Source organism: Perca flavescens, chromosome 14, assembly GCF_004354835.1.
Source record: "Perca flavescens isolate YP-PL-M2 chromosome 14, PFLA_1.0, whole genome shotgun sequence".
Lineage (NCBI taxonomy): Eukaryota > Metazoa > Chordata > Actinopteri > Perciformes > Percidae > Perca > Perca flavescens.
Window position 1 is genome coordinate 11509335 of NC_041344.1, and position 141076 is coordinate 11650410.

At 39.9% G+C, this 141076-nt stretch overlaps 11 protein-coding genes across 28 annotated transcripts in view; 4 read left to right on the forward strand and 7 right to left on the reverse strand.

Moving 5' to 3' along the window:
- Positions 1–235: 235 nt before the first annotated feature.
- Positions 236–19381, reverse strand: fhl3b (four and a half LIM domains 3b). Of its 4 annotated transcripts, none has more exons than XM_028596913.1 (6): positions 19188–19381; positions 6495–6694; positions 4492–4666; positions 3399–3568; positions 2497–2683; positions 236–896 (listed from the first exon to the last, which is right to left on the reverse strand). In XM_028596913.1, the coding sequence occupies exons 1-6, from the start codon at positions 19354–19356 to the stop codon at positions 745–747; spliced, it is 1053 nt and encodes a 350-aa protein (XP_028452714.1). In that variant the 5' UTR covers positions 19357–19381; the 3' UTR covers positions 236–744. The 4 variants fall into 4 exon arrangements, with proteins under 4 accessions (XP_028452714.1, XP_028452715.1, XP_028452718.1 ...); XM_028596914.1 differs by having other exon boundaries at positions 6495–6666; positions 19188–19270; XM_028596917.1 differs by lacking the exon at positions 19188–19381 and adding an exon at positions 16089–16370 and having other exon boundaries at positions 6495–6666.
- Positions 19382–22383: 3002 nt separating this feature from the next.
- rragcb (Ras-related GTP binding Cb) lies at positions 22384–27539 on the reverse strand. The gene is made up of 7 exons (XM_028596751.1): positions 26968–27539; positions 24942–25145; positions 24645–24844; positions 23378–23492; positions 23158–23300; positions 22913–23061; positions 22384–22692 (listed from the first exon to the last, which is right to left on the reverse strand). Exons 1-7 carry the CDS (start codon positions 27145–27147, stop codon positions 22547–22549), a joined length of 1137 nt encoding a protein of 378 aa, XP_028452552.1. The 5' UTR covers positions 27148–27539; the 3' UTR covers positions 22384–22546.
- Positions 26898–36009, forward strand: ppt1 (palmitoyl-protein thioesterase 1 (ceroid-lipofuscinosis, neuronal 1, infantile)). The gene is made up of 10 exons (XM_028596752.1): positions 26898–27562; positions 28457–28579; positions 30078–30187; positions 30977–31104; positions 31384–31454; positions 32610–32712; positions 32848–32938; positions 33567–33665; positions 33758–33829; positions 35580–36009. The coding sequence occupies exons 2-10, from the start codon at positions 28465–28467 to the stop codon at positions 35700–35702; spliced, it is 912 nt and encodes a 303-aa protein (XP_028452553.1). The 5' UTR covers positions 26898–27562; positions 28457–28464; the 3' UTR covers positions 35703–36009.
- Positions 36005–51081, reverse strand: cap1 (CAP, adenylate cyclase-associated protein 1 (yeast)). 3 transcript variants are annotated; one of them, XM_028596750.1, is made up of 14 exons: positions 50926–51081; positions 48924–48948; positions 46624–46728; positions 45949–46049; positions 45513–45590; positions 44788–44931; positions 43695–43780; positions 42178–42283; positions 41331–41517; positions 41048–41226; positions 40611–40734; positions 39711–39793; positions 37893–38036; positions 36005–37148 (listed from the first exon to the last, which is right to left on the reverse strand). In XM_028596750.1, exons 3-14 carry the CDS (start codon positions 46724–46726, stop codon positions 37065–37067), a joined length of 1419 nt encoding a protein of 472 aa, XP_028452551.1. In that variant the 5' UTR covers positions 46727–46728; positions 48924–48948; positions 50926–51081; the 3' UTR covers positions 36005–37064. The 3 variants fall into 3 exon arrangements, with proteins under 3 accessions (XP_028452551.1, XP_028452549.1, XP_028452548.1); XM_028596748.1 differs by having other exon boundaries at positions 48866–48948; XM_028596747.1 differs by lacking the exon at positions 48924–48948.
- Positions 51082–52866: 1785 nt separating this feature from the next.
- On the reverse strand, positions 52867–77320 carry kiaa0319l (KIAA0319-like ortholog). 9 transcript variants are annotated; one of them, XM_028596957.1, is made up of 25 exons: positions 77239–77310; positions 73677–74304; positions 71190–71362; positions 70198–70308; positions 67673–67941; positions 67077–67160; positions 66627–66861; positions 65138–65236; positions 64261–64358; positions 63958–64045; positions 63412–63504; positions 63113–63245; positions 62671–62776; positions 62449–62571; positions 62232–62355; positions 60898–61030; positions 60498–60646; positions 60056–60207; positions 59703–59841; positions 59038–59197; positions 58603–58745; positions 57628–57750; positions 57344–57434; positions 56119–56210; positions 52867–55766 (listed from the first exon to the last, which is right to left on the reverse strand). In XM_028596957.1, the coding sequence occupies exons 4-25, from the start codon at positions 70286–70288 to the stop codon at positions 55570–55572; spliced, it is 2922 nt and encodes a 973-aa protein (XP_028452758.1). In that variant the 5' UTR covers positions 70289–70308; positions 71190–71362; positions 73677–74304; positions 77239–77310; the 3' UTR covers positions 52867–55569. The 9 variants fall into 9 exon arrangements, with proteins under 9 accessions (XP_028452758.1, XP_028452759.1, XP_028452762.1 ...); XM_028596958.1 differs by having other exon boundaries at positions 73677–74301; positions 77239–77292; XM_028596961.1 differs by lacking the exon at positions 77239–77310 and adding an exon at positions 76730–77222 and having other exon boundaries at positions 73677–73811.
- Positions 77321–77322: 2 nt separating this feature from the next.
- Positions 77323–84178, forward strand: ncdn (neurochondrin). The gene is made up of 8 exons (XM_028596964.1): positions 77323–77443; positions 77656–77873; positions 78867–79929; positions 80196–80365; positions 81115–81353; positions 81446–81661; positions 82405–82547; positions 83391–84178. The coding sequence occupies exons 2-8, from the start codon at positions 77670–77672 to the stop codon at positions 83807–83809; spliced, it is 2454 nt and encodes an 817-aa protein (XP_028452765.1). The 5' UTR covers positions 77323–77443; positions 77656–77669; the 3' UTR covers positions 83810–84178.
- Positions 84179–85579: 1401 nt separating this feature from the next.
- tfap2e (transcription factor AP-2 epsilon) lies at positions 85580–98839 on the forward strand. 2 transcript variants are annotated; one of them, XM_028597843.1, is made up of 7 exons: positions 85580–85693; positions 87915–88355; positions 90428–90482; positions 93871–94102; positions 95963–96081; positions 96595–96733; positions 97950–98839. In XM_028597843.1, the coding sequence occupies exons 1-7, from the start codon at positions 85655–85657 to the stop codon at positions 98209–98211; spliced, it is 1287 nt and encodes a 428-aa protein (XP_028453644.1). In that variant the 5' UTR covers positions 85580–85654; the 3' UTR covers positions 98212–98839. The 2 variants fall into 2 exon arrangements, with proteins under 2 accessions (XP_028453644.1, XP_028453645.1); XM_028597844.1 differs by lacking the exon at positions 85580–85693 and adding an exon at positions 86473–86499.
- Positions 98840–102611: 3772 nt separating this feature from the next.
- psmb2 (proteasome 20S subunit beta 2) lies at positions 102612–114579 on the reverse strand. Its single transcript, XM_028597624.1, has 6 exons — positions 114334–114579; positions 113443–113565; positions 112922–112992; positions 104238–104400; positions 103680–103729; positions 102612–102832 (listed from the first exon to the last, which is right to left on the reverse strand). The coding sequence occupies exons 1-6, from the start codon at positions 114422–114424 to the stop codon at positions 102731–102733; spliced, it is 600 nt and encodes a 199-aa protein (XP_028453425.1). The 5' UTR covers positions 114425–114579; the 3' UTR covers positions 102612–102730.
- A 9-nt stretch (positions 114580–114588) lies between these two features.
- On the forward strand, positions 114589–116578 carry cdca5 (cell division cycle associated 5). The gene has a single exon (XM_028597623.1). It carries the CDS (start codon positions 114934–114936, stop codon positions 115723–115725), a length of 792 nt encoding a protein of 263 aa, XP_028453424.1. The 5' UTR covers positions 114589–114933; the 3' UTR covers positions 115726–116578.
- An 11682-nt stretch (positions 116579–128260) lies between these two features.
- On the reverse strand, positions 128261–131656 carry c19h1orf216 (chromosome 19 C1orf216 homolog). Of its 3 annotated transcripts, none has more exons than XM_028597875.1 (2): positions 131560–131656; positions 128261–129917 (listed from the first exon to the last, which is right to left on the reverse strand). In XM_028597875.1, the coding sequence occupies exon 2, from the start codon at positions 129893–129895 to the stop codon at positions 128801–128803; it is 1095 nt and encodes a 364-aa protein (XP_028453676.1). In that variant the 5' UTR covers positions 129896–129917; positions 131560–131656; the 3' UTR covers positions 128261–128800. The 3 variants fall into 3 exon arrangements, with proteins under 3 accessions (XP_028453676.1, XP_028453675.1, XP_028453674.1); XM_028597874.1 differs by lacking the exon at positions 131560–131656 and adding an exon at positions 131428–131549; XM_028597873.1 differs by lacking the exon at positions 131560–131656 and adding an exon at positions 131128–131394.
- Positions 131657–137775: 6119 nt separating this feature from the next.
- The window catches only part of clspn (claspin), a 12975-nt gene continuing 9674 nt past the window's right edge, over positions 137776–141076 (reverse strand). Inside the window, exons 22-24 of one of the 2 annotated variants that reach the window (XM_028596647.1) lie at positions 140437–140504; positions 140028–140189; positions 137776–138414 (exon numbers count right to left, since the gene is read on the reverse strand). In XM_028596647.1, coding sequence (XP_028452448.1) covers positions 138289–138414; positions 140028–140189; positions 140437–140504 — 356 coding nt within the window. In that variant the 3' untranslated portion in view covers positions 137776–138288. Of the gene's footprint in view, positions 138415–140027; positions 140190–140430; positions 140505–141076 lie in introns of both variants that reach the window. The other variant, XM_028596646.1, reaches the window with a different exon arrangement.

Here is a 141076-nt window from a genome sequence, read left to right on the forward strand (position 1 = left end):
AATCAATGAGACTATAAACACTCTTGTGTACAAAGAGCAACCTTTGAGGCATAATTTTAGACTAGTTTTGAACAATTTCTGAGTGTATTGTAAATAAAAAATAGGCACAACTGTGTGCAGCAGGGAACCAATGCTGTAGGCTAACTGACACCTACTGTGCATTATGAGATGTATTGTGCATGTGAATGTTCATATAGACTAATACGTCATTGATTAAATAATTCATACATCACCCTTCTGTTATATGACATTTATTGGTATTATTGCTTGTACGCCAGTAAAGTTTTTTTTTAAGCTGAAAAGAAAAGAAAATATATGTTTTACAACAATTCATTTTACAACATACAATTTACATAGAGCTAGTAGTGGGAGAAGAAGAAGGGCAGTTTTATAAATTGTAATTTTCTATAAAAAGAATAAATATGTTTGCCAAGCGTTGGTCATAACATTAAAATTTTGGTTCCGTCTAGCAGTCATGAAAAAAAGTGTTAAACAAGGTTTACATTTAGGTTTTAGTCTTTGATAGAAAAACAGATACATCTAGGACACTTTTAAAATGTATACAAACATTTCAACGTGCTAAAGGTTGACAAGAGTTTTGACTTGTATATATTGAGCTATCAGCTTTACACTGTGAGTGAATTAGTAATATTGCAGTGTTCATGTGAAAGGCTGAGATTTAGAAGTTTCTTTCTGCTAGTGTCAGCAGTGTTTGATATTTGCTGCAGGTATGGTTAGTGGCGGTCAGTCATCGTTGTTGCAGTCTGTACACAGAATCTTGTCGCGGTCGGGGAAGAAGCCGGAGCCGACCAGCGACACGGAGCAACGTGAACACTTAAAGCACGGCTGGTGCCACTGCCGGTCCTCGAAAGAAACGTACTTCCCATCTCCAAACCCTGAGAGACACAAATACAACACATGAGCAACTAATGAAGGAATGTTTTACTAATGGGTGAACATTTAATAACAGACTCAGCAGCATTGCGGAAACAACATAAATAAATTCAAGATAACATCAGCAGTTAGCAGAAACCTTAAGAAAGCACTGCCAGTTCTGTCAAACTGCTGGTATTTTAGTTTGTAGCTGTGGTTAAAAGCATTTAATTAACGTTCTCATTTTAACTCTGGCATGTAGACTTTCTTTGTAAATACTAGAGGTGAGATAAAGAGTTTGGACCTGATGAACCTGTATTGTCTTGTTTTAAATGTTGTTGTTCCTCTGTGTTCACTTGAAGCCACCATGGGAAGAGTTTTTATGTTTTATTTATTATATTAGTATAAGACAATCCTGGTGAAATCTGGTTCAGTTCTGTGGTTTGTTTTCAGGATGCTTGTCTAGACACAGTATCCTCAAAGCATCTTTAGAGCCTTAAAGTGAGATTCAGCTCATTGTTTAGCTGTCCGGCCTGCAACTTTATAGCTCTGGTTCAGAGGATGGATATCTGAACCGAGCCTGTCGGGACCCGACGGGCCGGGCCGGGTTTAGACAGATATTTAGAAATGTTCGGTCTCGGTCGCATCAGCGCTATAAGGCATTGAACATTTTTTATTTAAAAAAGCTTATTGTTGGTGCGCGCCTGTGTTAACGTGCGCTTGTTGCCCCATGTGCGCTCATCTGTTGACATTTCCGAATGCCTTCCTACAAACGTACATGTGTCATTAGTATGAGAAAAAAAATGAGATTTTAACTGTGTCGGGCTCGGACATAAATATCTTAATGCCTGTCGGGCTCGGGCCGGGCTCGGACAGAAAAATGCGGCCCGATCCACATTCTACTCTGGTTCTCTCATAGTGTCGTTTTCGGCTGCAGCAGACAGCTGTTTTCAGTGAAAAGATCTAAAACCCCACTGTAAACTACGTGCTCAGCACCACACCGCAGACAGACACAGCTAACGATGAGCTGGTGAACATAGTGGAGCAGTTAGCAGCTAAAGAGACAGATATTTCCCTCAGGAGTTGGTGGAGACCGAATACAGAGTTACAAGAGAGTTAATAATAATGGACTCATCAGGTGGACCGAAACACGACTCAATCTGAACAATAATGTGGCAGAACAAAATCACTTATTGCAGGTTTAAAGTTAATGAATTCAAAGTTTTTGGTACTATTTATGGTCAGTATTTTATCAGCAATAGCCATTCACTTTATTTACATTGTTTAATTACCTCTCTGAAGTATAGTAGCTTTAATTGTTAGTGTCAGGCTCCGCCCGAGTGGAATTCAAATTTATATCGGCCTCCCTGCTCACTGTTCACTGTTCGCTCGCCTAACCAATTATCAAAACTGTATAAAGTCCTGCTTTTTTTGTTCGCTCTAGCTAAGTCCTGACTCACCTTACTGCCTATACCTGTTTGTTGAAGATAATTGTTTTGACATGTTATCGATAGACAGACAGGAATCACAAGGAGAACATGGGAGACAACCCCAGACAGAATTGAACCTGTTGTGTTAACCAACAGACAACAACAACTCGGTGGTCCTGTACTCTCCACCGACCTGTGATGGCCGTGTTGCAGCCGGCACACTTTTTGGCATACAGGCTGCTGAAACACTTGACGCAGTACGGACTTTCCCCCTGCGAGGTGAAGGGTTGGCCAGCCAGCGGAGCTTTGCAGCCCGTGCAGAGAAAACACTCTTTGTGCCACACCTCGTCCTTGTAGGTCACCCCACCTTTAGTCAGAGCCTGCAGGACACAAACACAAACTATCAGTAAAATGTGACAATTTAATATTTTTGTGATACCTGGCAGCATTATGCTACAAAGCTGTTACTGCTGTGATGTCTCTGTCGGTGGTATTCTAATAACTGCTCATGCTCACTACTGTTTGTATATTTTACCCAGTGTTTATCCTACAATCTGACACCTGGATGTTTAAAACAACATGCTTCATTTTTTATAAATATTAATTTTATATTAGTCAGTATAAAACCTTTAAGGCATACCCTGATGTATTGTGGTACATTGTTCATATTGTAAAAGAGCTCACAAACCCTTCAAGTTTAAAAAGAAAAGAAAATGATCATCATATCTAATTTATTACATCTGATCAATGTGTCTGTCATCTGATGATCACATTAATCTGTGTTGTTTTATCCTCCTGCATTCAGTGAAACAGTGATGGATGGATTTGTTTTCTACTATGAATTACACCACTGTCACTTTACCATTTTGTCTCCATTCTGTTGTATAGTTTCTATTTTTATCCTTTTCTTATTCAAGTTTATGTAGCCTACCTCTTTTATTTATTTGTGTTACTTTCTATACATATCTGTATTTATTTCTGTCCTTGTTCTGTTGCAACAACCAAATTTACTCGCTATGAATCAATAAAAGTTTATCTTATCTTAAATAATGAATTGGAAAAGTTCTCGACAAATCGATCAAGATCCTGGTTCACCTTTTTGCAGTGGCTGCACTGAGGAGCAACCCTGCCCTCGTAGCACGGCACACAGTAGTAGTTGTTGTTGTCTGGGATGAAGGCCTCAGCACCGATGGGCTTCTCACAGCCGTGACACATAAAACAGTCCTCATGCCACGTGGAGCCACCGTACTCCAACAGCCTTGATCCTGTCAAGGGTAAAAGAAAAGGAGCAGATGACGATTGAAATTGAGATGTTTGTGAATGTTTGTTGATATCTTCCCTGACATTTATGGAGCGTCACTTGCATTCCTTTGATCTCTGCTCAACTTTGAGCTGGAATGAAATGTGATAGCATCTACACAGTGAAGACAAAAAGAGATGATTCATTGTGACGGCTAAACCTGTTCTTACACAGCTCTCCTGCACTGTACAATTACTTCAGCTTATCTTGCATCAAAACAATCTCGCAAGCTGTAACAAAGCAATGATCTAGCTGGCGTCTTAACACTGCTTTTTATTTTACAGTTTTAACCATTTCATGTGGTCTGTTTGTCCACTCCCATAAGAAACACATGCTTCACTGCAGATGTTTATAAAAGTTAGGAGCCAGTCATGCCTCTGAGTTAACTTTAATCACTGGCCTTGTTTTATGACTTTTGGGACCTGAACTGCAGCCCGAAGGCATGACGGTGTTTGGAACTTGAACTTGGCTGCACTTTAAGAAAATAGGGGAGAGGGCAGCAGCTTTTAAAGGCATTCAAGGCTGAGCTGAAATTGAAGAAAATTACTGCTGAGTTCAGAAAAGAACTGGTGAGTTATGCTATCCCACACTACCCACAGGCCCGGGTAATTTTCAGTCATCCGACACCACTGCTGCATTCGTGTCGTCACAGCGAGCTGAAAAACCCTGCTGGGAGATTTTTTCAGCAGAGCATGAAACAATCATGCTGTCACATCTAAGCTGTCACACCCTGGATAACAAAAACTCATTAGCCTCTTTTTCCCTGTCAAGACTGAGTATGAACTTCTTGACTTTTTAAGCGATTACTCAAGGATCTGTCCCTAAGAAGGTTTGTGAACTTGGTGTTGGAGGAATAAAAGTAATGCAACCAGTCTTTATCATCACTACCTGGCATGACTATCTTGTCGCAGGACACACACTTGGAGGAGTACTCGTTGCAGTAGCAGTCGCTGCACACCAGGGCATCCTCCTGGCTGGTGAAGGGCTCATCGGCCAGAGAGCGGTCGCAGTGGAAACAGCGGAAACATTGCGCGTGGTAATGTCTGTTCTCATAGAAGAGCTCCTAGAGGAAGAAGAGACTCAAACTGAGCGTTAAGCAACTAGTAAAACCAGACAGGCTTAAAATGGCCTTATAATAAAAACTTAAAATGTCAAAGGTTATAAATAAAAGGCTTAAAAAAAAGTTTAATTCATAAGTGGTAAAACACATCCTTGCTCAATCAAATACACTCAGAGGTTTTTCCATTACTGCATTAGTTGTACTGGTATGACCAGTAGTTAATGGTGGCTAATGTTAGCAAATGGACACTGTAGTTTATTTTGAGGAAATCCCACCTACACCATACTGCTACCGAAAATTCTCACCAAGTGTATTAATTTGCACCCGAAAATAATCCCTCCAAAAACTACAGTGCCCAGCTGTTTGAAGGTATCCCTTAGCATACAAAAATGAAAGAACAGTTAATGATGACTTATTTCTAAAGGTTTATTATAGGCTATTATAGGCTTCTTATAGGATTTGTTGCTTCATCATTTAACAGTAAATGATATGGGAACTTAAGATATTTACCGTAAACTTTAAGTTAATAAAAACACTTGATATGTTATTGGTATAATAATATTTATATAAGTTTCCTTCTTTTCACGACACCCCACCACTTATTGTGTCCTCCAAACACAAGAGGAGTTAACAGAAGGGAGAAGTTTTTGTACATTCCCTTTTCTTCATCGTTATTTTCTTTAAAAAAATCTTTATAACCCACTTTTTTTCTGTTAACAGCTGCTTGGGTTCCAGTTCATCTGCAGTTCAGGCGAGCTCTGTGATAAATGGCCCCAACAGTGGGTGAAAAACTTGTTTTTGAGGCGTAAAAAGAAACAACTAAAGCAGTGGGACGAAGAAGCATAAAGGATGAATGTTGTTATGTCTTTTGCGGAGGAGGGATGGCCAAAGCAAGCAGGAGCGTAATTTACTGCAAGTCCCTCACAGAGAGTCCGTAATTCACAGGACACTGATGGCCTCATGGCGTCTGTGGGTGTTTCCGTTTTTTAATTTTCACGAACTAAGGCTTTATGGAACTTAAAGGGGATTACAGAGAGTTTGGTGTTGGGAAGGAGAGATATGTTTTTCAGGAACACCAGCTGGTTTGTTAAAGCAGTTAGAAAATGTATCATAATGCAGTCAGACATGTACAATTTCAGTGGTGGATGAAGTACTCAGCTTATTAAAGTAAAAGTAACAATACTACAATGTAAAAATACTCATACATGTACAGTAAGAAGCGTTTTAATGTTGTATCTGGTTTAGTTAATTTGAACTCTTTTATATACTCTTGGGTAGTTGTATGTAAAGCAATACATCATATTTATGATAGAGCTGAAACAATTACTTGATTGATTACTTGCAACTATTTTGACAGTTGATTAATTGTAATTTTTCAATGAAATGCCAACTCTTGTCTGGTTTCAGTTTAGGATTTGCTTTGGTTTTTTTTAATCATTATAAACTGACTATCTTTAGGTTTTGGACTGTTGGTCAGACAAAAGAAGAATTTTGGACTCTGGGAAACTTTAATAGCCATTTTTCACTATTTTAGAGGTTTAATAAACCAAATGATTAATTGATTAATTAAAATTAAGAAGATGAATATCAGATTAATCAACAAGGAAGAAAATTGTTAGTTGCAACTCTAATTTATAAAAGCTTCTCATCTTTTGCATGTAAAGTCTTAATCTGTACGGTAACCATAGCTTTCAAATAAAAGTAGTGTAAAAAGTACAATATTTCTCTCTGAAATGCATATAAGTATAAAGTAGAAGCAAAAAAATTAAAATACTTTAAGATTGAGTAAATGTACTTAGATATTTTCCAACTCTGTACATGTAGAGCTTACCTTGGCATTATGGCCAATGATTTCTTTACATTCCTGGCAGGTGTTGGCGTATAGGCGGTCGTAACAGGGGATGCAGTGAGGGTTGTCCTCCACCTGGATGTATTTGCGTCCGCACAGGGACTCGTTACAGTTTTTGCAGTTGAACTGGTCACTCATGATGTCTTTCTTCTGGCTGAGAGAATTCACAGACACAGCATTCACTATCAGCGAGAAGCGCAGAAAGGAGGAGGAAGACAAGTGAGATTAGTAAGACAGAGAGAGAAAGTAGAGAAAAGGGAGGCAGACAGTGTTTGGTTATACAGCTTGGAACTTAAGACCAACAGGAGAGACAAAAAATTGTAGTAAAATAATTAACATTTTAAAGTGCCATAGAGCACCCAAAGACGCTTTGTACAACGGGTAAAAAAGATCCTAGATACTGTATCTAAAAACACACTAAAGGCACAGGGTTGTACAGGAAATTAAATCAATAAAAAATGATATTGCGGTATTCTAAATATACAGTATGAAATTATGGATCAAAGTTTCAGCATCCCTCTCTGTTTCAGAAAAAGAGAGGGATGGGTGATGTTTGAAGTGGAAAACTGTTGTTTAAGTGATTGGATTTGCATGGTGTTTGAAAGAGAGGCTGCTGTTGAAAATGACTCCAAAGTTGCAAATGTGTGGGGAGGGAGAAAATGGAGTTATCGATGGGGAGTCAGGAGTTGTTAGTGGAAGACAAAGAGGAGCATTTATGACAATAAACTGTACAGGACCAAACATTGAACCCTGTGGGACGCCTTGGGAGCAATAATTGGTGGTGGAGGAGGTGGAGGATTTAGGATTTTGGATATTTGTTTATTGATATTTCATAGTTGCACTTTTTATATTTGCACTTTTTTACTGCCTTGTACTGCAATAACAATTTGCCTCTGGTTAAGTAAATTTGAGCTCATCTTGAGGAAGAATGGTGTCAAAAGCAGCAGTGGGGTTGAGGAGGATGAAAATGTTGAGATGACCAGAGGGAGTCTGAGATGAGAAGAAGGAGGTTGTTGGTGATAAAGTTGTGAATCCTATTTAGATTAACCTTCAACATCCAAGAACTGGAAATGGTTTAATGAAAGACATCCTGATGCAGTTAGAAGTTAAATATTGTTCAAAGTTTTCCACATCCAGAAATAATTTCCTGCAAGCAGCGGCTGAATGAACACTTTAACTCAGAGTTGATTAATTATAAATCAGTCCTGCAATGATATAACCGCTTCTCCTGTTTCATCATAACTCACTAATATAATGTCTGCCTCTCCCTACCTCTCATTTTTGTACAAACCCCCTGTGGCGGTTTGGCATTGAGAGACAGAATAACTAAACAATATTAATTGTTGGGAGTAGAAATGAAACTCCGTACTCTATTTCAAAGGCTCTCTCAAGGGCTTTTTCTTCTTTGTTTGGCCTGCGTTTGAAGGGGAATCTATTCGTTTATTCCTTTTGTCCACAACTTTCGGTTGTTATCAGTCACAAAATAAATTTGTAATGCCATTAAGATGTTTTATTAGCAAAACTAATTATTATGATCTTGACAATGTAGGATACTGTATTCTGTGACAGTTGTGAACATTTCATAATGATGATTACTAGGGCTTCTCCCAAAGTCACCTCAACATTTCACCCCAATCACTTTACATAAAGCACTTTACAGATATGCTTTGATACAGATTTAGGATAAATGTGAATTAAAGGAGGAGATGATTTTTGTTGTTTTTGCTGAAGATGTTTTGGTCCGTCAGGAGTTTAATTGCAAGCCACGCGTCAGCAAGCAAAAAAAAAGAATGAGAAAACAACAGGTTCCAAAATACTCAGCAAGCATGGTTTTATCACAAGTTGTAGGTCAAAAGATGTTGATGTTTCAAAGTTGAGTTACATTAATAGAGTTTGTTTATAGTGACTATATTTCAAAGTGTATAGTTACACCCTGCTTCACACTGAAATATAGTCATTGTAATGCGGTTGAAACCTAGACTTCTAAAAAACTGTCAAACGTTTTAAAGTCTTAACCTGGATGTCTGGACGACAGCTGGTAAAATGTAATGACTTGTCTGGAGCCAATTAAAAACAACATGATGTATCTTAAGAGTCAGTTTACCTTGAGAAGAAGCCTCCTTACTTAATTTAAATAAATTAGTTGATTGAGAGCTCGTGGAGCAGAGGAAAGACAGATGGAAATAAGGCTGGGCACATTGACAATAACATCATCCTACCATTATTACTGAACACAGTGAGGCATTAGCAGGGTAGTGACCCCATGTTCTGCAGCAGCAAAGGGAAATGAGCGAGGAAATGAAGTGTGGGAGGTTAAAATACCCTCCTGTGGAACAGTTAAGACAGGGCAGGCATGGCTCAGATATATATACATACAGTGTGGATGAAGATTATGGATAAGGAGAGTTCTCTAGAGTTTAGGTATATGTTCATGCTCAGGATCACAATTTTTGGAACATTTACAAAGCCAGACACTTAAATATTTCACTTGGAAACCGTAATTGTTTATAATTTATTTTGGTCACAGAGTGGCTTTGACATGTTTTTATGTCAGAAAGGGGAGGTGGGTTCAACAAAGTGCAGTCAAGAAACCGTGTGGCTTTGAAATCTCCCTGAGGGATCGAGGAATGAGCCAAGACCCCCCCCCCCTCCGTCTGGTAGACGTCACCAGCTCGGTCTAAACGATGAGAGCCAGAGCTCGGTACAAACTAATGAAGGCCACTTGTTTTCTCAGAAACACATTTTTTTGTGGTTTTGTTTTAAGCTGCTTAGAATTAAACGTCAGTCATGATTTCCCGCTCCACACATTTACAGGTACCGCGCTTTATACTCTGCATCCTCAAAGTATTTGCATCTGGTCTGCTAAAGGATTCTTTGTGAAAGTACAGTTTACATTCCTCATGTCTGACTGCTATCAAACATTTTGTTTCTAATAACCCTTGATGCAGCAATTTCAGATAAACAAAAAAAAAAGATAAACACAGTCTGCTCTTGGTCATGTTCTAAAGCTGATGCCAGAAGCAGAAACTCCCTCTTCTCCACAGCTCGTTTGGAGACTTTGTCTCTCAATTCCATGTTAGCACATCACTGAGGACATCCCTCGTGCATCCCTCCCTGCAGATAACAGCACTGCTTCCTCTTACAGGGCATCAAGCTGGGTCAACAAAACAAGGAGGACGACCAAACTGAGAGAAAACATCACATCCTATGTCTGTTTTCTGTCAGATTGCTGTCTGGATGGGGAAATTCAACAGCCCAACTTCCCTCCTAAAATGTCTAAAGAGGTTTGGGTTTCTATTCTTGTCCATCCATGTCTACGATGAATGCAGTGATAGAACAATGGTTTTCCTTCCGGACATAGTTTTCCCAGTTTTGAGCTTTATGTTTCTCTTCCTGAGCCACAACATCTGCGAACACATTCTGTGGTCTCCAGCTGTTGTCTGTCATCTCTTCAGGCATCCAATAGGGACAGAGCAGAGTCTAATTAACAATCCATCATTGTTGAAAACAATATTTTATGGCTCCTGTTCCTATAGGACAGTCCATTATAACTTTATAGTCAGCTATAAAAAATATGGTGAGACTCATACTGTAGAAACAGCCAAGTGAGAGATAGAGCATTAGCTTAGCTTAGTATACAGACTGAAAGCTCTGCCCAAAGTCTAGAAAAATGCCTAACGCCTAAAGCATTTTTGTTGTTGTTTGGTATACCTTGTTTGTTTAATCAATACACAAACAGACATATATTGTCTACATTTCTGTTTGTGAACAGATTAAACAAACTAGATATTTAAAATTAATGAGTTTAGGAGGTGCTGGTAGGTGGATTTTGTTACCTTTGGACAGCGCCAGGCTAGTTGTTTCCCTATGTTTCTAGTCTTTATGCTAAGCTAAGCTTATCACCTCCTGCCTCAGCTTCAAACATGAGAGTGGTTTTAATGGTATTGTCTAACTCTTAGCAACAAAGCATATAGACATACTTTCAAAACGTCATACTACTTCTTTTTTTGAATTAAAAATGTTCCCGAAGTAACAATACTAGCCATTTTGAGCAACCAAATATTTTGACTTGACTTGAATTTTTAGATCCAAATAAAAAATTTGAGCAATTTCAATGTAGTTTTGGAATACTGGACACTTGATTTTTCTATCTGAATTGGTGAAGGTTTTGAAATTGACTAGTGAAATTTTTAAAGAGGGTAACTGAGACCACATGAAGTCAGATAGATTTTTAGAGTAAATGTGTTAGTGCTATGAATTCAATGGGATTTAAACTTCTAAATTAGGTTTTCAGTAGCGCTAAGATTAAAATATTATTACACATTATTTGCTTTGATGCATCTTGTTAAAGGTCACAACTGACTGCAAATGAGAGAACCTGTTCATCTTCACATCATCCGGACTGTCTGACATAATGAAACACTGACTCACATGTAGTCGGCACCTTGTTTAGGAGGTGTGCACTTTACACCACAGGTGTCCTCTTGAAACACACCCAAGAATACTTGTCGCCCCTGTTCTCCTCACAAGACATTAAACCAAACACTCATCCATCCTGTCTAAGTACTCTCTTTACGGTAGCACGGCTGCTGAAACTATTTAAGCCTACATTTCACCTTGTGAGTGGACACATTGCATTCTTCTACTGATAAACTGTCTGTCCAAGTAAAAGATTTACAGGAGTCACTTGGCTCTGAGCACTTTGTAGTGGCAGCCAAATGGCAACTGTCTCCCAGGATCAGAATTCCTGTCTCATGTCCCTTCATGGTTTGCTGCTGTTGTTTTACTCCCCAACGACCTGGACAGTTTCTTACGACCGGAGCCAGATACTGCAGCGTCTAGGTGTTAGTGTTTATTTTCCCCAGTAGAGGAATTTAGACTTTATGTCTGAGCTTTACAAACCAGATTCCATGATGAAAACCACAGTCACACATCATAAAATCTAGTGGAACAAAATATGTAGGTAAGTGTTAAATCTGTCTGAGACACAAAATACTAATTCATGCATTATAAAACAGCCTCAGTGCCTTTTTTGGAGGGATTGCATTCCCTGTACATCCTGACCCTCATGTCTGTTTAACAGACATTTTTCATATATTATTGAGGTATTTGGTCATACAGTGAAAGTATTCACACCCCTTTACTTTTTAAACTTTTTGTTCTGTTGCATGCTAAAATCGTTATTAGTAATAGTCATTTTATTAGTGTTATTATTGTTTGTTTTTTATTGTGATGTAACTGCATCTTTGCAGGCATGTTGCCAATGGTTTGTTGAAATTTCTGTAGTTCTTTTGACAGATATCATCGCATTGTCAAAAATTCTCACTATCTCTGATTTGGAAATATCACTCTGAGGCTGATGTTTTTCCGATTTGGTTGCTCGTAATGATAAGCACAGACTTACAAGGCTGCTAGAGAGACTGTATACTTAACTCACAATCACTGCTTTCTCTTTTGCTGAAACACTAATTCAATAACCCAAACTGTGTGTGCATTGAGTTAAAACAGGAAAGCGTGTAACAAAGTTGGCTTTTAATTACCACTCCACTTTTACGGTTTATTCCCCCTGAAATGGATTAGGGTACTTGAACGGCCTCTGAAGCTCAGAACAGTCCTCATATTGTGCGACTCCCTGGGTTGCATAACCTGGATTTGAGCAGGTGAATGAGAATATTGACAGCGGCACAAAACTGTGTAGAAATTGCCAACAACAGAGTGGAGCCCTGCGGCATTGGAGGGAAATTGACACCCTCATGGTTGCAGCTATAAACTGTTACATAAAATAGAAGAAATAAAAAACAAGGCTGGTCTCTTATGGCTGTCAGATGACTGCACTCCCTTTCATCCCCAGTACAAAGACGCTCAATGTGGTGCGGCTTCCTGCAGATCACAAGGCTAATTTCAGCTGCACGCACACAAATCAACATGAACACACATTGTACATGTTCTTGTTGCTGATTAAAGTTCTCATCACAATGAATTACTTCTTCTTGCTGTTTTAAACAATGACGATATTCTGAGATACTGATTTGGCAGATGTGTAACATTATTTTTTGTTTACTTGAACATAATAATCGCCTCCTTAAAAGGTTAAAGTAGTAATTTCCCCACACAAATCAACATGAACACCAATGTGCATTTTGTTGTCTGTGTTAAAAGTTTGTCAGGGTTAATTGCTCACTGAACACTAAGATACAGTGTTGGCAGATCTGATAAATTATTCTGGTTATCTGAATGTGAAAAACAGCATCTTTTCAAAAGAATCTATTCTTTCACAAAAACCCTAATAGGCAGCTTTATTTATTTATTTCATAATATGATCAGTATCACTGGGTATTAATGACACATAACCTGTTTCATTTAGCCTATAACATCAGGGAATTAAGCTGGTTTTGTGTTGTGAGTCTCCAGCTGCAGTTTCACTTCTGCTGCTTTCAACAGACCTGACAAACAGATCTCAGTCAGACAAGTAAACAAGTCACCACCATGCAAATCACAGTGACCTGACACAACAGTTCCCAACTCTGGAGGTTAGGAAGCCCACCAGAGGCCGTGAGAGGATACTGACAAACAAAATAAGAAAACCCTATAGCTCTATAATTTCCTAATACTTTCTTTGGAAAGAAACATGTCATTTGGGTAGACATTCTGGCCAAAAAACAGAAAAAAACCTTAGAGTCAGAGTTCACTAGCAAATTTGGTTATTAGACACTGAGCTTTCAGCCACTTCTCAAACTCAGACCATGAGATGTGGTTAAAAGCTACAAGTAAAAGCTAAAAAAAACTTGTTTCCAAGGTAAGAGGGAACTTTCACACTCAATTTGATCTCCATATTTGTTGAATTGTATGCTTGCCTGAAGTTGAAATCCCCATTGTTGCTTGTTCAGCTGACAAGTAACTGTAATTGATTAATTGGAACACTAAGAGTCAACATCTGTGCTAACAGCTCTGTAAGGCTGTACATTGAGCTAAATCCTAACATACATAATTAACAAAAAACACAATGAACAGCTGAGGCTGATGGGAATGTCATTAGTTTGGCAGGTATTTGGTCATAAACCAAACTATAGGACACATTTTGACCTGTTAGTGGAGCAAGAGGAAAAAAGTCCAGGATCATTAAAATTCATCCTCTTGGGAACATCATATCAATTCATTCAATAGTTGTTGAGATATTTCAGTCTTAGTCTGGATCAACGGAAGTACATTTTCAGGATAAAGCCTGAGATCCTGAGCGTGGCTCACACACGGGATGATCTCCTGGATGTGTGTTGCCGTTCTCAAAATCCCTTCACTACGGGAAACAACAACAACATTCGAGCTAGCAGGCTACACGCTGAAAATTGGTTTTGGAAGAATATTTGAATGGTGCAATAAGGCAGGTCTGCTTGGTTCTTTTAGGGAATCTATCTAACTGAAACGTTTTGGGACCGATTGGCGGGATTGCTGCACACGGTGACACAATGGTAAGAACAAATTACGTTTAACCATGCATCCAGCTAATTTAAATCGCTCACGTTACATCGTGTTACCTGTGTTATATTGTGTGAACAGTGAACTTCATTTAATATTTTGTGTGGCGTTTTACTTTTGTGGGGTCCAAAGGTTTCACCAAAACAAGGTTCATTCTGAGGACATTTTGCAGAGCCACCGTTGCTGCGTGCGTCCAGGACTTAGTGCCGCCCAAGACGATTGTGATTGGTTTAAAGAAATGCAAACAACCCAGAGCCTTTTTTGTCCTATCCCAGAATGTATCTGAGGTGTAGCCAGACCTTACTCCACAGCGCTGTGGAAATGTGATACTAGGACCAAAGTTGGACTATTGGCTGGCATTACCAAGAGCTGAGTGTGGTTAAAAATATGTGTGAAACGTCTAGGCTAAATGTTTCTGTGAATGACGAAAGAATAAAAGCAGAAAGGCAGATTAAAGATAGTAATCAAGTGCGGTTGTGAAGTCTCTTAAAATAAAGTACTTTTAGTGAAGTTACTTTTGGCAGCGTAGTTGTTTCACTTGGATTATACTTGCAGGCGACCGGGGACCGATGCAAATAAACAGTCGGCCTGATCTTAAAAATACCGACAACTACCATCCAAAACAAATAGGCAAGTAAACATATTTTCCCATCAGCTGCCAGCTGGAATAGGACAGGTCAGGTCCTGGGTGTTAATGGTAACAGATGTTTGTTTTGTGAGAGACTGGGTCTGCTCCAGGGCCGAAGTGGGACTCATTTTCAGCCCTGGAGTTTCATGCCAGCCCACTTTACTTTAAAACTGACTATATTAAAATAATGTAATTAAAACCTTAGTATATAAGGTCCAGTGTATTTTTTGTAAAATATAATTTCCAATTCAGTGCAAATACAGTAAAGTGTTGCTTCACGATGTAGATTTATTAGAAAAGACTATTATTCTTTAGAACACAATGTAAGGTTCAACAATATCAGAATTCAGTTTTTCTTTGCAAATAAGTGTTCAGAAATATCCAAACCTTGACATTGAACAAAAGAATGAATCAAAATATAAAATAAAAAGGAATAAAGAATGAAATGAAATGTATTGCACTTTGAATAATGTTTCATATAACTTTATATTCCCTTTCAGTCCTGGGCTTTGTATATTTACTATTCTTATATCAATGATGCTTGGTACTGTCTCTTCATTGTCAGTGTTAGCAGCAAACTGGACTAGCTAGTGGCTGCTGCTGTGGAGCTACAAGAAAAAGTTTGATTCACAAACGAACGCAGGTTTTCAGGCAACGTTGTCTTATGTTTTGTACAATGTTGAGTTAAATAAAGTTGTAACATTGTTGATTTTAATAACTATGTATGTTTTATGTTTTAAGTAATAAATTGTATGCTGTAACCGGGTTATGAAAATAAGAATGAATGTATATGAATGTAAAGAATAGGTTCAGACTGATCTGGTTATCACAATCACCACCTTTTGTCTCTGTAAACAATAGGTAAAGACAGACCCTTTTCCTCCCCCTCTCTTCCTGTCTTTGGTTAAATTGATTAGGTTAAAACCAACTATTAACATATGAAGAGGTACGTCTCTTTAGGTCTCCAACCTCCTGGTGCCAAGTCTGGGTTAGAACAAATGAAATGCAAACTCTGTAAACTTGAATATAATCAACACTTCCATGATAAACAACTTTAGTCTGTGACTTGAAATTCAGAGTGTGTCCTTATCCTGAGAGACAGGAATAAATGTGGGAGCAGGGGAAAGATTCGAGACTGTTTTGATGTGACTCCAAAAGGAGATGCATGGATTCAGTCCGCTGTCAGCTGCGGTGTAACATTTGTTTTGTCATGTCACGGGACTGCGAACTGTGATCCGAATGGGGAAGCATGTTTACAGTCCGCTGTTTACAGTGTATATGTTTTGTCTTGTCGTTTTCATGTAGTTTCATTAAACCTTTTGCTTAACTTTCAATTCGACCCCAGCCTCTCCTCCTTCCTCCAGAAATCAAAACGAACACGTCTTTTAGATAATTTCTTAACAACAACCGCTAACATCTTGCACTGCTCCTAACCATAACCTTAATTTTACAGCTAATGCTCCTAACTAGCTTACCCGTCTCATCGTCTTCATTTGGCGTTTCACTGTCGCTGGTTTTAATGAAAAAGTTGCTCAGTTTAGCACATTTGGCCACGTCCCTTTCTAGAGCTTTCCTTTATAAATTGTCGACTTTTCAGCGCATTTTTTTTTGCGCTTTCTATCATCTGTTTTTATAGCTTCTTTTTGCTCGCGGTCGCATCCTCCAACAAGCACCACTGACTGAAGTTTACGAGGTGACGGTTGGTTTTTGTTTTTTGCAATGTGTCGTAAATATGTCATCATTAACCAAGCTGCCGCCGCACTCTGAGAGTGGGCTGCATGAATGTAGAGAACGGTGGGCTGCAAGGAAAAATCGCCGTTTTGAAAGGGAAAATGTGTCACCTTTTTCAGCCCTTCTGAGTTTGCAGGTATGTTTTACACCTGCAGAAAATACAGACATATTTAGGGTTTCTGGTAACTGCATTTTTGGACTCTGGCTGTACATTTCCCCTTGCTTTCAGTCTTTATGCTAAGCTAATCGTCTGCTGGCTCCAGCTTCGTTTAGCTATTTCTTGGAAATCTTTCTGGCCGAGAAATAGTTCTTCACATAGACCCCCTGAAACGACAAACTGTCTTTTTACACTTCAGTTTTTGTACTTATAAAAAAGAAGATTATGTTGATTAGTGAGCTTTATTGGTGCTGCCTTTGGACAGTGCCAGGCTAGTTTCGCATTGCCAGACCTTCCTCCGCAGCGCTGAATCGTGCTCTGGTTTATTGGCATTTATGGTCTTTAAACCAATCATTGTCTTGGGCGGCGCTAAGCGCAGAACGGAGCCCTGATGCCGCTGCAAAATAGCCTCAGGAAGGAACTTGTTTTGGTGGAACATGTGTGTAAGTTGTTTTAGTCGTGCAACAGAAAACTCAGATGGAACATATCTAGCTAGCTGTCTCGATTTACCCTGCAGAGATCTGAGGAGCAGTTAACCATAGTTACAACACAAAGAAAGCGGAAGGTAGCGGACATCCAGCCGAAAAAAAAGGACATCCGTCGGAATTTCCTGCCCTGACCTGCCTTTCAATAGCATTTATTGGCCAGGCGTCCATGCTTACGCAAGGTAACGTAACCCCATTTGTTCAGGTCCTATCCCCTGACCAATCGTCTATCCTAACCTTAATCCCTCGAGGTCAAATGCCTAACGCCAACAAATAGAGATGCTTCGTAGGGCGGTTCTTGGCGTGGCCGTAGTAGGATTCATAAATTTGCATCCCGGAATTGTGGAACGTTGTGGATATAGAACCGAGCCAGGCTAGATGTTTCCCCCTGTTTACAGTCTTTATGCTAAGCTAAGCTAACCGACTGCTTGCTGTAGCCTCATATTGATTGTACAGACATTAGAGTGGTATAAATCTTCCCATCGCTCTCAGCAAGAAAGCAAATCAATGCATTTCTCAAAACATCAAACTACAACTATAAAACGTATCCCAGGCTGTGCTGCAGAAATGGCAAATGGAAAAGACAGCCATGTGAGTGAGATTGACTCACAATGTGACTCTGTCTGATATTTATGACCCTCAGTCGCTCGCACAATCCCAAAAAATCCTTTTTTTTGTTTGTTTTATTTTGTGTCTGGCTCGTCTCCAGTGATTGGACACATGCAGTCACAACCTTCGCCCAATGCAAGAATCTCAGAAGAATGTGAGTGTGGTCCAAACGTGGCAAAGTCTTGTGGTTTGAGAAGAAGAAGAAGAAGAAAAGCAAACAAGAAAAGCATTTTTCTTCCGCCCTCTGTTTTCTAAAAAAAGACAAAAGTCAGGAATTCCCCCCCCCACACACACACACACACACACACACACACACACACACACACACACACACACACACACACACACACTCACACAAACACAAAAAACATTTACATTCAACCACAGCTGCATTGTTTTGAATGAATGTATTAATTTCACCCAAATGGATTGGAACATGATGGTGGTATGTATGGGGATGGTGTGCGGTGATGGAAACTATGAGCGTAGCCAGAGGAGGAGGTGTAGGGGGTGCTGAGTCTCCAGAAGAAAATTTGTAATCTGAAGGAAAGATGACATCACTCTAACTCAACACGACTGAATGCCTTGTTAACATGCTTCGAAAAAAAAACCTGATTGTATGACATATTAAACTTTCATTATCAAGATATGAAGCCTTCCTATTTTGTGTGTCTGAGCCCTTTCACAAAACATTAAAGCAAGTGATTGTTTCCTCAAAGCTCTCTTTGTTCTTCTTCTCATGAATTCTACTTAAAAAAACGGGGGCCGCAGCACTTATCCACAGTATCAGTTACTCACTTTGGCCCCCGCTCAGGCCCCCAACCCCCAATAACATCCACTATTTCCTCACTCTAAAGAAAGAACATCCTTTCTGGTCCATCCTGGAGGTGCAGGGATCAAATATTTGGCTTGGAAATCTGCAGGTTTTGCATACTTTCAATAAAGCATACTACTTTCTAATAAGACACTATTATACTGTTTTTATGGTTAATACAAATTTTGCTAAAGCATTGTACATCAATTATAAGTCCAATTTTGGGCTGCCAGGTTGTGAAAACCCACTGGCAGGTGTTTATCCTTTTGATTTGGTAATGAGTTATACATGTTGGTAATATTAGCCTATAATAAATGCTTGAGATTCTTAGTTTTTAATAAGTAATCAAGTCTGCAGTTAGAAATGTTATAAACGTATTATTACATTGATTCTAAGCCAGAGTCTCTGCAGCACTTTCTAAAAATAAGTAACCAGTCAAAGGGAGTTTTCAAAACCAAAGTTAATCTCAGTAATTGCATTTAACTGATCTATAAAGGTTTTAAATTATTTACACCTTTTAAAAAGGAAGCCTCATTAGAGAGTGGTGCCGTACATTTTAAATCCTCCATGTGTTAAAACCAGTAAAAATGTGGAAAATATATTCAAAATGAATGCACCGTTTTGACAGGTGAGGATGTGTGCACGGGTCAGACATCAACGGGAGATTAACCTATACCAATGCAAACTCACCTTAACACACTTTAAATTCACTTATCATCTACTGTTTCACATTACAAAGCTATGAGCCTACCTATAAATCGTCTAAATGTAAACGTACCTCTCGTTGCGCACCAGCAGCCTCTGGAGATGATCACAGGAGTCTCTGCAGGATCTGAGCAGTATGTGCGCTCGTGCTGCTCTGGTGTATGAAATGACAGATAAGATGACAAATTCTCCGTCAAACTCCTGCGAGCAGCAAACTGACGGATTTCCACTGACTGGAGCATCTGGTGCGTAAAAACCAAACCATTCCCTCAAACACCGCCCCTTTCCCCCTCTGTCTGTCTTTCCACTCCCTCTGTCTTTCTGTCACCTTGTGTGGAATTCAACCTGAAAGAAGGTAGACTCACTGTGTTTTCTAGATGTAATTTAATATTTTAAATACATAGAAGACTTTTGGCTTCCACGCTACAGCTTTAAACCCCACCACTTTATTATTTTAGAAATCCCTATAATAATCTAGGAGCTATTTAATCTATATGCATTTTAATCTCACATGATATCAAAATGAAAGACATTTGGGACTTTAATTGTCCCGTAATTAGTAGCCTACACAAGACGTGTTGCTGATATTTAGGCTACAGCATTGCATATTTTAAATAAATACATACTTCACATTTCATGTCTGCTTTCAGCTATACTGTAATGTGTAATAGTTAGAAACAATGTATTCATATACTGCTTATAAAGGCTAAACAGTGGGTTGAAATACATTTTTACCATATGGTTTCATTTCTCTGCACAGTTTCCATCCATCACACATGATGAGGATGCTGAGCTGCAGCCTTATACCCTCCACGCTTTCTGTATTGTCTTTCACTCTCAAATCTAATGTTTCTTCTTGGCTACATGACATTTTCTGAGGTCAAGAGCAAACTGCAGGGTCTTGGGAAAAGAGAAATCAAGATATCATTTCCCCACTCATTGACCTCCATTTTCCACAGTGGTGAGCTGGAGGTCTGGGGACGATTAGAGGCTTCAGCTGAGGCTCCATCCTGCCACTACTTATTAAGTCAGGATGCGCACTACATGTGTGTATGAAGTGATGAAGGCTTTCCATTCGTGCGTGTGGCTTTTCTAAGCTTATTTGCAGGATCTGTTGATGGGCTGTCAGAGCTCAGAGTTCATGGTGGAGGATTTGTTAAAATTATTAACTTAGTTTTAGTTTGAATTATTGCTCAAGCACGAGTGAGGGTCAAATCTTCTACATTATCTAAATATTTACATGTATTTGTGCTGCCACCTGCTGTTTAAACATGTTAGTTACAACAGTTCAACTGTGGGTGAATGCACGTTGTTAGATTGAAAGAATAGCGTTTATTATCACAATCTTTAACAAAATAAGTGGGGTGAATATTGTTTGTCTCTGTCCATATCATGAAAGCCCACACTGCCACTTGGGGGAAAAAAAAATCATCACTTAAATTTTTTTATTATTGTTTTGTCATAATTATAAGACAATAATTAGGATTAGGTAAAGCCTCAATATTTGGACTTACAATCTCAAAATGATGATAGCTGCTCATAGCTTATGGATATTATAAAAGTAGTAGGAGAGGAAACTTCATAATGTCAAAATTTAGATGGTGGATATTTATTAATATTTTTATCAAGTAGTTAGTTATTGTATCTCAATGATGAAATATGAGAAAGAATTTCATAACGAAAAAGTTAGTTGGTGGATTTTTAACCTATAATTATTAGATTCTCATATTTATGAAAAACCTTTAGAATGATCTGATTGGTTCATATAATTGTGATAAAAAAACCCACTAGGTGACAGATTTTTAACTAACTTTGTACCTCATACTTAATACTTAATTTATTAATAATAAATATAGAAATATATTATATAACATCATAATTGAGATATATAAAACTGTAATAAATAAAAAGCAGATATTTAACTTACATTAAATCTCATATTTATGAACAAGTATATCATATTTACAAATATGATTAAGTATATCATAAATATTCAAAATCGTATATATATATATTGTATACACTCATGATAATAATAACTTTCTTAAAACTGTGAGATACTAATAATGAGGAAAAACAGTTTATAATGTAATTATGGTAGAAGTGAGTTTGACTCAGGAAAATATGAAACCAATTTTATTAAAGAATTATGTACAATAATAAAAAACAAATCTCTGAAATATTATTCAACGCTCGCACCGAAAAGCAAAAACAAACCGCTACAAAGTGAATCTGTGGAGTAAATTTGGCCATACCGTTCCATCTCAAGATACAGAAAGTTGACTGTAGGCAGACGCGGCCGGTTTGTCCGAGTGAAAAGCATCATCTGTTATTTCCAGACTCCATTAAGACCAACATGCTGTTAATCAAACCAAAGCTCTAATGGTATAACTGGCACAGTACTGGTCTGTGGGGATCCTGAGCAGAGCACCGGTCGCTGGTCGCATGAGTCATTATCAACAGAAAACACAGTGGAACAAACTCTGTGCTTTCTGTTTTTCATACTGGGGATTATATCCATTTACAGCACTCAATATTTCAAAGTAAAAAGAGCAGGGAACATGAAAGATGTTTATACTGTAAAGCAGTGATACTCAACTTACGCCACAGGCCAGAGAGGGTGCTAGATAGGTTTTTATTTTGTACTTTGAATGTAAATAAGGTGCCATAGTGCATATAAAAGCTGAAATACGCTATTGTGCCAAGTTAATTACTTTTTTTGTTTGTTTTTTGGTCATTTTTAGGCCTTTATTTGACAGGACAGCTGAAGAGATGAAGGGGGAGAGGGGGTGGGGGGGGCATGACATGCAGCAAAGGGCTGCAGGTCGGAGTCGAACCCGGGGCCGCTGCGTCGAGGAGTAAACATCTATATGTGAGCACCCGCTCTACCAACTGAGCTATCCGGGCGCCCCCAAGTTAATTAGTTAATAAGTTGTTAATAATCAGTTATGGGCCTTTTAATGTTTATTCATTTTATCTGATAAATAGTATTATTGCTGGTTATTAACTGGCCCCTGGCGTCCTGTCATTTTGCAAAAGTGGCCCCCGAGCAAAGCTAGTTGAGTGTCCCTGATGTAGTTTAGTTCGTGGAAATACAGCTGGGGCTTGAGTCAATGGAGCTTTTCGCTCATATCGACGACAAGTGCTTAAATTGGATCAGAAGTCTCTTTCAGGAGTATTTTTATGTTCCAAAGCACACAGAAGTATCTGGCCAAGAAGGTAAACATAGCTGACTATGTGCAGAAAGAAGGACCCATGGTTTAGTTTAGTTCAGTTCATCAGCTGGCAGCTCAGCTTCTCTAACTTCACATTCATACAGTAAGGCAACAATGTGCTTTTGACAGGAGACGTGTGCTTTCGTATCATTCCCCCACATTGTGCGGCCTTGCTGAACTTCAGGTAAAGCAAAGAATTACACACATCCTCTGCGCTTTAAACAGCAGTTCCGTTCAGGGCGGCGTACTTTAAGCCTGTGAGGTTGTTTCTGCTGGACGAGCTGACGTCTTGAGGCGAGGTGCCAACTTCAAACACTTCGTGGATGGCTTTTCGAAAACAATGAAAGTTGTACTCTATCAAACCTGCAAAGAGAACAAATGAATCCTTTAAAGCATTTCATTTTAAAGTTCTGAAGAAAATAGTCGTTTGATTGGATTCTTATACTACAACACTGTACACACTGTCTTTCTGACACGTTCAAGTTGGCAGCTTCACACTTCCATCTCACATTTAGGACGTCCTGTATAATAAAACCACTGTCTAATGCCAATTTAACTGTTTATAAAAGCTAAAACTACTCACCTTTCCTCTCAAAGCTCTCTTCTCTGAGGATGCAGACGAGAGCGAGGAACTTTGTAACCTCTTTCAAATAAAGCACTGTAGTGTTGTTGAGCTTGATGATAGCCAAAGACTCCTTGTCATAGGCAGAGCTACTGCCATCCTCCATTAGCCTGTCAAGAACGAGAATGAAAGAAAGTCACCTTTAAACTTTTAAACCAAAGGATACGTTTATTGCCAACACTTAGAATAAATGTAATTCTCCTCACCCGTAAATGCAAGAGACATCAATGACAACATCGATCATATCACAGCAGAGTTCGTAGGACTGCATGTCCACAGGAGAGCTGTCTGTGGCGATGTAAATCTTGCTAACAACATCAAACAGGAAAGCTTTCTCGATCCCAGAATGCTGTAAAACATGAAGGATGTTAATAAGAGACGGTACAAATAGGACACACAATTAAAACGTAACAAAAGTGAACGTACAGATATGAAAATGTTCAAAAGATTCTCCAACGTCGGTAACTGAGGAATGAGCTTCTGGACGACTTTACTGAAGGCCTCAAATATGGAGTGGTCGTAGATACTGGTTAGGTAGAAGCTGGGGAGGAAAAGTAGAGGGAAGTAAAAATGTCACCAAACAAGTCTCGGCTTGAACGCTACATAACTAATGAGGTCTTCTCACTGTGAGGACGAAAGAATAAACCAATCCAACTGTCCTATTAGTCTCGCATTGCCAGACCTTCCTCCACAGCGCTGCGGGGGAGGGTTTGGCGAGTCCACACAGCACTCCGGGATGGGAGAGAAACATGCTCTGGTTTTTTGGCATTTCTTTAAACCAATCATCGTCTTGGGCGCCGCTATGCGCCACACGGAGCAACGGCGCCTCTGCAAAATAGCCTCAGGAAGGAACATGTGTACGTTCAAAAGTTGTTTTAGTCGTGCAGCAGAAAACTCAGATTGGACAGATAGTCTAGCTAGCTGTCTGGATTTACCCTGCAGAGATCTGAGGAGCAGTTAACCACAGTCCTCATAAATCCACCGGAGTTTAGAATGCCAACACAAAGAAAGAGGAAGGTAACGGACATCCGGCCGAAATGAAAGACATCCGGTGGAATTTCCAGCGGCACCTGTAGTGGAACGTCGTGGATATAAACTACACAGTGATTGAATTAAAAACTCAATGTCTGACCTTACCAATAAACTTCCTACAAAAAGATCGAATAAACAACTCCAGAAATAGCGCCATTTTTTAGATGTATGAGTTATATAATGGGGTTAATTTTAAAGCCGCATTAACAATTTCTTTGACCACTTGAGGGAAAAAGGACAAGCTAAGAAACAACATTGACATATAAACTTATAAAGTTGGTACTGCGAACATGTTTGCAAACAGTTGCCTATTCACACATAAGAAAGGGAAACAGCCGAGTTTGGTGATCATTCTCTTGGTTTGTCACGATGAGCAACATCTACCACACAGTTTCTACAAACAATTGTTAATATAAACAACATTGATACGTGCAGCGTTAAGGTACATTAGGTAATTTCACACGCTGATATATGCCAAATAGCGTTCAGAAGTCAACAATCAACAAACTGGAAATCATCATCTCTCTGGTATTTTAGTGGAGCACATACAACTTCCATCCTGTTAGACTACAATCATAAAAGTTAACACTTTCTAGGGGTGATCTGCAGCTAAGTCTTGCAGCTAAAATATCTAACCTGTGCAGACGTGTCAAACACTCACCTGAGGTGAAGTTTCTCCAGGCTGGCATCTGCCAGATCATCGTTGGCCCTCTGATGAATGTCCCTTTGTGTTTCTATTTTGTGGTCGTCTGACAGACCGTCTACTTTATGGATGAATACCTCAAAGTTGATGTCTGGATTCACTTTGTAGGCCTTGGATACGGTGAGATGTAACCGCCCGAGAGCCTCGACGTAGTCATCCTAACAACAAGAAAAGGTGACACGTTCATTCATCTCACACAGGAAGCCTTTCAAACCCCACAATGTTCTTCTTCAGTTTAAACTAATGTCATCCTACCTGAGCATCGATGACAAAGATCAAAGCGCCTGTTCCCTTGAAGATCATCTCGCTGTCAAACGTGGGGTCGAAGAAGTCCACCTGGCCAGGAAAGTCCCAGATCTGGAAGTTGACAAAGGAGGTGCTGGAGATGTCGTCCTTGTAGATTTTGTTGGTGCTCTCGAGGAACAGCGTCTCATTGGGTGACATCTTGTGGAATACAACCTGGTCAGAGGCGCAGAAGGTTTATTGTCTCTGTCCAACACTGTTGCTTTCAATGTCTTCTCTGATTCACAGTCTTGGTTCTCTTAGTCTACATTTAGCCTAAAACCTTGTAACTTATTATTACCCTTTATATTATATGTTTTGTACTCTATTAACTTCATATTGTCATACTGTCACTATTAATCTACTGCTACTTATGTCTACTCTGTATATATATATATATATAACACCAATTTCATGTCTGTCCATCCTTTGTTTACCGAAGTTTCTCCCATTTGTTTCCTGTTAAAGGATGTCTTTGAAGGGAGTTTTTCCTTATCTGAATAAATGTTTAAAAGGATAGACAGTGTCGTATATTGTACAGACTATTTCTCACCAATTTTCCAGAGAATCATATGTCACAATAGGAGCTCAAAGAAAACATATGTCGCCAGCTCGCCGCTCCCGCAAGTTCCCCCCACTACAAGATTTTTTTAGGCCAATGCAGATGTTGCATTAGAGAATAAAAAACAAATGTATCTGATAATGATATATTCAAGTCGTCTTTTTTTTTTTTTTACATAAACATTCATTTGTATTTTATTTATATTTACTAATTTAAATATTTGATTATACATGTATGCATAATTCATCCATACAATTTTGTCTGATCTTCATTAAAGTCACTGTAATCAACAAATACATTCTGGGTAAACTAATAACATTGTTTTCTGAATTGGCAAAGTTATTAAGTAACCTCAATATTAAAAATCCAAATAGAAAATAGTATGTGAACCCTTTCACAAATAACCTTTAAAAGGCTACTACAAGTCAGATCTTCCCATCAATGAGTTGAAATTGTAGTTAGCGATTAGTTGTGCCTTGTTCTGTACAAAACACATGACAAATATTGGTTATTGACACTCATCTCTTCACAAGCTGATGTGAACCATCCCTCATTCACATGTGCTTTCATAGTAGGAAACATTTGGTTGAGGTCACTACTCTGTAAAATAAGGTTGTACTAGTTATTAAAACCAAGGGTTTACCTTCTTTTTCTAATCTGACTTTGAATGTTCAAGCATATCATTCAATAAATACACCAAAACATGCAATTGTTTTTATTTTACTATTTCAGGCAGATGTAGCTTTTCCATTATTGTGACTTTGAAGAATATTAGGCCTACACCATATTTTCTAAACTAAATTATGAGAAGGGATTACTACTTGGCACTGTATTTCCCAGTCTTGTAATAAATTGGTGTGTTTTCAGAAAACTTTGTGGTGATGAATTCAATATTAAATGGTCAAAATCAGAGGGGAAAAGTAACTCAACATTGGCAACTGTGTTGGGATAATGATAATCCAATAAAAGGGAGACATTTACACTCAATCCAAAAAGGAGTAGGTATGTTAACAAAAGAGCAAGTAATTTAATTGGACACAGCAACCTAAACAGCACACATTACATTATAGGAAAGCATCCCACTGTTTTTTGTGATCATTGTGAGATACCAGAAACTGTAGATCATGTGTTAGTTGCAGGAAATACTGTATGTATCACAGAGAAAGGACACATGGAAGAAGTGAAACGAATAGGGATAACAGGAGCAGGAGTAAATAACATACTGGGGTATGGTGAAAGTGGACACGGCAGAAGATGCTTGGTCAGCTACCTAATGAGAACAGGACTGTTGAGGAAACTAACATTGGAGGAGTTACCGAACACCAGAAGATGGCAGTGGTGCAATATTAAGGATGCAAGCTGCCGTTAAAACTCAAAGAAGAAGAGCTTTGTGGTGGTGGTGGTGGTGTGTAGGCAGAGACGGTTTGGGTAAATTACCTTCTGAATAGATGACTTGCCACTCCGCCTCAGTCCCATCAGCAGTATCCTCGGTTTGTCCGCAGATGTGGACCTCTCCTCATCCATGTCTGGCTCTTCCACCCCGTAGCCAAAACTTTTGGGAAACGACCCCACAACATCGTAACTTCCCGTTAACGAGGGTTCCTCATACATAGACATCCTGTACTTAACTACCCCGGCGATCTGCTCTCTCTCTCTATTTATTTAACTGGCTAGCTAAATAATCCGTACAGGCATTTGTTGTTGATAGTCACAATGAGCTAGCATGGCGAGCTAATTAGCTAGCAGCTGTAAGCGCGGTGTTTATATGTTAAAATGCCACTTCAGACCTTCACGTATCCACGCGGGGTTTAAGATAATTTACCAAGAAGTTAAACAACCATAATATCGGCACAGATTTGATTAATTTAAACTAATCGGACAGGATTACTGAAAACAAAAGAAGCTAGGTCACAAGTTAGACATTTCCGCCCCCTTCAGTGTTAGCCACGCCCCTTGGATCTGATTGGCTGTTCGCTCTAAACATAGTCACTTGACAAACGGTCCAACAACAGAAGCAGGAAGAAGATAAACGGTGAGTAATGTGTTTGGGCATTTATGCTGTTTTGGAACATTAATTAGGCTTATTGGATTTAGACTATATGTTTTTTTTAAATGTTATGTTGATTATAACCTTCATAGCATAAACGCGCTACTGCATGTTTAAATATGTATTTAGTTCGAGCTAACTTCCCCCAGGATTCATTGACTCATTGAAAGTATCTTTATCTTGGTACTATTTCTAGTCACTGTCTTGTTGATTTCCTGATATATCTGAGACTCTCTGTGCAGTTCTAATAGATTTTAAAGCGTTGTAGATAGCAGGTAATGCAGTCAGCTTAGTTTCTGTTTTTCACAAGACTTTTAGATGTAACAGCAGCAGCACCTACTATTTTTTACTGTATTTTTCCATTAAACTTTATATTTATGTATATAATTAAGACAAAAGCAGAAAAATAAGTGAGAAGTTTGACAAAAACGCTATATATAACAGCTACACAACAAACCATTTAAAAAAAAAAAAAAAAGAATGCTCAATGAAAAGTATGAAGCATTCAACTAAAAACAGCAAAACATAATATTGCAGACAAGTTACACACAAGTCTGTGCTGAGATCGAAGGAGAGATTTAAGAGGATATTTTAATCACAACGATCTGTATTAATGATTACATTGAACAGTAGAGGAAGTGTTTTTAATGTGACATTGGATTTTATTAAATCCAGTTTAGTTATTTTAATGAGCAGTGCAGACAATGGCTCATAAGCCATAGTTATTAAAAACAGGTATGGGGTTAAGTTAATTTGTCACTGCTCTGGTTGTCTTGCAGAGTTATGTCTTAATGCAGTAGTAAAAAGTGAAGAAGGGAAAAGATAATTATGTATTTTTCAAATCAAAATGTCCACGGACCCCTTATGTGTTTGTTTCAGGGTCCAGGATGACAGCAGTCCTCCTGTGTTTGCTGCTGGCTGGTCCACTGCTGCTGGTTGCTGGCAGCCCAGTTTATAACGCCAACAATGAGACCGTACCACTGGTGCTGTGGCATGGGATGGGTGAGTCACTGTGCTGCCCATTCTTGTACTGAAAGGATGAAACCATTTATTGAGTTGTCTGATTGAAGATTTTGAGGAATAATTTGTTCCTAGAATTATTTATTTAACTCTTCATATGGTCTCCCCTTTGTATTTCCTGTTACATAGCTTTAAGGTTGAATATTCAACTGTATCTGACAGTTTCACTTACAGTATATATTCTGCATCAGCTTCATCCAGCTCTTTATTTAAGCTACATGATGTTTAAATGGAGTGAAATAGTGTACAAATACAAAAGGACTAACATATTTAGTATCCTTGGAAAGTTTTGAATCTCTACTAAAGATGAGAGTCTGGCTTCACAGCTACGGTTTGCATGATGGATCCACTGCAAAAAGTCATTGGGGTTTAAGATGTTAAGTTAACAACAGCAAGTTTTCTGCACTATACGCTGCACATATTTAAGTGCCTCCTTTTGTGTTAAAATCGTAAGGCTATAAAGGAGATAAGAAACTGAAGAAAGAAAAACCCTTATCTTATTTCAAAGACTTTTAACGTTGTGATCATAGACTGTATAAGGTTGTGAGGTGTTTCTCGTCCTCATTTCAGAACCGAAAGGTATACTGCGGGAGATCATGATAAGACATTACACATCCACCCATGTTAATACATTTTAGTGAAAGTGAAAGCAAGAAAAATAAACCCACTACTTCTTATTAACTTGGGCATTTGCACTGAAACACAAACCTTACCAGACCTGTAATGTTAGAGAGGTGTGGCGTGTATGCAGCCTCAGAGTTTCACATCTAACTGGAAAGTTGCTCATTTTAGTTGCATGCTGGTTGGGGAAATACAAAAAAAACATAAGCCTGTTTTCTTCTTCTTTAACAACAATGGCTCAGGTGCCTCTGAGGTGAAGTTACATAAGCTGTTGTGGCTCCACTGAAGCCTCTCCATGTTTTAACAGCAGTAGATTGTGATATGGACTGATCAGCTGTCTGTTTTATATGTTTAACGGATGTTAATGTAAGGCAGAATATTTCTGAAAAAAGAACTAGTGTTTATGCAAGTAATCCTTTGATAAAAGGAGACAATAAGGCTGGCGTTGCTCTATACATTTTCTTAACTGAAGAAAAAACAAACAATTACTCAATTTAAACATTACTCAAACAGTAATAAATATTGCGTTTCTCAGGGACTAGTTTTAGCGGCAGAGTAATACTTAGTTGCTCTCTTGACTATAGTGAAACGAGATATATATTGGACTCAAATTAAACAATGGTGCCCACAGTCATGGTAATGAAAGAACATGTCATCCAGTGCAACAGTGCGGCTCATTTTATATTTTTAGTGTATTTTTGGACATCAATGGCGCTCTTTGGCAGAGATGAATAAGATATAATAAGGTTTTTCCTACACAGACAATACTTGTTGGTTTAATATACACTATTATCATTGTAAACTGAGTCAAGTTTAGCTAAATAGTTTAAATGATAAAGTATGTTTACGTGTCCACCAGGGGACAGCTGTTGTAACCCGCTCAGCATGGGGGCGATAAAGAAGATGATTGAGGAGGAGATCTCTGGCATTTACGTGCTCTCGCTGATGATTGGAAAGAACGTCATTCAGGTAATTCTACACTTAAAACTGGAAACTGTTAACTTAGTCTCTAGTTGTGTGTTGATTCCAAAATGATTAAGTGCTAGAGAAAATATGATCTTTTTTTATTTTTATTATGCTTTTTAACACAAATGCAGCCGCAGCTTCAACAACATCAACAACACAGTGTTCATTTTGAGAATAAATAAATACCACCTTTATATCCCAAAAAAAATGTTTTTAGCCAGTTTTTATTATTGCAATCATTTCTTTTAATAGGACTCTTCTTTTGACTTTTTCTATTATTTTTCTGTTCTGCATATTTATTTTGTAATGTAAAATGGCAAAGCTCTAATTTATATTTATGTATCTTAATGTTTCTTTTGCAAAAAAAAGGTAGCTACTTTAAGTTCAGTAACTCTAAACTTTACCAAAAATATCAGTTATATTTTACTGAGACTTTATTTAATTTGTGTCAAGGTACATTGATTAATTATTTGCCTTCAACAGAAAAACAGGTCCTCTTTTCCTCAAAACACAACACATGGCATACCAAACAGGCATACAGCGAGTGTTAGGATTACTATTATGTAAAATTTGCAGTGCTAGTGGCACAAGTTACATCAGAAAAGTAGCTCTTTTACAACCTCACTGTCATTTTTCAGTCTTTATAATCATAGCAAACCAGCATGACTCAGCTTTGATCCATCGTAACTACGTGACTTTATCTATCTGCTCTTCTCCTCTTGGACGGTGCTCGTTTTCTTCTTTTTAATCTGCCTGTCATGCTTTAAACTTTTCATGTTTCTCTTCCTGCAGGACACAGAAAATGGGTTTTTCATGGATGTGAATGAGCAGGTGTCCATGGTTTGCGGTCAGCTGGCTCAGGACCCAAAGTTGAAGGGAGGATACAATGCTATGGGCTTCTCCCAGGGGGGACAGTTTCTGTATGTAACTATTGTTCTGGACACTGTATGCTTTTTTTTAATGTGAATATGGTAGAAATTGGACAAATTCTGTTTGTGTAGTTTCCCTTCTTGCCCGATTCTCCTGGAGTGAATGAAATACTTAAAATACAAATATCTTTGAGAATAGTGTGATTTCAACTCTGAGCTTCGTTCTCAGGTTGCAGCCTCTGTTTGAGCATGTTTTTTGTTAAAAACTATTTGTCTCCTGACATGGATGAGGAAGCTTGCATTGATTCCTCCTGGTTCCTCTTTTCACAGGAGAGCTGTGGCTCAGCGCTGTCCCTCTCCACCAATGAAAACCTTGATTTCCGTCGGGGGCCAGCACCAAGGTAACATCATTATGAAAATCCAAAACACAAGTTTAGCTCACTTCCCTTGGCAAAGCAGCACTGAAACACCTTTCTGTTTCATATGTTGCTATACTAATCATTCAGAGTTAATAAATGCACAATTCTAGACTCAGTTTGTGATACTAAAATCCCCAAACTATTATTATTATACTTCAGTATATTAGACAGTCTCTAAGAAGCACATCCTTAAAGGATAAGTCTGGTGTTATTCTATATTTTACTTATCGTTAATAAATCACATGAAAAGACCAAAACCAAGAATGAATTGATTGACCAACAAGTATTTTCTTTGCATCCAAGCCTGCTATATGCTATTCAACTGTGCCACAGGGCTCTATTACTCTATTACAAACTCATCATTGAGCCACACTGTTGCACTGAATGACATGTTCCTTCATTACTATGAACATGGGCACTGTAGTTTATTTTTAATCCCACATACGTCTCACTAGAGAACCAAATGTTTATTAATCAGCATCTGAAAATAGTCCCTTACAAATGTATTTTTTTTACTCTTGTTTAAGTAACATGCACAGCTGTTTAGGAAAATTATTTTGCCCTTTTTTTTTAAATTAAACTTTATATTTGTGACTACTAAATATTTACATCCTCAGTAGGAAAGAAAAAAGTATTGCCGTAAAATATTGAAAGATTGCATATATGGTTCTGGTCTTTTCAAGGGATTTGTTGGCAATAAGAAAAAAATTGCATAACACCTGACTCATTATTCACATTCTTTCCAGGTGCTGGGTATTAATAATCTGCACTGAAGGATTGAAGAACAACATGCATGCTGTTTGCTTTTTGCCATTTTGAATACAGATGGTCATCATCATACATATTCTTGCTATAATACCTGTAATATCCCACAGTTTCTCTAGAGTCAGCTCTGATTTGTATTATGTTCAGCAGCAGATGCTCTCATCTGTTAGTAATGCTGTTGTTGATCGTTTTGAAATTACTTTATTGTATTGCTTTTTGTATTTGCAGCTCTGACCAAATGTGTTTCCTCTTTTAGATACCGTTAAATTAGATTTTTTATGATCTTACTCAGCAGATGGAAATTGTGTGACTATTCTCATTATCACAAACTGTTTTGAAGATACAAGATACTGTGTGTTTTTCAATCCTCAGGAGTGTACGGGCTTCCCAGGTGTCCTGGAGAGAGCTCCCACATCTGTGACATGATACGCAAAGCTCTGAACAGCGGAGCTTACACCGACCTGGTTCAAAAACAGTACGTTGTTTAATGATTGTTTAGCTCTCAGTGATGCTGATGTGTTTAACAGCCTTGATATTGTGTGGCTTTCGTCACCACTGTACAGACTGTTGTTCCGTAGCACTGACTGGACGTTGTGTTTGTGGTTATCAGCCTGGTGCAGGCCCAGTACTGGCACGACCCCTTTAATGACGACCTGTACAAGAAGCACAGCCTCTTCCTGGCCGACATCAATCAGGAGAGGGTCAGTATGCAGACCAGACCTGGGATTTGAGAGCAAATGCAAAGCTTGCATTGATGCAAAATTCTGTGTAATTAGTTCAGACATTGGGAGACCAGTGTGATAGCTTTTGTTATTGTGGTAAAATAATAAGTCTGTTCTTGAAAGAAGTAGTTTGACAAAATAAGCGCATGTTAAGGTCCACTAACTGGCTTTTAACTGTATCTCACATGATAAGTCACCCTTTAGAAAGAGCTGATAGATATTTAATGGTTAAAAAAGTAGTTTTTCACAGATCAGTTCTAAGCCATTAATAAGAAAAATGTTTGGGTTGCCAGGTTGTGAAAAATTACTTTGAATGACTCATTTATTAAGAATTTAATCAGAATTTATTAATTGATTAACACAATTTGTAACTGCATTGTTACCAAACAAAAATGTAATTTTTAGTCAAATTAAAATCGTTTTTTGAGTACTATGGTTTAAATTTTGTATATATTTTTATATATAGACATACATATAGCTTTATAAGATGGACAAACACTAAAGGTTTCTGCTCATTTGTATTTGTATTTCTATAGTTTGAATCCAGTTGGACATAATCGGCTTTCTCAATATGTTTTGTATTGTCTAATTATTGTTTGCTTCAAAGGCTGTAAATGAGACGTATAAGAAGAATCTTCAGTTACTGGAGAAGTTTGTCATGGTGAAGTTCCTGCAGGACACTGTAGTTGATCCTGTCGATACAGAGGTAACGAACACACACTCTATAGAATATATATCTTTTTCATTGAATATAATAAAGCCACCTCACAAACCGTCTTGTCCTGATTTTTGCTGTAGTGGTTCGGCTTCCTAAAAATGGGCCAGGCCAAAGAGACTGAAACTCTACAGGAGAGCGTTCTTTACAAAGAGGTACAGAAACTGTGTTTATTGTCTCATGAGGAAATACAATTGATAGTGTGAGGATTGTTTGTTTAACCAGAAAATCTGAAGCATGATACCAGGGCTTTCTGTCCATATTCTTTTCTCTTTATCCATTCATTAATTGTATTTGAATTGCTGAACGGTGTGACTCAGAGGTCTGAAACCAACATTTATTACTATAAGTAAAATGGGTACCTTCTACTTTGCGGGCAGTCATATTAGAACAAGATAAAACTGTTATTTTTATCAGTGTATAGCTCCCATCAGTCTTAGCCACAGTTAAAGGAGCAACCACCTATTTTACACAAGGTTCAGTTTTCTCTTCACGGGAGCAGCTTGTAGAAACTGTTGTATAATGTCTCTTGTGGCTCTGGTATTTTGTGTCTTTATTGTAGAGTCCGTAGACAAGGTCCCTAAATGGAACTGTAGAGTTTAGAAATTGTCTTGGATTTAGATAGAAAATGGTCTTAAATTGTGTTGGTTTGGAGGTCCTTTCACGCCTAAAAAAACTATTGTAATATGTCCATTAAAACACCAATACCTCGCCATCCTCTCCACCCGACTGACACACACTTGGTTTAAAATTACGGCAAGAACCGCTAAAAACACCACAACGTTGCCGTCCTCTCCTCCACCCGACTGACAAATTTTCTCGGCTTAAAATTTCGGTAACAATCGCTAAACGCACCGCAAACTCATGGTCCACTCTGACATTACCCGACTGACAGACATGCTTTCTTGACTTAAAATTACCCACCGTTGGTCGGCTACGGTCGCTGAACAGGCTACACAGTTGATTTGCCTAAGTTAAATTGCATGTTTCCATCATGAGGAAGTCAAACTTGCGGTTTAGGTCTGTCAAGGTGGTTGTAAACAGCCGCGGCCCGCTTGCCTGGTTCTCCCGTTAGCAGTTAGCATGGCAGTGTTAGCCAGGACCAGTCGGGATCACGACTGTGTCTCAATTGTCTCAATCGCCATAGGCGGGGCTAAGCATCCTGCACCGCTGCAAAATAACCTCAGGAAGGAACTCGTTTTTGTGGAACATGTGTACGTTTAAAAGTAGTTTTAGTCGTGCAACAGAAAACTCAGATTTGACAGATAGTCTAGCTAGCTGTCTGGATTTAACCGGCAGAGATCTGAGGAGCAGTTAAATATAGTTCTCACAAATCCACCGGAGTTTAAAATTCCAACACAAAGAAAGCGGAAGGTAACGGACATCCGGCCTAAAAGAGTGAAATCCTGCGGAATTTCCGTCGGCAACGGAGACTAGGTAGAACCTATTTCCGTTGATCCCGTTTGCTGCTTCCATGGCAGTAGCGCGCTGGGTTTGCGTTTTTACAGGTAGGCCTATATTTGGCAACCTGGCTCAGCTGTCAAAATGTGCAGTTGATACCAACACACGGGCCAAAACACAAACGGACGTTCCGTCACAGAACGGAAATTCAAAGGAGAAAATACTGGCATTAGCATTGTTGCCAGAAAAGATAGTATTTCAACTTAGCATGTTTCCTTAAAATCTGATGACATATTTTGGTCATTTTTGGATTTAATACAGTAAATATTACATATTGCACCTTTTAAGTTGACAAATTGGTTGTATGTGTCATCCTTACTCTCACAGTTAAAAAGATAACTCAATCTCTCAGACATTGTGGTGTAGTATCCTACCCTACCAACGACTGCCTTTAGACAGTTAAGCTTCTGAGTATGTGAAACTGAATTTTGTGTCCACGTGCAGGATCGTCTGGGCCTGGCAGCGATGGACAAAGCCGGAAAGCTGGCTTTTCTGGCAACCAAGGGAGACCACCTGCAGTTCACCCGAGAGTGGTTCAATGCAAACCTGCTGCCTTATTTACACTGAAACACTTCCAGGCAGTCATCCCAGAGTAAATATAATATCAAACTTTTGTTTTAAGAGCAATATAATGCAAGTTAAGTAAAAGCTTAACCTGAGCAGGGGTTGCAGAAAGCACATAATTCATTCCTTTTACACTCATCACTTGTAGCATGTTGATATTGTGAGGTTAATTTTAGTATCTACATTGTGTTTTAAGTCTACTAACACTGAGTTGTTTTGATGGTCAATTTCTTTTTAAATAAATTCTAATCATTGAATTGCCTCTGTACAGAATACATGTTTAATCCAATAAAGACAAACAGACATTTTATTGCAACATGTTTTAATGATGTCTCCAGTACTAATGAGCAGAATTCAGATTTTTGGACCCAAAAAAATAAAGAGGTAAAAAGGAGACAATATAAAGGAAATTCAGCAAAGAGTTTTAGAACTTCAAGAGCTGAAGATAACCAAAGAGTGCAGACATGAGCGAGTGGAGAGATGCCAATGGTCAGGCTAAAATTTTAAGACTTTTCTGTAATTAATACCTGTACAGATGATTACAGCAGATATTTTCAATCAAGAGATGGAGGTGGAGAATTTAACTGATTATTTCCTTCAGTCTCTCTTCCACTTCATATCAACATCTCTTGTGCTCTTTATTGCAAACTTTTTCTTACATGCCTCCTTTATATGGAATGTTTTTTTTTTTTTTTTTTTTTACTCGGGAATGTCCTATGTGTGGGGTTTAACGGAAAGCACATGGAATGATAATTTTCCTATTTTAATTGTTCCAACATCATCTAGATGGAGAGTTTCATGATGTGTGCACACACATTTTAAGTCCTATTTATGTGCTCTGAGACTTTATTCACTATGAATGATATTATAATTAACATCAGCGGAGGTGATACGGATGCCATTATCCTTTGACTAGTGCTTCACCAGTGAATTGCATATAATGGAAGTCAGGTCACAAGTTAAAATTCTACATGTTAAATTTTGCTTAGCATAATCCAGATAGATACAAAATATCATAGAGCATCCCCGCTATTGGCAAAACTTGAATGTTTTTTGAAAAGTGCTCACTGGCTTACAGAGAAAACCAATTTGAATGACAAGCCGCTCCCTGCTGATTGGCTGGAGGATTTTGCTCCAGATAAAAGTGAGCAGTCCTCTCATTGGCTGATGGAAGGAACAGCTTAAGCTGTGATTGGCTGACAAGGAAGGAAGATATAACACATGAGGTCCAAATCTCAGTCTACAGTGTGAGAGTTAGCTGGTGGGGTGGTTGATCAGTCAGGAAGGCATTTGCACACAAAAAAAAAAAAAAAAAATGGGGTGGGGATGGTGTCGAGGAGGGGCCGCCATTTCACATGCTGCCGTCTATCCGGCGATCTCCGTTGCTGTGGTAATGAGCTTGTTTCCGTCCCAGACGGTCTTGAACTGCTCAGGAACAGGCATCTCCGTCTGAGAGGAGAGAAAAGTCAGGTTTAAATTACTATTTTAATATTCTTGTACTACATAAAAAGTATATAGCTGGAAAGATTCTACGTTTTTCTTAATGTTAACAAAACTCATAAAAACACCAAAACCAACAACGTATTCCAATGCTTTCAGATTTCACATATACGTCACTGGCTGCGCTGCATTTTTATGAACTATGATAATGTGGCCATGGTTCACATCTCTCGCCCAGGTCCAGCAGGCTCCGTCTCACACGCTATTACTCAACGAACTGAAGTTACCGTAGTTCCAGACCATTCAATAACTTCTGTGTTTTTCAATATAAACGACATGGCTTCGGTCGTGGAGAGGCCTAGGAAAAATCTTAGTCGCACCCTTACAAATTTGGTCGCATATGCGACAAAATTGGTCACATTCTAGAGCCCTGTACATAGTATTTACATTAGCATGATTGAAAATAAGTCAAAATAAGCTACAGTGCAATGTTAATGGTAATGAAGGAACATGTCACCCAGTGCAACGATGTGGCTCATTTGTGTTTTTAACAGTTTTTGAACAACAACGGAGCTCAGTGGCACAGAGGAATAAGCTACATTAGGGAAAAAAAAAAAAAAAAAAGATAATGGTTAGTCTATCAATTAATTGTTGGTTTTGGTCTTTTCGTGGGATTTGTTGACAAAAAAAATTTAAAGATCAGACTCATCCTTTGATCAAATTTTCCAATTTCCCGCCTGAAAAGATACTCACAAACTCTCCGTCTTTGTTGGGTACCAGGATGTTCATCTCTGAACTTTTGGCGCTGACAATCTCGCAGCTCAGAGAGTCTTTGCTCAGGTAGACATGGCAACCGTCCGTCTTGTTGATGGAGATAGTGGGGACCTTACCCAGGACCTGGATACAAAAGTCAACAAAATACATGTAATAGCTGCTGATTAACAGCATGTTGAAAAGAAAAGTCAGATTTATTTCTGCTGTATCTTCATGCATCTGCACTGAACTACTATCAAGATTTCTTTGAGCAAAAGGATTGTATGCAATAACAGTGGAGCTGCTCTGTGGCCTAAAACGAAACAAACTACTAAGCTTGCTGTGTGTAACTACATGGCTATATATAAGCAGGGCGTTTATGAAAAATGCATCAATGTTCAGCAAAATAAAAAAAAATTAAAAAACTCAAGAGTGACAGGACAGCACAAATCATTGTGCGATATAAAATGCAACAAAGCTAGTGGTCAGGATCCAAATATCAACATTGCACTGCAGTCTGCTGAGAGGTACAATTCCAGGGAAATGTAATCCCATCAGCTTGATTCAACATAAAGCAGAATGTGGGGGTGGGGGCAGTCTTTGGCAGTGTCCTCATTTAGGATCCTATTGGCCTGAGGGTAGACGCTCCTCCGAAGACTCTATGCTGGCCTGGCGTATCCGCTTCCTTCTACCCGATCAACAGGGAGATAAGGCTGTCACCCGGGTGGTTTGGATCTTTGATGATTCTCCTAGCCTTATTCTCGTAAAGCCTGGTGTAAATATTCTTTAGGCAGAGTAGGTCACCGCCGCCTATTGTGCGTTCAGCCCGAACCTATCACTCTTTGCAGGGCCTTGCGGTCCTCTTCAGCGCCGTTTTTGTAGCAGGAAGTGATGTTCCACGTCAGGACACACTCAATGATGCAGGAGTGGAAATTCCTCAGTGTTTGAGGAGATACCTGAAATCAGGCCCACCACAGCTCTGTTGTCAGCAAACTTGATGGTGGTATTGCAGTCAAAAGTGGCTACACAGTCATGTGTGTACAGAAGTACAGCTGGGGACTCCAAACACAACATTGGGGTGCTCCGGTGTTGAGGAGGAGGGTGGAAGAGGTGTGAGTCCGCCCACCCTCACAACCTGGGGTCTGCCTGTCCGGAAGTCAAAGATCCACATGCACAATGAGGTGGTCCTTGAGCTCTGCGTCACTGCACTGTAACTTTTATCCTTGTATTTCATATCTGTCTTATTCTATTTTAGCTGTTTCCTCCCTGTTCTCCCATACCTTTGTTGTGCTGGCTGGCAGCAGGTTGTGCTTACCAGAGCATGTGTTGATAGGTTTTACTCCTTTTTCCTAAAAAGGAGGGTGTTTATCTTGTGCTTGGGTTTTGTTTGTAATTTAGTTTTTGCTTTTTCATTTACCAACGTTGTTCTCGTCTCATTGTAGATCGGCCTCTGCCTGACCGTGGCAAGTTCACTTTTTGTTTCGGTTTTCTGTGGAGCGCATTGCTGCACGTTTTCGGTTTGTATTACTAATAAATTGTACTGGTCATTTTATAACAAGCGCCTCCCATCCTTCCTTCAGTTATTCTAACATCAATGGTAACGCTCTGCATTATAGGGTCATGCTTAGAAAGGGAGATGGGTGTGAGAGGTGCACCCACCCATCCATTAAACTCTGCCGTTTTTGCTTTTTGGCTGCCGATTGCCTCAAAGCAAGCATGCAATTTATATAGCTCACTTGCTATAGAGGCATCAGCCTTGGGTCGGTTATAGTCTCTTTAAAACAGCATTTTGTTTTACATGGCATGTTGATTACACACCTGAATCTTGGCATCCTTACAGTTGATAATCTCTACGATGCCCACGACATCATCAAACACCAGGCCCATTTTACTACAGCCGTCTGATGGAGAGAAACAAACACATTTAGAGGGCAGAGGTACGCATGCCTTGTTAACGGTCAAGAGACGATCTTTGGAAAATAAATACTACCCGTTCCTTCACACTGGCCTTTTTGACATTGTATTACCTTTTTGTTTGTTATTTGGGGTATTTTTTAGCTAAATGACCGGGATGAAATGGGCAACACAATACTTGTACAGAAACAAGGCCAATTATTAAAGACAGATGCAATTGTTTGAACAAATTAACTGTACATTTTTTCCAATATTTCATTATCATATTGCCTTAAAATAAATCTTAAGTCAATTTCTCCATACAGTTTACAATAATTGTCAATTAAATAAAATGCAGTCTTTCCATGTGATGGCTTTCTAACCAGAAAGAAGTATTTCAAAAACATATTCTGTGTAATTCTTAAATATTGTAATTATTTAATCCAAATCAACTGCACTTATTGTCTGACTTTTTGTCAAAAAGGTATAGGTTTTGGAGGATAAGCTGTAGGCTGCAACTTGAACTCTATATTTGATTACATTTTTGCAAATTACTATGATTAACAAAATTATGCCAAATTTGCCATTAGCAGTTCCTGTCAGTTCCAGTTGCAATCTAACCATATATGTACAGACAACTATGACTGAATTACTTTGATACTGAAGAAAACTTAAAAATGTGATTATTCTCAGCCAAGTTCTCAAGGTTCAAGTTGAGTCTGTTTTTATTTATGATTTCTAAGCCGTGTATTTAAAACTTCTGGCTTAGAAGATTCTGACCAGTGAGTTGAGCTACTTCTAAACATCTAACAGTTTTGTCCTTACCTATAGTGATGGAGTTGATTTTGCCCTTTATCTGCAGGGTGCTCTTGTTGCACTTGTAAGCATAAACCACTTGTTTCAGCTCAGTCCGGTCGATCACCAGGTTCTGCGCTCCGTCTTGGTTCTCCTGGAGAGGAGAAGAAGAGAAAAAAAAAAAAGGAATGAAGAAAATAAAGATGAAGAGTTGATGAGACCATATGACAGAGTTACTATAAAAAAAGACCAGCTAAAAATAAAAAAAATAAAGTATTCCAGTCAAAAGCCACAAAAAAAACAAAAAAAAAAAAAAAAAAAACACGTCTACCCTTGTAAATCTGGTCCACTCCTCCTTTCAGTGTCTTTACTTTTACAGGGATAAACTACAAGTTAAAACAAGTTGGATAGGCTGAAATTTGTAAAATTCTAGGTAATCGATTAGCGAGAAAGAACCAACAACTTACCACTTTCCACTTCTTCCCATCCAGCTCAAACACAGGGGGCAGCTTGCGGGTCGGGGTGGCCGACGCAGCAGGTCGGGGATTGGATGAGGCGAAAGGTTTTGGTCCGGAACGCACCGGAGCCGTACCCCTCAAGTTAGGATTCTTGTGGGTCTTCTGGTCGTCGCTCACATGCTTCAGGCCTGGAGAGGTCAAGGAAAGAGGGAAACGTTAGTAAGTCCTACAGCATACCATGTCTCTGGCTCAGCTCCTCCGATGCAGGTCACTGAGAATGGTGGTCACCTACCGCTGGTGATGTTCGCTCCCTTGTTGATGGCCGCGAACAAAGCGTTACGATCGTCAGCACCAGAATCGCCACCGCCACCAGATGATCCGCTCAAGTCCATGGGGGGAGGAGGAGGTCCAGGGGGAGGTGGAGGACATCCACCAGCAGGAGCACTGGGGGGAGCTGCAGAGGCTGAAGCAACAGCACCCTGAGATTGACAGAAAATTAGGTATGCTGTTAACTGCTGGAAAAGCTGGATGTCTTCAGTACTGGGAGTGATTATACAACATATTATTGGTCACTGAGTGATATGTTAGCTGAAGCAATAAATAAAAATTAATTTCTTTCATACATACATACAATAGTGTAATTTTAGTCTACAATTTGCGCTTGATTTGAACATTTGATAGAATGTTTCACTACTTATGAGAGGTGCAAACAAAACCAAAAAACAACTTTATTCTTGCAATCACTTAATCACAAATTTCACTGATGTAGCTCGTCTACTAGCTTCAGTTTTGTTTTCATTTCTTCTAAATTCATAAACATGGTAGATTGCAAATATGATGTAAATATGAGATTGTCATACGTTTCACATTTGAATTGCTAGTTGAGGAACAGATCAGAGTAAAATGTAAGAAACATAATATAATGAACTATCTGGCAGATGTAGGCTAAGTCCTCAGCTCCAATTGGCTCTTCCTGCCAAGAATATACATATGATTATTCATTTGAGCTCTTGAGAGCTGCTTTTAAAATGTTAATCTAACGCTTTACTGTAAGTCGCTTGATAAATATGGTCTTATTTATAGAACTTTTTTTACTTGTACGTTGGCTCTTTAGAAGAAGGGTTATTGCTGGGACTCACACTCTTGCTCCAGGTCAGCCCGGTGGTGTGGTACTCTTTGATGTAGTTTTGCAGCTCAGCCCAGATGGAGAGGTAGGCCTTCACCCAGTCCACATGTGTCTGGTCCCTGTGAGAAGAGATTACAACAGGCAGTCAAATCTCATCTTTACGTTTCTTTTACCCCCCTCCAGCAATTTGTTGTTCGTTTTTTGCTGGTCTCTGGGAACAAAACCAGACATTTACTACTAGGTTTTAAATCCACATTAACCACTAAGCCCAGATCTCACACCATTTGAACAGCAACTGTTTTGATCCCATGCCTAGTATTTTTTTTTTTAATACAGCATTCAACTCTGCAGTAGGGCTGGGCGATATATCGATATTATATCGATATCGTGATATGAGACTAGATATCGTCTTAGATTTTGGATATCGTAATATCGTGATATGACATAAGTGTCTTTTCCTGGTTTTAAAGGCTGCATTACAGTGAAGTGATGTACTTTTCTGAACTTACCAGACTGTTCTAGCTCTTCTATTATTAATGATTATTTATCTAAAATCTAAGTGTGAAGATATTTTGCGAGAGCACCAACTGTCAACTCTAGAATATATCGCCGCAATATCGATATCGAGGTATTTGGTCAAGAATATCATGATATCTGATTTTCTCTATATCGCCCAGCCCTATATTAGAAAATATGGGATGTAGAAATAAACGCTGAAAATGTGTAGAAGAAAAATTTAACAATTTAAAATGTTGGAAAAAACTAAAACAAACCTTATGGAGCTTTGATTTCATAAAATGTACTCCTGTTGTTATACTGTATTTATGTTTACATTTTATTGTTATTTGAACAGCTGAGCATTGAACCAGGTGAAGAAACCTGTTTATTATTTATTCATTTTGCAACTGTTCACTGAAATAGCCGGTTTCTATGAAACTACTTGTGACATGTCATATTTGGCTTTGACTTTGACTGAACATTTGCTCTCACTTTGCGGAAAAAATATCGGGATATATATCGTATATCGATATTCAGCCAAAATATATCGGAATATGACTTTTGGTCCATATCGCCCAGCCCTACTCTGCAGAGTACTCACTGACGCATTTGATTAAAAGGTTTTTGTGCAACTGATCAGCATGAACAGGCTGATTTTAGTCTCATTAACTTCTAACGTGACTCTAACTCTGCTCCAAAACACAAAAGCTTTGGTCTAAATACAGGAAGTCTGGCAGTAGCATGCGTCAGCGTGTCGTGTGGCAGTGCTGACTCCGTAAAAGTGAACTTAAAAAAAAAAAAAAAAAAAGGAGCGTGGAGGAAGGAAAGATGGAAGACAGATGGGTTGAGCAAGCTGCTTGGCTGCATATGAAAGCTTATCTGACCCTTTTAGTTTTTAGACATTACAATATTTTAAAGACAAATGATGCATATAAAAAAAAAAAAAAAAAAAAAAAGCCCACTAGATTGTTGTGTTAAATCTAAAATTAGTGTGTGGACAGCTTAAATGAAGACTAATGCAACTTTACTTACTTTTCCTTGAATTCCTTGAGCACACGGTTGGTGTAGAACATGGCAGCATCCTGCATCTCTTTAACGTAGGGGCATGGCTTAGGAGCCTGGGACACAAAGAAAAATGTAAACCCAAATGCATTTGTGTCTAAACCGAGATTAAATTAAAGTTCGACATTTTGGGAAATATGCTATGATAATTTTCTTTCTTGCCTAGATGAGTATGGAAATGAAAGAAAATGACATTTGGGGAAATTTGCTTTCTTCTGGAAGTTTGGAGAGATTAGAAGTACAGAAGTCTGTATGCTAAATATGAAGCTACACCAAAAGGACAGTTAGATTAGATTAGCATAAAGACTGGAAGCAGGGGAGGAAAAGCTAGCCTGTGTCTGTTAAAGTAACATTTGCCTTTCCCTTTTTTTTGTACAAATTAAAAACATACAAGATGTAGAATGTTAATTAGTGAGCTTTAAAAAAGGTGCTGGTGGTCAGTTTTACTGTTGGAGGGAGCCAGGCTAGTCGTTTCCCTGTCTGCAGTCTTTAAGCTAAGCTAACCAGCTGTTGGCTCCATCTTTACATTTAGCATATAAAAATGAGTGGTATCAATCTTCTCATCTAATTTTCAGCAAGAAAGTAGATACTTGTATGTCCCAAAATGTAGAAGTATTCATTTAAATTTACATTTCATTTTACAGTATAAGCAAGAAAGTGGAAAAAGTAATATTCACACGCAAAATGTGAGGAGATCTTCCAAGATATTTTGGAGTAGGCGTAGAAAGAATGAATGCATCTTATTATGTGTATTTATAAACCGGATGTATTAGTCATAAGGACAAAACAACAGCAAACAAAGAGTTAATCATCTAAACTGTAACAGTGAAGCTCTGTTTCTGTGGCCATGTGTCAGCCAACAAACTGTCGCTCAGCAGACAGTGATGACAGAATCAAAGAGTGGCTTGTTTCCGGCCATTATACACTCATTTATCTGCCCCACACACACGCCCCCTGCCCCTTGCCCCCACATACACACACAGAGTAACTCTCTGTTACACACAAACAAAGTCCCAAAAAGCTTCCCTTTCTGCCCGTTAACCACTCCCATCCCCAGTCTCACCATGGCGATCCATCCGAGGGCGGGCACGCTCTCGCTCACGGCAGAAAGGTGGTTGAACTGTGGCGAGCTGCGGTTCTGCTCGCGGAACGTCTGCACCTGCTGGATCGCTTTGGACACCGGCTGCAGGAGAGTCGTCAAAACTGCCTGAAAAGGAAGACGACAAAAAGTTTTACAGCTTGAACAAGACTAAAAATATGTCACGCATTATACATTTTTAGCAGGCTCAAGTTTTGTGTCAAGTGATTTTTAGATTCAGGAAACCCTTCTTTTTTCAATCAGGTGACTTTTTGTGTAAACTAAAGAAAACATCTTGTTACCAAAAAATAATAAAAAGTTAAAGTTAAATTACAAAGTCATTTTCCTTTAAAATTTTCAGCATGGCATGTCTCTGACCAAATCTGGATAACTAGCCAGCCAGTTAAAAATGCAACGATAAGGTGATACAATGAGGGGACCACAAAAACTCTGAGCAAAGCCATCTCCACTGATCTGGTTGCCATGATCTCCACTAACTGAAAAAAACACCAAGAACCCCACTATTATTAAGTAATGACGCAATGCAAAGTAAAAGCTACCTGGCTGTGAAAGAGTGAAGGCACTGCAGGGATAAAAGAAAAGAGGCTAGCATAATGAATTATTCAACTTCCTGAAATTGATTAATCAATGTCATTTAGTTAACTTAGACAATTAAGGAACCAAGCAATTACAAAGTGTGTTTAACTCACATCAGAGGGCTTCTGGGAGGAAGAGGCTGTTATGAGGAGTATTCTCTGACTGGAGAATGCCTGCTTCATCATGTCTGCCTGAAAGGGAAGAGAGAGGAAAGTTAGTTTAAACTATCTGAACAGAAATGGAAACAGACATCCTGTTGTTTTTGCATGCTTTTGTCATTTTTACTGACAATTGCATGTCTAACAAAACAAATACAATACAATACACTCAAAAAAGATTCAAGTCTCGTCAAGTTTTGTAAAAAAAAAAAAAAAAATATCATAACAAAAAAAAAAGTGTGTGATTTGTAGTTAATATTTAAAAACACAGACTTAACTAATCATTTTGGTGGTGTGTCAGAGAGAGATGACTTGATGTGAATACATGACAGAACTGACTGTATTTAACGGTCACATTTCTCTATTATTTTGCATCTTAACTGTAACTTACATGTTTCTGGACATCGCCCCCGATCTTCTGGCTAAGAGATAAGTACTGAGCCACGGGACCGCTGACGATCACATCAAAGGCCTCGACGTACGCCGATACAGCTACAGAGAACAAAAACACAACATAAAAATGCTTTTTAACATTTTAAAAAGACCATGATATTGTAAAAAAAACAATAACAACTGGTCAACACAGCAGATAAGTGGAGTGGGTGGAGTTTACAGAATGTTGACATCCAAACCAAATTATTTCTGCGCAGCGGTAGCAGTGGTCCTGTGTAACTGCTCGATGAGGAAGGATAGTCAAATATTGTTATCGTTACATTGTTGAAAGAAAAAAAAAAAAAAAACTCATTACACTTTAAAGCAAGATATGAGGTCAGGCGCTAAGGGATTTATTATCTTTGTTTGTTTGTTTGTTTGTATTGAATGGCTGTGGCAGCAGCACTAATGCACGATTTGCATGGACAGGTTTATCTGATTTCTTAAAAAGTTAAGAAAAGGCCCAGCCCAAAAGCTCTATTTAGGATCAGCTTTGATATCTACATGTAAATACTTGATTTATCTGATTAATGCATACTTCAAGTAGACTATCTCACTCAGAGAAATGTTCACCAGACATCTTATTTATGATACATGTAATAATACAGTATAATAATGATACTTGATCATTTACCTCCCCCAGCAGAATTTCCACCACTTCCTCCAGGGCCTGACATGGACTCCAGGCGACCGACCGCCACCTCCAGCCGCTGCACCAGACTCGCCAACTCAGCCATACCTGTGAGATTGAGAAAGCCATTAAGCAAGATGCAAACAATGGAGAAATGAAGCATGAGCTACAAGCTTTACTGGTTCCTGGTCACACCTTATAGCAGCCAAAGGTCTTTCAAAATCACTTTTTTTTTTTTTGAACGGTAACATTATTATCGTATTTTCTGCAAGTCCACGAGATTCTTCACTTCAAAAAGCTCTTCGTTGTTGTCCCAGTAAATAATCATTAAGACACAGTGGTACTTTCTGTTCTAACAGTCTTCTAATTGGGGACTGAATTACTCCTGGGACACAAGGTGAAGGCAATTACTGCAATTAAAAATCAGCTAGTTTGGTAGAAAAAACAGCAGTGCTCTGGATCCTGGGCACGTTTTTTTCCTTTGGTTGATTGTGTCCTGCAATCAGATGCCAGGCTGTCCCACATAAAAGGCTACATTTTTAAGAGAAACACGGTGAAGTATTTGGTTATCAATCTAAAACAGTGATCTTAAATTTGCACACCAGTTTATAGTGAAAGTCATTATCCTACATTACCTGGCCCACACACACAAAGTCCTCCAAAATTTGAATTAATAGACCCAAAAATGTGCCCTTTTTTGGCCCGTAGTTAGAGTCACAGAATTCTACTCGACTAACGAAAAAAATGGGTGTGCTGGGAAGCAGGTCAGGACTTGCTGAGTAAAAGGTATGTAGATTGTACACTACAAGTCACTGCTGACTCTCTGCAGCGTGAAAACCTGCCCTGTTATCCAAGCTATGTCATTTACCATTTTCAGATGCTTGTATGTTTCACAACAAGCAGCTAAAGTTTAAACTAAGGGTTTTACAGAGCAAAAAAATGATAATTAAAACAGTAGTGCATGTGTGTCAACCATAGACTCACTGTATAACATATGGACGTAGTCTCTGTGATGTCACCCATAGGCTATTTTCGTACCAGGGTGTACACATGTTTTATTCTGCTGTAAAGTTGGGCATTTTAACATAGGGGGTCTATGGGGATTGACTTCCTTTTGGAGCCAGCTTCAAGTGGCCACTCGATAAACTTAAGTTTTTGGCATCGGCTTCATTTTTCAGCACCGGAGGTTGCCGCTTGGTGCCAAGATGCAAACTGATTATCCTAACTTAACCCTTTAAGTACATGATTAACCAACTTTAATCCAAGTCTAGCAAACACACACCCCTAATGAAATAAAGCTAACATTACATAAGACGACTGTAACCAGACACTGCATTCACCTGTGTGACTGCCTCCAGTCTCAGGTACTTACACCTGGCTGACAGTGAATAGAGGTACATAGACCACTCTCACTAATGAGTCCACACAACTTAAACCTGCTGTTACAGTGTCACTTACACTACACAGGGACTGAACTAAATCTCAATATATCTAATGACAGAGAACATTTTTGGCTGTGACAGATGAAGGTAAAGGCACATTTGAGGTACTTTCCTGGTTATCAAAGTAGGAAAAGGAGCTTTGAGATTGTTGGATTAGATCGCTCTAGATTTGAATCAAATTTTTGATAATTAATTTTTTTTTTTTTGTTAGGGAAAGTTCTTGTAGAAAAACAAAGTTTCTTAGAAGAAGTTATAGCCTAAAACAAAAAGAGTATCATTACTAAATCTCAGGCATTATACTAGGACTTGCATCAATAACATTTGAACGATACAGTGATTTATTTAAGTTCAAACCTTAAGGAGATGCAATGTTTTCTCCATGGTTTTAATTATGACAGGTTGTTAGGCGAGCATTAAGCTATCATATGACTAAACCTTCAACTGATGCCAATATTAATTAGGTTGTTGCAACCAGTATAATGGCGCCGCATCTAAAGCACTTTTATGTCTGCCCTAAGGCTGTTAAGTGAAGTCATATCAAAAGGGCATTGTATCAGCAGCATTGTATTACTATCACCCAATAGGTTGCAACAGTCGTAAAAGGTTCCTCTTACAGCAAATGTGCCAGTCACATTTCAAAATGCCTCAACTTCCCTTTTTCCGTCTCACTCATTTAGACAAGTTGTAAATGAATGTCTCCACAAGGCGTGGAGATAAAATTAGATCATAGCAGGACACACTCCCTTACTACCCTTGACCTAAATGCCTAAATATTCAGGGCCACAGCAGCTTTTAAGATATACCTGCAGATATCAAGGTTCAAAAGTTTCACTTCCTGGTCCCAGCTGAGAGATGACTCACCAGCAGTGCAGGAAGGGAGTGGCCCCTAAAGGTGAGAGTAAAAACAAGCACCTAAATGTTTAAGCTGCAGACTTTTTTTTTTTACTGATGACAAACAGTTTATAATGACACTAACAAACTTCTTCCGGTTCTGCTACATCAGTTTAGATGCTGGAAAACATTTCCTAAAGTGCACTAAAGTAAAGTGACCACATAAGTTGAAGTGCTGACCACCAAGGAAACTCCACTGTCAAGGAAAGAACTTCCCAGGGACAGAGAGGGAGAGATATAGAAATGACTCAATACAGGGAATCATGCCTTTCATAAGATTTTCCTTAGATTTAAGCACTATAAAAATGCATAACTGGGGTTTAACCGCAACTTAAGAGGTGGAGGAACAAGAGTCTATGGCAGCCTTTTTAACTTTAAAAAGAAAATTAGTTACATATGCATAAGCTTGGACCCTTAGAGTTAAAAGGATAAGCCAGGTGCCACAAATCTCATAAAAAGGCCAAAACCAACAATGGATTGATCAGACTATCAAGTATTGTCTGTGTATCCAAATCCACAGCTGATTAAGTCCTGTTAAGTTCGTGATAAATACACCTATTTAGTCATGTTTGCTAAACATTACAGTCCCCAGCTGTTGTAGGAAAATACTGAGCCTTTAAAAAAATGAAGCTACACTTTTTGTTGCCTTTTGAAAACTGGCCAAAACAATTTCAATGTATATAACGACAATGTCGTTTCAATCAAGAGACTAATAGAAAGATGCATTTACATTACTTATTTTATAGTATAGCTCGTGCTGGTTTTCCTCCAATATGTAAAACCCTGACAATTCTATTCATAAACCTACTTTTGTGGACCTATATGGCACAAATGTTCTGCATAAAGCATCATCAGCATGCAGGGGCAGTGAAGTAGGTTAGGTCCATGTGAGGGTTTCTCTGCCTGTGTGCCAGACATAAAGAAGGGTGTGTGTGTAGCCTTTTTGTCTATTTGCATGGCATAAAAACTAAAACACACATCTCTTTTTTTGTGGCAAGGAAGTAGGCCAAAGCACTGGCGGAGAGCTCTAAACGTCCTCACCAGTCCTACTTCGGTGGGCTCAGGGCTACAACAAATCAAGTTCAAAGCCGCTGATGTTAATGCGATCACTGGGGTTTCAATCAGACGGCCAAGGATGCTAGCTCGGCCAAAGCTAGCTAGCAGAGCCGGTGGGTGTAGTGCGGATTTCTGCGTCCCGTCAAGTTTAGTCTACCCTAACCGACAAACAGTTACCTACAATCAGTCATCGATTAAATAGGAGGAGCGGGATGAGACATTTTGAAACTTTGAGTTTGAACAGAGTTTACATAGATTTCCCAAAATCACTTAGCTACTTCTAGTACACGATTGCTTTATCAATGAGGATCAGACTGCGAGGCTTACAAAATGTGTCAAAACAGCCTCATCACCCGAGAGAGCTGGCTAATGTAGATAGCTAGCTAACTCCTGACAAACTGAGTCTGTTTGACAAACTCATAAAGATATTAAGCTAAGCTAGTTACAGTTGTACGTGTTAACCTAATTGGTGTCTGTTTCTTCCCCCTCCCTGTTGTGGAGGGTGTGCTGTCTTGTTTCGGCATTTCCTGGATTTTTTTTTTTTTTTTTTTTTTTCACACACCCCTCCTTGTGTAAGCTAATGTTGCCTCTGCAGAAAAAAAAAGAAGTTACCACATTTCAGCGAGCCGACGTCACTTATCATAGAAAGAAGAAGTTAACGAAAGGTTGAAAACATTTTCATATATGTCAGTTAGCGGACAACCATCAGATTCGCAGGTAACAGCACATAGCAACCTCGGCTAGCCGGGTGCGTTAGCATCACACCGATTTTAATAAATAATTTCTGAATGATTCGATGCAGCGGTATGAAGGAAGCGGCGACGCGCTGTTGTCTATTTCGCTTAATTTTTAGGCTATAGCAAACCGTTACATGCGCAACAAAACCACCACATCGCTACAACTGCAGTCTGCCTACCTGCTAAACTGGTCAAGCAGTGATTTGGTCCTTAATGTCACCGGGGGAATGTACAGGCTTGCAGAGCAGACTTGACTGGCTTCGTCTTTCTTTCTTCCTGTATGTCGGTGAATTTACCCAGCTGTCACCGCGCTGCGTTTCCGCCCTTGTTCGCGCAACTAATTCCTTTCCCATATAAGGAGTGTGAGGGCAGCAATATAACGGAAAAAAGCGAAAGAAACAACTGCTTTCCCTCCTCTCATGATATCTCTGAAAAAGTCTGTGAAAGCAGAGCTGTGTCATTATGGCATTCATTTTCCTAAAAATAATCACATGTTGTAGGCCTATATAGCCGACTGTATCCATCTGCAGACCTGCAGTTTGCAGAATTACTGTAGGGACCAGGGTGCACCTCAGTGTTACATGTTTCTTGTGCTCTGTCGAGCTTCAACATGTTTTCTGAGCTGTCCTGGCCTCTGGTATGAGGATGCATTATGACTACACTCAGTAAACTGGAGTTGCAGTTGCAGTTTTTTTCCCATGAAACCAGAACTGTCCATGAACATATGCACATAACAATATTAATGGTGCTTTCCATGCTTAAAATTTATTTATTCTGCACTGAATTCTTCTTCTTCTTATTATTGAGTAAACTGTCAATGTATTCTACTATTAATTGTTTATTCTGTAAAATGTCAGAAAAAAGTGCCCATCGCTATTTACCAGGGCCCATATTGACATCTTCAAAATACATATTTTCTCCAAACAACAATCTGAAACTCAAATATGCTTAATTCACAATATAAAAAAAGAAATGCAGAAAATTCCGTTTTCCTTTGAAAAATGGCGATTTACCAACTATCAAAATAGTTGACAATTAGTTTTCTGTTGTTCAAGTAATCGGTTAATTGACTAATTGTTACAGCCCTACTTTAATTGTTTCATACGTTGTAAGCAACAAAAAAGTACAATTACTTACTAAATGTTACATTTTCTTATGTTACATGCGCTATCATCACATGCTTCCATCTGCTGTAATCATGACTTGAAATCACATAACTATAGTGGCATTCTTCCACCATCAATACCATCATCTCACAAATTGTGTTTATGGAGCAGCAAAGAAAACCATCAAGGTTAATGGGCTTATAAATGTCACTGAGAAAATAAACTAAGAGGGAGCTGTGTGAATATGACGATAGCTCACATCAGGGTAAGTGGATGGTATCAGTTAGTGCGTTAATAGTCAGTGTGTAATGTGCATCCAAGTAAGGTGGGTGTTTGGTTGTATAGTACACTACCTTTAAAATATAATACAATAACAAATAATGCCCTTACGGTACAAGAATGATGCATTTGGCATGACATATTGAAGATGGTGCACAAGCATTGAGGTGCAATAACAAACAAAGCATCATCCTATACAGTCCAGGTGACAAGTCATAATTTACATCGATAGTGAAAGAAATACTCTAATATGCAAATGCTAATATTGCATGTGTCAGGCTTCCACTGTAACTTCCTATATATCTACTGTTCTTGACTAGGCTATATCAAACATTACAAAAACCTTTGGTGAAGTCCTAAAACATGAAATTCACAGCAAAATATACACATTTTAATCTTTCTGTCACATCACATTGTATTTTCTTTGGCCCATGTATGCTGAAAGGGATAGAAAGGACACTCACTTTGTTTGCACTTGTGTTGCACACTGTATTGTATGTGCTTATGTCTTGTGTCTGTCCATGTACGTACTGTATTATATGTATTTTTATGTGGCAGCTTTTTGTCCAAGACAAATCTCCCTTGGGACAAACAAATCTTGAATCTTAAAATGGAAAATAGGAAGAAATGGGCAAAACCATTTGTGGTGAATTACAGGTCAGAAGTGAATACTCATTAAACAGAGGCTTTCATCAGAGAAATAGCAAGAAAAAAAGTACACATCTGTCTGAAAACTCAGGAACAAACTGAAACATTTATTTTAATTTACAGACAATCCAGTTGCATCAGGTCTGGTCACACAGAAGGAAAGAAGTGGGTAATCCTTTACTAAAATGTTATCTTAAACATCTTAAATTAAACTCCCTTCATTTAAAAGTTTCTCCGTCAGCTTTCACAGTGGACTCTGTCAGAGTCGAGGTCAATTTCCTTTCTTCTATAAATCTCAAAAGTGACTGGAAAATGTATCACGTGTAACAAGTAATGCTGAATTTTGTATTGTCAAATAGGTGTAGAATTATCCTTGAAATGAGAGTGAATCAATGTAAATCTTGGCAATTACTCTGAAAGCCATTATCTACGATGTGCAAAAAACATGGTAAGAATATGTCATTATTTTCAAATGACATTTCACAGAGTTGGCACTTGGGTGCACTTTGATTTTAGTTCACCTCACACAAGATGGCAAAAGAAGGCCAGATAAATTCAGCAAATACGAATGAAATCCAGTTTTTTTTATATCTCCGCCCTGGCCTGATGTGCACCACGTGCTTTAAGACCAGACTAGTGCAGCAGAAGTCACATTAGCATGAGCTGTACAAAATAAGACTTTTTTTGAATTTTCTTTTTTTAAATGATTGCTTATTTCACACAGAGAACAAGTTGAAGTGAATCAATGACATAGCCATTTTAACATTCAACAGAAAGGAAAAAAAAGAGTGACTCAATATGCAATATGAACTTACAGGCCAGTTTCACATGCGTGTTAAAAGTCATTTGGTTAAAGTTTTCAGTCCATGCAGAAACAGCAATCACTACCACTGATTCACAGAAGAAATAGATGGAAAGATCTTCTGTGTTCTTACGGCCTTCCTTTTTGTCCTGTTCCTGTTGTATTTATGGCAAAACATCCCTTTTAGATTAACCTCTTCCTCTTATCTTATTTGTGGGAAGACATTTGTTTTTAACAGTTTCAGGTCATTCTTGACACAACTTAACTTTCGTCCCTAAAGGAAGTTCAGTGATGCCTGTTATAATGTCTAATTTTGTCATGCAGATTTCCTTGGGTTTCTCGAGTAATTTTAATAATCCCTAAATTGAACTAATTGCATATTTGTCAAAAGGAAAGCCGGGATAAATATGCTCACCCTAATAGGGGCCAAACTGATTAGAATGGTTTCCTAAAACTGCAAAATTAACTCAAAGGATTAAAAAGTGTCCCAGTTTGCCACACATTTAATTTACACCATCCTTTTCATTTCAGGCCTACAGGTATGTTACAATTACTGAGGTGCTCCTGGACATGAGCTGCATTCACATTTGCTATCCCTTCCTTTCATTTTTAAAAAGTTAAAGAAATTAAAAACTGTATAAACAGTCAAGTCTGTTGTTTTTATGGCTGAACCATTCCAACTTTAACCTTTAAAGATCTCCCTTTTCAACCAACAAGAGACAAAATGAAACCAAAGCTTGACAGAAATGAAATCAAAGTGCATCGACATCTAATCACAGCCTGAAGGTTGTTTGTAATGTAATATATATATATATATGTTTTTATTGTGTGTGTGTGTGTGTGTGTGTGTGTGTGTGTGTGTGTGTGTGTGTGTGTGTGTGTGTGTGTGTACACACACACACAATAAAAACCTAAGTGGTCTTCATGGTTCAAGCAGTCATTAACTTAATGAATATTGAGGTGAAGGAGGAAGCGACCCCATTTTTTGTGTTGTCAACTTCTCCTCGTTATTGTCTCCGTCAACCAGACTAGCTAACGTTGTGTATTCCACTGTGTCCCTGCGACTTCTTCCAGAGAAACCTTTAGAATATAAGCATGGTGTTTCTTTTTAAAAAGATCTTCTGCCTCTGATAACATTGTGACTCCTTCACAAGTCAATAACAGAAATAAAAACATACAAATGGCTCTGAGGAAACATCTTTTGACACAGTAGCCATAAAAAATCCAAACATACACCCTACATACAAACATGCAGGCGATCGTTCCAGTATCAAATTGTACCAGAACTCTTCATGCACTTTTTTTTTTTTTTTAATTTGGAGAGTCTGTTGCTGTTGTTATTCGTGTTTTGGTTGTGTTTTTCTTTCCAATGAGTCACCATCTCAACTGTGGACTCACTAACAAAAATCTTTAGAGCAGAGTTAACCATTGGTTTTTACATGGCAGTTTGGTAGCATCAGGTTGACCTGGAACTGTGTGAATACAACGTCTTTGTGTGCGTACATGCGTGTCTACAAGAGGCAAGGAGTGAGCATGTCAAGTGGCTGGTTTGTCATTGAGTTTTTTTTATCCAGAAAGTCAAGTATTACTCAGGCTACTTCGTGTGCCAACAGTATGAGGGGTAACAGTACATTCTTTATGTCTCTGTGTTAAATAATAGGGGTCTATGTTATATTTTTACACCATTCAAAACACAGTGCTCACCCCTATTTCTCAGCGAAATGGTAGCTTGTTTTCCCTCCATAGTGGCTCAGTGTGGGAGCAGGGAAATGTCAGTACAGTGGTGTTTCTTTCTGTGACAGTGGGACAACATGTTTCCAGCATGGTTTTTCCTCTCTTTCCCTTCCTTTAGGTTTCTGTGTTGAAGAACAACAAAAGAGAAACAGGAAGTGAGGAACAGAGAGGGTGTGACAGCTGGAGGAGGTGTGTGTGTGTGTGTGTATGCGTGTGTGTGTGAGGGCAGCAGTGAGCTCCCCCCTCCGCTCTTGCTATAGCAGCTCTTCTCTTTGCTTTCTGCCCCTCCCCGGCCCCTGCCCGTTCCTTAGGGAGCCGTTCTGGGGCCGCAGGAGATGCCCGCGCTCCTGCTCTGTCCACGGGACCCCGCCCTGCCCTTCATCACTGTCCAGGTCAGAGTCTGAGTGCATGAGGGCTGAGGAGGTAGGAGCGGGCACCGGCTTAATGCGGGCTGGTAGGAGCCAGGTGGGGGAGGAGAAGGAGAACAGAAAAAAAAAAAGGATGTTAAGATGATGCCGTGTCAAACCTGAACCAAGCAGAATGATTTATTTAGTCCTTTATTTAAACAGGTAGTTTCATTTTATCTAAAATACTAAATACAACCAGCTTTTAGCATCCTTTTTAAACATGAAGCATCACTCAATGGCAGTATGAGCAGTAAACTGTGTGTGACTTACTGATCTGTATGATTTCTGTGAATTTCAGTTTACATTTTTGAGATTTCACCTGGGATTCGCAGCTGCTAACATGCAACAGTGAACTACAATGGTGGTGGCGATGGTGTATATGTATGTGTGTCTTACCAGCTCTGGGTGGTTGTAGCTCCAGACTGTCTTGCTCATCAGCTTCTAGCATTTTATACCTGCTTTTGCTTCTACGCACTTTGCTCTTACGCCTTTCAGGAAATAAACAGAAAAAACACCAAATATCATGAGTTGGTAGTTAAAGATGTACACTTTTTCAAAACATTACACACATGATTCTTCATGAGCCTCAAAATCCAACCTCCGATTAGACCCTGGCTAATTATAGAGCTGTGAGAGCAGGTACTGGAGTCTGCGGTTCAGGCAGTGTAATGCTCAGCACAGTGCGTCTAACAAAACTTAACTGAACACTAACCAATCATTGCTTTAGTATAGGCCTATACATAGGTCAAAGGTCAGATTACCTGTTTTGAACAATGGATGCCAACAATAGACAGAGAGCAAGGGGAGTAGGAGGAAGAGACAGGGGATAACAACGAGGAGGAGGAGGAGGGAAGAAGAGTAAGAAGGAGAGCAATCTCTGATGAGATCAGGGAGAGAAGCCCATCTTGAGTAGCTTCATAGTGGCGTCCATACTGCATGCAACTATCTAATGACTATTTCAGCATTACAAATCAATCAGACTTTGTTTTGAACAAAGTGCATACAATTCTGCCCCCCACCTCCCCCACATATCCCCCCCTCGCCCTGACACACAAGCATGCAAAAACACTCACAACACACACACGCACAAACACACACACACACATATTCTTTATTCTAAAAATGATGATTCCTTTGGTTTACATAGGTTTGTACTATTGTTTTCTTGAGTCATGCTACTGTAAACAACATGGTGCTACTCTTACAAACGTAATGTTTTGCCCAATCAATATTTTCTGTTTCACTGTAACATTACATTGTTTTTTACAGGTGCACTTTTCAACCACTTTCAGCAGATTACTTTCCCTCTAGAACATTGTAAATGTAGCTATAATCCTATGAAAGACAAAAGAGCTTTAGATTTAGAACAAAAATGTACCATTATGAAAAAAGTGTTTGCCATTTGATGCAAATGCTTCATTTTGAGATGTGTTCATGGTATTTTGAATGCAGTGTTTGATTTTGAAGGAGATGTGAGGCATTTAGCATTTTGTGTGAGCAGTTTTAGGAATTGTGTGTAGAGTTTTGAAAAAAGGAGACAGTTTTGAAAACGTGTGTAAGCAGTTGGAAAAAACTAAGTAAAAGTAATAACAATATTTGATATCTAAAAAATTGTGCTCACCTTTTGCAGCAACACACCATTCCCCAGACAATTGTTGCTATAGCAACCACAATCATAAATGACGCTATAGTCACATAGAGTACGCTCCACTCTGAAAACAAAATTTTTGTTAGACACAAAAGAAAAGAATGTTATTACTTTGTAATAAAATACATAGGGCATGAAAATGTGAGAAGATTAAAGCCATATGAGGTCTTTTGTGGTGTTTGGAAAAAGGAATTGCCATATTACATTTGATGCAGTAATGGAACTAAAATATTCAATTAAGATTCATCTTATCTCACCACAATTGCTCTCTGCATCTCCAAGCTGAGCTCTGATGAAGTTCTCCATCCAGAAAGGGTGGCAGACACAACGCCGTGTGTATGAGTCACAATCGCCGTGACTGGAGCAGTTCAGCTGGCAGACTGAGGAAGGACAGCGGCAGAGTGTACAGTAGATGAAACCAGAGCTTTGAAGCAAAACTGACCCCCCCACTGCAGAAAGATTGCACCTTTTCATCATTCATTGAAATCTCTCCATCTGACCTATCCTCTGTGTTAGCCAGCATGAAACCCTGTACCAGTACCTTGGACTCGTTCTGTACTTGACTCCCCCAATAACTACCAGAACCATTTCCAACTTGCTGGATCCCGGTTAAACTTCAAGATTCTACTCCATGAAGCCCTCAACAACCTGGCTCCCCCCTACCTCTCTGAGCTCCTCAAGAAGCCTCTGGTCTGCTGATGCCAACCTCCTGCAAATCTCCAGGACCAAGAGCCGAAACTGGTGTTCTCAGGCCCTCTCTCTGAAACTCCCTCCCTAACCACATCAAACATGCTCCCTCACTGTCAGCATTCAAAAAGGCCCTCGAAACCTTTTTTTGAGGGTTATGTGTTGATGAGGACTTTGAAAAGCGCTATATAAATCCGATGTATTATTATGATTATTAAACAATCTTACAGAAAACAGACAGAGAACTAAAGAGCAACAACATACCACATGCATATAATAGAACATAAAGCTACAATTAGTGTATGCAAGTTTCGCCACAGAGTCAAGACGGATAAGATATAACTTGTAGCGACAGCTCAAAAATCTTAGCAATTTAACCTCTGAGCCTAACCCTATTCCCTGTCATTATCTGACCATTATCTTAGGTTAGAGAGGTCAAGAAGTCAAAGCAGCTCTGTTGCTGTGACCTGCCTGTGGCAAGTAAAAATCATGTGGCAAATAAAGTGTACAAATAAGTGTACAAAATATATTTGTCAAGTACTTACTGACTGTATCCACTCGTCGGGCCTTGTAGATGAGAAAGTCATTTTTCTGTTTGCGCAGTTTGTTGCGTAGGCTAAGTGCAACGCTGCGGCCTGACAGAGGAGGGCGCCCTGGACCGCCTGACACCAGGAAGACCAAACGAGTACTGAGGAGGGAGGAAGAAGTTGCTTATTTACTTAGAAGAATGTTTACTTATATAGTCATAGTCACCATTTGAGCCAAATCAAGAAAACCTCATTCTAGCATTTTACATGGTTATGTTTATGTTTCATTACCAGGTTTACACTTGAAAAGTTAGGTTGGGGTTATAATAAAAGAATGTGAGCTTGACGAAAATATGAAAAAACATTCAGACATGCAATAGATGTAAAAGTACAAATTCAAAAGGATTTCAGACAGACAATCAAAAGTCAAAAAAAAGGTGCGGAACGACTCACCTGTGCTCATTAAACGCACTGATCTCTCGCACAATGATGTCGCTGTCGAGCACGCCCAGTAAAACCCCAACCTGGCGCAGCAGCATGTCTCGCTGACGGTGGGAGACCTGGGATACAGAGACCTCCAGCACCAACTCCACCAGGTCACGCTTCCATACGTCTGATAAACAGAGAGTTTTAAAAAAGGTGAGAAAGGAGAATAAAGCACTGAAGAGACATGGGTGGGGGGGTTGTTTAGTAGAGAGGAGGTGTAATGGGAAAGAAAAAGTAACAAGAAGACAAAAATGAGACAGAACCCATCTGACACTCTGCAATCTGGGAAAGAGGCCAGGGCACCAAGTGGTGGATTAGTGGCTGTTTGTGTCTGTGCACCTTATGCTACACATTGACCTGCTCAACCTTATGCTGTTGGTTGTTGAGTCTCTTGCTGCGTGGACACGATTTGCATGCAAAGACTTGTTTGAAGGCAAAATTAAAATCCAATAAATCTCAGGAGGTGTTACATGATAAAAATGCATTAATTGAACTTTTGATGTACCCACTTTTCCTGAAAATAGCCTTCAACGACCCTGACAAAATGTTCAGTATGTGGCATGGGGATAGAGCAAACACAATGACATAGAGAGAGTAATAAAACAACAGTTTTGTCAGTCTGTTTAAATCACCTGGTTTGACCTCCACTGTGCCTCTGTCAGTGCTGGTCTGTCCCTTACTGTCAGTTACAGTCAGGATGAAGCCATACTTCCCCTCCACCAGGTTTCCCAGAAACAGCACCGCCTGGTGGTCAGAGTTGTTCAGTACATCCTATTGGAACAAATAAAGAAGTGTTCAAATCTTTTACAGTCTATGGTTAAAATCTTTATTAGGTTTTTGTTATTTTCTAATACAGTGGGTGTCTGATGTCGTTTACAGTTTTTATAGTTTTATATTCTGTCCACCATGAATTATTATAAACTACATCAGATCATTTGTATTATTCAACAATCATTTGTATTATTCAGTCCATGGCCAGTCTCACCCCAGCGGCAGGGCTGCTATCATCTCTTGTCCACAGGTAGCTGACTCCACCTTTGTCATCAGTGGAGTGAGATCCATCTAGCGTGCAGGTTCTGACAGGCAGAGTGATGGGTGGACTCGACACAACATGAGCCACAGGAGGCTGGTCCAGTTCTGGTGGAAAACCATTATAAATGACACTGAATTTAGAATTTAACACAATGATGGGATTATTATAACATGAATTATGTGTGTGACTCCAAACTCAGGGATTAGGCTAGTACACACACACACACACACACACACACACACACACACACACACACACACACACACACACACACACACACACACACACACACACACACACACACACACACACACACACACACACACACACACACACACACACACACACACACACACACACACACACACACACACACACACACACACACACACACCTTCTCTGACGATGACCGTGACAGTGTCGATACTCTGCAGCTTCCTATCATCCGTTACGGTCAGCGTAAACTCATACATGCCAACCTCAAGACCTGTCACCGTGGCAACAGCACCATCTGCATTTTCAATCTTTACACCATCAGGACCCCTGGTGGAGGGACAGACGGGCCGAAAGACAGAGTGTGAAAGATAATTTACTGTAGATGGATAGATGAACCTTGATGACACTGAAAAATATGTTGTAACAGAGTTTGGTTTTAAACCAATTCATTTCTACATTTGAATTAAACTGTATTATACTGTATTTGCAATGAAGCTTATATCTAACTATCTTTCAGTTATTGCATTACCTTGGAGACTGCAGCAAATACAAACTGCATGCACAGATGTCTGACTCACTTGGTTTGTTTCCAGTGGTAGGTGGCTATCTTCTGATCATCACTGCTCTTACTGCCATCCAGAGTGGTTCGATCAACAGGCAGCGTCAGTTCTTTCTCTGGTCCTGCATCTGCTACTGGTGGCTTATTGTTTTCTGGAGGATGGAGAGTGAGAGTGACACAAGGGTAAGTAAACTAAAAATACATCTCAATTTTACAACCTACATGAAAATTGAAAATAAAGTGGGCTAATGGCTGTCAAAAGTGTCTGGTGTCAAGTCCTCTGAGCTTCAGTGAAAACCGCATGAAACATTTCTTTCACAACCAATGCAAAGTAAAAAAACACATCATCCTTCAACTATCATCAAAATGGAATCAATAGTGCAGCATTAAAGCCCTTTCAAACTATGAAATACTGCACTTAAATTGGGTCAATTCGCATCATTTCTCCAGCTTTTATCCAAATCAGAGTCTGAAAAATGAATGGTTTGACAGATGTACCAATATTTCAATCAGAGGCGAGAAAGAAAAGTGATTGTGATATATTCAAAAAATGAAAGACTGAGAAGGAAAGAACAATTTCATAAACACCCCTACTAGAATATAAAAAGGACAACCTGATACATAACGGTCAAAGTGTATTATCAAAGAACAGCAGCGCTGCTCTGAAATACCCCAAATTACAGACTCTGACTAACAACACACTGCCCTTATTTTCAGATATCATCACTCACTGGTTCTCAAATGGTTGACATGTGTGTTCACATAGCAGCTCCTGTTCAAACTCTACCGGGCTATCGTGCCAGTGCGTGTTTGCATTCTACAGTTTACACAAGGTGCTTATCAGGTTGAATGTGCATGTGCACCCACGTACACCTCCCATTAACTGAGTCAAAATGCTATTAAAGGTTTAGCAATTAGAATTTACTAAAAGCAGCTGAAGTAGTGATATCAGCTTCACACATATAGGCCAAGTATAAATGCAGCTACATTATGTACTGCTGCTCAGTATACTCTTCACACTTCATGTATATATTTGCATATATAGAGTAGGGGCAAACAAGACACAGGGCATATTGAATACAGTGGAGGAGGACCTGAAATATCAAGATAAGGGTTTAATTCTAGTCTGTCGGCATAAGTGCACACAGCTGAACAAACAGGCTTAACAAACTCAAGTTAATGACTATCAAAAAAGCGAGAGTGAGACTTCTAAAGAGTGACAGTTGTAAGGAACTGTAATTAATGCCCTCAGCAGCTGATTAACTAAATATTCCTCTCAACTTTTTACTGAAGACGCAATTCAAAAGTGCTGAGGTGGCATAAACAGAAGCCCTTTGCCCTCCAGCTGCTTACCTGGCTGCACAATGACGGTGACCTGGGCGGTTTCCTGTTGGCCAGCCGAGTCTGTAACAGTCAGCTGGAAGGTGTAGTCTCCCTCTTGCATATCCGACAGCTGCAAGATCGGTGTCCTTACGCCCTAACAATGAGCAAAAGGATGCCAATGTTAACCATGATTCTCTTAGCCTAGGAAAAATAAACTGAAACATGACAATTTATTATATGTCCTCACCTGCATCTCCACCACCTTGTCTTTGCTCTCAGGGCTGAGGGACCACTCATAGGACAGGGAATCATGGTCGTCGGTGCTTTGGTTGCCGTACAGAGTGATGGAGTTGCGTGGCAACTGGATGACCTGGATGAAGTTAGACAAAAGACCAGCCACCTATTACCAGGAGTGCACTGGTTTGGTGCAATAAAGAACAGAACGATGACGATAGAAAATACTTCAGACCTGGTTAGGGCCAGCATTGGCCACAGGCCGATAGTCCTTGGCTTTGTTGACTGTGAGGGTGGCCTGTGTTGAGTTTGTGGCTCTATCGGAGTCTGTCACTGTCAAACTGAGAAAGGTTTTTTTATCAGGTTAAATACATCATTTTAATGGCAAACTCAAAATAATTTCACCTTAGAACCAAAAAAAACATATGTTTGATTTACATGTAGTAAGAATTTTAGTAACTTTAAGCCCGCCATTCATCTGATTTTAATGTTATACTTATGATAGACATTGGAGAAAACAGGCTTTAACAGGTTATCTTTTTATTTTGTTATTATTTCTATTTATTTCTCTTTGTAAATTCTTGATTAGGATATTTGCAACATATTTATCTAAAAATACATATGAAACATTGGGACCTCTCAAAATTAACAATGTCATGGTTGTAGACCATCTTTACCTAAATGTGTAGTTCCCAGGCACCAGGTTGGTGAGGGTGAGGACGGCGGTGTCGGCAGAGACCTTCTCCTCCCTCAGGGGACCTTTAACCTCTTCCCAGTGCCACGCCACCACCTTGTCATCATCTGTGCTCTCTGTAAGGAGGAGGAAGGAAGGAAGGAGGGGCACAGGGGAAAATGGGCAGTAAAATACATTTAATAGCATGAGAGGAAAAGGTAACGTATTTTATGTACAAAGTCTCTCTCTTTAGCTGATGTTGAATATGTTTGTGTATGTGTGTGCGTCATGTGGGACACTCACGGCTGCCGTCTATGACTGTAGAGCTGGTTGGCAAGGAGATCTCTTGGAACTTTGGGGAAACTACGGCAACAGGATGCTTGTTTACCCGTGGCTCTATCAGGTGGAAAACAAGAAATTAGCTCACTTACTGGAGCTGTGCATCAGCTGTTTGTGACTGAGGCAGTATGCACAAGTCAGTGGCTACCTTGGCAAAAGTCACAAATACAACTGTGTGTGGGGGGAAAGCAGCTTCTCTTGCAGCAATAACATCCAAGTTTATTTAGTCAACACGAGGCAAAACTGTGGACTGATTCCTGATAATTTACATTATCTACAATGACGGTTAGGAAAGAGGACACCATCAAACTAAAATTAGACATGACCTTCTAAAGACCTACTGCAGCAGAAGAGCCATTAGCTTAATTAGAATTAGCATGTGGAATATTACACGCCTTCAATATCAGGCTGCACATTTCCATTTCGAAAGGGGCCACATAAACCGTCACCCCTGCAAAAAACTTCTAAGATCACCACAACATGAATGAGATTTCACATGGTCATCCTCACCTGGTTTGACTGTGACATTGACGTAACCTTCTCCATGAGCCCCCTCCCCCTTCACCGTCACCTCAAACTCATACAGGCCCACAGTCAGCTGAGAGAGAGAGAGAGAGAGAGAGAGAGAGAGAGAGAGAGAGAGAGAGAGAGAGAGAGAGAGAGAGAGAGAGCAAGTCAAGCAAGCAGAATGAGGACATTATCTTTCTGAGACAATCTACACACTACTGGAATTGTCTGTTTATACATTCAAAAGAGCTCCAGCTGCATGTTTTATTTTTAGCAGAACATGAATATGAGGGCTAGGATCTGTACCTGGCTGAGTTTAAGTGTCATGCTGTGCTGCCCTTCCATCTGTCCACTGTAATCTTTGGGATGAGTTATCAGACGCCAGTCAAATGCATAGGTTGTCTCTGTAAAGAAGTAGCAAAATGAAACCAAACCTGCTCATGCATTTAATTCAAATCTATCAGATAAGGATCATTTCCAGATGAGAGATTCTGGGATCATTAGAGCATGTCGAGGAGGGATCAAGAGATTAACAAAGTGATGACGTGTATTCACTCTTGGTAACTGTATAAGCTTCTTCCAGTCCTGATTTGAAATTCTCTGGCAAGTATTCAGCAAGTTTTTTTTAAAGATTTATTTTTGGGCTTTTCCGCCTTTAATTGACAGGACAGCTAGGTGAGAAAGGGGAGAGAGAGGGGCGGAAGACATGCAGGAAATCGTCACAGGTCGGATTCCAACCCTGGACCTCTGCGTCGAGGCATAAACCTCTACGTTTATGTGCGCCTGCTCTACCCGCTGATCCAACCCGGCCACTATTCAGCAAGTTTAATAAACAGTATGCTGATGGTGACTCAGGAATGCAACTGTCAGGCAGGTTGTGCTTCATCAGCCTATTACTGAACACCAAAAATATCACAACATGCTAAATGACGGTCTGCAATGAGAATACATTCAAGTAAAAATAAATTTTCCAGATATTTCCAGAAGGAAGGTTTTGATATCTCTGTACCATTTATACACTGAAAAGGCATTAGAAACTCAACCTCCATGTCGAATAACAGTCTGCTACATATTAATGACAATTCTGCAGAAAACCGCTGAAATGACATGATTTAATAACAGTGTGTAACAAGTTTCCAGGTAATGAATTTCAACAGTTTATCTAATATTTCCCTAGTTTTACCTGGTGGGGGCGGTGGGACCACGAAGGCGTTGAGCTCAACCTTGTTGCGGGGCAACGTGACCTCCACACTCTCTCCTGCAGACACCACCAGCTCCCTCACTGTCGTGGAAAACAACAGGAGGATCAGAGATGATGCCAAAAGTGCAGCATGGCAACCAAAAGACAGGAACTGGTCTGAGAGTGGAGTATTCAACACTTCTATTGGGTGAATAAATTTAAAATGTATGTACAAGTGGGACAGAGACCACGTTATTTTCCTGCGTTGCTCTTAGTTACCAAATTTACACATATGCATTTGAATATCATATTCTACCTTGTTAGACAGGTAGGAGAAATTATAAAAAAGCAATTATGTGCACGTGTATTTACAGCAAGATGTAATACAGTCCTTCAGCACATCCTTATGTGGTATATTCCATTTAACTGTTGTGCATCTTCAAAACAAAAAAATTATGCAGCAGAGGTTGAAATATCCTGAATTGTAGTCCATAGTATGGATCAAGCGCCAAAGAATCCTTGATCTGACATTTCGCAAAATGCAACTCGACAGTTTCTATTCACTAGACCCTCCTTCATTGTAAACACCAACAGTATGTCACCCATTCCACAGCCCAATTCGTAACACAGCTTTTCTGTTAAAAATGCTCTAGTCTCCAAGCCCAAATTGATGAAATAAAAAAACAACCCTAATGACATCATCAGGGTTATTTTCTCAGACTTGACAAAACTCACTTCAGAGCCACAGGAAATGTTATGCAACTGTTCTCACAGGTTGAGTACTTCTCAACACGACTAGTAAACTGATCATGATGTGTACATTTTAATCAAACTATGAATTTGAGAGGTATCCTTTCAGAATCACAGGCTCTTGTTGTGCAACTGACCTTCTATGTTTAGCTCATCTGGCTATTGTTTGCTCTAGTAACAGTATTGTTAGTTAAAAGAGCTAAAACTATTTTATCAGTAATAACATGAAATGTTTTTTCTGTTGCCATTTTTGAATGAATACCAGTTGAATGGCGGTATTGTCTCTCAGGGAGGACAAACGGATCATACAAGTTATTCCTGTTTGTAGAAGCCCAGCCTATCTCAGCACATTACTATTGTTTACTTATTTGGCTTCACACCCAAAGCACATGTTCCCTTCTTTGGGAAAAATAACATCGGAGCAGTCCAGTCTGCCATATAGTATGTGGGCAAAGTACATCTTCATTTTCTCAAACATCAGCTCCAGCAAAGACAAAGACTGCACAGTAAAGGATCCATTGCAAATTGTGGGTGTGTGACAGAAAAATGCAAACTTAAAAGGACAACGATGTATTAACCAATCTTAGTAAAGAAAGGACCTGAGAGTAGCGTGACGCCTGCAAAACCACAGTGCTGCTACATTATTTAGTAGTTCATAATTAATAAATGAAGACAAGACACATGAACGAGCTGAAAATAGGTGATCGCTGACACCAACTGCAGCAAACATTAGCTTCCTTACCAGCCTGTGTTGGAGTTGTGACGGTAGCAGTTGCAGCTGTGGGTGTGCTGACATCACTGCTATTGGAAGACGCGGCAGTATCAACGTTGTCCGTTGAGTTCTGCTGTGATGGAGCAGGAGCGATGTCTGCACTCCCATTGTCTAACTGGCTAAGGTTCTTTTGGGTTGTTTGAAGAAGTGTGATAGTGCTGGGTACTGTTGGAGTTGGGCGAGTTGTTTTTGGTTTGGGACTTTCCTGCAGAAACAGTTAAAGACTATAGTTTTGAAGGATACAAATTCCTGATCCAGTTTCAGCGCTCTCTTTTTACTCAAATTAAATTCTGTGTATCTCATTGCATATAACTCATTGGCATTCTTTTTATGTAAGACTTGCTAACAGTATCTGCTACAGGCAAACAATGCAAAGATCAATATAAAGTTTCAAAAATAGCCAATTTTCTGTGAACTTACCATGCTGGTAAGCTGTTCTGTGTGTGGCGTTCCTGCATGCTGTGCCCGACGAGCTCTTCTACGTCTTGCTGTGACAACAGGACTCTTAAAGTTACAGAAAAGAAAAATACTTTAGAAAAATAACACACACACACACACACACACACACACACACACACACACACACACACACACACACACACACACACACACACACACACACACACACACACACACACACACACACACACACACACACACACACACACACACACACACACAATGAAGGTAACTAAAAGCAGAAACAATGATTTTTATGATGACACCAACTGTATTTATTTATGTTGATCGTTTGAATCTGGCTGATACACGATCCAGTTAATAAGGTAAGCATCGATCATGCGCATCCCTAGCTTGGATTGTGAGACAATATGCTCATGTTCTGCTCAAAACTTCTGAACAGATAATGAATCTTCCAAATAGCAAAAATGCAGTTTTTAAGCTTAATTTTTTTTTACTGTTACCCTAATCAATGACACAACCATCTGGAAAAAGCCTAATCAATAAAAATGTGGTCATTAAATAAGTCTAGTTGTTGTTTCAGCTGCTCTCTATACCTTTGAGAGCAGCTGAAGGAGGCCGAGGGACTCCTGGTGGGGCTGGGGCAGGGTGGTGATGGGGCAGCCCCTATTCTGCGAGCAGCTGAGAAGCACACATTGCCCGCCGAGGCTCCACACGGCGTTGCAGCTGGGAATCAAGCAGCAAGACTCCCAACATGTTGCCCCGCCTCTCCCTTTTGCCAGAGAGTGCCAACCCATGCTGACGATGCTGCTCCAGTGAATCCCCAGTACCCCCCCAGTCACCCGGCAGAGATTTGCTGACACACCTGGATGGGGACAGAAGGAAAGAGAAAGCAATGATGTACTGTACTGATGTTAAAAAACTACAATCCAATGGGAGAGATGATTTACCTTTTGCAACATGGCCATAGTTAAAAGAAAAGGATGGAAGTTTGTTAATGAAATAGGGGTGAAAGGGAGGATAACTGGTGAAGGTTATTAACTGGTTTCCTGGCAGAGAAATTTTACAAAGGGGTTTGTGTAGCGTGTAGTTTGATCAAAAGGATCTGCCAAAGGCGACATCATGGATCCGCCACCGGGCAGCGCTTCCCAGGCTTTTCAAGATTTCCACTTGTTTATATCAATCAGGGCATTGTTGGGTACTCTTGGCATTGCCGAAAGCAAAGGGGCAAAGTGAAACCCACAGTGAGACTTTTCACAGATTAGGCTTTGACTGAACATTTCTCAGAAAAGCCGACATGCAGCCGCAATTTGAGCAGTCAGCCAAGTTAGCAGCAAAGAGAGGAAGTGAGGCTTTTCCATGACAAAACAAGACACTGATTAAAACCCAAAGCACAGTATGCAGAATGCACGAACACCACCCAATGAGTCAGACAATATTAGACTCATATCATTCATTCATGTTTTCTTATTTGGGATTTGTTCTTAGGTAATAACACAATCTACGCACCCTCAAGAGCACTCTTACGCATATTTGAGTGCTGACATGTGTGTGCTAAATAATTGATTATTTCATTTTCTTCACAACTACATTGCAATAATATTATAGGATTTAAATTACAATAACATTGATATCATTTATGTACTTTGTAATAATTATTTTCATTATTTTACAAAGCAGTATGGTCTTTTAAATTCTTTTAAAGATACTGGTTAATGAGGCCCACTGAGGAACAACAGGGAGAAAAGGGAGGTTATATTTCACCACTAATTAAATTAATGTTCACACAGACAGAGAAGCCAAACTAGCTGAATAACAGTCCAGGAAAAAGGAAAACTGCTGAGTCACTCTGTGAATTAAGAAAACTGCAGATGAAAAAGAATTTAACACTTTTATTTTTGTCTTGCAGTTCTAAATGGTCGACGAAAGCAGATAAAATCCATAGTTTGTATGCAGATACACAAACAAGTAATGATCAGTCGTGTCATTTATTAGTAGCCCCTTTTGTCCACTACATTTGGAAAAATGCTGTAAATGAATACAGCACAAGTTCTACTAGACTTAATGAACATTATGTATAATCCCTTGCTTTACAGTGCATCAAGAAAATCTGAAGTTCATTTTATGTTTACATGCATCAGGCTAGTTAATACTGACAAAGATTTCTAAAATGCCCATGTCTTCATTTCTAGACGCATTTTGGATGAGTGATTGCTGTCAGCGCTTACATTAGTGATGAATACACCAAGTTTCCTTTGACTGCCTCACAATCAAAACAACCCTGTGTTTCACCAGTTGAATGCTTTTAATGTGAAAAAGCAGCAGTAGGAAATGTTGGCATTAGCAATAACTTGGGTAAAAAAAGGGGTTTGGATTTATTAAAATCTTATACATTTCCATATAGGCACTTTTGACACTGGTGTTCTATAAACACCGGTAGAAACACTATTTTTAGATATTTTAGGATAAGATTGAGCTGAGTGCAAGGTAAGTCAGTTGAGAGCTTATCCTGCTGATGACAAGGCCATAAACAGTTATTGGGGCTCAGACAGTGCTATACCCGTAACTATTGCTACCATGGCAACAAGAAGGCTAAGGTTGACGTTATGGGACATCAGTGTAACTCAAGTTTGGAAAAACAGGTCTTACCACACACACAAAAGCACTATAGTTTGTTTGAGAAAGGACCCTTTGGCCTCGGTTTAGTCATCCCACCCCTTGTCCACTCTGCTTCTGTCCCCCACCCCTCAACACACACACACACACAAACACACACAATGTCCACTCACAGAGCCCCTATTGTCCTGTTCCACATTGTAACCCACTGAGTGGAGTGGCATCAGAAAGAAGGCACACATTCACACACAGTAGGGGTGCCAACAGTCCTCTATCTCTCTACCTCTGATTACAAGGATAGTTAACACCAACTAGCAACCTAAAACCATCCAAGTATCATAATAAGATCTAAGAAGGATGAAGACCCACCCTGAGTAATCAGAGGTGTGTGACTTTACGGTGCAGATCGTTGCCAAGATGAGGCACAGATGCGAGTTTTCCTTATCATTACTGTGTCAACACAGGTGGCTTTGCCTATCGAGTTCAGGGTGATGGTTTGTTTTACCTGCGGGAGAAGCCAAGACCAAGAGGTAGGTCAGCGGTAGGAGGAGGTGAGGTAAGCTCCAGGTGAGCAGCTTGTGGTGTGCACAGGACATTTTCCACAAGGAACAAGGACCTAGGAAAAGGAAATAGAACTAAGTTAGTGTGCTTTAATATTACCACTACAACAAAACATTAAAAGGAATAGTTGTTTCCCACTGTTTCCAGTCGTTGAGCTACGCTAAACTAACTGGCTGCTGGCTGTACCCTTATATTTACCATACAAACATGAGTGGTGTCAATCTTCTAATCTCAGCAACAAAGCATATAGGTGTATTTACAATAGTGTTGAACTATTCCTTTAACCTTGCATGGTGTACAAGAACCCATGCTGGGATCCTGACAAATTGTTATTAAATGTATTCATTAATACCTCATATAAAAATCATTTTAGAAGAAAGTAAGGTAAGGGTACTATACTTTAATGTAGTGAAATTCATTATCTGCATTTTAACCCATCCCTCAGGGGAGCAGTGGGACCAACTCCAGACCTGAGCCAGTGCCTTGATCAAGGGCACTGACTGGAGAACCTAATCTACACGTTTTTGATGGTGGGGGAAACCAAAGCACCTAGAGGAAACTCACGCAGACATGGGGAGAATATGCAAACTCCACACAGAAAGGGATTCAAACCCAGAAACCTTCTTGCTGTGAGGCCACAGTGCTATCCACTGAGCCACCATGCCACCCTAAATATAAAAGTACTAAAGGTATACTGAGAACATTAGTTTAAAAAAAGCCTTCACTGTCATACTGAGACTGCAGAAGAAGAAATGTAACTTGAAGGTTATTTTTCATTTCATCAACCATTACAGTCTGGTCTGCCTTGCCCTCCTTATAGAAATAACATCTGTCAATCCAATTAACCAACTGAATGTACAGATGGTTTATTTCAATACCTGCACAAATGTAATGAAGCATACCTACTACTACAACCTGCAACCACGCCCTATTTACCTTTCTCCCAGCCAGGTGGTGGAAGAAAAAGATGCGGGAAGAAAGAGGGTTAGGTTGGCAGCCAAGTGCTGTGAGGTGACGGGTGAAGGCAGGTCAACACCAGCACTCTGAGGAAGAGATCCAACATGGCAGTCTCTGGGGCCTTCAAAAGGCTCAGCTGCTCACACAATACACTACAGAGTGCAAGAAAAAAGAGAAAAACATTTAACATGTGGATCCTTCAATATCATTCATATCGGTATGAACAAACATGTGAACAAATAGGCCTTTGTGGAATTGAATTCACTGAACACAAAATAATTTAAACAAACTATAACACATTAACTTGATAACAATGTTTATGCAAATAAAATTCAAACCCCTCAACTGGAGATATTCTAAAGTAAGAAAGTAAGTAAAATGTATGCTTTACAATGTGCATAGACAAAAAAAACATAATAGGAAAATAGTCTAAGAATACAATAAAGTAAAAATACAACAGCTACATTTATCAATAAATAAAAGACAGAGGTTACCCAAAAACTAGCCTGAACAAGTGAGTCTTCACTTGTCCCTTAAAACAGTCCACATTCTCAGCAAAACTAATGCTGGTTGGCAAAGGATTCCAGAGTCTGGGTGTGACAGACGAGTGTGTGGCGTGGATAGCAGATTTTGGTTGATAGACCTGAGAGACCGGGAGGGGGTGTGTAGGTGAATTATGCCGGCAAGATAAGCAGGGGCCTGACCATGTAGTGCCCTATAGGTTATTGTGAGAATTTTGAATTGGACCCTGTAAGTTACAGGAAGCCAGTGAAGGGAGCAGAGTAGAGGGGTGATATGGGTGCGCCTGTTTGATCTAGTAAGTAGCCTAGCAGCAGCATTTTGAATGGATTGCAGGCAGTGAAGGACAGATTTGTTGAGCGAGGAGAAGAGTGAATTGCAATAGTCAATACGGGAGGAAGTGAATGCATAGATGAGCATCTCCAGTTCTGACTGAGAGACCACAGCCCTTAATTTGCTAATGTTGCATAAGTGGAAAAAACAGGATTTGGGGAGAGCAAAGACTAGTATTGTTACTTAAATTAACTTCCCTTTACAAAAACGTGTATGTACCATATTGGATCTGAACATTAAAAGATGGTAATGACAAACACTATATCATCAAAAACGGAAGAAGAAGGGAAAAAAATGATAATTCAGTTTAGTGGTAGTGGTATAACATGACTCACCATCCTGTGAGCTCCCTCCTTTTCACTATTAGTTAAAGCAACACCAAATTGATAAAGGAAATAAAAAAAGGTAAGAATATTTACTTCTATGACAGGTGTTTAGTCCTTAATTAGCTGAATGCATATCTTAACACATTATGCAACAATATAAAAAATGCAATCTGTCTGTTATGGTGTTAAGTCTTCTAGTATTGCCACCTATTACCCAGCCTGTATGTTCATAACAACCGTTAAAATGAGTAGTGGTTAATATCTGGGAATACTACACTTTGGAGGACTGCTGTATACAAAAAATAAACATTTCTACCCCTCTCCTAAGTTCTTAGGGACATAAGTATAGAATATAAAAGGCTAATTCATCCAATGAATTAACTGTAAAAAAATGTCACACATGGCCTGACACAGTCACAGGCCATCCAGGCCCCTGAGGTAACTTCCTAATGCTTAATGTCTTTTCCTACAGGAAGTGTGATGAGGAAGTTTCTCATTCCAACGTAATTAGTGATGACAATAAATTCATGCTGATGAATAATTAACTTGCTGAATGAGTCACAAAAAAGGAGCAAGATGCAGATTGCTGTACTGCTTTCATGAGAATGGTTAAACAATATGTATTGCTTATATGAATCTTTTGTCTTGGGGTACAAAAGTAAATTCTTTTAAGTAAAGTAAAACTTCAGGAAGTCTGACTTATGATTTGATGAGGAATGCATGGAGTTTGAGTCTGAGTAAAAGAACCATACTGCACTTTTTTCACTTTTTGCAAGTTCTTTCAGCAGAATGGGAAGAAAAGGGGAAGTGAACAGTACAAATCCTGGGACACTGTGTTCAAGACGTGAGAAGCCTCTTCCACCCCAACGTCTCACCAGGAGACTATTATGGGGCAATATAGCAATGAATTGTGCAACTTTCACAAGCATCTGCTGTGCAGACAGTGTGTAGATGTTAGCTAGACACTATATAACTATATGGTCGGAAATAATGCTGTTATTCCTTTTTGACAATTTTTAAAGACATGCAGATAGTGATACTCTTTTCAGAGTTACTACTTTGTAAAAATGTCAAGATAGCATATAACTAGTTAAGATTGTTATTTTATGATTGCAGACATTTTTGTCTATGATAAACACGTTACAACTGTATTATATGTTAAAAGTTTAATGTTGCTGTAATACACTTTACAAAGATGCTGTTTTAAAACCAAAACAAAGTTGTGATCACCAGGCAAAGATCACAAGCTCTCACACAGACACACACAACATGAACTGTTGACACAAACCTGTATGGTCTGCATCCATATGTGAATCTGCATTCCTGCACATGAATGCTTGAGCCCCAGCAGCTTCCTTCTGTGCTATAATCAACAGTCAGTAAATCCCAAATCCACAAACAGTCAGTCGTCCTGCGCTTGGTTCTCTCTCCAAATCAGCCACCAAATCAGAGTAAAGAAAGAAAGCGCCAGGTAAAAATAATCCAGACAAAAAATGTGAGGGATCCAGTCACGTTTTTCCTCCTCAATCTACAACATTGTAGATTTGCCTTTTTACTGCTCAAATGCCTAATGGCCGGTGGTGACTTTGAGTGTGTGCCACACCAGTAGTGCACTACTGCACTCAGTCACCTTGGCTGATGACAGCTCAGCCATTAGCGACATTTCAATACCTAGCCTACTTTTCCCTTGAGAAGCTTCTGAAAAACAATGATCTCTGTGACCAAAAACCGACTTATAAGTTCTCTCTCGCTCTCTCTCTTTCTCTCTCTGGCTGTTTCTTCCTCCTCCTCTTCCTCTCTCTCAGTTGCAGCAGTCAATAGCACACTTGTCAGCTCTGTATTAGCTTCTACATAGACAGGTTGGTGGAGCTTTCTCTGTAATGGTACCAAAGCCCACATACAGTTTCTTCTAGCTGCTACAGGGAAGGAAAATTAAGTTGTTATTAGTTTTCTCCCAGGCACAGTCTTTGAAATAAATCAACCAAATAATAATAATTTTGCTGTGAGAACTACAGAAAACATCCTTACAGCAACAACTATTCTAATCCTTGGATAATATTTAAATGGATGCTATGCAAGTGACAGACATCCATTTATAGGAGGTTAAAAAAAGATTGATTACACAATAAGGCCACTTACAACTGAGTTGAAAACCTTGGACCGTATAAAAAAGTACACACACTACTAGTCTCTAACTTCTCATAAAAATCTCCTTGTACTTACATAGTTTTTGCATCATAATTGTATTCATTTTAGTCACCTTTTCGGATTCTTTGTATTGTTTTGTTTTGCAGGAATATCATAAACAGTATGCAGTGTTGGCAATAGACATTCACATTTGTATGCCTTTTCTTAACTTTTAAGATGTTCTTACTTCTTGGTTTTCCCCGATCCTTTCCGTTATTGCGGTCACTTATTGCTTTTACTGCTATTGGATGTTACTATTTTTTACTGATTGTTTTCATTCTGTTTACTGATGGATGAGTTTGTTTTTCATTATGCTACAAGTCAAATTCCCCAGGCATGAAAATAAAGACTTAACTGAACGGAAAACCCAGTCTGGGTTTGGGGGGCAGACACCATCGCCTCATTTAAGAGTAAACTGAAAACTCTCCTCTTTGATAAAGCTTATAGTTAGGTTAGATATGAGTCTATGGTGGAGTGAGGAGTTGCAGCGTCCGCCTAACCCGGCCCAACTGCTTCTCTTCGTAGTCATCAGATTTATTGATCATATAATCAATAATATAGTGTGAATTGAGGGGGGCAGGTCAGCACAGCCTCTCATCAATGTTTTCATTTGTTTCCTTTTGTATGCATCCTGTCCCAGAACTGCTTGTTACTAACCTAGCTCTGGGGAGTTTACTTCCCGGAGGCGATATTACGAATCCCACTATGGCCACGCCAAGACCCGCCCTTCAATAGCGTTCACACACTACTATTGGCCAGGCGTCCATGCTTACATGTATAGGTCCTATCCCCTGACCAATCCCCTAACCCTAACCTAACCTTAACCACCCGAGGTGAAATGCCTAACCCCAACCAATCGAGCAGCTTCGTAGGGCGGGTCTTGGCGTGGCCATAGTGGGATTCGTAATTTTGCTTCCCGGAGTCCTTATGTTTCTTCTTCTGCGATTCCCTTCAACGCCCGGCCGCGTCCTGCTGCGTCTGCTACACCCATCCATGCTCTGCAGCGCCACGTTTCATCCCGCAACGTCCTGCTGTGACATGAACTACAACGACTACCTTCAAAGTCACTGTTCCATTATTTTCAATGCGACTATTATCGCCTTCACACCCCCAACCGGCCCCGTCAGACACCGCCTACCAAGAGTCTGGGTCTGCCGAGGTTTCTTCCCAAGAGGGAGTTTTTCCTCGCCACTGTCGCAATAGCCATTTATAATGCTTGCTCTTGAGGGAATTACTGTAATTGTTGGGGCTTTGTAAATTGTAAATTATAGAGTGTGGTCTAGACCTACTCTATCTGTAAAGTATCTCGAGATAACTCTGTTATGATTTGATACTATAAATAAAATTGAATTGAATTGAAAACAAATTGATTTACAGATCAATATAAACGCCATCTACCAAACATTTGCTTGTTAAAGCCTCACAAAGACAAAAGACCTCAATGTCTACCATTTTCATATTAAAAATGTATAGCTCTGGTGGCCTGTGTCGGATTTATAACTTGTACTTTAGCAAGCAAGTGATGAATTGAAAACAATATAACAAAGAAAAATCAATCATGAAAATAATTGTTAGTTTAGCATAGAAACGATTGGTTCTTGCAGAGTAGGGATTAACTGACTGATTAAAGTGCAAATAAGTGTATGATTGACTGCATGAATGAAGGGCTTCAGTCAAACGACATGCATGAGTAAACCCACTGCTGAGATAATATCTCTGAGACTTCATCCAAAATGGTGGGCTGGTGAATTATGTATTTTACCAACCTGAAAGCAACAGTCAGAGTTTACTCAAATCAAAAATGTCTTAAGCTGTCAGATAATTTAATAAAAGGCCTATATACAGCCTGCGCAGTCCACTGCACTATCACACCATTACAAACGATGGACGCTTGAGTCAATATGACACTTCGTATTTAGTAACGTTAACTGATCTTCGTTTCGTTCTTACAAGACATAACGTTGCAGACGTGCAAGCACTGAGACAGGTATTTCACCTGTATAATCCCGGGATCGCCTCTGTTTAAGGCACCTTGAGCTGCTGGCATCTCTCTTTCACTAGCTACACACCGTACAGGATCACGGATCTTCCTGAGCGTTTTCAATGATAATTGGCACGACACCATTAAAGACAGAAGAGTGTACAATGACTTACAGTTACAAGTAAAATGGCATTCACTTCGGTCGCTATGATGTTTCGTCGTTGTTGTTGTTATCCCCTGCACAGTTAATTAGGTCAGTATTCCTCTCGCATGTAACGTAGCTACAGCTGATGTGTAACCACAGTTAAGCGATAAATAATACTTCCGGTGACTGGACTTCCAAAATAAAGTACTAAGTGACCCAACCATTGGGACATTTTGCGGCACAATGGTTAACGATATTCTGGGAAGGAATATGTAGTAAATAAAAACATTCTACAAATAATATTGCACAGACATCTAGCTACTATGGTACTACATTTGCCTGTGCGGCATTTTAAAACCGTTAACGTTAATTTGACTAACGTTACTTCCGCCGTGCGGCACCTGCCGACCAGCTGTCAATGGCATTGGCAAACACGTTCAGCTCAACATAAACACTTAACCTGCTAAGCTTTAGTCATTTTTTGTGTTATATTTAATGCTATAAACAAAACAAAAAGATAAAAATGTCTTCTGTGACCTTAAAAAAGAACGTGGCTTCGCTTCTCCGACGTTTACAACATGGACCAAAATGGCGTCTCCGCCTTCCAACTATCCCTCTTGTGATTGGTTCCTTGACATTTTTGGAGCGTTTTCATTGGTTTCTTGCTGCTTTATTTTGACTGTTTATTTCCGCAAAGTGCTCAAGAGCTGTTGTTACCGCGCGTGATAGAGCTGTCAACAAAGTAAGTTATTTTATAAACGTTTACTAATTCAAATTGTAGCTAACTGTCGAATTGTTGCCAACTGTTACTTAGACTGACTCAGCTAACCAACTAAAATCATTAAATCAGGCTGCTCTCGTTGCCCTCAACGGTGTGGAGCTAATCATGACCTGATGTTCAGGTTGAATTTCAATGACTTTGCTTACTTGTTCATTTCTTTCTTGGTTACGCAGTTACTAAGGTCGTAATGGCTGACAGTGCTGACGTTATACCTGTCGTGAGCAGCCCGCCTCCTGTAAAAGAGGAGCAGGGAGGAGGAGAAGGTGGAGAAGGCTCAGAGAGTGATGCAGGAGGTGGTTTGACTGATGCACAGACAGAGGTGTTGGAGAGATGTCTTCATGCACTCAGGCAGGCTCAAAATGACAGTCACACATTGGCTTCTCTTCTGCTGGTAAGTGTCTGTCTACGCGTGATTAAAGGACACACTGATCCTTAGCATTCATATCGTTAGTAGCTATATCAACTGTTTGCATGTAAAACTAATACACGATTACTTTCATCTAGAAACATATTTGCAATAGTTTATTTTAGGAATCCATAAAAAACAGTGAGAGGAGAGGTTAAAAGCAGAAAAGTGCACAAAGGCATTAAAGAAAAAAAGGCATGGACTGGTAGTTTAATGGCTCTATTAGTTTTAATTTAACCAAGTTGTGCAGAAAAAAGTTGATTCATGTAATAGTAGATGGCCAGGTAGATGTGTCACTTATCGCAAAAAAGCCAAACATTATCTGTTTCTTGCTTCTCAAAATATGGGGATATAGCTTTTCTCTATTTTATATCACTTGATATTGAATAATTTGGGGTGTAATTTAATGTCCTTTTTGAGATTTTATAGGCTAGCTAAATGATTAATCATGTTGTTGCAGAAGCAGTGACTACATTTACATGAACTGCAATATTCCACTTATAACTTCATAATAAACGCATTAAAGTCTTTAGTTAACCTTATTGATATAAATGGGCTAAATATAAGAAACACCTCTCAGTATAATACAGTATGATTCAACAGCAGTACAAATTACACCTTGTAAATGCCCATTAAGTTGAATCAACACCTCTCTGGTTTAGAGACATTACAACTTTCACAGAGGTAGAATTTATAGTAGAGCTGCTGCATTAGTTTTACTGTTATGTAATATAGGAGTGTACTATATGTGTGTGTGTATATGTATATGTGTATATGTGTGTATATATATATATATATATATATATATATATATATATATATATATATATATATATATATATATATATATATATATATATATATATATATATATATATATATATATATATATATATATATACACACACACACCAAGTAGCATACCTTAGCACTGACAGGTGTGTGTGTTTTCTGTTGTTTTCCCCTCTCTGTCTTTAGATAACTCGCTTGTGCCCGGCAAGCCAGCTAGACAAACCCACCTTGAGGCGCATCTTTGAGGCCATTGGTCTAAACCTCCCAGCTCGACTTTTGGTGACAGCGGTCAGAGGCAGCGACAACTCCGGCTTACCCCCACAGGAACTCCTTTCACTGGGCACGGCTCTGTTGGCTGCCCTGAGCACAGACCCAGACATGGCCTGCCATCCCCAGCTCCTCACCACCATCCCATTCCTGCTGGGCATTTTAGCAAATGGTCCTGTGAACCAGCAGAAACAGGAAAACCAGGAACAGAACCAAGATGGAGAGGGAGGGCAGAGTCCAGATTGTAAAGTCCAATCAACAGAGAGTTCAAACGCAGAAAGTGATCCTACAAATGTGGCAAAATCAGCAGGAGAGAAAGCAAAGGGTGATGACGGCAGTGAAGCAAACGGAGTATCAACAACATCTCAAGAAACCTCCCCCTCTTCCAAGATGGACGAGGCCATGGCTGCTGACTGCTACCAGGTTCTTACAGCTGTGTGTGCCTTACCCAGAGGTGCCGACCAGCTGCTGAGCAGGGGTGCCGTTCCTGCTCTGTGCCAGGCAGTGAAACAAAACCAGACTTTCAGCCACCAGAGGGGGCTTGCCTTGCTTGGTTGCCTCCTCTCAGGTAAAACGAAGGACAAAGTGTGGAGTAAACACCCTGCAGAACTCCTCACTTTACTGGTCAGGCTCTCCAAAGACTTCTGCCAAGCCACAGACCAGACCAAGCTGGACATGTGTGCCCAGTTGGTGATGTTTCTCCCCCCAGTAGGAGTGGCAGTAGAAAGTGAGGAGCTGAAGGGAGTCGTAGCACGTGTATGGGGGATATTGAGACCCATGTTGCAGGCTAAGTTGACGCCGAGGCAGATCGGGCCAATCCTGGTCCTCAGTGCTTGTCTGCTGGATTTGCATGGATGGGAGCTGGTGGGACCGCCAAAGTTCTGCTGCTTACTGGTGAACCGGGCCTGTGTAGAGGTCAGAATGGGTTTGGAGGAACCACCTGGTAACGAACTGGGCCCAGAGCTGCAGCACACACTCACAGGTAGTGTGCTTATTTGAAATAGTAAATTGATTGTAATTGTAAAAATAAAATTATTTATTTTTTATGTATGTATATGTATGCCTATTCTGAACAATTCCGCTACTTACAAATCACCAAAAAGTTTTATTCCTACCCCACGCTGCTTCCTGAGCCAAGTTATAAATGGCTAATAATTCTTTTAACTGTTGTGAAACCATGTAGGTAAGATTTGATTAAATGCAATTAACCTCCTTTGTTACTAAAATCCTTCTTATAACAATTCCCAGGCTGTTATCGAATCATGGAGGCTGCCATAGAGCAGGCCTGCTGTCTGGGAGTGTCACAGGCCACTGTACCTCCTCAGAGCTCCATCCCTTCAATCAGTCTGCAGCAGACCAGGCAGGTCCTCGGGGTGTTGGAGGAGGCCTTCTCCGCTTTAATGTACCACCTGCAGCAGGTGAGAGGATGACATTTAAGCTTCTGTTAGTGGCACTCTGTTCTTTGTCCATTATATCATATGTTATACCCAACAAGCTACTTGTAGATTAATCAAGCAGTCAATTGATCTTTTTAAAAAGTCATTCATGCGTTAAGTCATTTTCTAAATAAAAATGCCAAACATTTCCTAGTTACAGCCTCTCAAAGGTGAGGATTTGCTGTTTTTGTTGAAAAAACATGACATTTGATGACATGGCCTTGGACTCAAGGACATTGTGATGGACATTTGTCTCTGTTTTCTTATGTTTTATAGACCAAACAATTAATTGAGGGAATAATCATCAGATTAATTGATAATGAAAGTAATTGTTAGTTGCAGCTCTACTTACAAAGAAGCAGGAATTTTGCTCATTAATAGGTAGTGCTATGATGGGATTCATATTGTTCTTTTCAGTCCTACCAAATGTTACATTTTATTATGTTTGCTATTTGAGAATGTAACATTAGGAAAGCAATTAAAAGAAACATTTGTTTCTTTTTTCCTTGGTGCACTGCCAGGGGAAAAGAATGTAGGAATGAAATATTTTGGCAGACTAGGAGGGTTTTTAAAATATTTCATGAATTTGGTATGGTGAAATACTTCTGTATCATACAGTCAAGGAGAGAGGAGTGCAAAAAGTGTCATCTATAAATCTTTTATTTATATAAAAATCTTACTTTTAATCTTATATTTTGAAACCTCTTCCTCGCCTCTTCCTGTTCTCGTAGGTGGATCCAAGTCGTTATGGTGACCCTTTTGTTTTCGCCACATTCCGCTCTCTGTGCTCCTGGCTGGCCGAGGAGACTTCCTGTCTGAAGCAGGAAGTGACTGGACTGCTGCCGTTGTTGATCGGCTACTCCCGAAGCCACCTGCAGGGTGAGAGCCCAGAGCAGGGCCTCTCTGACTGGATGGCCGAGATGTCCGACAAAGAGGAGAGGGGGGCGTGGACGGGCAAAGAAGCTCTGAGGTAAGTGTATCAATCATATAGTTTATACTTTATTCCATAGATTCTGCAGTTATCGGACAGTACTTTCTCCTCTTCCCTTACATCCTCTTCAGGTATCTCCTTCCAGCTCTGTGCCACCTGTCGGCAGAGGAAGGTCCCAGGAAGGTGCTGCTCACCCTCGACACCCCGGCCCTGCTGGTGGACTTTCTGTCACAGTGCTGGACTTCCCTCAAGGGGAAAAGTGGGGTGGCATCGGCCAGGGATCCCAGCATGGAGACAGCCTGCTCAGCCCTCCTCAACTTCACCGTCACAGAGCCAGAGAGAGTCAGGTAGCTAGTTTACAAATGAAATACTCCTCTGAAGCTAAATAATGATCTGTTGTTGCTAGTGCGGTCAGTTAAACGCGTTATTAACGGCGTTAACGCAAACCCACAAACAAACAAAAAACAAAACAGGCACGCTGCACACACTTGTTGGGGCTTGCGAGCCGGCCAAAGAGTAGTAGGCTAACGTTACGTTTTGAGTGGATGGTGAGCGCGAGACGGCGAAATGCATGCCAGTAAGATTCTGAATGGAAAGTTTACTTTGCCAAATGGTTCCATTGATAAGACCAAAGTGATCTGTGTGTTTTGTCGTTGTGAACTGAGCTATCATCGCAGCACGTCCAGTCTGAAATACCACTTGATGACCAAGCTCACAACTGATGTGAATTCTCAGCCCCCTCGTCAAAGCCAGGCAACAATGGATGATTTCAGACCATAGACTGTATATTAATATTAACAGTCTATGCTTCAGACAGAAGCACATGGATTTGGACATGGACAACTAAGAACAAACAAAAAACATCTGCACAAAGCAAGCCGATCCATTTTTTCGTGTTGATAAGAGATAAAATGGGACAAAAAGAAATCAAGGATTTAGAAAATGTGCGATTAATTGCGAGTTAACTATGACATTAATCCGATTAATTGCAATTAAATTTTAATCGTTTGACAGCACTAGTTGTTTCATTTCTATCCATCAGTACTGCGATATCACAGTTCAACATTTTAACTTTTATTCTTTTGTTTAGGAAGGACCCATGTTTCAGAAACCTGGAGGCCCTTCTGAGTGAAGCACTTCCAGTTTTGGTGCATAAACCCCGCCTGCTTGTTCTAGCGGCAAATTACTGCACGTTGGCGCTGATGATTGGCAGACTTAAATCCGCCCCTTCAGGTAAAATTGTTTCCTTTTTGTTTTGGTTAATCACACACTTTGTACCAATTTGTTTTCCAGCTGTGTTCAACATTAACTCTTGTCCAGTGATTAATTACGTGCAACAATACCCTCCGTTCAGTTTGTATGTCGGTATTTAAATTCTATAGTAATTCCACAGTGCACTACAGCAAACCTGCAATTTTGTTTTAGTGCTTGTATTTTTATTCAATGTGCTTGTAAAGAAGACCTTTCCACAGCAGACATTATGACCTCACAGGCGTTTGCAGTAACATTAACAATGGCTCTGTTCTCTTCAAATGTCCCAGTAAGCCCCGTGGCAGTGAGCCAGTGAGCTACCATTCACAGCACCAGGACTTTGAAACAGAAGCAGCTAAATGGAATTCAGCCATTATGAATTGAATTATTTACACCTGTGTTTTTCCTCTTGTGACATGTCGAAATGTCTTCTGTGAAAAAAGCCTATACCAGGGCTGTGGAACTGGCAAACCTACGTCTAATGCAGCCATTACTAATGATGTTAGTTACCCTTCTGCATTTCCTTTTTAACTGCTTTGAAAGAGGTCTATAGGAATGCAGATCATGTGGGCGCTATGTTGGATAGAAGTGCTGCTGCACACAAAATGCAGATTGGGTCTGTAAACATCAGCTGATGTTGACTGAGTCTCTCTCTTTAAACCTGCATTAATCAATCAATCGGTTGACTCTCTGTATTGTGAAATGGGTCCCTTGTAGTGTGTAAAATTATTCTTTTTCTATTTTATCACATTTTTTATTTAAAAACAGCCACAACATGTCTCTTATTGGCAGCATTGGTAAGACGTATACTTTTTTATTTTCCAGGCTCAGTTGAAGCCGGCCAGAGGCGGCTCTTCTCCACAGCTCTCCGGTTCCTCCGCAGTGCCCTGGACTCTAGCGCCAGCCCCGGTCCGGTTAAGGTGAGCCTCAGCTGGGAGGAGAGTTGGGACGAGGCTGCGGAGCTCTGGAGGTTGTGTCTGCAGGCTCTGGGAGGCTGCGCTCGCGCCCAGCCCTGGATCACCACCCTGGTCAGAGAGGAAGGTTGGCTCAAACACACACTTACCATGCTGAGTCAGTGTAGCGCACTACCTGACAAGCACACACAGGAGGCGCTAGAGGAAGCTCTGTGCGCCATGGCAGACCAGTGCCCGGTCTGTAAAGTGGAGATTGGAGACATGATGAAAACTGATAAAGGAGCTTTGATCTGTATGAGGAACCTGAAGAAGTCCGTGGGAGTGAAGTGAAACCAAACTGCTGCCGACAATATGCTCTTTTAATGGAGTATTTTTAAAAATGAAGTAATAAAGGAGGGCTGTTACTGAAGCCAAATGTGTGTTTATTACTTGTACCAATCTGACATTATACAATGTGTTACCTGTTGCCCCGTACTTTATTGTAAGGAAAAGATGAAAGGCCCCAGATGCTGCTGGTCTTGTGATCTTTGCAAATGAGCTTGCATTGAAAAGATGGCACTCAAAATTATGAACGTATATTTTTTTGTGTAATGTAATGCAAATGTTTAGACAGCTGTGCTCTGAAAAGACACGGTTTCTTACATGTCAGTTGTGAAATGCTAACGTCTTTAATAAAGAGCTATTTTGTTAGAAAACCTACCAGAGCCACTTTTTGCTTGTGTTACTTGCCACCAACTAGTTGAACACTTCCACCTGAAGCAGAGCTCATTGGGTCTAGTCCTGGTCAAGTCTCAAGTTTATTTGTGACAGACAGGATAGGGAAGTCAAAAAGTATTGAAAGACAGTCATAAGCCAAATCCTTTAATATTCAAGCTGTGTAGCAATGCAAGGAATGCCTGTATGCAGTTTTATTATTATTATTATTATTATTATTATTATTATTACCTCCGCCAAGGAGGTTATGTTTTCGGTGGCCCATGTTGTTTACTGGCCCAGTTTTCATGAAACTTGGGGAAAGGGTGTGGCATAGCATGGGACCAAGGAAGAACCCAATCAACTTTTGAGTAGATCCAAATCATGGGGCGGATACACCATTATTTTTCACTTTCGTTAACCTCGCAAAATGGGGCATGGCATTGGCGGAGGGCTGCGCTCGCCGTGTACCCTTCTAGTTTTTATTGTTCTGGGATTTTATCATGTCGAAGCTTGAGATGTTTTGGTTTTTAAGTCTCAAGTCGAATCCTGGTATCAAATGACAAGACTGCTACTCTGGCCTGAAGTTTTTACCCAGTTTTGTATAGATTAAATACGTATGATAAAGGTGATCAAATCTAACAAGCCAGGATGTCACAGCCGGCTCCTGTTAAGGTGGATAAGTGTTCTTGTAGTTAATCCAAGAGTCCTCTTTTCTATGAACTACCACAAGATGGCGCACTGAGACTTGTTTGGATATAATGTGGCTTGAGGTTGTGGACACACTCTACCTCTGTACATTTGTAGAGGGAGATGTGAATGTATAACTTTCGAGTGGTTTTTTTTCTTGTTTTAGTCCCCCCCTCTAATTCTGCTTCCTGATTCAGATTTAGAGAAACGACTAGTTTTTTTATGCAGTGAAATGTTGAAGAAAGCATGATAAAGTAATATAAACAAGTATGTGTGTACTCTAGTATTAACGGTGCTTTCGTTAAAAACGTTGTAGAAAAGTGACTCATCTCAATAAAATATTAAATGTAAATTCATATTTATTGTTTTGCACATATTTGGATTCTCAGTTTAGAATATTTTTATGTTGACATACATTTACAAAAAAAAAAAATGAAAATCCTGCATAGTGTTACACAGGACGAAAATCATGTTTTTGTTAATATCGGTGATTCACTGGCTTGTGATTATCGCCATCTTCGCCATTTCATCCCTGATCCTATAGCCTAGTAGTCCATGCACAAACCGTGAAAAGTTTTTAGTTACCCCCTCTGCGACTCCTGTCACCTCCCGCCCTTTTCTTCTTTTTACCCCCCCCCCCCTCCCCAACACCCATCCATACAAACTCCTGCATCATCTCTCAAAGTAACTCACTCCTCTCTGTACCTTCAGCCCGTCTCCTCTCCATCCACCACGTCACATTAACCCCTCAGCTGCAGCTTGACATCCAGACTGATAGCCCCCGGCACCACCATGCTCTGGAAATCCCGAACCAAGACCGACGTTCTGCAGGTAAAACAGGTTTTTTTCTTTCTGTTTTCATTGGTACATTTGTATCTTTTAGCAGCTTTAGGTATGTAATGTAGAAGTCTGTCCTCATTGCGTAAAAGGATGCACATGGTGGGCCTGTTGGCTTGTTTTTAAAAGAAGATGAGGAAAATATTTGCTTTATTTGAAGTGTAAAGCTGATAAAAATCCCAAACTTCTAACTAGAGGGAACTGGATATCCGTGCGTAAAATCGACTGTCTTAACCTGGACGTTAAAAATGGGAGAATATGATTTTCTTGTTTAAATGATATGTTGAGATGCTTCTCGAGGAAACAGAGGAAACACTGATATTGTATAGTCTTTCTAGGTGCGCAAAGTCCAGAATATGATTCAGTGCCATTTTTAAACCAAACAAACATTAAATGTAAAAGTACAGTGTGTGTTTGAATTAACGGAGGGTAATTGAATGAATATATCTCTTTAAGAGAAAGAGACCCTGTCGACCCCTCCCCTCATTCTGCCGGGTGCGCGCAAAACCTATAAGTAGTGCGCTCATGGAGAGTCTGTAGGACTCTGTGTGTGTTGTGCGCGTGTGTGTGTGTGTATCTGACAGCAGCTTTTCATCTGCGCGTAAAGACCTCCGTCAGACATAGAGAAGGAAAAGTAAATAACACCTTTGAATTTAATGGACCGTTAAAAACAGCCTGGAGTACATACCGGAGCATTTGGTGACATCTTTCAGTCGTTGGAAGCCTGCGCATCCTGTTGAATTTTAAATTTGGGTGTATTCAGAGAGGTCCAGATGTTAATCCACACCTATTCGGCTATGGTGAGTTTAAAAGAGACTCGTGTTTTTTACGGTATTTGGACTGCTCGTGTCTGTTCACTAATGTTACTCAATTTAAAAAAGAGTTTATATTCTATTCCGAGTGTCAGTAGACTGAGTCTGAAAGATGTGCACAATGTGCTGTCATTAATAACAGCTAATTTCGGGTAAATTAGGTATAAAGAAATACTTTATGATTTATCAATGTGTTACATTTTTAAACGTGTGACATCAACTGTCAGCTTCCACAGTATAGTTTTATGATACCGATTTTTTTTTGGCTGACACTTGAATACACTTTTTTAAAATATGTTCTTTGCTCTCCAGTAGAATCATAAGGGTCAAGTGTCCATACTTCCCGATGAGCCATTTTGACACTGAGTTTAGTGTTGCGGCGCCGCGCATCTGTCCGCGGAGATGGTCTTTGTCTGCACAGTGTCACAGCAAGTGAGACCGGCTGACAGTGAAGTGTCCACTCGCTGCACAAACTGTGACATGCCGAGACAGAGTAGTAGTCCATCTGTCTGGAGGAGTGTTGTTGCGTTTAACAACCTTAAATATAAACTTTTTAAGACTAAAATGATGGACACACAACCCTGCACAGTGTGGGTGATGGCAAATATATATATATATATATATATATATATATATATATATATATATATATATATATATATATATATATATATATATGAGCTTTAACCTGGCAGCGGGCCTCTGCCTGGCAGATAATGGACATTGTTCCACAACAACAGCATTGATCTGGGTGACCCAGCTTTAAAAAAAATCCAATTTTAGCAGGATGTGTTCGAGTAGAAATGTAGGCTAGTGGACTACATGTTTTTACACATGCGTGCTGTTACATGAGGGAATAAACTTGTAAAGTCACATTAAGATCACATTTAGTTTTCTACGCCTTGTCAGCCTGAATGAACCTCTTTCATTTTTACTTGTGGGGTCAATGTGCTTTTGTTGACACGATGACAGATTATTTACAGATGTAACCCCCCTCCCGGAGCAACGTGTTGTTGTTGTGCATTACCTGTCCTTTGTGCAGCTTCTTGGTGGCCGTGACCTTTCTGACACTGTTCAGCAGCGATGCCAAAGGCGTCTTCTGCCAGTGCGCATCACTTCAAGCGCTGCTGCTATTCCCAACCATCTAATAAAAAAATGGAAATACATTTATTTACGGGTTACTGCTGTTATGTGTTATATATTAAACTCGTCTTTATATATTTTTAGTTTGCCCCCGATTTGTGCTTTATTTTTTTTTAAATAATTACTATATTTCCCGGAGCTTATAACTTTTGAAATCTAACATTTGATGAAATAGTCAGTCTCGTGTTGCACCTTTGGGAGAACTGTTTGATGAAGCCTTTGAGCTCCTGATATAAAGCAAACTTTTACATTTTCTGCAGGACCGCGCAGACGGACTAAGCGGCTCTTCGCCGAGCGGGCGCCTCTCCCAGCTGTCCTCCCTGAACCAGGCCGCTTACTCCTCGGCTCCCCCGCTCTGCCACACTCCGGCCTCTGACTTCCAGCCTCCGTACTTCCCTCCCCCCTATCCCCAGTCCTCCCTGCCATACTCCCAAAGCCAGGACTCATATTCCCACCTGTCAGACCCCTACACCTCCATCAACTCCATCCATCAGCATCAGCAAGTGGCATGGCACTCGCAGAGGTCGCGCTCCGACGATGGGGGACTCCTTTCACAGTCGCACCGGGCTCTGAGCCTCGACCCCCGGCGGGAGTATGCAGCTGTCCCTCGGCTGCTGCACGGTCTCGGAGAAGGTGCTGCCGCTCTCGGGGACGGTCCTCTCGGGATGCAACTGGGACATCACGGCCTGGACGATATTCAGGTGACTTTATTTATGTATTTATTTTGGCTTTCCATCCTTTAGTTGCGTTGGCGTTGGCGCTGCGCTCTGGGAAGACCGTGCGTAAAAGTCACTTGGTATCCAATCAGTGCGCACAAACATCAACTCTTATCAGCAAAATCTCCTCTGAGCTTCTTTGACTCTTTATGTTTCTCTATTCCAATGCCGTTATATTTACCCAATATCATAGAAAATAACTGCAAAATTGTATCTCATACTTAAAAATACGTGGTTGTTTGCAAGAGGCCCTTAAGCAATTTATCTTCCATTTCCTTCAAACGACACAAATCATGATGAATATAGCTCACGTTAATCAAAAAGATTTTTAATTTTAATTAACGACTGCTACATATTATTAATCATTTTCATTCATTTTGAATGTTTAACCTGTTATTTATATTTGTGTTTAACTCCTGCAGAACTTTATCTTATTTTATCTGAATTTCCCATAAAAAAATAAAAATAGAAAATCACATGAGCAGTTTTGGTGTCTGATATCCCTAAAAGAAGGAAAACAGTTGTGCATCTCTTAAACAAACTGTACTGTTGAAGTGAGATGTCAGCCCTGATATTTCTGCAACAATATTAGAAATGTTTTCTTTTCTCTTCAAAATTCGTTCACATATGAATGAATAAAACTATATTAGATACCGATCCTCCATTTTGCCAGGTGTGAATTTTAGATGGCCTGTTGAATACGTTTTTTTTAAGAGTTCATGAGCCAGAGACGTGTTTCATCTAAAATTTTAGTTGAGCTTAATGAATGGAATCCTACTCTATGGGTTTACAATGGGAGGAAGTAGTATGAGTTGTGTTGACTAAATAAAAATAATTCTTTTTTTTCTGAGGTTTTAAGATTTTAGCTCCATAAAAATACGTTTTTTTTTTTTTTTTTGGTGGCATTTGCCCGTCTTATTATTGGTCAGGACATTCATGCAGTATACGATGTTTCGCACAAAGACAAATTGATTCTGCAGCCTTTTTTCTTTCTGCAGGTTTTTTGGGAGAAGAATAGTTTCTATGGTTTATTGAGCAGTCAGCTTCCCTGCAGCAGGTGCAGCTGCAGACGCTGTTTGTTGCCTCCTCGCAGAAAAACACACCGAGACCAATTGATGTGCACGGTCATTAATAGAAAAGAAACGTTTAAGAGGAGCGCCAGGCAAGGAGTCAACCCGGGCATGTTACTGTTAAACGCTCCCACTTGACAAGGACCTTTATTTGATTAATGGATTATATCCTTCGCGTTTGAATCCTCTTATAAATACAACACAAAGGAAACATCCGAGAATCGCACAGCAAGACAATTTCATCCTCAGTGAATGAAAAGATCAAATCATCTGAAAATGCTTTAATTTATTTTTTGAATCGGTGAACTACGGTGGCTGTTTCTGATTAATATTAAAGCATATTTTATTTTTTCACATATGACTTTTACCTAGGCATAGTGAAAGAAATAAAAAAATGTTTGATGTTCATATATTGGAAATTATTACATTTCTACGCAAAAAAAATTATTATATATAAATAAACTGCTCTGTGGTTATTTCAAACAGTCTAAATAATGACGGTATTATTTTAATTGTATTTTTAGTAAATAGGTAGATTTGTGGCATTGAAAAATTATAAGAGGCAACTTTTCCTGTCCAAATGTATGATTTATGAACCAACCAATAAACTCATAAATAATAATATACATTTATATGATTCTACAAATTTAAAATATTAAATGACAAGCTGTGTAGTAATATGAATAAACTGTTTAAAATGTTAAATCATCAGTCATAACTTCCGTTTACCATCTTTCCTGCTTTCCATCTGCACAAAGAAACTAAATCCAATAAGAGTAAAAGATTTTATTATTTACTCGGATATAGATAGTTTAGTTCATATGTGCTGCAAGGGAAAACCTAACGTTGGACCGTCCATCTTGCTTTGGCCTGAGAGAGAAAAGCTGTGTGTGTGTGACCGTGTATTTTAGTGTGTGTATATAAATGTGTGTTTTGGCTCTAAGGCCGGTGGATAAATGATAGTGACTGTCTGTCTGTCTGACACAGGGAATGGAGGAAGGATCAGCCCTGGGCATCCTCGACCACTCTGTCATTAAAAAAGGTAAGAGGTGGGAGAGCTCTGTGTGTGTGTGTGTGTGTGTGTGTGTGTGTGTGGGGTGCATTTGTGTCTAAGTGTGCACCTATATAATTGTGCTATACACGATGAAGGGGGTTTTGTGTTTAGGGGCACTCCAACACCAGTCTCACTCTCTCTCTATCGCTGTCTCACACACACACACACACACACACACACACACACACACACACACACACACACACACACACACACACACACACACACACACACACACACACACACACACACACACTATAAATAATTCTGTTTTGCTATTTCATTTGAAGTCAAGAAGTCCTCTAATACTCAGCTGCAGACTTCACCCCAAAGGCACACATTCTTAATGAACTGTTCATGGTCATATGAGAGAGAGAGAGAGAGAGAGAGAGAGAGAGAGAGAGAGAGAGGGGGGGGGGGGGGGGGATTAGAATGATGAGGTGAGGAGAAGTGGGGCAAAGAAGAAAAGGGAGTGGAACATGATAAAAGAGGAGTTGTGGGGAAATTTGCAGAGTATGATCACTCTAATATTACCGACTCTGAGTTGCAGGAGACACAGGGGCACGATTAGAAAATTCAAGTTGGATTTGTTGCTGGTGGAGTGTGATTCTGTGAAAACCTTGCCTGATATGACAGATAGGCCTGTTTGGGTGTGTAGTGCTGCAGCAAAAAAAATGTGGACGTTTGCTCTGAAAGCATGCTAAAGATGACACGTAGTGTGTTATAAACTGACTGACAGCATAACATTTAATGTGCTTATGCTTATTTTAATTTTCTTTTAAATGAAGAACAAATGTGCATTTTGAACATTATCCATTCACATTTTGAATACATTTAGGCGTCCTAATTCTAAATATCCAAACCCCTTACTGACCCGAACCTATGTTTTTTTTTACAAAGACATGGATTTAATTCTCCAAATCAGGTCCATGAGGAAGAAGAGGCACATAGTGTAAATTTCTAGCTTGATTCAAACTGCAAAACCAGCAGTGATTTGATAAAGTGACAGTGATTCCACTTGTTTGCCATACGCTTAGAATTGATCAATTACCACAGCGAGACTCTCACCGGCAAGCACTTACAGTATACCAGATAGCAGAGCAAACCTAAAGCCCTCATGAATAAGAAAATCCAATAGGGAGAAGAGAACGAGACAGAATATAGGAGAAAAAAAAGACACGGAAAATGGGTGAGATAAAGAGTAGGAGGCAAAGCAGAAAGCGTCAAAGATGATAAGAGAAAGAGAGGGAGGGGCAGAGAGATGACAAAGGAGAAAGAGAGAGAGCTTTAGAGGAAACTCTGCTGCTCTGTGGCCTCGCCGGCCGGCTGATCAGCTGCTTGTGAATGAGAGGATTTTAAGAGATTCTTTCAGTCTGCATTGCACAGCAGGGCGTCGTAAAGAGGCCACCCTCCGCCCACAGAGTGCGAGGGGAGATCCGGCGTTTCATTTTACAGTTATCCAGATATGGGTTTTTTTTAAAGGAGAGAGAGAAAGGAAAATTGCAGAGCCATCAGGATTGGAGAGACTACAGAGAGAGAGAGAGAGAAAGAGAGAGAGAGAGAGAGAGAGTACAAATAAGAATATTGACATTGTTTAAAATGTAGGTACATGTTGTTCATTCTTATAAACACCTTTATTGGGTTAATTAATTTCCTAGCTCACCTTAAAGGGCTGTTTCTCCCAAATTACAATTATTTCAAATTACAAGTTTCCAGGGGGGGACTTTGTTGCATGTTGTTCCACATTTCTCTCCACTCGATTGCTGTTATCTCTCTACTGTCGACTTAGTAATAAAGGCATAAAATATCCTTTTAAAATATATATTTTTTTCTCATAGCTTTTGTGGTGTCCAGTCATGCTGATAGGTTTGATTTAATTTGTCTAGGTTGTCCAGATTTCTGCCTCCACAACATTACAATGGCGGTGAATGGGATTTTGTTTTTAGGTGCTCACAGCATTAAAAAAATCCCATTCAAAATATGCAACAGCAAGTCATTCTTCCGAATACTGTTTACCAATTAACTCTAGACAACTGTTTGTTTTGTTTTTATCAGTACTATTTCCTCAGCCAATAGCTTCTCGAATGAAAACTGATTATTTTTAGAAATACACTTTTTTTTTAAACAACATTCAGTTCCTTTGTATTGGGGTGGACAAAAAACAAATGCATCTGCATGGCTAGGGATCACTAGAGGTGAATCAAAAATCATTTGGATGACTATGAACCCAAAATGAATTCCAAAAACAGCCCCATAAACCAATGAGGTAGAGCTCTATTTGCTCTTTTTTATCCTTGCTAGAAATTGTGGTCCTCATAAGTATAAAAGTAGATCAACACACATTTATTTACAACCATTTTACAGATAAATGTATGAAAATATGTTTCGACAATTCATTGTAAACTGCTTTGAATTCACCAAAATACATAAAAAGTCAAAGGTTTTTCTTTCTGAAGGAACTGTAGGCATTTAAACACTACACAACTAGAAACACTCTATATTAACATTAGATTAACAGGCTGCTAAACAGATAGAACAGCTAAGAGGCAGGACAGAGACACACACACACACACACACACACACACACACACACAAAGGGGTTGCTTCCTTTCAATCCTCTCAATTCAGAGGATTTGTGCCCACACAACTACGCATTCAGTGGATTTAGGATTAAAGATTAAGACTCCAAAGATAATTTCATCAACACCAATTAACACATTAAAAGATGACATAACAAAGGTTGAAAAGCCAAATAGACTTTGGTCTCAATGCCAACAGAAATCATTATTAGTAAGTGAAAGACCTTGCAATATCAGTGCTGCAACAGGTATTCTGGGCAACTAACTATTTAAGGAGATGCTTCTTAAAAAGGCCACCTTACTCTTAAACTCCTAAAGTGGTTGGAAAAGTCTTCAGACGATTGGATGGGATAAGCAACCAAGACATAAAGAAAAACTTTACCAAAGTGCAGAAAAGTGAGTGTGAATTGAGCTCTTGAAGGTGAGAAATACAGCTATTTGAGAATGCACAGTTACAACATAACCACCTGCAGTTTAAACAACAGAATCAACAAGCAGCACTCCACAATTAGAGCTGTCAACGCAGGGGAGAACGTTACACTGAATTGATTAATCAGGAGAGGAGGAGCATGCTGTCACGCTGTCATTCACACAAAATGATTGTCACTGCAGAAGACATATGTTAAGATTGATGATCCCCTTTGCATCCTGTTTTTGTTGCCAGTAAACTGTAGCTTTGATTTCTTAAATTTTAGTTTGACACAAATAATGCAAATAGCCTAAAACATGTCAAGTTTGCATGCAAATAAGCCTGAACTTTCTTTTTCTCTTTTCTGCCTCCTTTATTTCTCCCCTAGTTCCCATCCCATCCAAGCTGAACGGGTCATCCCTTTCAATCTTGTCCCTCGGTAAGGAGGGTCTCGGGATGGGAACCGTGTCCAATCCAGCCGAGGTTTTCTGTTCGGTCCCGGGTCGCCTCTCGCTGCTCAGCTCCACCTCTAAGTACAAGGTGACGGTCGGGGAGGTGCAGCGACGTCTCTCTCCGCCTGAGTGCCTCAACGCCTCTCTGCTGGGTGGAGTCCTGCGCAGGTGAGAGGAACATGGGGAATGAAGAGGGTGTGATACAGTTTTTTAGAGTTGTGTTTTTGAACTCCAAGCCTACACTTAAAGACCATAATATGCCTTAAATCAGTACCTCCCAACCTTGTCGGACTTTTCTCAAATCTTAGCTATTATACTGGCAAATTTTACCTCATTAGACCTCTAAACATTGTTAAAATGCATCATTGTTAGAAGAGAAAATCTTTCCTTGATTGAACTGTCACAGTTTATAGACATATGCAAGATATTCAACGTTGGTCAGGTATAAAAGGGTCACAAGTATCTGTAAGTGGGTTAACTAGACTTTGAATCTGAGCGTGATTCAGAACCAAAGACTCACTAACCTGCAACAATTGTGATTACAAAATGATCAAAAAACAACACCATCAAAGAGGGTTTTTGGAAGCCTCCACCAACCTTTACATTGCATTTTTAATTGCACATTAACACAGAAGTGCTTCTTCATGGCACAAAACAGGAAAGCTGTGCTGTTCTTCTAGGAGAAAAGAAGCTTTCGGGAGGTTTCAGGCTCTGGTAGACTGTGGATGGAGTTTGAGGAAAAAATATGTATCCATTTTTAGTCAAGTGAAAGAGAAAAAACAAGAAGCAGAGTTGAATAAAAATGTAGTCTTAACTCAGTCGCATGAACAACACTGCAGGGCAGAGATAGAAGCTACCAAAACATCATGTTTTTTTTTTAATTTTACAAATGTAGCAAAAATAATGTAACAAAGACAAACTAAATATGCTACACATTGCACATTTAAGCATATGACTCAGACTGCTTCCTTATTGAATTTGTGAGTATAGATTTTAGTTTATACAAAATGCTTTTAACCACACGACAGGGGCTCTTGATGTGAACATGGTGTACTCCATTTTCCTAAAGCTTTTCAGAATAAGAGCGCTTTAACTGAACTAAAGGGCCAGAGCTGAGGACCCAAAATGGGTCATGGGACTAAATCACAAGAGAAGCAATGTGGTTTAATGAACCACTGCCTCGGGGCGAGAGAACAACTTTATGATTCGGGTTGCTGGCTGAAATACTTTAAAAGGAGATAATTAAAAGATCTAAAGGGTAGTAAATATTGTAAAGCTCCTCAGAGGAGAGATACAGCTACCCCACTGATAATAAATCACTGCCTATCATTTGAGGTATTTGCACTTCTTTACTCCGCTACAATTATTTGACAGCTGTAATTACTGGTTACTTTGGACATTAAAATTTTATATAAAAATACAATGCATTGTTACAGATGCACCACCCAACATTATATAAAGTAATTAAAATAAGTTCCACCTCAACCAGCTACAACAGGGAAATGCTACTTCCACATTAATACATGAAACCTTATATTCCAATAATAAAAAAAATAAAAAATATACCACTCATGGAGGCTGTTTTCTACATAACAAGTACTTTTACTTTTGATAATTACGTTGATATGTACATTGTATTATATCTCTGTATAAATAGATATTGAAATGTTCTTAAATTCAGATATTTAAGATTAAAGAAAGGGTTGAGAACAGGCAAAAGGAAGTAAAGCAGCCGCTAAAAACACTGAAAAATACAAGACACTATCAGTGTTGATAGGGAACATACTGTAGGGAGATTTCAGCTTCACATTCACTTACATAAATGCACACAAACACAAATGCATACAGCCATAGACACAGGGACACACAAACACGCCACTACAAAACACACACACACACACACACACACACACACACACACACACACACACACACACACACACACACACACACACACACACACACACACACACACCACAAGGACCATCTCCTAAAAACTGCTCTCTCTGTCTCCCTGTCCCCCCTCAGGGCGAAGTCAAAGAATGGTGGCCGCTGTCTGAGAGAGCGTCTGGAGAAGATTGGCCTCAACCTGCCCGCCGGGCGACGCAAGGCAGCCAACGTCACTCTCCTAACATCTCTAGTGGAGGGTAGGGACAGACACAAACACACACACACACACACACACACACACACACACACACACACACACACACACACACACACATACAGTGACCTGCATACATCCTGACAGATAGACACATATTCACATAGAAATATCCACGCATGAGCAGACATGAATAAACAAGTCATAGCATGGGTGGATGCATGCATGGATGGTGTCATTTGAAAAAGCTGCGGCTGCCTCACAAAGCCAAAGAGCAGTGAACTGTTTGAGTAGTGAAAGTGAGAAAAATGTCTGCATTTTTGTCTCTTGACCTGACCTGACCCGAGCGGTTACAGCAGTCTTTTAAATGTGTATCAGGTAAAAGCATAAATATAGATTATCAACTGATATGAAATCTAAACTGAAGCACTGACATTTGACTCTTAAACAGACAGAAGTAGAGCTGCTTTTTGTCTAACTAATACAGAAGACTATCCCTTTGTGTACTAGTTGGCTCTCTTTTAATAGACACACTCTCCTCTTCCTCCTCCTCCAGGTGAGGCCGTCCATCTGGCTCGGGACTTTGGTTACGTCTGTGAGACAGAGTTTCCAGCCAAAGCCACAGCTGAGTATCTGTGCAGGCAGAGCGAACCGGACCAGCTCCCAACACGGCGAAGTATGCTGCTCGCCACCAAGTGAGTGCCTCATCCCTCCCGCTGCATTTTAAAGGACTTTGACATGGTTTTACATGTCAGTCAATTTGCTGGTCATGGGGAGTACTACTAGGAGTTGATCACTTGAGTAATTTCAGCGTGGGCTTGGAGAATAAATAAGAAATGTTTTACAAACCAAAGGACATGGAGTTTGAAAGATGTGAGTGTTCACCAGTAAGGGAGGGTCTAACAAAAAATGCTATTAAGCTGCATTATGGGAAGTTTAGGATCCAGCATTTTTGGAGCTTGAACCACACCGGTGAGTAAAAGTTTAGGAGATTTTGTCTTCAGTCTCTTGTGGGTCGTGCAACTTAAAAGAAGTGCAACACAAAATCGCTGGAGTGCCTCTTTAAGAGTAATTCAGGACAGTTAGTGCTACCAAATCCATGCCAAATGTTGATAGAATTAATTATTGTAAAATACCAAGGGAGAGAAAACTATATTTACATGCTTTGGTTATATCAAGAACTTTTATGAATTACAAACTTAATCTGTTTTATAAGAATATGAGAAAGGTTTAAATAAACAAACAGCACATGATTTTACCAACCTACATTTTGGCCACCATGGGTTACCCTCAGCACAGATCACAGCCCAGACAGACAATTAACAGGCAATAGTGTTTATTTTTTGACTTCTTACACTTTTCAACACAACTTTATAACTACCAACCACGCTCCCCCCTCAGCCAAGTTACTGGCAGGCGCACAGCCCGCTGCTCACGTTTTAACAAAGAACCAACAAAACGATCTCTCACAGTCCAGTCCTGTCTCTGTGGTGTTTGACAGACATCTGGAGGTCCAGCCCGCTAATGGATATAGAGGGAGAGTTTAATTAGTACAACGATCAGCTGAGACAATAAACTCACCTGGCGCTGCTCTCCTGATCCATCCCCCCCACCTCTCTCCACTGCTGCTGATTGCAGACCACGCCCCCACCTCCACAGCCACATTCACAACACTCTATTTTCCATAGTCCCACTTTTAATGTCAAATGTTGGATTTCCAAAACCTTGCAAGGCCACAATGTTGTACACAGTATGAACTTAAATAACATTCCAGGTGCAATGGCCAAAAGGCAAAAACTATATCAAGATACAAGGCACCTGCACACTGAATAAATGCTCCTAAAAGATTCATTCATTCATTCATACAAGATTTATACAAATAAACTAATGTCTTATCTTTGTTCTTCTCAGGGAGATCTGTAAGGAGTTTGTGGACATGATGTCCCAGGACCGCTCTCCTCTGGGCGGCAGTCGACCCAACCCCTGCCTGGAGCCCGGCGTCCAGGGAAGCCTCACCCACTTCAGCCTGCTCACCCACGGCTTCGGTACGCCCACCATCTGCGCCGCACTCTCTGCCTTCCAGAGCTACCTGATGGAGGCGATCAAAATGCTGGATAAAGGAGAGGGTGGAGGGAAGAGCCACCACGACAAGGAGATGAAGCACCGCAAATAGAGGGAGGACAGACAAGATGTGTTGATGGATGGATCAATGGATGGATGGATGAGATGAGAGGCAGAAAGGAAGAAAAAAGAGGGGAAAAAAGACTAACCGGTGGCCCTCTGCTTCTTTACCTTCGCCTTCAGGATAAATACTGAGACTTTTACCTCCCGGAAAAACCTCTGCAGTCTATCTCATGGGGAGGCGGGGTCATGATGATATCTGTACTGTAATGTGTGTCCACAACCACCTCACTCAACATGACGCATGGACCTCTCTTCTCAGTAGCTGGTTTGTGTCATGATGGCGTCTCTTCAGGATGAGTTCCTACATATGGCTGTATTTATTTCCCCCCTTTTTTATTTTGGTGAACATGTCACCTTTATCTGTGTTTTGGAAACCCCTGCCTTTATCAGTCACTCTCTCTCACACACACATACACATTTTTTTGGACTGAACTCATCTGGGAAGTGTCGTAAAGCCATATCCGAGACAACAACCTGCTCTTTGCTCCTCTTGAACTTTGGGAGACTTTTAACTCTACTTGATTGGACAAGCACAGCTTCCATATGTAGTTCTTCTTAGTGGGTGGTCATGGGAAATTGAGTTCTCTGGGGTCTCTAACAGCGGGGTAAGGAGGAGTCAAAGGCAGCTAAAGAAGATTTAGTTTCTTTTATTTTGAAGTACTACGTGTTGGTAACTTAAAAACACAAATCATTTTGTACTTTCTGTGTATGTTTATTATTAATGTTATTACTGTTGTTATTATTATTGTATTACTGCATAAATGTAATATATTATTAAAGAATTAAGAACTGATCAGTTTAGTTTCATGACTTTGCTTTTATGTTTTCATCTGGATTATCAGAACAATAAAAAGTAATTGCACTTTAAGGTACTTTTTTAAATGCAACTGCCCATTTCAACTTACTTTAAATTCAACGGTGACAATGGGCTTTTATTGTGTTCTTACTGTAAATGCTTCCTCTTTCCATTTGTTCAAATAATGATATTTTTTATTGATCCCTGTAGGCAAAGTCTATTGTGACTTCAACAGGAAGGTCATAGCAAGGGCTGCAACCAACACTTAATTTCATTATTGATTGATGTGTCGATTTGTTTTGTTAATTGCTTAGTCTATAAAATGTCAGAAAATAGTGTGAAATGTCCATTACACTTTCTAGGAGCCTAATATCATGTATTCAGTGTGCTTGTGTTATCTGACCAACAGTTCAAAACCAAAATATATTCAATTCACATTAATATTAAACAGAAAAAAAGCAGCCAAAACCAGTAAATGTTTGGCATTTCATTTTCAGGGATAGCAATGTAGCTCTGTCCAGCACTTTGCAAAAACATGGGTTGTTATGAAATGTTGAACAGACATTCATGTTTCCTAGAAGATGAATCCTATTGACTTTGGTGATCTTTTGACTTTTCTTCTAGCACCATTAGCAGGTAAAAGTTTTTACTTATCCAGTGAAATTTCTCAACATCTTCTAGATGGGTTAGGACAGAAATTTGTACAGACACTCATGCTTCCCAGAGGATGTACCCAAATAACTACTGAATGAACTGCCTTAAAGTTTGGTACCAAAATGAATGTGCAAACTTTTGATTTGTACTTTGTGTTTTGTGCTAAATAGCAAATGTTAGCATGCTAATACGCCAAACTAAAATGGTGAACCCTAACCCTAACCCTGGCAATTATCGACATGTTAGCATTGTCTCTGTGAGCATATTAGCACGCTGAAGTTAGCATTTAGCTGAAAGCTTAAGTACAGCCTCACAGAGCCGTTAGCGTGGCAATAGACTCTTAGTCTTGTAGCTTGATAGATCACTTCTACTATTAATTTAATACTATAAATGTTACATGTCATACATTTTCTGTGTGCACCCCAAGGGGCCACTCAAAAAAAAACAGGGCCCCTCTATGCATGCAAAGCTCCAGCAGGGGCCTAAGGAGACGGCGGCGTCACAGCTGCAGACCTGAACACTGTAGTACCTGGGAGAGCGGAGGCAGCGGTGCGACCCCCAGTGCCCAACAAGCCACACACACACCCCGGTTCCCCCTCAACCCATCTGTTCCACATTTCTTCCACCAACCACCTCTCACCTCCCTGCACAGTCCTTCACTTTATTTAACCAGGATTAGATACTCAACACAATTACTGCTTTCCAGGGACTGCACACATACACGTGTCGTCTGCTCGTACACTCTCAAACATCACTCATTTTTACCTCCCTATATCTCCCTTTCTCTCCTCCCATCTCATTACCCTCCTGTGTCAATTCCCCCCCATCCCTTCATCTCCCACTCTGTAACCTAACTCCCCCCTCCCCATCCCCCTCACCCCCTTTCCCCCTATTCTCTGCCTCTATCTGACACTCAGCGGGGCCGCTCTCCATCTCTCTCTGTGCCTCCAGGCAAACATATGCTGCTCTTCCCGTCAGATTCCGGTGTGTTTGAGAGAGGAGGAATTGTTTAATGTTTATTAATCACCTGTCTGTGGTGGAGAGAGGAGACGATGATAGAGCCACACACACTCTTGTACACATGGGCTAGCTGTCTCGCTCACACACACAATCAAATCACACACACACAATCACACGCACGCACACACACACACACACGTTCAGCTGTGATGTTACCAACTTGGCCTGGTTTTTCCATTTGCAGCTGTATATAAGTGTGCTCATTTACTGTAACACTCCCTGTATAGTCAAAATCCATGTATTTCAGCAGCTACTTTTTTTTTAGCAAATCATTAACATCAATGTGTTTTTTTCTCCCAAAGATCATCTTTTAAACCTACAGGTCCATTCTTGATCTTTCAAAAACAATTACATTCAAATAAAGCGTTGAATTCCTGCACACTGTCAGCACATTCACTAAAAAAGCTGCCTGTGATTTAAGCATCAAGATCTTGTTGTGGTTTTAAATTGTGAATTTGATGCCTGACAAATCTTTTTAATATAACAAAAACATTGCATTTTCAATAATCATAGTGCTGACATTGTGCTAAAATTCAGTGCTTTCTTTTGTATTATTTTATTTTCATATCCAGCAGGTGTGCATCAGACAATATTTAGCAACGTAGACATTTAAGATTTGGTTTATTTTGATAAAATTGCATCCTGCTGGTGAGCTACTCCCTACAAAGCTTGATTACTGACACATACCCTGTTAAATAAAGTAGCATTGGATACGGCTTTCATTAAAAACGCACATTAACTTGGCTAGTTTTGTCTTTTCATGGTCTGAGAGAAACTCACCTCCTCTTGGCTCTGTTTTCAGGCTAGCCCGTCACAGGTCACAGAGGACGTTCCTATTGGCTGTTCTAAAAATGCAGCTGCACGTGCACGTTCCTTCAGATGGAGAAAGCCCGATTTAATGGTGGAAAATGCTGCAGGAAATGTTGCTATTCCAGCATTGGCAACAGCCTACACTGCAAAGCAACACCAGAAAAAGGAAGACGGACTTATCGAAAAGAAAGTCTGACAAACTTAATAAAATATCGTAATATGTGTCAATATCGGCAAAGCATTTCAGAGATGGAGAGAAAATGTTGCTAATAGTTCAGCCTTCTGTTAACTGTAGCAAAAGGCTCACAGCTACAGTAGTAGGGTGCAAAAAATTAACACATTCACTATTACATTTTTATATATATATATATATATACACACACACACTGTATACTCCCTGTAGCTAACCTGGATTTGTTTTTGACAACCCTGCTTAGCTAGGCAGAACACCTGTACAACGTAACCCGATTCATTAGTTCTGCAGTTGAAGCCAACTTTGTGCAGGTTGTTTATTCATTTACTTACACTGTCGTCAAAGAGTGAGGTTACAACTCTGTGGTAATTTTTACAGGCCATATTTTGAGATATTTAAATTGACTACATGGATACATTGCTGTTATTAACTTCAAGGTTCCATCTTTAAAAAGTGAGAAAATGTTTTGAACATACAGTAGCTAGCATCTATTCACTCTTATACTTAAGTACATTTGTAAGTCACACAGCTTGGGAGCTATAGTGAACTGAAGTATGCCTTCTTCTGCTTATTGCTTAAAAAGTAATATACAATAATAAATACAAGAGTTATAAAACACCATTTAAACTAAACATGATTTTTGGACAAATAATACATACTATATAACCAATATTTCTATCTAGTTTGGTCATTTAGGGAACGAAACTATGAGAAAACTAGTTTTCCTGTTTTTAAGTAACACCATTATGTGCATGCATGTTCTATTACACGTGTTCAAGCATGAGGAAGTGTACATTATCCACATGCACACTCACTGAGTACAAGTGCAAAAGTACACAGCCAGAAGGCTGTTCTCTTTCTATGTGCAGATGAGTAGACTAGAGAGCAATGAGAAAGCACCACAGGGACAAAGAGCTTGTATCTCAACTGTGTGTCACTTTTTATTGGAACAGAAAGAGCAAGGAGGTCAGCGGTACAAAAAAAAAATAAGGAAAGAAACAAGGGCGTGAGGGTTGGTAGTTAAGCAGTGAGCGGTCACTTGGCGCCGGAGGTGATCTTCTCCAGGTCATGGATGCCCTCCTTGTCAATCAAACGGACAGTAAAGGAGGGAAGGTTCATGATGAAGCGCTTGTTCAGCTGGAGGAGGGAGAATAAGACAAAAAAATAAATAAGATAAAGGCACAAATAAGCAGAATGGATGTAGAAACAAGTAAAGCAGAAAAATAAAAGAGATGCAGAGGGATTACAAAAGTGCAATACTGACTATTAAGGCTAAAGGCCGAGCTACATGGAAAGTGTTTTTGACGCACGTCACTTGCCCGACTCTCGAAACAAATAACATTTTATTCAATGCATCAATCCACAATGACTCCGAGAGGACAGGACCCCCCGCAAGTCTATTGGTTTTGCTCTGGCGTGCTTAGTGAAGCATAATCTCCACAAACAGCTGTTAAAAAAAAAAAAAAAAAAACAAATCTCCCTCTGTTTTATACTGTATGCTGTGCACTTATTAGCGGTATCTGTAGCGATTGATCAAGGCTCGCAGTGTGGCTATGAGCTCGCCGGTTTCTCTGTAAAAAGACATTCCTACAGATTCCCATAAAAATCTGTTAATCAAATAAAACAATTCTGAATTCTTCCCGTGGAGCCTACGAGAAAACTTTTTTTTGTTTAGTACATTTTAGCATGGTGACGACAGTTGTGGCAGCTGTCGTCTGCAGCTGAAGGAAGGTTGGATCGAAGGTCATTGTGGATCGACTTGATGTTCGCTTTTAAATGTGAATTCCCCAGTAATCAGAGTAAATCCATGTGAGCCAAATTAGAGTGAATTGTCTAAATTCCTGAGAGTACAAAGAGGCCAATTACACAGAAAAAAAGTTGCTATCTGAGGGGCTGAGCAACAACAACAAAAAATGAAACAAGATGCTTATTATTCTTATTCATAATTGTAAAAAACAGAATGAGTAAAACTTATTGAACTCACTTCTTCAACGCACTTCTTCAGTAGATCCACTGCCTCATCTCGGGTCAGATCTAGAACAAAACAAAAAAAACAGAAGAAAATGAGAACGCTGAAATGGGAGCAAATTGGAATGACGAAGACATAAATTAGATTATGAGGAAAGACTGCTTTTATTAACACAGAAATTAAGTGGATGTTGCAGTGTGGTATTGGGGAGAAGAGGGGGAGCATAATGCCATGTGAGGAAGAATAACAAGACAAGTTAATTAATTGCTAAAAACATTTGATGCTAGTTTGTCAGATTTATCAGGGATATTTGTACTACAAACCGCCATGGAATAAACATACATGGTTGTCTTGTTCCTATACAAGTCATTTGCCATTAGGTGAAATCATTTAATTTAACAAGACCCCTTACAGTGACATGAGTCTGTACTGTGACCAAAGTGTGAATCAACTCTAGAATCCTTTGAACACTCTACAGACTTGCATCATATTCTTTATTTCTTGTCTATTCAGTCTCACAGGAACAATAAAACAGAAAAACAAAACACGCATGAGGCATTTCTCTGCACTGACCTGGTCTGTAGTGCCGGTCAAGAATGGAGAGAGTAAGGTAGGCTCCGTAGCCGTGGGCAGCGAAGGGGGCCTTGGCCAGGGAAGACAGGTAGTCCATGTAGTAGAGACCGGGGCCATCTGTGTCATCGTAGCCCGCCAGCAACAGGTTCACATGATATGGAGTCTGGAGGGAGACGAGGGAGAGGAGGAGGAATATTATTCAGATCTATAAGAAGGGTTTTTACAAGGTGTGAGCCGGGGATGCAGACTTATTGATTTCTGTGTTCCTATAAAGCTATTCCAGAAGCAAAGAGGACATTTTACAACTGTTTGCATGGTTGAGAGGTTTTCTTTGTGAAATTAACATCACGTGTAAGGATCACAGAAAGCATAACAGCTGGCAACAGGCTGGATTTGTAAATCCTGTACTATATACACTATAATGTATGTAGTTTACACATTGCTGCACTGAAATTACCATCAGCATATGTACTATATCACTGTCTGTATCTTATCTCACTTAATTGTGCTTCGAAATAGTTTTATCAACCAGGTCACTGGAGCAAGACATCTTACCACTTGAAAAGTGCAACATTTCTTTCTCAACCAACTGCAGTTATTTAATTATTGACTTTTCAGCTTGGCAGAGACATGGAGTGATGCACACATTAATGCAGCATAAACAGCAGAGACAGCGAGAGAGAGAGAGAGAGAGAGAGAGAGAGAGAGAGAGAGAGAGAGAGAGAGAGAGAAGGGGAGGGGTAGCTGGAGAGTGGAGGGTGAGGAGAGGTGAAAGGGCGACAGGACAGAGGAGGTGAGTGTGTTTGTGTGTGAGGAGGGGGAATCAAGAGTGTCACTGGCAGGCATTGCGACATCTGCTGGGAGTCAGCACCCCTATTGCTCCCGCCATCGCGCCCTACCTCCCTCTTCATTCCTTCTTTACATCCCTCCCGCCTCCCCTCTCCGCCGCCTTCACCCTGTGCCCTGGAGTAGCGCCAGGGCTCATTAAAAACTTCTAAAGTCGTTTCTCTTGCCCCTTCCTCCCCCCCTTCTTCTCTTTTTAAATTACATCTTTTACGCTTCCAGCCTCTTCTCCCTTCTCTTCCTCCAAAACACTAATTTTCTTTCTTCGTTGTTGCAAGCTACTGTTCCTCATTTTAAAAATCCCTTTAAAGCTAGACATTTTCTGGGAGATTTCAAAACAAGTTTTGGCCCAAATTCTTGACGGAAGTAGAAGCAATGCAGCGCAGTGTTTTAGGTTCAACTGCAACAAGAAAAATATAAACGCATGCATGCATTATCGGTCGTGCAGTGAAACAAATGTGAATCATACGACGCCATGAGAGTTGTGATCTGCACATTGGCCCTCTCATTTCAATTTATCTCTGAGCTAACCTGCTTATGTGACTTGTGTGTTAGCGCTGTGTGTGCCACAAGGGCAATGATGATCATTATGCTCCCTGTGGAATAAGCTTTACTCTGTGTGTTAACAATGGTTACACACACACACACACACACACACACACACACACTTTTGTGAGAATGCACAACAGGCATGAACGTTAGGATGAATATCTTAGAGGGTGTGTGCTTTAACTCCTCCGTGAGCCTGCGAACGCCCCAGTGGTGTCACCCCCACCCACCAGACACCTGTCTCGCTGGTTACAATAATATGGTCTTGGCATCAAAATAACCTTCCCTTCCCATATCACCTCGGAGGGAACCAGGCACCTTGTTAGCCCAGCCACCTGAACTCACACCCATGTTCACATGCAAACAATACACATCATATGTTTAATCACCCCCCCAACTGCGACTCTTGCTCTCAGCCTTTAGCAGACACAAACCCGCTGCACCTGGTTTTGAAGGAATAGTTTGACATTCTCAAAAATGCATTAATATTGCATTCTTGTTGCTGTAATGTAATTAGTGAGCTTTAAAAAAAAAAGGTGCTAGTAGGTGGGTTTGCTACCACTGACAGAGGCAAGCTAGCCATCCGCCTCCCCACCCCCCTTCCCATTCTTTGTGCTAAGCGGGTTCAGGCGGAGCTTCATATATAGTGTACAGACATACGTTGAGTTGTATCGATCCTCTCATTTAACTCTCAGCAAGAAAACAAATAAGCGCCAAAATTGTGGCTCTATTCCTTTAAGACATCCGCAGTGTAGGATTCAGAGCAAAAACAGCTTAAGTTGTGACACAAATTAAGGTCAGGCCGCTAAAAATCATCACTAACTCATCCCCAACTCTACTCTTCTACGTTCCAGCACTCCCTCCCTTCTTTCCTTCCTCCCACCCCCCTATTTTTGCACCCTGCCCCGGGGCATGTTCTCTTTATTGGCATTTCTCCTCAATCTGCTGTATTAATTGTTCATCTGTGCAGGAGCAGGGGAGCCGTGTGCAATATGGCGCCAGTAATTATTTGTACCCATTGTGTGCCCGTACTACAAAATATTTTACAAACCCATATGGGGCCAGCTGTAGATCACCACCGCACAGAGGCTAACTGTTGCTGTGGCCTTTAAGACAAAATCTAAAAATAACCTGCTCAAACTTTACAGATTGACAAAAATGTTACTTCAGCATACTGCATCCACACATATACAAAAACTAATGACTGCAAGGCATTAAGGCTTCTACATAATCTCCCTGAAAAAAAAAAAAAAAAAATCAAATGTGATATTTATAAACCATCTGCCTCCCCCGGGTTTTGCTGTATCTATTTAACCTCATGTCTCAGTCTACAACACCTGTCAATTCAATATCAATTCAATCTGTATTTATCTTCAGTAGGCAATTCTTTGCCAATATTACAGTACATCAGACAGGAAGCTAAAACAAATAGAGGCAGAGCAGATGCAGAGTTTCTATGCCCCTAAAACTTTGCAGTTGTTGTTTTGCTCTGTTGTGAATTTCATGTGTATCATTACTGATATGCATGCAGCAGAGTTGAGGCCTCAGGTGATTATGCTTACCGCTTTTTCTTTGTCTCATCTCTAAAGCTTGAGTGAATGCAGGACTCCAGAGGTTAGCGGAGTTGTTTTTCTGGACGGCAGGCTGGTAAGTACACAGTCGTATGTGAACAGGGTTTCTCTTACTCTGCGCCGACATGCTCTGCTGACTGTAGCTAACTACACCTCCCGGAGGTCTGCAGCCACTGGGGTATGACATCTTTCAGACTAAAGGACTCATCTCATTTATCCTGCAGGAATAAGGCCATCAGAATTAACAATATACCACCGATTAATTTATCAGCCAGTGGTTTTTAACCTAAGGCTCTGGATGTGCCAGTGGGATCACATGATTTTTTTTGGGGGGCTGGGTGGGGTTCAGAAGATGATTCAAGGATGGTAGGGCAAAAAAATTGATATACAAAAGCAGATCATTATCTTTCCTTTCTGTCTGGGCCAAACTTTAATCTGCAATGATTTAATCAGATTAATTAAAATAAATTCCAACATATTCAGCCAGTTCCCCAGACAAGAATTGAGCGTAGTAGTCTTGGACTACAGGCGTTTTTCATCTACAATAAATTTATACATTTTAGCCAACAAATGGTCTTAATCTATGCTGTACGTGTTGCATGTTGTTGGAAAGGTTTCGTTTTTAAAAGTTGTGGATTTTAATAACTTCACAATTGTTATCTTTAATCATTTTGTGGAATTTTGTTTTCATTATAATTTTCCTGTGTGACGGCTGATAGATGTAGAAAGTTCAGTAAAATACATTTTTGTTCTTAACATTTCGTAGAATGAGGATTATTTTGCAAGTGGTGTAGAGCTGAAATGATTAATCGATTCGATTGACAGAAAATTAATTTTGAACAATCGATTTATTAAGTTATGAATTGTTTGACATTTTTTAAAGCCAATTTGCCAAAACAAATCATTGGTTCCATATTCTGAAATCTTAGGATTTGATACAGTTAATTGGATATCTTATTATCTTATTGGATATTATGTTTTTTACTATTTTATTTTGTCACTTTGAAGACCAAACGAGTAATCTATTCATGTAAATTATAACAGATTGATCGATGATGAAAAGAAGGAACCATTAATTACATTTGTGATAATTGTACTAAATGGCTTAAGAAACTCACACTTCAGATACTTCAAACAGAATAATTATTGACCCAAATAGGACACAAAAACACATCAGATTCAATCCCCTTGTTAAAGAAATGTTACTTCTAGTTGATATTAATAAACGATTAAAGACGGTTTCCCTGTTTCACGTTCAAATGGACAACACACATTACATATTCTATGTACTCAAGATGCTCTTGGGGGGAAACACCATAAAGAAAACTTGTTTATACAACATAATTTGCAAATGTCCATGTACTCTGGAGGTTGATGAATGTGAGAAGAGCATAGCTGGAGGAAGGTGTGGGAGATGCAGAGGAGAAACTGCTATTGCTTCAGTTTCTGAGCACTCCTGAGAACGCAGCATTAGTAAATCCTGCACTCATAAAACCAAATTCATAACCCTGAGGCACAAAAATAACGATACACTCGCAGCAAGACATGAATATAAATGTTATCCTTCACAACATGTACAACCTTGACAGAATAAAAACCATCCTGAACCTATAGGTCCCTCCTGTGTGCATGCATATTGTATCTGTGTGTATGTTGACTCCTACTCATTCTCACACTCCAGTCTGTGGAGTGTTGTCTACTGGGCCTGGTTGTTTCCCCCGGGGACCCCCACACCTCCTCCTCCTCCTCCTGCTCTACCCCTATCCCCTGTTCAATGTGTCCCACATTCCCTTCTCTGCCGCACTAATTGTTTTTTGTAATTATTTTCACCCTTCTGCTATTGTGACAGGCAACAGCAGCACTACTCTTAACAAATTAGTGCAAGAAATACAACGCACGGATACAAGAAGCAGAGCTGACCTGCCTGAGCAGAGTGCGTTACATCCAAAACCACATATGCCACGGTGCATACAAACACTCACTAACTAACTAACTTAATTATTTGATTAGTCAATCAACAGAAAATGAACCAGAAACTATTTTGATAGTGGATTTCTAAGCAAATGGGAGAATTTGCTGCTTTTCCATTCCTATGTGACAAATTGAATATCTTTGAACGTCATCTTGAGTTGTGGTAAATTACGATAGCCCCTTTTCACCATTTTATTTTAACAATTGATGAATGGAAAATAATTGATAGCTGCAGCCCTACGAATATGTATCCTAATGTTTTTGAAAGCACACATGGTATGCACTTATTCTGTAGATGCTCAGATTTAGGGATGGCAAGGGCAGAAAGTCTGCATGCTGTGCATTACTAGGGCTGGGTATCAAACCTTGTTACCATTTAAAAATAGATTATTGAAAAGTGCAAAGTTTTAAAAGTTGGTTAGATTCTTAGATGGGTTTACTTTTTGACTTGTTTGGCATATTTTATTCAAGTTAAAAGGTGGGGGGGTCCTCTAAGCATCAAGGGTTTTGGGTGTTGCTTATAAAGACAGTAGAGCCCTTTGAGGCATTTAAAATCTAGTTCTTGACGTGTGCCTTCCACTGCACTGCCTGGTATAAGAGTGTATTTTGCTTCTGCGGGGCTCGCAGGTCTCCGCAAGGCCTTAAGGACACAATGATTTCAAAAGAACAGCACTTTTCAAGACCTGTTCAGCATAAATACACAAGCAAACACACAAACAGATAAATTAGCTGGTTAACTTGCCTGGTTTGAAATCCAAGCTTGTGTAAGTAATGAGGAAAGATTCTGAACCTTCACATGTTTTGACAGTTTTGTTTGGTCACATTTTGGTATCGAAGTGTTGCAGGTCAAAACCATGGTATTTTGATAATCTACGCAGAGCAACTGCGCAGTTGAGGTGGGAGACGGTGCTGCAGGCTCAGGTGTTGTCATAAAGTCTCTAAGGGAGAAACCTCCGTCACCGCTCACAACAAGCTGACAACTGTACCTGGCTCTGTCAAAATGCATCTACTGGTTCAGCTTAGATGTCTCAAGCTGATAATGACACAAACAGAGTAATTGCAAGTGAGACTTAATTCCCCACTTGAACTTCGGAGTAGCACTACATCACAGCAGTGTCACGTCTTCAACACGAGCAAGGGTAGCAAGCAATAGGTTCCTCTATTGTGTTTGAGTGTTTTTAATTTCCTGTTTTAGCCAAAAGATGAATAATTTCAAGCAGAAATTAAAACATTTTTTTATATGGATGAGTAAACCTACCACATATGGTTACCATCCCTGCCATTTGAAGTGAGTATTACTTTAACTTATGGGAATTAATTTGTGATTCTATCATTCATTCCCTACGGCTAAATTACATTGCAAATGCTAACAGAGGAATGTAATTAAGTTAAAATAGAAATTAAAATATTTATAGGTCTGTTCACTCATTACTCAACAATGAATATGCTTAATTCAGAGGGTGACCACTGGTACAGGGGATTCATTAGCTACTGTTTTGTTAACTGGGGAAATATACAAAGATACAGGTGTTCTTTGCAGTGGGTTTAAAAAGCTGTGTTTATGCACAGAGGTAAAAAGGAAGAAAAAGTGCATTAGAAGCATAAAAAAATTGAGCAGGTCAGAGAATACATGGCATCACAAAATGCAGCATACGGTGCAAGTTGAATTTACATTTGTGGTGACACCACAAGGTCGTTCAGATTGTTTTCTGTGACTACAAATGTGTAAGTGGTCTTACTTTCAAAGACCATTTTCAAATTTTACACTATCATATCTGACATTATAGTAAAAGAAATTGCATACAATGACAGTAAAACCATGTGTTACATTACTTTGCTGGTTGCCTTTAGTTTGTTTTGGCAAAGTAGCTGTATAAAAGTTAACTTGAATTAAATTTGGCTATGTTTACATGTTTAATCATAAGTGATCTTTCCCTCTTACCTTGCGAAAATCCACCTGGTCAGGCTTCAACTAATGTGTTTGTGTCTGAACAACAGGCTAACTGAACCAATCAGCGTCTGGTGAGGAGCTACTGCCAGTTATGGGCGTGATTTAGGTGTGTGGCAGCAGCGACTGTTTGTTAAAAACAACAATTTTGTATGTGATAGACAGATGGTTCATCCGATCACCTGCCAGGTATTTTTTTGAAAGTGTCTGCCCTTTTCCAAACAGTTTCCAAAGACGGCTTCCCAGACAGTTTTGAGTAACAAACAACCTGGCGCTTGAGATTAGTTTCCCTCTATCTTGAAAACCCTTTTTTGGCTAGTGGGAATTCTGAGCAATTTATATGTTCTGTTAAAAAGTGTGTTAAGTCGTGGAAATTATCTTGTAAAATAAATATGTGCATATCTACTGACTGTAAACAAAGAGCTGATTTTCTCAATCAGAAACACAATGCTATAATTTTATTGGCTTGTATTGCTATCTGCTGTGAGGGCTCAAAGTGGACCAAACTTTATAAAGTTGACCAACAAAAACACATCATCTCTTTATGTTAGTGTGCAGATATGAGTTTCAAACAAAAAATTGTGTTCCTCAACTAAAACAATTACATATACATATATATGGGCATGAGAACACAATTCTCACAAAATAAATGATACTACCACTGCTTTATTACTGCCAGTTATGGGCGGGATTTAGGTGTGTGGCGGCAGCGACTGTTTGTTAAAAACAACAATTGTGTATGTGAGAGACAGATGGTTCATCCGATCACCTGCCAGGTATTTTTTTGAAAGTGTCTGCCCTTTTCCAAAGACGGCTTCCCAGACAGTTTTGAGTAACAAACAACCTGGCGCTTGAGGTTAGTTTCCCTCTATCTTGAAAACCCTTTTTTGGCTAGTGGGAATTCTGAGCAACTGGTTATTTATATGTTCTGTTAAAAAGTGTGTTAAGTTGTGGAAATTATCTTGTAAAATAAATATGTGCATATATACTGACTGTAAACAAAGAGCTGATTTTCTCAATCAGAAACACAATGCTATAATTGTATTGGCTATCTGCTGTGAGGGCCCAAAGTGGACCAAACTGAGTGTTGGATGAGATAGATAGATAGATAGATAGATAGATAGATAGATAGATAGATAGATAGATAGATAGATAGATAGATATCCAACACTTCAGTAAAACAGACATCTTCCCAGGGCATGAGAACACAATTCTCACAAAATAAATGATACTACCACTGCTTTATGGGAAATGATGGCTGTTTAACAGGCTGAGACTAAAAGACAATCACATCAGGTTGAGACCAGTGCACACAGAACAAATGATTTCAAACAACCATGCCAAACTAACAAATAAAAAACTGGAATTTCTCACAGATGTGGCAAGTAATGCACGCTAAAATAAAATACAAAAACAAACAAAAAGCTTAATATGGATCATATTAGTGTAGATTACGAAACTCACACAAACCAAGACAGCTAAATCTCAGTTTGTGTTAACATGAACAACTAACTGCAAGCTGGATGCTAGGGTCTAGAGACAAGACACTGATCTGAATTGTCTACTTATAGTTTTAGCTGTTGTGTTCCAACTCTATATAATTTTATCACAAGCATGGTGTGTCAACTATGAAGTTTTCACTGTACGCACGCTCTAGGATAATTCTCTTGATAAATCTACAAAGACAGCTTAGAGCTCAAATGATTTAACAGGCAACTGAATGTTGATAAGTATGACATTTAAATTATGTTGTATGATGTGTTGTAAAAGGATTAGTATTTTGTGTGTATCATGATAGTTACCCTGCTTCGAAGGTAGTCTGCAAGATTCTTTCGTGTGAAGTTTGCTGCTGCTGATGGACTGAGTTCATAACCTAAAAAAAAAAACAAGGAGGCATTAGACACAAACTTTTAGGTAGGGCTGGGTACCAAACTTCAATACTTTTAGGCACCGACCAAACTGCCTCCATATTACCGAGGATCGGAAAATGCCTCGTCAATCAATACCAAATTTCAACACCTAAGGAGTAAATCTCAATCAGTGTCAGTAAGCCAATAAGCACAGAGCATGCTTGTACCAGGATCTAATAATGCTTGTGATTGGCTGTTCAGGAACTGACATCGAATTCAGGGTATCTGCATTGAAGGTTTTTGAGTGATACCCAGCCACAGTTTTAGGTGAGTGCTTCTTCAGAAAATAGAGTTTGCCATCCAATATAACATTATTGTCAATGAGTAGACATTTTGTAGTTAAACTGGGAACTTCCGTGGAGAAGGAAGGAGAGTTTTACCACACAATCATCATCATCTTAAAAGGTCCTTACCGTTCCTCATTTTGTAGAGCTGAACATTTTTCTGGATGTACTCTGCAAACTGTGCTGTGTCTCCCGCTTCTCCAACACACAGCAGTAAAATCTTCTCACTTAGTTTAAACATCTTGTCATAGTCTGAAAAGCAAAGAACAGAATTTCTTGAATTGAATTGCAGGATAAACCTCTTGAGATGCACCATCTCATTTCAAGGGGGTCCTCAGGCAAAACATGAAAGTTAAGAAACATTTAAACATAACTAATAATGATAATGAATTAAACAATTCAACAACACATGGTAGCATCAACAAGAACGTACACACAAGGGCTCTCCCTCCATCCAAAAACCTCACCTACTACATCTGCTACAAGTAATCTATGTCAAAATACTTAGTCTACTAACGTTGGACTAAAAATGAAGGTGCCAGAGTGAGCAGCGTCATATCAGTAACTGTAACGGTAGTCTCTTTCACTTTCGTTGTCAAAAGCCTGCTTGGGCAGCTTTTGGTAACTTTAATTCGATTTTATAAAACGCAAAATCGATTTAACTCAGTGCAGTACGTGTATATAATTATATAAACATTTCTGTCGGTTAGACTTATCAAAACAAATAATCTAAACTGCAAAAACAGAATGGGAAAGATTTATTCACGATTTCAACTTTCCGTAATGTTAGCTAACATACGTTTAGCATTGCCAGCTAAAGTTATATTCAGAATATGTGGCCACATTGTGATAATAGGGGACGTTACGCATTACACATCAATATACCGTACGATTAAATGGCTTTAAGGATTACTTATCAGTAGCACAAGTTGGTTTAGTGTGAACAAGGTGAAAACTGTTAGCAGGTTTAGCTAAATTAACTGGCTGAATGGCTAACGCTAAGCTAAAGCGTTGTCATACCGTGTTTCATCTGAATAATGCTGCTGGCTGCAACATTATCGGCGGCGACGAGGACGAAATCAGGTCCCTGTATCCCGATTAAATATTCCATTATGTAGCTACAGCAGGTATGAGCTGAAAAATGCCTAAAACACAGAGATAGCAGACGTATCTTAGCCTTGGCTGCACAGATTACACAGCAAAAGTTTGAGATAGGTGGCGCAGACTGTTGTCGTCACCGGAAAACAGTTTTTCGTCCTTTCCACGCGACTCGGCATGCCGCAGCAGATATATTTATTTATTATTAGAAAAGAACTACAAGGATATGACGTTTATTTATCTTAACAAATGAATATGATTGAGAATATATGAGTTTAGATATGTGTTTACTTTTTGTCAGTATTATTATTTTTTCTGATCCACACTCCAGACCAGTTGGAGGCGGTAATGACCAAATCGATTGCCAACCGCCAATAAGCCTCAAAGAAGAAGAAGACTCGGGCGCCGGGCGGGCAATTTGAGCGGACTGCTGTTGTTGTGTCACTCGTGTGGCGATACAACTCTACCGATTGTAAAGTAAATCCAACGAGAATCGGTCATTCACCAGGAAAGGGGGTCAGTATGAACGAAGGGACGCTTCAAAACTTAATGGCGGAATCTAATAATCTTAACGGCTGGCAGAGAAGACGGTCACCGCGGTTGAGTCCTCTTTCTCAGGCTAACGTTAAAACTGGCAACAACATGGCGCTGGCCTCGGTCGCTGTTAAACGTTCCATCACGGTGAGAAAAATAGCACCCAGAAAAACAGTTGCACCGTCGGAGCACAACAAGGAGAACACACAGAGACGGTCGGGCTCGGACAGCAGCCGAAAGAAGAAGCCGAATGTATCCACGCCGGATCCTGTCACAGACCGTAGGAGCTCCTCCACGGCCAAGAAAAAGCAGAAGGCCGCTGTTCTCTCACCGATCCTCCCCTCCTCACCGCCGCCCCCTCCTCACCCCCAACAGCCGGCAGTGGATCCAGAGGACGCGGTCTGGTCCCAGAAAGTACGCCGCTCCTACAGCAGGCTCAGTGACAAGTCCTTCAACAGCCCCGACTCCCGGGAGACCATGTTCGGCTTTGAGAAGCTGACCCCCGAGGTGGTCCGGAGAGTCGAGCGACCCAAGACAGGTCTGGAAGTTTCTGGACCCTTGTCTGGTTTGAACTCATTCACGTCGTTGCTTGAGGCGGATGACTGTGGTTCAACTTTCGCCGAACCGGACCAAAACATCCCTGGAGTGGCCTTGGTGAAGGAGAAGAGGAGGAGGAGGAAGAAGGTCCAGCAGATAGGCACCACGGAGCTGGACGCACTGGCTGCCCAGATGAACGCAGAGTTTGAGGAAGCAGAGGAGTTTGAGTTGATCGTGGAGTAACGTTAAATGATGTGACTGAGAGACTGAAGAAATCTATTCCCGCATGTTTTTTGTCTCTGACGTGCTGGGAAACACTGACTCTGGGAGGACAACACTCCTCTGTGTTCCTCATACTCAAAAGATTCTCTTTTTTTTTTTACATTTCCTGCTCTATTGTAAATTCAGAATTTGTTTTTCGAGTTTCATATGTTTGGTGGTTCCTAATGTGTTGTTTAAGTCATGATGTGGTCAAGATGACCAGTGGACAAGTAAAACATAAAGCACGTTCGTTGTGCATGTTTGTATTGGTTATTATTGAAACATACAGCTTTTTTTTTTTTTTTTTTTTTTTTTTTTTTTTTTTTTTTGAAAGAGGAAAAAAACCAGCATTTTCTAAGTTGGTTTTTAAATAGGCTTTGACTGTTTTTAATTTAATTTGTATTCCCAAACTGGTTGTGCACATGATACATAGACAGTTTAATATGGATTGTAACCACATGTGGAAGCTGTAGTTTGTAAACTTTGAGACATTTTTTGCAGGTTAGGACCTGAGAGCTAGAACGGGACAATTTTCTATCAGGAGAAAAACTGAATAGACTGAATTGGGATTTTGTATTTCTTCATTATATTTCAATCACTGAAAAACAACAAATGTGGGCAGCAGTTCAGAGTTCTGTAACCAGGATATACCCTTTAATAATGTTCTACATCCACATGTAATTGACATACAATGTCAGAATAAGACTGTAAGACAGCACCTATCAATGTTCTTAGACTGTACACTTTATGTTCTGTCTTTTCTTAAACATAAAAGAAAATCCATTTAAATTTTTGCCAATGCTTCCCTGTAAATAAATATTCAACCAAATCTCCAGACTTGACTAAGTACTTGTTGGTTCTTCTTAGTCGTATGTCTTTTTCACAGAAATCCTTTATTCTGCCAAACAATTTTGAAATTTTGTCATATTTTCAGTGATAGTTTTAGTAACATCAATAATAATAAAACCACAAAACAAATTTGCAGTATTTACAATTTCACACAGCCTTGGCATAAAAAAGGGGCCCAAAACAGTCAATTATCTTCTCAATCTGGCCTCAATAACTTCTTGTGTTTGTTGTAATATTCAAGCAAAATCTCAAGTAATGTCCAAGCTTAAAGCATGACACACCAGATAGAGACAATGTCATTAAACATCTGCTTATATAATCAGCCAAAAGCAATAAAATGTGACTGCCGGCTGAGATTTTGGGGGGATAATGGCACTTGTTACTGATAATGTTAACCTGCAAAGGGCCTTAATAAGCTAGCAAAGCATGCTGACTAGCAACACATTCTTAAGCACAGCATTTGTCTCAAGTGATTATGATGAGTGGACGATCTGTCTGGATTTAATGAGGTGGACAGGTAAAACGTTTTCCTCTAGAGCCTCTTAAAGGTATAAGTGGATGTGTTGCATAATTTGCACTAACGAGTGGAAGGGGGTGTTATCAACTGTCATGTCTGCCTCTGACTGCGTAGCATTCTCTCCTTATATTAGATATACTGAATGGAGTATTGTGGGTCCAAGTTTGGTAGTTTCATTTTTTGTTCCTATAACAAAGTCATCACAGGTCTTCAACATTACAGAACAAAATGTATGATTTCTATTTGGTTTCTTAAGATGTTATAGTGTAAACCAAACAGTAATAATCTCACCCATTTTTCCATTCCTCTATGAAATCATGTATTATTAAGGGATAGGAGCAACTATAGGGCTGGGAATTGAACCTCAACATTTTAGAGAGGGTTATGAGCTAAATGCGTCTGTAGCACTACTACTTTTGGTTTTATCAAAAAACTTCCACGAGTACCAAATGCTCAGATTTGTACTCTATTTTTTTTTTTACCACTATTTAGACTGTAACTTACCTGTGAAAAGTTCTTGTTTGGTTTTGTAGAAAAACACTGAAAGATGTTGATATTCCATAAAGTAAGAGATGAAAAAAAGTATGTAATGTAATACAACTCTGCAGTAGTACTGAAAATGTTAAGCCCTTGTAGCAACATATTTGCTCTTTTATTTACCATCACTAGATTAGATTATGGGGTTTATTCTCTTGATACCATTAAAAGATTCACAGCTGTCTTGTAGCAAGATTTGGGAGCCACTTGGTTCATGCTGGTGTTGACGTTTACTTCCCAGATGCTCTTTATTTAAGTTATTGGCACAAGCCTATATAATAATTGCTGTTTTTCATAGTGCCCAATTAAAATACAGACAGAACTGCCAGCTGTCACAACTATATAATATTAGGTGGAATAAATAAACCCTGAAGATCTTTATTTAAATTTAAAGAAGTGATCCACAGTAGTTGCAGAGGATGCTGACAAGTATATCTTCACCTGTTATACCAACTTAGGGAAGAAAAAAAACATCTCTGAATAAACTATGCAGTTGGTTATTTACATCTGCCGAGAGCACGTACACATGCTGATAGTATTTGTGAGTGTGAGGAAGAGAGACATAGAGGAGTAATGAGTGTGTAGCAGTGAGCGAGTAAATCCACAATTTGCTCACACATTTCAGGATGTGCAAAGCGTGCTCTGTTTTCTTCCTCAGGAGCCATTTCATGTTCTTCATTTGGCATTTCAGCTCCCTGGGAGCTTTTTTTTTTTTTTTTGCAGAGCACAACACATGGTGGCTTTCCTTTTTGTATATTTTTAACAAGGTATTCATGTCTGCTTGTCACTACGACTGGAAGTTACAAACAGAGTGAAGTGAGAGTGTTTTGAGCTGCCACTGCCAGAAACAGTTATTGATTTACAATGCTGCTGCTTCTGCTTTTGCTGGCTTTTGCTTTTGGGTCTGTTCATGCTGTTTTTTGGGAGGTTGGATATTTTACACTCATATTCATGTGTTGTTTTTTTTTTTACCCTCTCTCCTCTTGCTTATTCCTCTTCCCCCTTCCCTCCCCACATTTCACTCACGGCAGTTGTCGCTGGTTCAGCTTGACTGCTTCGTTAGGGCTCATCATTTGCATTCAGATTAATTATCTAATTACCGACAAATGTCCGGCGGCCACCCCACACTCCGGCTCGTCAGCTCTCAGCCTGTAATTATTTTAATCATTTACTTTCATCTGGAGCGTTCTTGCCATTCTCCTGTGTTTAGAGGCCATTCTTAATTACCCTGCCAAGACACTCTTTTCATGAGAGGGAGGGAGGGAGGGAGGGAGGAGAGGGGTTGGTTTGAGGGAGAAGGGAGCAATTGGGTGAGGGAACATGTGTGTGTGTGTGTGTGTGTGTGTGTGTGTGTGTGTGTGAGAAAGAGAAAGAGAAAGAGAAGGAGAAAGACCAATGGGGACATGATCCAGAGGCTTTGACAGCACAGAGGAAGCTCCCTGCTCTGCTGGATGCTCTTTCCTCTCTCTTCTTTTTTCTCTCTCTTTCTCACTCTCTGCATATATACACCACAACCAACCCCCCCACCCAACCAACTTCCTCATCTCTCCTCTCACCCTCCCCCCCCACCCCCTCGCCTCCACGCCCCGCTTCCCCCCGTTATACTTCCTCCCTTTTTCCCTTTATCGCAAGCACACACAGGAATCGCCCGTGGGCTTCAGTGCTCTGACTGCTAATACACTGACACACACACACACACACACACACACACACACACACACATGCAGAGAAACAGGCAGACAAGAGAGAGTCATGCGCTCTGTTTGTGGCACTCATCAGAATGCACACATCTTTCCACACACATCTTGTCTGTTTCTGTCTCTTTCTCTGTCTCCCACCATCCCTCCATCCATCCGACCTGCATGGCTGCACATGCACTGCTACATGTCTATCTGCTGCCTGTCTGTCCCTCTCCATCTCTATTTCCTCTTCTTTCTTATCCCGGTATTTGGACAGGCCTTGCGTCAGGCCTGCTGCTCCCTGTCCTCGATGAGGGACGACGGGTCATCTCTTTTTCCCCCCCTGTGTGACCACTCCATAATGATGCTCTCACTCAGCCCTTAAGCCACTCTCTCTCTCTCTCTCTCTCTCTCTCTCTCTCTCTCTCTCTCTCTCTCTCTCTCCCTGACTGTTCTTGTTAAGAAAAGCCAGAGTGAGGGAGAATGAGAGAGAGAGAGAGAGATACAAGCTCTGTAATTGGGCTCTTGAATATTTAAGTAACTGGGGATGAAAGTTTAATGAAAAGATGATTATCTACCAGTTTATCACACCACTGTTTCATATTTCATTTTCATATCCTCGTTCCGAGCTGCATTTTCCGTTTTGGCAGCTGTGGATACAGAGTCTGTGATCCAGTGTGTGTTGGGAAAATACTGAGCAAAAAGAAGGAGAAGATGTTAAGGTGATGATACATTGGAGACACTTTAAAGTAATGTAGATGGGACACTAAGGGCCAAGAGTGGTCTTCATTTCTCATGTTTTATGGGATTTCATCACATTGACCATCAGTTATTTCTGCTAAAAGCAATGTCGCTCATTTATCCCATGGTTTAAGTTTTGAGCCAGTGCGTGATGGAAAATACTAAGCAAAAAGGGGGAAAGCGGTGGCTACGGCCGTGTCCATTATGCATTATGAACACATGAACACATTGGCGTTTTATTTGCCTGATAACCGATAAAGTTAATTAATTAAAAGTGTGCTACTTTGGCGCTGAGTCTGACTTAATGTCCCGCCCACAACATTATCTGACTATCTTCTAGTGTATTATGTTGAAAGTTTCTAATGTATTAAATAATTGCTTAAAGCATTTTAACAAAGTTTTGTGTTGGAGTTTGTAACATTCTAAAATCTTAATTGTAACTTAAAGATTTTCCTTTTCACTGTATATGCATATCGGTTCCAAATATCGGTTATTGGTTTCATTAACTACTAAAAATTGTTATCGGCCTTGAACAGTATCGGTAGATCCCTAGTTCTCTGTTTGGACATTAATTAGGAGATAAATTCAGTGCCAATACGTTGGCTAAAAGCATCAGATGGTACCTTAACACACTGATTTCATCCCATTCTGTCCCCTCCACAAACACTGTTCAATAACAAAAGCACAAGGAAACTCTTTCCTTTATTTAATCGTGCGGGATAAACAGACGGCTGTTTGTTATTCATTCTCATTATTCATAATGGTGGCGACATTAATCCCTTTTTGCTAGAAGATGGTGTGAAAAAGCAGCGTTGTGCCGCACTTTTACCAAACCCCAGTGGAATAGCAGGGACTGCAGAGTTTTGAGGGGGATTATGTTGCCGACCCACACATAGCCTTAGGCCACAGTTTGGAAAAGGGCCACAGTTTGGACGACAGAGATTAGAGACCAAGGTATGGTGCAAAGAGGCCATTTCCAAGCACAGACACAGTCTACATGGGTCAACACGGGGATGATCTTCTTTGATAAATTAATTCTGGTGATACACTTTATTTTAAATGCATGAAAATTAAGATAAGAGGTGATGCTTAAGAGGCCAATATGACAAAAGCGTATACAATTTCCATTCTTTGTGTTATTTGATTAATTTTTGGCAAAGTTGCAGAGATAAATTCATGAGCTGCATTATTAAACAGCTTTAGCTTCATCTACAGACCACCATATGTTGATGCGCGCTTCAAAAACCCGAAATCCAATAACCTGTATGAAAGAAGCCTCTGGGGACTAAAGTGAGACGGAGTTAAAGAGTGCGCTTACCCTGCCTTATGAGTTACTTGGCATTCACTTAGTCCCATAAAACTCGCTCAAAAAATGTGGGATCTGTATCGTTCTTGCTTCTTATCTGTTTAATCCACGATTTCACGGCGCTGAGGCGGGGACGACCTGCGCCGCTTGTCGCTTTTGTGGACAGGGTGTCACCGTTTAGCCCTATCTCTGTGGCTTGGTAGTGGGAGGGAAACCTGGGGAGACTGGCTCCATCTCTGGGTCGGGGGTGGGGGAGAAGGGGGAGAGAGAAAAGAAAAGCAAGTTAAATGGAAGTGACAATCTGCAAACATTCCTGCCGGCAGCTGCGTTCGCATTCTCCATAGTTCACCACCCTTTGCATGGTCACCGGGGCCCCAGCGACCCCCCGTGCCTGGCACACGCACCTGCCGCTCCCAGCCGCGCTTTCACTGACAGCCAGATAATCTATGGGCGGGTCCGGGCCGTGGCTCCCCTCAATGTGCTCTTGAGAAAACCCCTTATGCGTGAAAAAGCCCCCTTTCTCCGTCTTTTGTCCAACACAGTTTTATGGGACAACATTGGGCATTATGAGGTTTGGGAGATTTTTCACGGGACTCTATAGAAGGGTATAATCCTTTCAGGCACGGGACGAATAAAAAAGTTTTAACCTGCTGTTTTCATATTTATTAGCTGGTTATAGCAGACGAGGCAGCTGAACCATCAGCACACAAACCCCTCCTCCTCACACACACTCAAGCTTCAAGTCCTGGAATCAAGCATTGACTAGATGCTGCGTTTTGAAAGGGCTCCTCATAATGGACCTGATTGCTTTAACTGAATTAGTGAAGTGAGTCAAGTGGGTGACTGACACTGGGGTCATGAAGGCCTTAAAAGCTGTGTGGTTGGTTTCAGTCAACAGGTTGTTACAACACATTATTAGATGTTTTGGTTAATAAAATTTCACATTTTGAAGAAGGATTTGACCTGTTTTTGTCTTCTTTGTCAATTAAAGTTTTGATAATGTTTCGTTTTTGTCCATGGTTTTCAATTTAGGCTCAAATTAAGCCACGTTAGAGCACAGTGGATGACAATAAGATTTTCTAAATCTGTTGTTGATGAGATTCTTAATTATTTAAATTCAATAATTGGGCTCCGCAGGAATGAGCAAAATAATGCAAAAACGATAATTAATAGTTGAATACAACAAGGCATTAAGATAATTAAACAGGTACATTTCCCCTCTGTGTAATTCATATGGGAACTTCCTCCTTTCTCTTTGAATTATTACACATTTTTTGTGTTTTTAGTTAGTCTCTTGAAATCGAAATTTCTTTTTTTGGGAGAGATTATTGTATGAAAACAATCCAACACAGTAACAACATTTACCAACAAAAAAAAGAACAGGAATAAAAAAGAGATTTAAAAGAAAAAATGTCTACACATTAAAATACCCACCATTTCAGTTCACAAGTTCACAATACACAAAAGATCAAAAAACCTTTAGCAAATACTTAAAAATACACAATTTCTATACATTAAAACACACACATTTCCATTTCTTAAAATGCTCATGCCTTTAAATTGAATTAAAGTAACTGTGGGGTTTTGTAGTTCATTTAAAGAAAGTAGAGCTCTTTGTGCTGAATGCACTGCAGCCTTTATCAAAATAACAAAAATTTCAAGAAAGCTTATTTTCAGAAATATTTTTAACATTATAATTCATTTTTGATTATTTTCAACTGTGATTTTTCACCAAATTTGACTAAAAAATATGTAAAATGTGTTTCATTATATTCTGCCACTCTTATTAACATATCTATCTATCTATCAATGTATCTATCTATCTATCTATCTATCTATCTATCTATCTCTATCTATCTATCTATCTATATATATATCTATCTATCTATCTATCTATCTATCTATCTATCTATCTATCTATCTATCTATCTATCTATCTTTATGTGCTGTGTTGTTTCTCCTCTGACGACAGGTCTTTCTATCCAGTTCATCATACACAGGCCTCGGGCCGCAGCCTCCCCCTCCACCCTCCCTCCACCCCTCCTCACTCCCTTCATCCCTCCCTACTCCTCTACCTCCCTCTATCCTCCCCATCACCACCCCCTTTCTGTCAAAGCTGATTGTTTCCACGCCAGCAGAGTGCTGCGGGCGAACACACTGTCACACTACATCAGGCAGAGGCAAGAAGGGGAGAGAGAGAGAGCATGATAGGGTATATATGTATATCTGTGTTCACAACAGCTAAAGCTGAGGCTTTCAGCAGGGGTTCCCAAACTTTTTCATGTCAAGGGCATCATAATACAAGACCACAGACCTCCGATTGTGTGTTGAGGAATCTTAATCTGAAAGGACTTTTAGCGGGACAGAAAGATAAACCTGTCTATAGACAGGGAGATAAATCGGACAGAAGGAAGAATTAAAGCTTTACGCAGCCATGAATGTACAACATAACAAGGGCTGCTTTCATTACAGGGCAGAGAGGAGCGGAATTTAGACAAATGACAATAAGTTTTCCTCATTTTTTCATCAGTGTGTGCTGATAATAAAGAAAAGGCAAACAATTACATAGAGAAACATTTTTAAATGTTAACCCAGTACTAATGGTTGTTTTTTATTTTTATTTCTTTTATTTCTTTACATTATGTTGTTAGTTAGTCATTCAAACTGGGTCAAAATAAGCAGTTATTCTGTTGTTAGACACAACAAGTTCAATTGGATGTGAAAATGACATTTAAAATGGAAACCCACTGACTTTGGTTGGTTTACCAGTTAAACCAGTATCATGACGTTGGTTCAATTTGGACCCAGTGATTCTAGTGTGCAGCCAATCATAGCCCGGACACATGGACCTTGATTTCAAATTCAAATCAACGTCCCAAAGTTTTCAAAGATACCAAATATGTCAGCCTGGATTTTAGGGAAATGTGTATACCATTTTGAATATTGTAAACACCGATGAGAGCTGGAACAATCCGATACAGAATATATACATGTTTATACTGTCACTGTGACAGTGAGGAAGAATACGATTGTTCCAATTTTAAAGAGGGTAAAGTGGTTATGGCCAGCCACACAATATCTGGAAGATGTCATTGATATTTAGATAACTTTTCAACATAGAGCCACATTAGACTGCTGACTTTCTGACAATTTTCCATATTAAACACAAGTAAACATGGAAGGAAATTATTCAACATGGACATGTACCGGATGTTTTTAAGTGAGTTTTCTTTCTTTCTTTCTTTCTTTCTTTCTTTCTTTCTTTATTTACTTTGGAACAACTTGAGACAGAAATAAAATTCAGTATCTGAGGAAACTGACTCAATGGACGTAACATTTTCTGCAGGATGTATAAATAATCTCTGTGATTGTAACAAAGACCAAATTATCACTAATTTCTTTCTTTCTTTCTTTCTTTCTTTCTTTCTTAAACAAAGCCATGTCTACTTGCAAGCCCTCGTCATTGCACACCCTATTACATCTACAGGTTGCGACCAGTTCAACCAAACAAAAGTGAGTTTTTCCTTGTTTCATCTCAATATTTGTTTTCAAGTAAGCAAAGCAAAGATTTTGAGGAACATCTGAAAGAAAAACTATAGTTTTGTGAAATAGAAATATGTTTTTCTTTGTTTCCACATGCTGTTAATGGCCCCTCTCATGTCCTGATCTCAGGTTGGGAACTGCTTCATCATTCAACATGTAGCTGAAAACAATCTATTGCGTCCCAGTTGGAACCCTTTCATGCATCCCAGGTGGTCCCCCTGTTAAGTGCACCACTGCTGGATGATCCCCACCCCCCCCCCTCATGTGCACATTGCTGTCCCCTGGTGTCAAAACACAGAAACAACAGCAGGTGACGGTCTGTGTCTGTGTCTGTGATGGAGTGTCTCCCCCTAGTGGACACTGTTCTCTGCTGTTATCTTCACAAAGAAGCTCCTGTGTGTGCTCCGGGTCAGAGATAAATGAGCGTGTCCATGAAGTATGAAAAAAATGAATTTCTCAAGGATGATTTTTTTTTTTTATGTTTTCAGCAGGAAATCTTTGGAAAGATTGTTCTGTTGCTGACAGCAGCTGTGTCAGGTCACAAGTCAGGTAATCAGAGTTTAACCCAGACAGATAAAATAATCTTAAAATACTCCATTAGGACTTGTTTATTATCCCTATACTGTCTATTTCTCTAAAGAGGGGTTTTCAGTCATTAGTAGCCTGCTTTTTATTTTGAAGAAACATGTAAGCTTTGCCACTATAACATTTTTTTTTCAGCCTACACTTGTGTACATTTTTGTGTACACAAGTGTAGGCTGAAGTGATAGAAAGAATAAATTAGGGATGGTTTTCATGTTGTGTTTTTTGTTACGTGTGGGGAGGACCACAGTGGAAAAAAACAATAAGGCTTCTATTCTCTATTGTGATTTTATCATTGGTCATACTGCTGTGCAGAAATATTGTGTATTTTTTAATCACCAAGCCTAAATTCAATCAATAAATTACATAAATAGATTGGGCTACTACTTCTTTCTGAAAATGTTGGTATTTAAGTCTATACTGGCATATTTATCATAAGTTCTATGCATTTAAGGAGGTCATGTAAATGTTTCTGTCAAGGAGATGTCTGGTAAACTCAAAAATATTAGAACATCCTATGGTTTCTTTAGTGGGATTAGAAAATCTAAATAGGCTAAAATGGCTACATGTAGGAGTTTTAGTTGTTTTCTTTTAGGGATAAAGACATTGCAGTGGGAGTGGGGAAAAAAAACATTTAAATACTGCCAGACATTGAAACGTAGCTTGTGCTTTTACTGTTGTGAAGAAGATGAAGTGGTTTACAAAAGATAAAACTACAGATCCTCCTCCTGCCCCTCCATGTCTCCATGGGAGAGCCACGAGGCCCGGCTGTATGCGCACCTCTCTCCTCTCCAGGAAGTTTTGCATTGAACATACCTGTCATTACTGACTGAATAAGAAGGTGTGCAAAGAAAGAAACAGGCACAGTCAGTGAGCCCACAGCAGGAGTCCCGGCAGGAGTCACACCGAGACTGAGGAACGTGTTCTGGGTGAGGAAAGTATGTATATCAATCATGCATAGTTTACATCCAGTTTTTATGTCACGTTGATACACATATTATGGAGTTGTCTTTCTGTTGCAAAGCTCTGTACCCTTTATTAGTCATAACTAATGGATTTATTGTTGATTAATAAACCATAATGCTAGGTCAGTAAGCCATTACCCAAATGTTGATTAACCAGGTTGTGCAAAATCTCTCTTGCTGCATGGTGTTTATTGTGGACACTTTCTTTGTCTTTTTAGCTCTTTAGTTCATCAGGGAGATCTGCTCATGGGACCGTTTGACCTCTGACCTTTTGAAAAAGGGCTGCAAAAGAGCATCATCAGTTTACTTACTTTTAACGTTAGCAATTTATTGTAGAGATGCACTATGATTAGGTACAGATGACTTAATAACTTTGGCTGTTTGATGACTTTTTAGAAATATTTTATTTTGGTATTTAGGCTATTGATAACCTATAATGTCAAGAGAGATTTTTCACAACTAAGAGTCAATCTAGTTAATGGATTATAACTGATAAATAAACTATTAGTAAATGATTTATTTACCACTAATAAAAACGATTACACCTTATGAACTGTTTATAAAGCGTGTCTTATTAGAAAGAAGCACTGACGTCTTGTTGACTAGTTTTGTTTTTTTAGTATCACTAACGGGAGGACATAGTTAATATGCATACCACCAGGGGATATTACTGAAATGAATACTGCCATTGCTCTAAAAACACTGAGACACTTTCCCCTGAGGTGAAACTGATCAGATATATCCCTGTGTGAGTTAAAGCAGCTTTTAGGCTCATTTATCTCCGTGTTTGCGCTTTGTTTGGATGAATTTATAACCTCTCTAACTACCCTAAAATCACGTCTCGGTGGTTTACATAATCACCATCAAAGGCTTGTTTGTTCCTCCTTTATGTCTTTTTTTAGAGGTGGCTGCTTGCACGTTGCTTACAAGTCACTATTCCGGTGTAAACATGTTATCCTCGCGCTTTGATGCCTCTCAAACCTCCAACCTTCAGCCAATGAACAAGGGATCAATAGGGCCTATGTAAATTGACTCAGACTTTCTCTGCGATGCCTGCGTCCAGGAGAGGCGATAAGCTTCAAACATAAACCGGAGTTAGTTAGAAGGCATAGCCGGGGATTATCCCCAAACTTGCCCCGGGGTTTGGCTCTCCTGCGCGCAACCGGACCAGCGTCTGTTCAGCGCGTCCGGATAGGACCTGCAGGGCCCCGGGGCGCACACTGTCAGGCTCCCCGGGGGCCCCCCTCCACGACTCGCTCAGGATGGAGATTATAGGGTGGCATTGCGGCTGGTATCTCTCTCTGAACACACACACATACATGCACATGGAAGGAGGTGAGATGATCTCGGAGTGCCCGCGGCAGCAGCCATGCCCATAAAGATTGACGCCTGAGCCTCACACGGCTATCACACTCCCCGCAGAACATACACTCCCCAACCCCGTGCGATGAGCCGATACAAACCAACTTTGTTCAGCTGACAAAGAGGCAATTGTTAGCTAAAAGGTCATTTGCCCAGGGGCTCCAGAACAGCAAGTACAGCTACATAAGATAAAAAATAAAACTGCCCTTCTTTAGTCATATCTGCACTGAGGGAGCTTTGATAAACCTGCTCCTTGAAATCAACATGCTGATCTGGAATGAAATGAAGCTCTGGGCTCTTAAAGTGCTTTTATTAGCCAACTCATTGGACTTTCCCCTCAGATTTATCTATACAAAATCTTATTACAAAAACTCAATTTTTATAACAGCTGGTCTTAGGAATGTGCACACAAACAGACAACACAAACAAGTCAGATAAGATCATTTTATTTATTCTTTTAATTTACTCTCTTAATTTATCTCTCTATATTTACAGCATGATCTCAGGGTATAAATCATCTCTAACAATGTTAAATATACATTATATTCTCCAATACTTTTTTGGTACAGCAGGTGTTTTTCTACGCACAGGTCAAGACAAACAAGAACAGCAAACACACACAAAATCTTTTTGATATTAATCTCACAACAAAGTGTTCATCATATTTGACCAGAAAACATTTTTGGTTTGACGTAGATACAGGGATTAAAGTTCAGTGTTCAGTTGACTGAAGATGAGTCAGATACATTTATTGATGCTCTGTGTGGGCCACTAGTAAAGACAATCAACACAAACACAGGGTTTTGTCATTACAATCAACAACATGAGTGTGAAGTCTAGAAATGTCAGACAGGATGATGGGGGATTGTCTTTTTTTCCCCCAGGGGAAATGTCTTCAGCATAGAAGCAAACGGAACAAAAACGTGTTTTAACACCTTCCTGTTTTAGTTCCTCCCATCTCTCTCTCTCTCCCTCTTTATGATTGGCTGACAGCAGTAGCGGACGCGGCGTTGGCCACGGCAGCAGCGGCGCCCATGCGCAGCAATTCCTTCCTCTGTGTGAGGATGATGTCAAAGCTGGACTGCAGGCGGTTCTGCTGCTCCTGGATGCGGCTCTGCAGGGTGCGGACCCAGCGGATCAGCGCCAGGCGGCGGTACATGGTCAGCTGCACCTGGTGCTTCTCCATCTCCTGGGCCTTGAAGCGCTCGCGGTCTCGCAGCGTCCACACCGCATCCATCAGCTCTGGTATCTCGCCGTCCGAGTCTGAAGACTGATCGTTGTCGTCTTGCTCTTCTGCTCCTTCCTCGAGAACATTTCCCAGGTTGCTTCCTGTCAGCGACTTGTGACTGAAGCTTTTGCTTTTCCCAGTAGGTTCTCTGTTGCCGTTTCTGGTTGGGTCATTTTCCTGGTGGTTGGATTTTGGTTCCCCAACTCCGATGCGGTCCCAGCCTCCCATGAGCATCCCTTCGCCGCCACTGTCCATGTTGAGGGAGGACATGCTGCCACCAGACCGGCAGCTGAACTCAGACTCAGAGTCGCTGTCGCCCCATTCATCATCATTGTCTTCCAGCTGCCCCTTGTCTTCCATTCCTTTGAAACCCAAGCTGCTTTTCCTCTTCTGCACCTCCCTTTTCTCTCTCTGCTTCTCCTCATTCTGGCTCATCATCACCCTTCTCTCCTCTTCCTGCATCCTACCTTCCTCCGCTCCATCGGGAGGCACTCGGCCGTAACCGTCATCCCCGTTCTCAATTTCGGGCAGGGGCTCCAGGGGGCTCCAGCAGGGCCTGCGGGAGCGCGGTGACAGGACCCCTGAGTTGTGGTGATACCCAGGAGACGAGGAGGAGTTGGGAGGGTCGCGACCCAGCGGGCCCAAGTTGCGGGGGCGGACCTGGTTTTGGTTCTCGTCTCCTCCTCCGTTGCTTGTGAAGCCCTGATCGTTATCTTTGCCTGGCAGGAAGTTGAAGTTGCCATCTTTGTCACACTTCCTGTTTCGCAGCGAGGTGGAGCCATTGTTGGAGCCTCCCTTGTCTCCATAGGCCGAGTTCAGAGGTTGGTCCTGATGGTGAAGCATCACTGACCTTGACTGAGCCTCACTGAAACGACAAGAAGTTTTTGTTTTGTTCTGTTAAATGTTAAAAAAAAAAAAAAAAAAGTTAGTAAAGTATCATTTTGGCATCTGTACCAGGTTACTCAGTTATATACAAATGTTACCCAGCAAACAAATGGTATCTAGTGATCAAAAGAGTGTTTTTAAACCTATTTTGTGTTTGTGTGTTGAAGTTTTTAGTGGTGAAACACCACAACAAATGCACACTGTTCTCTTCGCAACAGCTCTGTTTTCCTGTTGTTTGTCTCACCAGTTTGATTGCCAGACAAAACACATCTTATTAATCCCATGCTGTTCCATACACAACTCTTAAATCTTGGAGTTCTCAAAACAAGCCAAGGTTTGAACTGCGTTATCAGCCAAGCAATTTCCCAGTCTCTGCAAGTTGATTTTGTCAAAACCAGCCACTGCATAGAGGATACATAAAGGAGTCATAAGCAGCCTATAAAGCTAAAGAACACTTTAGGAAATGTTCACCAAAAATGTAAAGTACCTGCTAAAAGAGCTGCATTACAAACAACACATAAGATATACATGGGTGAACCAAAACAACAATTAAACTGATGAAAAGAAAAATGAAATCTAGTTCCCCCCCACCCCTCCACACACACACAAAACTCCTTGTTTATAATTTCTAGAACTACAGGCTGGTCTGCACATTCTATTTCTATTAGCATCAACTATTTACATGTCTCCTCAGAATGGAAATTTCTCTAATCCTGACTTCAGGCTGCTGTCAATCAATAGGCCTACCCCTCTCCTCTTCTCTGCATGCGCGTTCACGTGGTGCTGAAGGACAGCGACTGTGGGTGTTTGGTGTTTTAAGCCCCCAACGTCGCTTTCCAGGCAACGCTGCCTGGAAGGCACTCGGATTTGGCAATGGTTAGGGTAAGGGTTAAGGTTAGGGTTAGGTGCCTTGAAGTCGACGTTGGGGGCTTAAACACCATCGAGCCGACTGTGGCGTTGTCGGGAGCGCGCGTGCAGCATGCAAGTACAAACTGATGCTTGATGATCGTGAGGAGAAAAAACTGATTCTCCGTGTAAAATTGACATATTTATCGCTCTAGAGCTGATTTTTAAATTTAAAAATAATCTATAATGTGTTAGAATATTTAGGATAAGGCCATTATATTAATGTAGGCTATCTCCTACAAGCAAAAACATAAGCATGCGATGAAAAAAGAGAAACATAATACCAAAACGGTCCTGCTGCCGGGTGGATGTTTCTTATCTGTGCAAAAAGATGCCCGTTTTTACACGGACGACGGCGGAAAACACAAAACAGGCGACCAATGGCGCTCAGTGGCTGCATATTTACGGCTTAGTGATGAATATAAGGTTAAAAATACACGACCATTTTACATCCTAATTCATCTACAGGGAACCGTTAAGGTTAAAAAAAAAAAAGACTCGATATTTCCTCTCAACGTGATAAAAATGCAGAAAAACCCAGGAATATTTCATGTAGGCTACATTGGGCGTTATGTAACGCTCACCCCATTATCAGTGCTGTGTCCTCTCGGTAAAAATAACCTCAGACCCTTGCTCTCTTCTATTTGCCGCTTGCACAAGTCAAATGACACAGAACCGTGTGAACATATAAGCATCAGGTTGCGGTTTATTCTTACCTTTTTGCTGGTTTGCTGTTCGGTGGAGAAGCTGGACACTACGCCCTCCCAATTCGTTCCCCCCTCCTCCGACCCTCCTATGTGATGTTTGTTTTCCTCTTCCTCCCTCCTCCTTCTCCTCCTCCTCCCATCCTCTCGCTGCCACTGTGGTTCTGGGAAAAACAGGACTGACTAAGCACTTCCTAAACTGGGCCGGGACTGCAGGAAAAGGGAAACCATGACGAATTCGAATAGAAACAATGTGAGGATGGTGATGTGTTAAGTTATTTTTTACTGTAATGTAGGTTTGACTGTACAGCAACAGGCTTCTATACCACAACAACCACATGATGGCATGGTGTTGTTAACCTAATAATAAGGTTACAGTGACTGTTGCTCCAGTTACTTTAGCCCTCTGGCAAAATCACAGTTTTATATTGAGTCCTAGAGTGTTAATAGCCTGTGTGTTACAACAAAGAACACCAAAAGCAGTTAAAATTAGACAAAATTAGGTTGAAAAGTATGTTGTTGTTTTTTTTTGTGGGTAACACTTTCCTTTGACCCATTTAGCAATCAGAAGCAGTATACAAATATTTAATCAATGGCTAATAACCCACTATAAAGCAGTTGTATGCAGATATAAGGTCATCTTTAAGTATTTTTTAATGTACAAACATTTATTAACTTCTGATATGAATACATATTGTATATAAGTACAACAGTGTTATCCTTATAAATGCTCACATGGAGTTGACAATATATTAATAAACACTTATATCTGCTTATACCTACATTATAGTGCACGTGTCAAACTCTCTTTAGATCCGGCCTATATATCAGTTTGGGTTCACAATAAATTTTGGCCCACCTAGTTGCGCGCCAAACCAAAAACACAGGAAAGTGTTTTTTAAATGGCAATTACCTGACAATCAAAGCAGAGAGAGAGTTTTCATATTCAGGCTGTGAAACAGGTTGTTGTTAAAAAAAATGTATCATTGTTTTTGCTTGATTTGCTAAATTCTACGATGGCTAAAGAACTCTTGATGATTTTTGTAGGGCTTCATGTCAACAAAAATGCAACAAAAAGCAAAAAAATTACAAAAAGGTGACAAATGTCTGAGAAAGCCACAAAAAGAACAAAAATGATGAAAAAAGCTACCAAAATGTTAAAAACATGACATGCAGTAACAAAAGCATGTCAATAAACTTGACATGTGTGGTCCTTGGTGTGATTCTCTTTTTACAGTGTGGCCCTTGTGGGGGTTTGACTCTCCTGTTATAGTGTGTTAAAGTAGTGTGTTGTATACTGCTTAAACGCTGTTAAAACTATAGGTATGCATTTTATAACCAACCAATTCTCACACCGATTGTGTGGTGGATTTTAGCTCATGTTCTGCATGTTTTGTGTATTTTTATTATCTTTAATTTATCTTATGTTAGAGTCTGTATGTGTTGTTCACCTTACAAGACAAATATCCCCATAGGGACTTTAAAGTTAAAGATATCTTCCAAACTTTCCTGCACATTGTCTGGGAGTGTGAACAGGTGCATGAGTTTTGGAATAAAACAACATCAATAATATCTGATGTGATAGGATGTCGAATTCCTACTGACCCGATTGTTTTGTTACTTAATGACGACTCTAAATTACACCTGCTTGGGAGACAAAAGAAAGTTTGGTTAGCCGGCTCAACCGCGACCAAGAAAATGATAGCTCAACGCTGGCTCCCCCCACTCGCTTTGTATAAAACAGTGGTTGGCGTATTTTCTGGACATAGTTATGCGGGAGCTCTCTACGGCAAGGATTAACAAAGCCAAGTCATCGACTAGAGTTCTATGGAAAGGTGCAGCAGCACAGGTATCAGTCCTAATGACCTCAGCATCACAAGAAATAGAGGAGAGTGACTAGGAAAAGTGTGATTTCTGTTTTTTTCTTAATTTTCCTCGAGACCGCGGAGGGTGGGGGGTGGGAGAGGGTGGTTGCTATTGTTCAAGTGTGTTTCTCTTTTCTGTTGTTTAAAATGAAAAAATAAATAAAAAATTGATCATAAAAAAAAGATCTCTTCCAGACACATTTTAAGACAATCCAATTACCAAATATAATAATAATTATATATAATATATATATATATAAATGCCTAAAGTGACATCTACTCCTTCTCCCTCAATGAAACATGTCAGATATGTGTGAGCATAGATAAACTTTTCCCCTTCAGAAGATGAATGTGAAAACAGCCTTCTAGTGTCAAACTGCACATACATTATTCTGCTGCACAGTGAAGCTCAGACATCCAAGTGAAGTAACAATATTAAAAGCACACTTCTGAGTACAGTTATAGACAGCTACTGCATTTTTGATATTTAGATATTTCCAGCTCAGCTAAAGACAGAGTTCAATTGCAAAGTATTTTCTTTCTTTGCTTTCTGTAACATCAAAAGTACACAGATATTGGTTTGTTCAGACCTACAGAAGGACATCTGTCTACAGTCAGTCTGTAACAAGAGTTTTTAAAAATCATACAAGGGAAATTTCCTCACAGGAGAAATAGTAAAAGACTCTCAAGCTTTAGTAGAGGACAAAGGAAAAAACATCATCTGGTGGTTTTACTGTGCTATTGCCATGCCTGTGTTCTCTCTCCACCTTCTTATTGAACTCAACAAGCAAGGTCATGCCTGTCCTCTGGTGTTTGTCGAACAGCATTCTGGGAAATCGAGGAAAATGACTCACACGCAAATCACAACAGTAAATGCCAACAGTTTCTGGTATATATTGAACATGTCGACATCAAGTGTCGGGGAATGGATTTTTAAAAATCTTATCACAACATATCTACAATTACAGGTGTGTTTAAGGCATCAAAACTGATACCCACAATGCAACACTGACAAGCAACATCATATCTCCAGTCCTCGCAGAACTGCAGGATTTGTTGTAGTTTGATATTTCTCCAAACTGGTGACTGAGTGCTTTTGTGATTGTCAATCTCAGATCTAAGGGTATGGCAGTTGATTGTGTGTGTTTGTGTACATGCAAGTGTGTTTTCTAGAGGTGTGTGCGTGGTATAGAGAGGCTACATCAGACAGACTTAACAAGTGTTCACTGTCTCCCTCCACCCTGCTCTAATCCCCCTGACATGTCGTCGCTGGCGGCAGAAAAAACCTTGTGTCCTCCTCCTTCTTTTACGAACACGAACACACACACACACACACACACACACACACACACACACACACACACACACACACACACACTTCTATCTACCCCCTTTTCTCCTTCAACAACATCCCCATTCAAGTGCATCAGCTCCAGGCGTCCTCCCTCCCTCCCTCCCCTTCCTCTCCCTTCCCATCGTTCACTAGTAGCCTAAGCACATAAAAAATACATCAAACACACCCGTCCGCCCAAGGCCCCGTCACACGCAAAATCATCTCTCACTCCATCTCTCTCTAAAAAAGAAAAACCCAAGTTACAAAAGACAACTACAGAGGACACTGGTAGAAGGAGAGATAGACTGAACTCGGAGGACTGAGGGTCATTTGTGAGGCCTCTTGGGGGAACACAGATTAGTGCACACACACACACACATACATACACAGTGTGTGTGTGCGTATATATATATATATATATATATATATAAAATAAACACACGGGAAACACACGGGAAAGAGTTAAAAAAAAAAAAAAAAAAGCATGACTTACCTTGTGAATAATAAGACCTTGTTTGAATTGTACACAGCCTGCAGCATCCTGACCCACTTCCCTCAGCTCAGCTCCACATCTGCTCCAGCACCAGTCTCGGCTGTGACAGTGGCCGAGGGCGGCCAGCAGCACCCACAGGCTACACTGTCAGATCCCCAGTGCTGAGATGCATAGAGACTGTAAGAATAAGCCTGCTGGACCTTCAGCTCACAGCCAGCTCTTAAAAATCATCCAAATCACCCAAGACGTGCTAAATTGAACCACTAATTCAGCACAGGGTTTGCTTTGCACACTAATTATATACTTTTATTTTAGGCATACAGTGCATACGTCATGACACAAGCTGCACACACCCCTTGGGTGCTACAGCTCATGTTTCTCTTCAATTATTCCACCCTCTGCCCTCTCTCCTCCTCATAATCTGAATAAGGCCAGATCCGTGTCCTCTAGATATTTAGAAGCTGGGCCTCGGTGCCAAAACATGTAACCTTCCTCCTCTTTCAACTGTGGAGTGAATTGGGAGTTCAGGGGGGTTTGGCTTTACTGCGTTGACCTCGTAATTCCCTCTCGGGGTTAAACAAAGTTGTGAAATTCAGTTTGGAAGGCGACTATGGTGTTGATGCAGAGAAAGAGAAAAAGGAATAAAAAAGCTGAATTACTCTCCAACTTGCAAAGACGAATAATGTCTATGCACATTCTAATTACAATCGATTTCTCGACCCTGCAAACAGACCCCGAGGATTTGGAATCAAGTCTTTATCTCGATTAATTGCGTTGTAATGGCTCAGAAATAATGACCAAGGCAGCTCCACACTAAATCATATTATAGCTTTGCCTAAAGCCTCTTGGCTCTTAAAATCTCACAGAAATCCAGTGGTTTTGATACTTTGGACTCTCAAACAGAGGCGGAAACACTTTGACAAAGGTAAAAATGTAATCACTGCTTTGACAAAGGTAAAAACGTAATCACTGCTTCAACAACACCAGGATTAAGCTGGCCTGCCTGCAGGTAAAGCAGCTCGCTATAGGCGGGACCCACCATGGGGTTCATTCCAGACCCTCCTGGCGCTGGCCCCTAATGATGTGTAATGGGGCCTCCTGCGCCTATTCCTAACCTCGGGACCTCCTCCTAATCACCGTGGCTACTAATGAGACGGAGAGACATGAAAGGGCTCGTTAGAAGACCCTCCCTTTAATACCGGCCTATTATTAGCCACTTACCAAATCATTAGTCTCTAAACTGCGATTATGATTTAAAGCAGAAAGTGAAATAAAGAGTCAAAGGAGTCTCAAATATTCACAGCAAAGGACAGAGAGAAGTGTGGCCTTCTGGACGTGGAAACCCTTCTTTACACGCTCTCCTGCCTGTCTAAACCTCAATGTTACATTAAGTCTGTACAGGTAATGAAGATGAGATGAGTACACGGTCTTATCCACAAGAGGCCTAATAACTATGTACACTGCATATGATTAAAGGTGATGTCCAAGAGTGGTAATGGAAACAGAAATGTTTCTTTCAAATGCAATGTCTAAATCCCAAGAATCAAGCAATAACCCAAAGAAGAGGTCTCTGAGGGCTTTTTAAATTATTTTTGTTGTACAAAATTTCTCACAGACAATTGTTTTCAAAAGAAGGCAAATCTTACAAACTAAAGTAGTGACATATCCAGCCCCAAACATATTTTTACAGATGGCTCAGGATTATATCGTAGTCCGTAAAAATAAAAAGGAGAATGAAGAACAAGACCAACGCTGTATTGGAAACTGCCTATATTAGCAGTATACCCTCATTTGGCCAAAATATAGTATGCAAAAAAATCTGCAGTACGCCAAAAATACCCGGATGTCGTACCGTTTCGCAAAAATCTCCAGTATTCATCGGACAACAATGCAAAGCCCCACTATAACTTCATTACTTCTGCTTTTCAAAACCAAAAAAAAATAAAAAATAAAACAGCTAAGTCTGGCCAAGCATACTGCGAAATAAATCTGTTTCATACTGCATACTACCGACGAAAGCAGTGTACATACTGCATTCGTAGGTAGTATGCAGTTTTGAATACAGCCTAGAGTCTACAGCCATGCTAGTGGCTCTGTGAGGCTGAACTAGCATGTTATTATGCTAACATTAGCACTAAACACAAAGTACAGCTGAGGAGAATAGAAGTCATTCATTTTGCAGGTATTTAGTCATAAACCAAAAGTGATTATAAATTACAATGTTGACCTGATGGCGGCGTTATATGAAAATCTGAGATTGCCAAAGTTATTATAACTCATCCTGAGGAGAACATGAAGGTTTGTACCAAATTTCATTGTAATCCACCCAAAAAGTTGTGTATACAGTTCACTCAAAACCACAAATGATGTGATAAACCTCATGGTGGTGCTAGAGGAAAAGTCAAGAGGAACACCAAAGTCTGTAGGATTCATCAAATTGAAATCATGGATATCTTTACCATATTTTTAAGGCAATCCGCAGAGTAATGATACAGACAGCTGGGTCGGACAAGAAAAGACACAAGCATCAACAGCAATGTCTTAAAATACACTTTTATTTACAATGTAAAACACATACATTTAAATCATCATACAAAAGCTCCCTAACCATTAAAAAAACAAATCAATCCTATTTACATGATAAAACATTTGAAATGGACCTCCATCAGAGAAGCTAAATTAAGTCAAGTAAGGTGTGACAGATGAATGCTTCTGATGGCGGAACGGATTTACAATTTTGACAAAGAAGCTGAACAAATGAATAGCAAGTGGGAGTAAGAAAAAGTAAAACATCAAAAGATGCCTGAGTGGTGTGCTTTAGTTTGCCATTTTAAGGCAATGTAAACATGCTTAACACATATAAGCATCTGTATTTGTGTGTAATGAGTAATACAGAGGACATCCACCAGCCACTATAGCACATAACCACCTCATTCATTAATGAAGTCTTATTGGCTGTTAAAATGCTGGTAATGGCTGGTAAATTCTGGCCTTTATTGGTTTGCTTCCCAGCCTGCTGATGATTATCATTCAGTAAGTGTATTGTGACCTCAGTGGTCCAGGAAGTTGAAGATGCTCCTCTGGGGGCCTTTAGTCTGTTCTGCAGGTCTGCTCTCCCGGCAGACCCTCTTTGCTGCTGGCTTCACCGTTCCCACCGGCCCCCTCTTCTTCATCATCTGAGGATCAAACACATCCACAGATAAAAAACACATGAATACAATTATTTTGTGACTAATGTGTGCTTAAAATAATAAATACATACATAAATTAAGTTAATGTGAGTATTGGGATAAAAGACATTTGGAAAAAAACTGCCAAACAAAGATTTTTGTGTTTGCACTTAATAGAATCTAATATGAGCAGTGGGCTTTGGCTCCACCTAGTGTTATAAATCTAGAAGACATTAATACATTCACCCATCACACTCATGATAATCACACTGGGCAATATATCGATTATATCGATATCGTGATAGGAGACTAGATATTGTCTTGGATTGGGGATGTTGTTGGAGGTCGTAATATCGTGATATGACACAAGTGTTGTCTTTTCCTGGTTTTAAAGGCTGCATTACAGTAAAGTGATGAACTTTTCTGAACTTAGCAGACTGTTCTAGCTGTTCTGTTATTTGCCTTTTCCCCACTTAGACATTATGTCCACATTACTGATGATTATTTATCTAAAATCTAAGTGTGAAGATATTTTATTAAAGCACCGATTTTCAACCCTAGAATATCGCCACAATATCAATAGAGGTATTTGGTCAAGAATATCGTGATATCTGATTTACTCCATATCGCCCAGCCCTACTGAGCAATCTCTCTCCAAGCTCTTTGGAAAGTATTTAGTTTTTGTGCTTATTTTTAAAAACGGAGATCCTGCTAAAAATACACAACCAGACAGGATTGGTAAAATCATAAAACCAATTTTCTAGTCAAGATTTAGCAACCATAATGGCTACTCTATCAAAGATTTGGAATGTTTAAAGAATGCAGAAGAGTCAGCAGTACCACGAGCATATTGTTTTCAAGAGCAGTGATGAGGTTCCACTAGTGGTCATGTACTGGTGGGGCCCGTTTCACCAATTTTGCAACACGAAAGCCGCAATTTGCAACATGAGCTTACTTCCCCTTTTATCTAATAAAAACAAACATTCATCAATCTAGGGATCCATGCATAGCTGCCAGTGTGAACTATGACTTAATGACACAGAGTTGAACAAGAGGGGGTTTTGTAATGTGTTTTTCTAAAGCAAAATTGTCATGAAAACACAATGTTTGGGAAGGACTGCACATAAGCAGATCAGAGTTATTATATTGCGTCACTGAAGTGAAGCTGCAGACTTTTGGACAGTCAGTTCTCTGAAACATTCAAATCCCAACTTATTAGACTAACATTTGATGCAGAATATTGAGGATTTACATTCTTCTATAGAAAGCTGCATTTTTCTACCACTCATTTCAAGTTATATAATAAGACAAACTAGAATCTTGCCATCTGCTTTCTCTTATTATACTACCTTATTCATCTTTTGTATCTGTGCACGGAGTACTGTATATGGAGAGAATATAAATACATTCTACCTTAATCTTTCTTTGATAAACTAATGCCAACATTTTAGGGTGAAATATTACTTTGTCCTTGTCCCTTAGTGTATCAAAGATATTTTGTATATTCAGCTCAATACCTCAGCATAGGTGTGACGCAGGACTGAATAGTTGTATTGTTGAATGCCATATAGAGCAAATGAGGATTCAACACATTCGTTTAGTGGGATTTCTTCACTCACCTGTTCCTTGGGAGCATTTGAGGTTGAGTTGTCCTTCTCAGGAGACAGAGTATGAAACAGGAACCCTCTACTGTTTCTGGGAGCCAGAGGATTCCCCTCCGAGATCGAAGCCAGCTTCTGGAGGACGGACTGAGGCTGACTCAGTAGTGACCCTCTCATCACCTGGAAGAGTCAATAAAACACGTCTTACAGTTTTCCAGTCCTTGTACAGATCACAGGGAATATATAGAACGAACTTTGTTGGTAAAATGTTAGGTTTATCTAAATCGTAATGATGCTTACACCTACAAATCCCCAACAAGTAGTTAACCAGATGGGATATAAACAAGCTGAAGAATAAAGAGTCATTAAAGCAAATGAAACCCAGATTAACCATTTTAAACAATTAGGGATGTTGACGTACCTGTACCTGCGAGGGTCTCTGGAAGGGGTTGAGAGCTGAGGTCGTCTTTTCTGGTTGTGGTGCCGCAGGGGGCTCTGGTTTGAACATTTTGAAAGTTAGATAGTGAAAGATTCTAAATATATCCTGCCAAATATACATACAAATTCAAATTACCAGGTCGTATTGGGGTCATTCATACATGTTATAGTCCTGAAAGGTTTGTTGTGACACACTGATGTAAAAGGTGCTATATCATTTCAAAGCAGAGAGTTTATAAAAAAAAAGCACATTTATTGTCTTCAGTTGACTTGTACAGCAGTACAAATAGTCAAAATGCCCTTTAAAAATCTGACTAATGTCATATTGTAAAGCCACAACTGTCTGGAAATGAACGACCTGAAGCAACCATTTAGCACTCAGAGTATTGGCAGCAGTTTCTCCTCTGAGTCCGGTTTAGTTTAGTTAGCTGGGACACATGCCAGTGTTTTGGTGCAATCAGAGAGTGTGTGTGTGTGGGCTTCTGCTTTATCTTTAAAGCTCTGTCGCAACATCAGGTGATGTTATCGACAGTCTTTTTTACTGACAGCACTAAGTAGGTCAAAAAGCATATTTGTTAAGAACTGAGACTAAGATTAGACTGTTTCTCTTTGGAAACGGTTAATCATCC

Excerpts from the sequence above, each read along its gene's own strand:
- rragcb (XM_028596751.1), bottom strand. The coding sequence starts at position 27,147 with ATGTCTATGTATGAGGAACCCTCGTTAACGGGAAGTTACGATGTTGTG. Across the intron at positions 25,146-26,967 it reads GCAAGTCATCTATTCAGAAG|GTTGTATTCCACAAGATGTC; the intron begins GTAATTTACCCA and ends GCCTCTGACCAG. Across the intron at positions 24,845-24,941 it reads TCTTTGTCATCGATGCTCAG|GATGACTACGTCGAGGCTCT; the intron begins GTAGGATGACAT and ends TCTTGTTGTTAG.
- psmb2 (XM_028597624.1), bottom strand. The coding sequence starts at position 114,424 with ATGGAATATTTAATCGGGATACAGGGACCTGATTTCGTCCTCGTCGCC. Across the intron at positions 104,401-112,921 it reads CAGACTACCTTCGAAGCAGG|ACTCCATATCATGTGAACCT; the intron begins GTAACTATCATG and ends GTCTCCCTCCAG. Across the intron at positions 103,730-104,237 it reads TGACCGGCACTACAGACCAG|ATCTGACCCGAGATGAGGCA; the intron begins GTCAGTGCAGAG and ends GTTTTGTTCTAG.
- cdca5 (XM_028597623.1), top strand. The coding sequence starts at position 114,934 with ATGAACGAAGGGACGCTTCAAAACTTAATGGCGGAATCTAATAATCTT.
- kiaa0319l (XM_028596962.1), bottom strand. The coding sequence starts at position 70,288 with ATGTCCTGTGCACACCACAAGCTGCTCACCTGGAGCTTACCTCACCTC. Across the intron at positions 67,161-67,672 it reads TCCTTCAGCTGCTCTCAAAG|AGTCCTGTTGTCACAGCAAG; the intron begins GTATAGAGAGCA and ends TGTAACTTTAAG. Across the intron at positions 64,046-64,260 it reads TGACACTTAAACTCAGCCAG|CTGACTGTGGGCCTGTATGA; the intron begins GTACAGATCCTA and ends TCTCTCTCTCAG.
- fhl3b (XM_028596913.1), bottom strand. The coding sequence starts at position 19,356 with ATGCTCCAGTCAGTGGAAATCCGTCAGTTTGCTGCTCGCAGGAGTTTG. Across the intron at positions 6,695-19,187 it reads CTGCTGGTGCGCAACGAGAG|TGAATGCTGTGTCTGTGAAT; the intron begins GTACGTTTACAT and ends TCTCGCTGATAG. Across the intron at positions 2,684-3,398 it reads AGTGCAGCCACTGCAAAAAG|GCTCTGACTAAAGGTGGGGT; the intron begins GTGAACCAGGAT and ends TGTGTCCTGCAG.
- ppt1 (XM_028596752.1), top strand. The coding sequence starts at position 28,465 with ATGACAGCAGTCCTCCTGTGTTTGCTGCTGGCTGGTCCACTGCTGCTG. Across the intron at positions 31,455-32,609 it reads CGTCGGGGGCCAGCACCAAG|GAGTGTACGGGCTTCCCAGG; the intron begins GTAACATCATTA and ends TTCAATCCTCAG. Across the intron at positions 32,713-32,847 it reads ACCGACCTGGTTCAAAAACA|CCTGGTGCAGGCCCAGTACT; the intron begins GTACGTTGTTTA and ends TGTGGTTATCAG.
- c19h1orf216 (XM_028597873.1), bottom strand. The coding sequence starts at position 131,243 with ATGCAGCCACTGAGCGCCATTGGTCGCCTGTTTTGTGTTTTCCGCCGT. Across the intron at positions 129,918-131,127 it reads CCGGCAGCAGGACCGTTTTG|TGAGGCTCAGTCAAGGTCAG; the intron begins GTATTATGTTTC and ends TTGTCGTTTCAG.
- cap1 (XM_028596747.1), bottom strand. The coding sequence starts at position 46,726 with ATGGCTGAGTTGGCGAGTCTGGTGCAGCGGCTGGAGGTGGCGGTCGGT. Across the intron at positions 41,227-41,330 it reads GGGAGCGAACATCACCAGCG|GCCTGAAGCATGTGAGCGAC; the intron begins GTAGGTGACCAC and ends TGACCTCTCCAG. Across the intron at positions 39,794-40,610 it reads AATCAACTCCATCACTATAG|ACGGCTGTAGTAAAATGGGC; the intron begins GTAAGGACAAAA and ends TCTCTCCATCAG.
- ncdn (XM_028596964.1), top strand. The coding sequence starts at position 77,670 with ATGGCTGACAGTGCTGACGTTATACCTGTCGTGAGCAGCCCGCCTCCT. Across the intron at positions 79,930-80,195 it reads GCTGCAGCACACACTCACAG|GCTGTTATCGAATCATGGAG; the intron begins GTAGTGTGCTTA and ends AACAATTCCCAG. Across the intron at positions 81,662-82,404 it reads ACAGAGCCAGAGAGAGTCAG|GAAGGACCCATGTTTCAGAA; the intron begins GTAGCTAGTTTA and ends TCTTTTGTTTAG.
- tfap2e (XM_028597843.1), top strand. The coding sequence starts at position 85,655 with ATGCTCTGGAAATCCCGAACCAAGACCGACGTTCTGCAG. Across the intron at positions 94,103-95,962 it reads CTGGGTGGAGTCCTGCGCAG|GGCGAAGTCAAAGAATGGTG; the intron begins GTGAGAGGAACA and ends GTCCCCCCTCAG. Across the intron at positions 96,734-97,949 it reads AGTATGCTGCTCGCCACCAA|GGAGATCTGTAAGGAGTTTG; the intron begins GTGAGTGCCTCA and ends TGTTCTTCTCAG.